This window comes from Dipodomys merriami, unplaced genomic scaffold, assembly GCF_024711535.1.
Source record: "Dipodomys merriami isolate MVZ:Mamm:240054 unplaced genomic scaffold, mDipMer1.0.p SCAF_6, whole genome shotgun sequence".
Taxonomy (NCBI): Eukaryota; Metazoa; Chordata; class Mammalia; order Rodentia; family Heteromyidae; genus Dipodomys; species Dipodomys merriami.
In genome coordinates this window covers 2,845,992-2,964,378 of record NW_027206179.1, presented here as the reverse complement: position 1 = coordinate 2,964,378, position 118,387 = coordinate 2,845,992, and the positions used below count along the sequence as shown (strand labels likewise).

Genomic DNA, 118,387 nt, shown 5'->3' with positions numbered 1-118,387 from the left:
GCTAAACTACTAATATAGGAAGTTACATTGTTTACATTTCCATGCTTTCATTATGGTAACTCAAGTCCATTCTCTGACCTAGCTGTATATTTCTGTTCACAAAGTTTCTATTTTGCTATATTACTGAGTGTATTTTACTGGAAAATCTCTCATTCTCTCTTCTTTCTTTAAGAATTTTAGAGCAGGATGTTAATCTGTTGCAGTTTCCAACAGGAATCTATGAATGTATTTTTTAGGGAAGAAATGCGAGGGCACCAAAATAACTACAGTTGTCCAAATGAGCAGCTGAAGCAATAGTTTGCTTATTAGTCATTATTTCTTATTCAAATCCAAAAATAAGTAGTACACAATTGGCCAAGCAGAGCCTTGTCATCCCAGTCCCTAAGAATCCTTAATATTAATGGATGGACAAATAGAATCATTTGTAATTAGAGAAAAAGCTCCACAAGAGAGGACAAAAACATCAGATACGCTCAGACTTCAAAACTCTCAATGATCTTTACAATTCTATGGGAACAAGAATGATTCAGAAGAGTCCCTAAGAAATCAAAGTGTTGAGGAGCTTGATGTAGGAATATTGTCAGGCCACCACCATATTGTACAGCCAGGAGGAGTCCAATGGACAAGCAAGCACATGTCTTTGAGTCCAAAGATCTTGATGTTATTCAATGCTGTAGCTGTGACTCAGTGGAGTGACGTCAGCCACACATGCATGACAGAGATACACATAGTGCTGTCTCTAATTCTTCTGGGCCATTGATGGAAAACAGAAAAGCATCTGCACAGAGACAGGAAAGTCTGGAAGCCACATAGATTTTCCCACTTAAAATAAGTCAAAGAAGAGAGTGCTCACTGTTCTGTTCTGTTCTGTTCTGTTTTGTTTTGTTTTTTTTGGTCTGGTCCTGGAGCCTGAACTCAGGGCTTGGGCACTGTCCCTCAGCTCTTCAGCTCAAGGCTAGCGCTCTACCACTTGAGCCACAGCACCACTTCTGGCTTTTTTTTTGCTTATGTGGTGCTGAGGAATCAAACCCAGGGCCTCATGCGTGTAAAGCAAGCACACTACCACTGAGCCACCTTCCCAGCCCTAACAGTTCTGCATAGATCCTTATTTAATGATTGCCACTTCTGCTTTTCAGTGGTCCATTGGAGAAAAGAGTTTCATGGAATTCCCTGCCTGAGATGGCTTTCAACTCCAATCCTCTGAGTAGCATCCTGAGTAGCTAGGATTACAGGCATGAGGCACCAGCACCCTGCCATTGATGCTGTTTTGATAACTGAGGTCCAGACCTTCCATATGATTGTGATAGTCCCTCTGCAGTACACAGAAAGAATTTAGAATAATACAGGTATTGTAGTTTGGGGAAAACCTTAACAGGATCAGAGCCAGTACTGTATAGGTAGAAAGAAAAAAAATTTTGTTTACTCATTCTGGTAACAAAAAACAAAACTATAAGAAAGTATAAAACATGGGGAACTGTAGCATTCACACAAGTGGTGAAATAATTTTTACTGCACTGTCCTATCATCTGGTTACCCAAAATCATTATATTGATATTTATGATTAAGAGGTGATATTTCTAAGACTCTTCAAGTATCAAATACATCAGTACTTACAAGGTAGAGAGGCTTGTGTCTTTAGAAACAACCAAGTGGTAAAGAACCAAGGATCTCTTCAATCCTGGTGCATAAGGAAAGCTCAGCCTCCATCCTCAGGACTGACAGACCAAGAGCGGGCTAGTGCCAGCCTCTGTTCCAGTGGACAGCAGCTGTCCAGGAGATGCTCAAGTGAAGGTGGGAAAGGATGGACTCCTCATTGACCTTAGGAAAATCAATCTCCAGAGCTCACAGTTAACGAACTTGTGCATCTTATTGGACCAAATCTCTAAGGACTTCCAAACAGAAATGGAAGAAGAGAAAAGATAAAAATAGCCACACTCGATTTTTGGAGATATCGTTATCTATGCTGGCAAAAGGTAGTGTGTCCTTTCTTCCATTGCTTCTTATTCTGCTTATTTTCTTAAGATCTAGTGATGTTCAGTCTCCATTTGATTGGACTAAATTACATGTCATCAACCTGTTTTACATTGAGATATGAAAAAGTAAATGAGACACAAGATATAAAGGACCTCTTCTTACTTTTCATATAACTTCTAAATCACTCTATGTTCTTGTCCCCATATATGCTGCATAGGCATGCACATCTGAGGGAAGCCAGGAGCAGGTCAAAGAAGTGGTGGAAAATGGGTGAAAAAAATACAGCAGAGGGCCCATCACCAGCACTGGTCATTGATGAAAGTGAACTAAGCAACTCAACAGTGATGATGGGAGGGAGGGAATGAGAGAGAAAGAGGAAACAGCTGACAGTGAGCAAAAGGAAAAAAATGTACATATCACCCAATTTGGAAGAAAGAGTTTTATTGTTAAAATCTGTAGAGTTCATAAGCTTTGTAGATCAAGACAATGACAAGATGCATTGTGCCGGTTAAAATGTGTTAGTGACTTTCGCTAAGTATCATTATGCCACAATAGTGTGAAATTTATCTAATTACATAATCTCAAAAAAGAAAAAGTGTTACTCTTAAAACATGGACTAAAACCTTGGGTAATGTGTATTAAATGTTCACATTCTTGTGTAAATGTATCATTAATTTCAATTTGAATTTCAATATTAGACACGTAATTTTTGTGAGCCAGACACCAGTGGCTCTCTTACAAGCCTTGGATGTGAGGATTACAGTTCAAAATTAGCATGGACAGAAAAGTCTATGAGACTCCATCTCTAACTTACAAGTAAATATAAGGGACAGGGGGGTATTTGTCAAATGCTAAAATGCCACATGTAAACATTTGGGTAAATGCCCAAAAGTGGGATTGCTGGATCATAGGGGAGATCTATGTGAAGTCTTTTGAGGAACCTCCATACTGCTTTCCAAAGTGGTTGAACAAGTTTACATTCCCACCAACAATGAAGTAAGTCGTTTAAGGATTCAGGTGGACCTGTTGCAACAATGAGAAGTACAAAATGTCATGTCAAAACCAGCTTTACAATTTCGGTGTGGGGGGGGGGAGGGGGGTATAATTGGGTGGGGGGAGGGGGGTAAAATTGGGTGGGGGGAGGGGGGAGGCAGGGAAGGGAAGTGAAGTGTAAACAAAGGAGGAGGCTGCAATGCTTGGTAAGAAATGTATGCATTATCCTGCCCATGTAATTGTAGCCCCTCTGTACAGTATGTTGTCAAATAAAATAAAATACAATTTAAAAAAAAAAAAAAAAAGCCTATTAGCATTAAGGAGAAAAAAAAAAAAAATAAAATGCCACATGTGTATTACAAAGCCAAGAGAGGGAACTTGGGGCCGTGACTTCCAGGGCTGATACACTCACTCACACAGAGATATTTTTCATATTGAAAACATAAATTAATATTTAATTCCCTTTACTTTTGACACCCAACTCCAATAAACGTCAATCCTGTATTTAAATTTTTTAAAGAAAAAGCAAGTGGTGTCATTTCTCACGAGGGTCTGTGGATGCCACAGTGAGCAGTGTCAATGATGGCAAAGGCTCAACAGAAACATGGAGAAAAAAAAGAATGAAGACAGGCAGACAGACAGAATAGCCAATATATTAAAGCCACACAATCATTAAATGAAAATCATCCCAAACTCTGGAAGCAGAAGAAAAGAGAAACCCACGTGTGGCAGATGAGACACCTCAACCCAGAGAGGGGCCAGAATAGCAGCAATAGATTATGGATCCCACCCGTGCCCCCTGGGCCTGCTGCTCAGGATCTGCCCCGTGTTGTTGTTGCTGAATCTGCACCCAGACAAGGGCAAGGCCCTGAGGTATTCCAGAACAACATGCAGTCCCACATGCTCAAGGCCCAGGTCTCCTTCTATGATGCTTACTGCCCCATGCTCCAGGGCATGCTGGGAGTATCCTTCCATTTCCAGAGCAGGTCCCTGTACCCCATCTTCTCCCAGAGGCGCCAAACCATGTACAGGAGCTGGGCAGCTCAGACACCCTGACATGCTGCTTGTCACGTCTGGGGACCGCTTGATGCTCGTGGTGAGGCTTGTGCCCTAGGTTGGTCAGCCTGGTAGGGGTGGATCAGGAAGTTCCCAGAGCCAGAAGCCACACTCCTGCTTTAACAGGTGGTGAACGGCTCATGAACCAACTAGACTGGGATACTGCGATCCGGAAGTCTCTTGGCAATGCACTGGTACCTTCCACCAGCCAAAGGGATAGGAGGTAGAAATTCTCTAACACACAATCGTGGAGTGTGTGTTCAGATTTTCTATTTTCTTATAGGCATCTTTCAGATAGATAATGTGCATAATGTGCAATTTAATTTACATACATATTTTTCCCATTGTGGTTTCCTTTAAAGGACAAAGAAAAAATATCACCTAATTTAAGTTTTCCTGGCTTTGGTTAAATATTTACTTCAATGTAAAACCTAATTTATGTTACTCAATTTTTTTTGTTGTTGTTGGTCACATTGCTTAAAATCCGAGCCTAGGCTCTGTCCCTCTATTCTTCAGCTCAAGGCAGGCACTTTACCACTTGAGCCACAGCATCATTCCCAGTTTTTCTGAGTGGTTTATTGGAGATAAGAGTCTCAGCAAGGAAGTTCCGGGAAGATGGCAGAGGAGAAGCTGTAATCTGAACAAGCTCTCGCATAGAAAGCAGTTTTAGAGTTCCAGTGAACAGTCCTAAGACAGAGAATCACACCAAGTGTGCCATCACAGGACAGAGAGTTAGACAAGAGAGGGAAGCCAAGGCAAAAAGACACACCTGAGTGCTCGCCAGCAGCCGCCGCGGCAGTGGCGGCAGGGTCGCAAGCGGCGGAGACCGCAGCAGCCGGGGGCCATACTTGAGCGCTCACACAGAGAGTCCGGGACGAAGGAGCCAGATGCAGCAGACGAGCGGATTCTACTCAACACCAACAAGAACCAACAAAGAGCGGACATCTTCATCCTGCAGCTTGCAGACCAGAGACGACCCAGGATCCAAGACTCGACGTGAGTAGAAGCCCGACGTCCTCACTCCTTCTCAGGGAGCAGAGGAGGGAAGGCCACCCCTCCCCCCCCAGCACCGGTGATCTCCATCTTGGATACTGACAAAGCTAGGAGGAGCTGCCAGCTCCAATCCAGGCCTTGGAATAAAAGGAGTCATTTAGCAGGTCACAAGAACTTAACGGCAAAGTGACCTGCCAGACTCGGCTCCATCCAGGGAAAAGTCACCCAGCTCAGGCGCCAGCCATTGGAGTGGCTTTCCTCACTGGGTAACCAGAGCCAGAGGCTGCCCCTCCCTCTAGCAGCATCAACAATCAATTGAAAAACAGAATCCCTGAGAACAGCTCCAGGCTGGGCTCTGGGAGATTTTTTTTTTTTTTGCACAAAACAGCCCCAGGAAAAAGCTACTGATTGTTGAAAGGCCTCAACTCTACCCAGAACCTAGCCTCACCACTGCATCCCCCTCTTTTGTGATTCTCAAAGCAGATCACCCTCCTAGAAAACTAACCTGGGAGGGGGATCTCAAAATCTTGGGTAAAGCAGAGCATTTTTCTGCCTCTTCCAACAAACCGACTTAAGAAACCAATCAAGCCACAGGATCTCAAGCTGACCAGAGACTCCAACAAAAGGCTGGTTACAGACAAAAGGGAGATACAGGATTCTTCCCACCCCTCCCCCCGCCAAAAAAAATCAAAAGACTTTTTTTTTCTTTTTTCTTTTTTTTCTTTCTTTTTTCTTCTTCTTCTTTACTTTTTTTGTTTGTTTTTTGTTTTTTGTTACCTTATATATATAAATTTTTTTTCTCTTTCAAAACTTTTATTAATCTTTAATTTTTGCCTTTTCTGAAAAATTAATTGATTTCCAGTAACTTTTTTTTTCTCCTCTTATAATTTTTATTTAAGGAATATGTGAATGAGCGTTTTATTTTCTTTTCTTATCTTCTTTCTCTTTTTCTTTCTTTCATAATTATCTTTTTGTTTTTTGTCTAGCTCTACTGAACTTCTGATCTTTTCTTCTCCCTTTCCCATCCTTAAAGTTTTTCACATCTCCTCTATCTCCCTCCCTTTCTCACAACATATTCACATTCCTCTCTAAATAGATGGTCTTTTAATCTCTACAAAAACATTAATTTTTACGTTTCTATTTTTTTTTCTGGTCTCTTTTCATTCCCCTATCCCTCTCTTCTTTTTCTCTCTCTCTCTACTTGCATCCTACCCAACCCATTTCCTGCATTGTGATTAGGACATAGTTAACTCTCCCTGTGCCTCCCCACACCAATCTATTCCTATTTTTCACCCACACCTCTCCCTAATCCTAATAATTTTTGGTTTTCCAAATTCTTTTCTGCGGTTCGAAGTCCTTTAAAATATAGTTGTTTGATGTTGAATAGATGTATCTGTTGAACTAGATTGTATCTGTAGACTATTGACTGTACAAATGCAAACTTTGGTTGATGGTTGCCTTAAGATAGTGTTCTAGCACAAAACTGGTGCAATCTTCATCTCAAATGGGCAGAGTAAGCCGGAAAAACACAAGAAAAATGGCAAATTCGGGTATCTCAATTCCCAATCTTGATAATCAGGGGTCAGATCATATAATGAACAATCCAGAGGGGAGTTCCCAAATAGCTCTACAAACACTAATAGCAAACATGATAAATGAGAAGTTTGACAACTTGCAAAGGACTCTCTATGAGCGTGATAGGGAGAGAGAGGAGGCATCCCAGAAGTTTATACAGGAATATCGTAAGCGTGAGATTGCTACTCAAAAACTGATACAGGATTTGCGTGAACAACTTGAGAATACTCAAAGAGAAAGGGAGGAATGGCGTGAGCAGGCTGAGAACACACAAAGAGAACTGCAGGAATCCCACGAACATGAGGAAGCTAAACAAAGAGTAATACAGGAATTGAGAGACCAGGTAGAGAACACACAAAGATCACTAAAAGCATCCATAGAATCCATTAAGAAAGAGCTGAAGGAAGTCAGGGAGACCACAAAGGGAATGCTGAATGGAACCCAACAGAAGGAATGGGATTCCAAAGAAACCATAACCAATCAACTAAGTGATTTGAGGACAAACACTGAACACCAAATTAAGGAAGTAAAGAGATTCATACAAGACCTAAAACAGAGCTTCAACAAAGCACTTGAAGCCATCAAAGCTGACCAATTAGAAGGAAAAGAGATTAAAAACAAAGTAGAGAGTCTTGACAGCAGGTTAGACCATGCAGAAGATCGAATCTCAGGGATTGAAGACAGCCTAGATATTATAGAGAAAGAACATATAACCATCCAAGACAAGTCTAAGAAATATGATAGATCTATCCAACACCTGGAAGACACCATCAGAAGGCCTAATCTAAGGATAATGGGTGTAGAGGAGCACCTAGAAACAGAAGTTAATGGTCTAGGAAACTTGTTTAACAGGATCCTAGCAGAGAACTTCCCAAACATATAAAAAGATAGGCCTATGCAGATACAAGAAGCTTTTAGAACCCCAAATAGACCAGACCAGAATAGGACATCCCACCATCACATTATAATCCACACAGGATCAACTCAGACCAAGGAAAAGATCCTTAAAGCTGTCAACGAGAAAAGGGTAATCACCTATAAAGGGAAACCAATTAGAATCGCCTCAGATTTCTCAGCAGAGACAATCAAAGCAAGAAGAGCCTAGAATGATGTATGCAATGCCCTAAAAATAAACAACTATTAACCAAGAATACTGTACCCAGCTAAACTCTACTTCATAAATGAAGGCCAAATAAAAACCTTCCATAGCAAAGAAAAATTGAAACAATACATCTCCACCAAACCAGCCCTACAAAAGATTCTTAAAGATGCCCTACACATAGAAAACCAACAAGACCGCAACAAAGGCCAAGAAACTGCACGCAAACTGAGAATCCAAGAACTATAGGAAGAACCCAGTTTTCGCAGCCCCCAAGAAAGTGGATAACATGGCAGGAACTCCCAAATACCTCTCAGTCCTATCCCTTAAGGTTAACGGACTGAACTCTCCAATTAAGCGACATAGACTGTCTAGTTGGATTAAAAAACAAGACCCTTCTATCTGCTGCCTGCAGGAGTCACATCTTGCCCGTAAAAACAAATATATTTTCAATGTTAAAGGCTGGAACAAAATCTACCAAGAAAAGGGCCCCCATAAACAGCCGGGAGTTGCAATCCTAATATCAGATACAATAGACTTCAAATTAAAATTCATGAGAAGAGATAAAGAAGGTTGCTACATACTAATTAAAGGATCTGTCCTTCAGGAGGATATTACAATTCTAAATATCTATTCGCCAAACAATGGAGCACCCAAATTTATCAAAGAAACACTACTTTCCCTCAAATCCCATATAGAATCAAAGACATTAATTGTTGGGGATTTTAACACACCACTCTCCCCACTAGATAGATCAATTCGGCAAAAACTCAACAGAGAAACCGCAGATCTAAACAGCTGCATAGACCAACTAGACTTAACAGACATCTACCGAACATTTCACCCAGCAGCATCAGAATACACGTTTTTCTCAGCAGCACATGGAACATTTTCTAAAATAGACCACATTTTAGGCCACAAAGCAAACTTGTCTAAATTCAGAAACATTGGAGTTATACCTTGCATTCTCTCTGACCACAAGGGAATAAAATAGAACTCAATACCAAAAGCCACCAAAGAAAGTCCGGTATCACATGGAGGCTGAACAACACACTGCTGAATCAAGAGTGGGTCATGGAAGAGATTAGAAAGGAAATTCAAATGTTCATGCTATTCAACAAAAATGAACACACAAATTACCAGCTCCTCTGGGACACAGAACAGGCAGTACTCAGAGGCAAGTTTATAGCTCTGAGCTCCTACATCAACAAATTGGAGAGATCTGAAACTAGCAATTTAATGACATATCTAAACCTCCTTCAAAAAGAGCAGCAAGATAAACCCCAATCCAGTAGACTGAAAGAAATAATCAAAATTAAATCAGAATTAAATGAATTAGAATCCAAAAACACTATAGAATCAACAAACAAAGAGTTGGTTCTTCGAAAAACTCAACAATATTGACAGACCCTTAGCAAATCTTATCAGAAAAAGGAGAGAACACATGCAAATTAATAAACTCAGAGATGAAAATGGAAACATCACCACGGAAACAACCAAGATTCAGAACATTATAAGGGAATACTTCTCAAAACTTTATGCTAATAAGTTTGAGAACTTGACAGAAATGGACCTTTTCCTAGCAAATATTGACATGCCAAAACTAAACCAAGATGAGTTAAACCAGCTTAACTGGCCCATATCAAGCATTGAAATAGAAACAGCAATAAGAGACCTCCCAGCTAAGAAAAGTCCAGGACCAGATGGTTTTACAGCGGAATTTTACAAGGCCTTCAAAGCAGAGCTCACACCAATACTCCTCCAACTCTTCAATGAAATTGAAACAGAAACCTCACTACCGAACACATTCTATGAAGCCATCATAACCCTCATCCCAAAACCAGGCAGGGACTCATCAAAGAAAGAGAACTATAGACCCATTTCTTTGATGAACATTGATGCAAAACTTCTCAACAAAATTTTGGCCAATTGACTTCAACAATTCATCCAAAAAATCATACACCATGATCAAACAGGATTCATTTCAGGGATGCAAAGCTGGTTCAATATACGCAAATCAATTAATATTATTCATCACATCCACAGGAGCAAGAATAAGAACCACATGGTTATCTCAATAGATGCAGAAAAAGCATTTGACAAGATCAAACACCCCTTTATGATGAAGGTTCTGGAAAAATTAGGAATCCAGGGAACATTCCACAATACAATAAAGGCTGTATATGACAAACCTACAGCCAGCATTATACTCAATGGTGAAAAACTAAAGCCATTTCCTCTTAACTCAGGAACAAGACAAGGATGCCCACTCTCTCCACTTCTTTTCAATCTAGTATTAGAATGCCTAGCTACAGCAATAAGACAAGATGCAGACATAAAGGGGATCCAAATAGGGAAAGAAGAAATAAAACTCTCCCTCTTTGCAGATGACATGATCTTGTATTTAAAGAATCCCATAGACTCCACTCCCAAATTACTCAAGCTGATTCAAAACTTTGGCAAAGTAGCAGGGTATAAAATTAACCCCCCAAAATCAATGGCTTTTCTGTATGCCAACAATGAGAAAAGTGTGGCTGAAATTAGGAAAGCAACTCCATTTGTAATAGCCCCACAAAAAATAAAATACCTAGGAATTAACTTAACTAAAGAAGTGAAGGACCTCTATGATGAAAACTTTAAAATCTTAAAAAAGGAAATCAACACAGAACTTCAAAAATGGCAAAACCTCCCATGCTCCTGGATTGGAAAGATTAACATTGTGAAAATGGCAATTCTTCCCAAGGCTAACTACAAATTCAATGCAATACCTATCAAAATTCCAACCTCATTCTTCAAGGAAATAGAAGTGGCAATCCAAAAATTCATATGGAACAAAAAAAGACCCCGAATAGCAAAAACGCTCCTCAACGGAAAGACCACTGCTGGAAGAATATCAATACCAAACTTCAAACTCTACTATAAAGCCATAGTAATCAAAACAGCTTGGTACTGGCATAAGAACAGACCTCAGGACCAATGGAATAGAATTGAAAACCCAGAAATGAACCTACAGACCTATAGCCATCTAATCTTCGATAAGGGAGCTAAAACAATAGAATGGAAGAAAGACAGCCTCTTCAGTAAATGGTGCTGGCAAAATTGGTTAACTACATGTAGAAAACTTAAGCTAGATCCTTATATATCACCCTGCACCAGAATCAACTCCAAATGGATCAAAGACCTTGAACTCAAAGCAGACACTCTGAAAACATTACAAGATGGAATAGGAGAAACCCTAGGTCTGCTTGGTGCAGGCCGAAATTTTCTGAATAGAGACCCGGAAACACAACAAATCAAAGAAAGGTTGGACAAATGGGATTGCATAAAGTTGCAGAGCTTCTGCAGGGCAAATGACATAGCTAGCAAGATCAATAGAAAACCCACGGATTGGGAGAAGATCTTTACTAGCCATACAACGGACAAGGGTCTCATATCTAAAATATACTTGGAACTCAAAAAATTAAACCACCCAACAACAAATCCTCAAAGAAACAACTGCCCAATAAATAAGTGGGCAAAAGACTTAAAGAGAAACTTCTCTGAAGAAGAAAGAAGGATGGCCAATAGACACATGAAGAAATGTTCAACATCCCTAGCCATAAAAGAAATGCAAATCAAAACAACATTGAGATATCACCTCACTCCAGTTAGAACGGCAAAAATCAAGAACTCTAACAACAACATATGCTGGAGGGGATGTGGACAGAAAGGAACTTTACTTCATTGTTGGTGGGAATGTAAACTTGTTCAACCACTTTGGAAAGCAGTATGGAGGTTCCTCAAAAGACTTCACATAGAACTCCCCTATGACCCAGCAATCCCACTTTGGGGCATTTACCCAAATGTTTACAAACAAGACCACACTAAAGCTACCAGAACAACTATGTTTATTGCAGCATTATTTACCATAGCTAAGATATGGAACCAACCCAGTTGCCCCTCAGTGGATGAATGGATCAAGAAAATGTGGTATATATACACAATGGAATTCTATGCCTCCATCATATAGAATGACATTGCCCCATTTGTTAGGAAATGGATAAACTTGGAAAAAATTATATTAAGTGAAGTAAGCCAGGCCCAAAGAAACATAGGTCCCATGGTTTCCCTCATTTGCAATATCTAGTATAGGTATGAGTCAAGCGGAAAAGCTTAGATAATGTGATGTCAGGAAAATGAACCCTTAGATGTGTATTTTAATGTTTTTTGTTCTTTCATGCATGTGTTTCTATTGCATTTATAAGATCATCTCTTTGTTGCTTTGTATGTCCCTCCCCCACAGTATAACCCCTGCTTTCACTATATTTGATGTCAGTATAACTTGTGGAGGAGATGGGGAAAAACCAGTTGTTTAAGGATACAGGTGGACCTGTTGCAACAATGAGAAGTACAAGTTGTCATGTCCAAAATGAGCTTTACAACTTCGGTGCGGGAGGGGAGCGGGGGGGGGGGGGAAGGAGAAGGATTGGGATGGGGAGATGGGGAGGCTGGGAAGGGATGTGAAGGGTAAACAAAGGAGGAGGCTGCAATGCTTGGTAAGAATTTTACGCATTATCCTGCCCATGTAATTGTAACTCCTCTGTACAGTATGTTCACAAATAAAATTAAGGATCTTCCCATTACCCCACCCCCCAAAAAATAAGGAACTCTTTCTTGGACCTTGTATTAAATTTTTAATTTTTAAAAATTAGAACAGGACAGAATTAAAAATTAGAACACCAGAACAGGACATCCCACTGTCACATTATAATCTGAACAGGATCAATTGAGACCAAGGAAAAGGTCCTTAAAGTAGTCAAGGAGAATAGAACAATCACATATAAAGGGAAAACAATTAGAATCACCTCAGACTTCTCAGCAGAGACAATTAAAGCAAGAAGAGCCTAGAATGTCTTATACCACTCCCTAAAGACAGACAACTATCAAGCAAGAATACTGTACCCAGCTAAATTCTGCTTCATAACCAAAGATAAATAAAACCTTCCATAGCAAAGAAAAACTGAAACAATATATCTCCACCAAACAAGCCCTACAAAAGATACTTAAAGATGTCCTACACACAGAAAACCAACAAGACCACAATAAAGGCAAAGAAATGGCACCCAAACGGAGAATCCAAGAACCATAGGAAGCACCCAGTTGCTGGAGCACCCAAGAAGATGGATAACATGGCAGGAACTCCCAAACACCTCTCAATTCTATCTCTCAACATTAAGGACTTAACTCCAATTCAGTGACATAGACTGTCTAGCTGGATTAAAAAGCAAGATCCTTCTCTCTGCTGCCTTCAGGAGTCATACCTTGCCCATAAAAACAGACACATTTTAAAGGTGAAATGCTGGAACAAAATCTACCAAGCAAATAGCCCCTATAAACAAACAGGAGTTGCAATCCTAATATCAGATAAAATAAACTTCAAACTAAAATTAGTAAGAAGAGATAAAGAAGGTCCCTACATATTAATTAAGGGAGCTCTCCTTCAGGAGGATATTACAATTCTAAATGCCTATTCACCAAACAACAGAGAGCACCCAAATTTATCCAAGAAACACTACTTTCACTCCAATGTCACATAGATCCAAAGACTTAATTTTTGGGGACTTTAACATACCACTATCCCCACTAGAAAGATCAATTCTGCAAAAAGTCAACAGAGAAACCGCAGATCTAAGCAACTGCATGGATTAACAAGATTTAACAGACATCTACCGAATATTTCACCCAGCAGCATCAGAATACATATTTTTCTCAGCAGCACACTGAATATATTCCAAAATAGACCACATTTTAGATCACTAATCAAACTTGTCCAAATTCAGAAACATTGAAGTTATACCTTGCATTCTCTCAGACCACAAGGGAATAAAAAAAAAAACTCAACAGCCAAAGCCCCTAAAGAAAATCCTGTAACACATGGAAGCTGAACAACACAATGTTGAATCACCAGTGGATATGGGAAGAGATTAGAAAGGAAATTCAAATGTTCAAGATATATAACAAAAATGAATATATAAATTACCAGCTCCTTGGGGACACAACAAAGGCAGTACAAGTTTATAGCTCTGCTTTCCTACATCAACAAATTGGAGAGATCTGAAACTGACAATTTAATAAGACATCTAAACCTCCTTGAAAAAGAGCAGCAAGGTAAACCCCAATCCAGTAGACAGAAAGAAATAATTAAAATTAAATCAGAATTCAACGAATTAGAATAAAAACACCATAGAAAGAATCAACACATCAGAGGGTTGATTCTTTGAAAAAATTAACAAAATTACAAACCCTTAGCAAATCTTATGAGAAAAAGAAGAGAACACACCCAAATAAATAAACTCAGGCATGAGAATGGGAACCACCACAGAAACAAAGCAAGATTCAGAACGTTATAATGGAATACTTCTCAAAACTTTATGCTAATAAGTTTGAGAACTTCCAGAAATGGTCCTTTACCTCGGAAATATCGACATGCCGAAACTAAACCAAAACGAATTAAACCATCTTAACAGGCCCATATCAAGCATTGAAATAGAAACAGCAATAAGAGACATCCTATCTAAGAAAAGAAAAGGACCAGATGGATTTAGAGAGGAATTCGACAAGGCCTTCAAAGCAGAGTTCACACCAATACTCCTCCAACTCTTCAATGAAATTTAAAGAGAAAGTTGACTACCAAACACATTCAAAAAAATTTTGACCAATAGACTTCAACAATTCATCCAAAAAATCATGCAGCACAATCATACAGGATTCATTCAGGGATACAAAGCTAGTTAATATAATTCATCACATCAACAAGAGCAAGGATAAGAACCACATGGTTATCTCAATAGGTGCAGAAAAGGCATTTGAGAAGATCCAACACTCCTTTATGATGACGATTCTGAAAAATTAGGAATCCAGGGAACAGTCTTCCACAATACAATAAAGTCTGTATATGACAAACCTACAGCCAGCATTATAGTTAATGGTGGAGAACTAAAGCCATTTCCTCTTAGCTCAGGAGTGAGAAAAGGACGGTTACTCTCTCCACTTCTCTTAAATTTAGTATTAGAATGCCTAGCTACAGCAATAAGACAAGATGCAAACATAAAAGGAATCCAAATAGGGAAAGATGAAGTAAAACTCTCCCTCTTTGCAGCTGACATGATTTTTGTATTTAAAGAACCCCGGACTCCACTCCCAAATTACTCAAGCTGATTCAAAACTTTGGCAAAGTAGAAGAGTATAAAATTAGCCCTCAAAAAAGCAATGGCTTCTCTGTATTCCAACAATGAGAAAAGCGTAGCTGAAATCAGGAAAGCTACTCCATTAGTTAAATAGCCACACAAAAAATAAAATACCTAGGAATTAACTTAACCAAAGAAGTGAAGGACCTTTATGATGAAAAATTTGAAAAACCTGAAAACAGAAATCAAAACAGAACTTAGAAAGTGGCAAAACCTCTCATGCTCCTGGATTGGAAGGATCAACATAGTGAAAATGGTAGTACTTCCTAAGGCTATCTACAAATTCAATGCGATACCTATAAATATTCCAACCTCATTCTTCAAGGAAATAAAACAGGCAATCCAAAAATTCATATGGAACAATAAAAGACCCCGAATAGCAAAAAACAATCCTCAACAGAAAGAACAGTTCTGGAGGAATATCAATACCAAATTTCAAACTCTACTACAAAGTAATAATATCAATACAACTTGGTACTGGCACAAGAACAGACCTCAAGACCAATGGAATAGAACTGAAAAACCTACATGAACCTACAGATATATAGCCATCTAATCTTCAATAAGGGAGGAAAAAATAGAAGGGAAGGGGGCTGGGAAGTTGGCTCAGTAGTAGAGTGCTTAGCTTGCATGCCTGAGGCCCTGGGTTCGATTCCTCAGCACCACATAAGCAAAAAGAAAAAAGCTGGAAGTGGTGCTGTGGCTCAAGTGGTAGAGTGCTAGCCTTGAGCTGAAGAGCTGAGGGACAGCGCCCAGGCCCAGAGTTCAGGCCACGTGATAGGACCCCCAGCCCCCCCAAAAAAGAAGGGAAGAAAGACAGCCTCTTCAGTAAATGGTGCTGGCAAAATTGGTTAATTACTTGTGGAAAACTAAAGCTAGATCCTTATATATCACCCTGCACCAGAATCAACTCCAAATGGATCAAAGACCTCGGAGTCAAAGCAGACACTCTGAAAACATTACAGGATGGAATAGGAGAAACCCTAGGTCTCCTTGGTACAGGCCAAAATTTTTTAATAGAGACCAAGAAACACAACAAATCAAAGAAAGGTTGGACAAATGGGATTGCATGAAATTGCAGAGCTTCTGCATGGCAAAGGACATAGCTAGAAAGATCAATAGAAAGCCCAAGGATTGGGAGAAGATCATAACTAGCCACACAATGGACAAGGGTCTCATATCTAAAATGTACTTGGAACTCAAAAGATTAAATCCCCAACAACAAACCCTCAAAGAAACAACTGCTTAATAAACAACTGGGCTAAAGACTTACAGAGAAACTTCTCTGAAGAGGAAAGGATGGCCAATAGACACATGAACACATGTTCAGCCTCCCTATCCCTAAAAGAAATGCAAATCAAAACAACATTGAGAAACCACCTCACCCCAGTTAGAATGGCTGTAATCAAGAACTCTAATAACAACAGATGCTGGAGGGGATGTGGACAGAAGGGCAGTTTACTGCATTGTTGATGGGAGTGTAAACTTGTTCAAGCACTTTCGAAAGTAGTATGGAGGTTCCTCATAAGACTCCATATAGAGCTCCTCTATGACTCAGCAATCCCAATTTTGGGCATTTACCCAACTGATCACAAACAAGTCCATACTAAAGCTCCCAACACAACAATGATTATTGCAGCATTTTTACCATAGCTAAGATATGGAGCCAGCCCAGATGCCCCTCGGTAGATGAATGGATCAAGAAAATGTGGTATACATACACAATGGAATTCTATTCCTCCAACAGAAAGAATGGCATTGCCCCCTTTGTTAGGATATGGAAAGACTTGGAAAAATTATATTAAGTGAAGTAAGGCAGGCCCAAAGAGACATAGGTCCCAAGGTTTCCCTTCTTCGCAATAACTAGTACATGTCTGAGACAAACAGAAACTGTCAGACAAGTTGATGTTAGGTGAAATTAACCCAAAGATAAAGATTCAATGTTTTTTTTCTTTCTTGTGATTGTTTCCAGAAAAGGCAAACTGCCTACATGTAGAACATGGAAGAGCATGGAAAAGACAGAGGAAAAGGAAAAAGCGTAAAAGAGAAAGAGAGAGAAGGGGACTTGTGCTGAGCCAGGACCACAGCGGATGTGGAAATGACCACAGAGTCTGGGGAACTTCTCACTGTCCTATGGAGGTGTGACCAGGGTTGTTCAAGAAGTGAACTTTGTGGATGAAGAAGTGACCACAGAGTGTGGGGTCCTCTACTGAATCACAGTCAGGTGACTGACAGGTGATTACTGGTTTCAGGCAGGTGAAGAGGAAGTGGGGAGTGCCTGTTCTCTTGGGCAGATTTAACAGAAATAGAATAATAGATGAAGAGAACAGGATAAATGTTTCGCTTCTGAGCCAGCTACAGGTGGCTCATACTGGTAATCCTGGATATAGAAGCAACAAAGTTTTCTACCTCAGAACCCAAGTCAGGCCTAGGCCCCAGCACTGATGCTCTTGCAAGGTCTTGCTGGCTACCAACACCAAATAGCATTTGCATCCTTACTTTTCCAACTTACATTTGCCAAGCCCTTCCTCATAAATATATGCAGCTAGTTCACAGAACCAGCCAACATGTTGAACTCTGGGCAGAGCAGGACCCTATATTGTGACCTTGATTTCACTTCTATTATGAGAAACTAATAGAGAAGACAGGTAGTGAGACATGGACAGAGCTGGCACCACACAGTTGTACAACTGGTAACAAAAATTACCAAAGCACTCTGGACATGATGGGGACACAGCAGAGCAAGACCCATCCATACACCCACAGCTTCCAGGGTCCTCAGTGGACAAGCCTGCTATGTTCCCAGAAAGTCACAGATCATAGAACATCTCTGTGTCTCACAGGGGACCACCACAATATATTGATAGGTGCAGTCTGATGGTCAACGACATGCAAGCACTGAAGAAGTTCAAGGTTCAGAGTGCAAATATCCAATTCGATATGTGCATTGACCTTGAAGTATTGATCTGTAATAGTTGAATTCAGGATAACTCTTGGTAACACCAGCAGCAGTAAATAAATGCATTGACCATTTCTGGATACTAATGCATGTGCAGTTGGTAGGAAACCTGAATGGTTCATTTCAGCAAACTTCTGTGGCTCAGTTGCCCCTGGATTGTGAGGCTGCCCATCCTTATGTTGGATGGTGCTCCACTAACTCTGATTGGGCCTTTTCTGGCCATGGCACTCTATGACCATTTGACCTTCACATGGCATCTTCTGGTGTCATCCATTCCCCTCATCCCTAGTGACCCTTGATTGGTTGTGCTTTTTCTGTTCAACTTTTTGCTTTCAAACAAAATTGTGAACAACTCAACAAGAAGGAATCCATTCCTGGAGTATCATTATCTACAGTCTTGGATGAAATCACAATCCTGAGGGAGTGGAGAGGAAGATTGTACACATGTTTTCTAACTTCTGTTTTGACCTTGAAGCTGGACCCCAGATGCAGAGCCAGAGGGCAGAATGGGCTCTGTATTCCTCTAGGACAGTGGAGGCCATCCATTTAGATACCTGCCTGACACAGAAATCAGAGTCTGCATCCAGAATCACAGCTCCAGGTCAAAGCAGCAGCAATGTTCCCTGTGGCTCTGACACTGCTTCTCCAGCATCCACACCTGGTCAGTTCCTCTGAAGAGGGCAGACAGATTTGCACAGAGAAATCTGTGGCATGCAGCAGGGGAGATGTGGTCATTGCTGGATTTTACCCCCTCTATTCTTGGGAATTCTTCGTTCAAAGCTTTAATGACCCTACCCTGCAGCAACAGAACATTCAGTAAGTGATTTCTTGGCTTTCCTTAAATTGTGAATTTTCTCTTTGGGTTAGAGTCAGAGGTGGGGGAAGTTTGGACACAATCACTGATGTGCTCTCCATCTTCTACACTGCCCTCACTACAACAGCTCTACTTCATTTCAGATTTTCCTGATGAATATTATTCTTTCATCCAAGGGTAAAGAGTTTTCTGTCTGTCTTCCATTCCACTCCCCTTTCCAGAGATGTCCGATCACCCCACCATCACTGTGACTCCTCCACTCATCACTGTTATTCAAGGTCACTGGGGTGACCAAGAGTTCATATGGACACTAAAGAGCAATGTCCCCATCCATAGTGCAAAGTCCAGGGACTCTTCAATCAATTCTATACTTTACACTTTTCAAAACAGGACCAATGTTTGGACCTCTTTCATAGCAACCTTTGTTAGGGTAGACATGCAATTTCTGCTTCTGGAATTATTTTGTGTTAGCAAAGCTCTGGGAATGGGGAGCTGCTGGTCAGATCAGTAATAAGAGATTCAAGACATGTTTGATTTTTTCCCCTTAACTAATGTAAGTAAACATGTGCCCTGATGTTCATGTCCTGGCCTGTGTCCCATGTCATTCCCAGAAGCTCTGCTTCCATTCCTTGTCCTCCAACATCATTCCAGTCTTATTTATTTTTCCCTGCTCATAACTTCCTAAACTACATTTGAATGTTTTTTTCATATCTATTGTCAGTAATGGGGCTTCAACTCTGAGCTTCGATGCTGCCCCTGTGCTATTCAGCTTAAGACAAGCGCTCCATTGCTTGCGCCACAGTGCCACTTCCAATTTTTTGGTGGTTTATTAGAGATAAGAGTCTCATGAACTCTTCTGTCTTTGATGGCTTTGGACACTGATCCTCAGATCTCAGCCTCCTGAGTAACTAGAATGACAGGCGTGAGCAAAGATGCCTGACTTTTTCATGTTTTATACACACTTTCATTCATGAATTTGACCCAGGTGAGCTCACTACTTTCAGATCTACATAATACTCTGTAAACTAGAGAAGTCATGGATGAATCTTCTCAGACAAGTTGTGTGGAAACATCCTGTTTGAGGTTGGTTTAGGAGAGGAATACTTTATTAAATGAGACTGTTGTGAGGGATATTGAAGCCAACTGAACCTGGTGAGGATGTGAGTGAGAAAGATGGGGCTCATGTGTAAACCCAGCATTAGAAACGTACCCCCATGGGAGCTGGGAGATGTCAGAGCTATCCTCTTCTCTGTCCATTCTCTAATTGGGCTGCGGGTTTGTGTGTGTGTGTGTGTGTGTGTGTGTGTCTGTGTGTGTGTGTGTGTGTGTGTGTGTGTGTGTGCATGTTCACACACACTCTGATACTCAGGCATCATCTCAAGTCCTGATGGCTGTCCCTTAGCATTTTTTCTCTCATGGCTGGCACTCTACCACTTGACCCAGAGCTCTGCACCAGTTTCTGTAGAGTTGCTTGCACATAAGACTGTCAAAGACATTCCTGGCCAAAGTAACTACAAAACATAATTCTCCTATATCAGCCTCCTTAGTAGTTATAATTACAGGCCTTAGCCACCAGTTCCTATTCATATTTAATATTACTGACATTCTAGCTGTAAAGCCTGAGAGTTAAATTGTACACAAGGACATCAGCAAACATCCATGAGAGTTGAGATTCTATGAAAATTTCCCCAAAATGATTACAATGAATGCTAGGAGAACTCATTGTTCTGGAACATTCTTGATTCATATTGGCATGTGGTACCATCTGGCCTTTGAAATGTCTCTGAATTACACCAGTGGTCTGGCTTTGTGCCTGTCTTTCCAGAAATTCCAGGCAGGCTTCAGTGTTCCTGAGTCTGTAGTGACTTCCACAATGGCACCACTAGAGGGAGTGCAGGCCTTGAGGGAAGTCAGCTGTGAGGTGATAAACCACTTCAGTACCAGAGAAAACCAAAGGCAATTTCGGTGACAAATACTCTGTGGTTCTAAAAACTTCAAGAGAACTTTAATGAGTCATGGGTCCAAGTATACCTCCTCCTGTGTGCACAGGGGGAACATATGCCTCGACCACAGGGAATGGACTTGTGAGTGGATTCTGCTTACCAGTGGCAAGATCTGTGTGCTTTCGTCACAGCTGTGGACACCACAACTCTATAACACCTGGAATACCAATCAGCAGGGTCACCAAATCAGATGAAGGTTAATGAAGTTTCCCTCTAAAATAAGGACTCTTCACTTGGGATCCTGGACTTTGATCACAGAAAACAAAATTCTAGACAAGTCACAACAGTAAGAAAATGTGGCAGAGCTTTCCTGAGTAAGGAAGCAAACAAGCAAGCAGGTAGACAAACAGGAAGCAGAAAGGCAAAGACACACTCTAACTGAGGAGAGACACACAGCTCTTGGGCTGCCAGGGGTATACAGATGGTAAAGGTTGGAGGACTGACTTCAAAGTTATGCAAACGTAGGTGTCTCACTTTTGTTTTAATCATTCCTGGTGTTACACTTTCTGAGTTTCTGTATGTTTTGGGCATTCTTTCCAGATGATTATCCTTGAGGGAAGGTGTGCTGTTGTCTATATTTGAGGTAGGATGTTGCTAAAGTTTGGGGGAGCATCTTGGAGGAAGGCGTACATACAACAAGACAACTGCTAATTCAAATGATGAGAAATGCATCTCTCAGGAAGCAATGCAACCTGTCGTCTCTCTTTGAAGTAAAGATAGTAGCCCTGTGTTTCTAAATCACATGTTTCTAAGTTGCCTTCTCTAGGACTCATTTTTTCCCATAATTTATCCAGCTTCTTTTTGTGCTCAATGACTTTGGTCCCGTAATCTTTTTTTTTTAAATTTATTTCTTGCCTCTTCTTTTTTCTTTTCTTTATTTATTGTGAAAATATTGTACAGAGGGTTACAACTACATGGACAAGATAATGAGTACATTTCTTATCAAGCATTGTAGCCTCCTCCTTTGTTTACCCTTTCCATCCCTTCCTATGCTCCCCCCACTCCCCAATTTTCCCGCCACCCCCGTACGGAACTTGTAAAGTCCGTTTACGACATAAGGACTTGTACATCTCATTGTTGCAATGGGTCCACCTGTATCCCTATTTAAACGATTTGTTTTTCCCCTTCCCCTCCACAAATTATACCAATATGAAATAAAGTGAAAGAAGTAGTTATACTGTGGGGGAGGGACATACAAAGCAACAAAGAAAGAATCTTATAAATGTGTTAGGAATAATCACATGAAAGAAAAAAAAACATTTGAACACATATCTTAGGGTTCATTTCCCTAACATCACCTTATCTGACCTTTTCTGCTTGACTCAGACATATACTAGATATTGCAAATAAGGGAAACCATGGGACCTATGTTTCTTTGGGCCTGGCTTACTTCACTTAATATAATTTTTTCTAAGCCTTTCCACTTCCTAACAATTGGAGCAATGTCATTCTTTCTGATGGAGGCATAGAATTCCATTGTGTATATATACCACAATTTCTTGATCCATTCATCTACTGAGGGGCATCTGGCTTGGTTCCATATCTTAGCTATAGTAAATAATGCTGCAATAAACATAGTCATGCTGGTAGCTTTATTAGGGTCTTGTTTGTAAGCATTTGGGTAAATGCCCAACAGTGGGAATGCTGGGTCATAGGGGAGCTCTATGTGGAGTCTTTTGAGGAACCTCCATACTGCTTTCCAAAGTGGTTAAACAAGTTTACACTTCCACCAACAATGCAGTAAACTGCCCTTCTGTCCACATCCCTTCCAGCATCTGTTGTTATTAGAGTTCTTGATTTTAGCCATTCTAACTGGAGTGAGGTGGTATCTCAATGTTGTTTTGATTTGCATTTCTTTTATGGGGAGAGAGGTTGAGCATGTCTTCATGTGTCTATTGGCCATCCTTCTTTGCTCTTCAGAGAAGTTTCTCTTTGAGTCTTTAGCCCACTTGTTTCTTGGGAAGTTGTTTCTTTAAAGATTTGTTGTTGGGGGATTTAATTTTTTGAGTTCAAGGTATATTTTACATATGAGACCCTTGTCTGTTGTGTGGCTAGTGATGATCTTCTCCCAATCCTTGAGCTTTCTATTGATCTTTCTAGCTGTGTCCTTTGCCATGCAGAAGCTCTGCAATTTCAAGCAATCCCATTTGTCCAACCTTTCTTTGTTTTGTTGTGTTTCTAGGTCTCTACTAAAAAAATTTTGGCATGTGCCAAGGAGACCTAGGGTTTCTCCTATTCCATCCTGTAATGTTTTCAGAGTGTCTGCTTTGACTCCGAGGTCGTTGATTCATTTGGAGTTGATTCTGGTGCAGGGTGATATATAAGGATCTAGCTTTAGTTTTCTACAAGTAGTTAACCAATTTTGCCAGCACCATTTACTGAAGAGGCTGTCTTTCTTCCATTCTATTTTTTTAGCTCCCTTATCGAAGATTAGATGGCTATAGGTCTGTAGGTTCATTTCTAGGTTTTCAGTTCTATTCCATTGGACCTGAGGTCTGTTCTTGTGCCAGTACCAAGCTCTTTTGATTACTATGGCTTTATAGTAGAGTTTGAAATTTCGTATTGATATTCCTCCAGCAGTGTTCTTTCTGTTAAGGATCCTTTTTACTATTCGGGGTATTTTATGTTCCATAATTTTTTGGATTGCCTCTTCTATTTCCTTAAAGAATGAGGTTGAAATTTTGATAGGACCACATTGAATTTGTAGATAGCCTTGGCAAGTATTGCCATTTTCATGATGTTGATCTTTCCAATCCAGGAGCATGAGAGTTTTGGCCACTTTCTAAGTTCTGTTTTGATTTCCTTTTTCTAGTTTTTAATGTTTTCATCATAGAAGTCCTTCACTTCTTTGGTTAAGTTAATTCCTAGGTATTTTTTGTGTGACTATTATGAATTTCAGCCACACTTTTCTCATTATTGGCATACAGAAAAGCCATTGATTTTTTGAGGGTTGATTTTCTACCCTGCTACTTGGCCAAAGTTGTGAATCAGCTTGAGAAATTTGGGAATGGAGTCTATGGGATTCTTTAATTACAAGACCATGTTATATGCAAAGAGGGAGAGTTTTTCTTCTTTTTTCCCTATTTGGATCCCCTTTATGTTTGCATCTTGTCTTATTGCTGTAGCTAGGCATTCTAATACTAGATTGAAGAGAGATTGGACATCCTTGTCTTGTTCCTGAGTTAAGAGGAAATTGCTTTAGTTTTTCACAATTAAGTATAATGCTGGCTGTAGGTTTGTCATATACGGCCTTTATTGTATTGAAGAATGTTCCATGGATTCCTAATTTTTCCAGAACCTTCATCATAAAGGGGTGTTGGATCTTGTCAAATGTTTTTTTCTGCATGGTCCCTTAATCTTAAGATATGTAGATGGATGAATACCTCTCTATTTACTCTGAGCTTCCCAAACCTCATTTTTTACTAATCTATTCTACTCCATTTTCCCCTAAATGATCTCATTCCCTTAACATTAAGGGAAGTAGATGGACAAGCTTTAAGCTTGAGTTTTTGAATTCCTGGCATGCATTAACCAGGCCTCATTTTCCTTAGTCTGTCCTGCCTGAGTACATCATCCTCAGTCCACTGCAATCAAGACCAATACGGTGCTAGGTGAGCACTAAGATTGCCTCAGGTTGAATGTGGTAGATGTGCATTCATGGTCCAAGATGGCCACAACCATACACAATTAGTGATAGCTAGAATAGAATTCAGACTGTCTGGTGGTAGATGACTCCCAGGTACTGAGATGATTATAGAGCTCTGCCAGAGGCTGTCCTGGCTATGGGGCAATGGCAAAGTTCTAGTGCTATCACATGGTCCACACTAAGCTATGGGACAAGATCACCATCTTAATTCCCTGTATCCAACTCATGGGAAGTAGAAGGGAGAACCATGCTGTATCACAGCAGCCTGGTAAAGTTTGTAAAGGAAGACAGCTTGGCACGGGTGGCTGATGCCTGTACTCCTAGCTACTTAGGAAGCTGAGATCTGAGTACCAGGATTCAAAGCCATCCCAGGCAGGAAAATCCATAAGACTTTTATCTCCAAATAAACATCAGAAAACCAAAAGTGGCATTGTGGCTCAAGTGGTAGAGCACTACACTTGAACTGAAGAATTCAGGGACAGATCCATGGCCTAGAGTTCAAGCAATAAAACTGACAAAATAAAAAAAGGAGGCCACAGGGCCATCTTGGTGAACACCGTCATACACTCAGGCTCATTCTCCCATCCAGAAAGCCAAACTGTCAGGTGGCCCACACTCTAGCTAATGCTGCTATAGACCAGTGCACATTAGTTTCCTAGAGCAACCTACGTTTCTGCTTGTTTCCATGTTGAGCACTATCTTTCTAGGGCAATGGTCCCTGAGATTCTTCACTGTGCACAAGACTGGGACTGAGCCAGATTTCAACAGAGTCACATAGCAACAGTGGCTTAGCAAGGCTAAGCAAGAAGATAAGTGTCAGCCTACTTCAACCATGGTGGAAACTGATGTAAATGGCATTTGGTTCTGCCTCAGCTACCTTCCAACATCTCCTGAAAGATTCTAGCAGATGCTTGGGTGCTAGCATCAAACAGTGCTTTTAGTTTATTCTGGATTATTAGTCCAATCATGACATGCCTGACACAGGGTTCTAAGAAAAAACTCTGACCCACCCTGCCCTGCTCACTAGGAGATGGTTTCCCATACCTGCTGTCATTGACAAGATTGAAGGAGGGAGGTTGTGGCAGTGTCTTCCTTCTCTGTCCTAAACTAGTTCCATAGGAGCAATCTAAATGTCTGGACACAAGAGTAGAGACTATAACCACTTCCCCAGCACTGGTTCCAAGATACAGGGATGAGATTTAACTTTAATTCTCTCCCTCCCAGCAATGTTGAGGGGTTTCTGTCCATAATGAGATAGTAATGCTGTTGACTGGGAGGAACATGGAGGCAGCTTCTTTCTTCCTTTTCTCACACATCTTTTTCTGTTGTTTTGTTCCACTAGAGAAGTACCCTCTGATCCACACCCCATGAATCTCATCTCTTCTTTGTAGGGTGAGGCAAGCTTCAGGTTCTTTCTCCCTCAGTTGCCATCTTACACTGCTTCTGAGGAATCCCCTTGAATGATGGCATCTCTAATTCAGTTTAGTGTGCCTCTACCACATGACATAAATTGAATTTCTTTGTTTTCTTTAATTTCCTCACAAGGTAAGATTCACTTCTTTGCAGAAGGGTGCACCATCAGCAAAGTCTGGCAAGAGAGCACAGAGACAAGGCAGCCTGTTTGCTATTTACTCCTGAGACAGCAGGCACTGCCTCTCTGCTCATATTGGTCGAACTCAGGTGGACAATCTGCTCCCAATTTGAATTGTATTTCTAAGAGTTTTTTCATATGTGTACAGCTAATTCAAGGTACTTAATGATTTGGGGTGTGAGCTGGGCATGCTCCTGTGTTCCAACAGACAGCAGTGTTTTTCACATAGACATATGTGCAAGAGAGGAAAAGCCACCTTGCTCATCCCCCCCTCCTCTCTACAATCTCAGAAGAACAGTCACCTCATATATGCTGATCAAGTCCTGTTTAGGAGCTCACTCAATTCTAAGACTCCAAATTAGAATGCCAACGTCTTGGAAGACAGGATCTACATATACTACTGTGGGTAGAAACAAGCATTTGATTCAAAAAAGTCATGAGATTTGCAGTTAATCATTTGTGATAAGCATATAACTACCCAAAATTTGTGACCTTTGTGCAGGATCAACTTAAAGAAATACCCATTGCTTCTCATCCTGCTGCTGGCTGTGGAGGAGATCAACAAGAATCCCCATCTGCTACCCAACATGACTCTGGGGTTTGATATCTATAGTGCACATTACTCAGGTACTGATCTGTTAGAGGATCCACTCACCTGGCTGTCTGGGAAAAATAAAAACAGCCCCAATTACACCTGCAGAAGAGACAGCAAAGCTTTAGCAGGACTCACAGGAACCTCAAGCACATCTGTTCCAATCGGGACACTGCTGGACCTCTACCAACTTCCACAGGTGAGGGTGGGAGAGGTGGGCAGATCTGAAACTATGTCCACATGGACTCTGTCCTGGACAGGCTGAAGAGGTATTATCACAAACCCTTCCAAATGCATAATCTCTCAGGGAAAAGACTCCAAATGTGGGTGGAACAGACACATTTTCTTTGTTCTGAATAAAAGGAGAGGTTTTAAGAGAGGAAAGGATGACCCAAAGCTCTGAGCCTTAACCATACATGTATGCAAAGTGCTTGGAACATGGGAGATGACTTTGCAAATGGGATAAGCAAACTTTTGCTCCAACCCTTGCCAGTTGTTGTTTAGCTCACATCAGGACTGAGACCTGCCTATTACCATCCTCTTCCTAGTGTTGTGTTCATTTTTTCCCTGTAGTTCACTTTTGGGACTTTTAATCCTCTCCTGAGCGACCATGGAAAGTTTGGGACTGTCTATCAGATGGCAGCCAAAGACTCATATCTAGCCCTGGCCATGGTCTCTTTGATGCTTCATTTCAGCTGGACCTGGGTGGGACTGTTCATCACTGAAGACAACTATGGTGTGTGGTTCCTCTCAGAATTGAGAGAAGAGATGGGCAAGAGTAGAGTCTGTTTTGCCTTTGAGAACCTGATCCCTTACAATGCCTTCACAGATTACTCAGATGATCTATCGAAGTATCGCCAGATAATGGACTCATCAACCAATGTGATTAACATTTATGGGGACAGTAAATTTCTACTAAGCTTTATTGTTAAATTTGGGCACATTTTAATTACAAGGAAAGTCTGGGTCATGAACTCACCCTATGATGATGCCACCATTGGTAAAAGATATTTTCTGATCCACTCCTTCCATGCATCTCTCACCTTCTCTCATCATCACAGAAACACTTCTCTGTTCACCAAGTTTATTCTGAAAGGTACCTTGTCAAATAACTTAGGAAAAATTCCCTTCCTAGGTCATGGATTCAGTCTGTTTATAGCCTACTGATTAAGTCTGACTGCAGAGGCTTGGGGCACTGTTCATACAATGCCACACTCCATTGGTTGCTGAGGCACATTTTTGACATGACTATGTCAGAAGAGAGTTACAATATCTATAATGCTGTGTATGCCTTGGCCCACGCCCTCCACCAGATATTTCTTCATCACATGGAAGAGCCACCAGGGCACAATGGTCAACCCAGGGCATTTCTCTCTTCACAGGTAATGGCTTTGTTTTTGGGTGACATACTCTAGGCATATAGACTTTCTATAGAAGCTTTCATAGCAGATTGAACTAAGTCATCTGGCTCCATTTTGGAAAATATAAGAAACATTGGGCCTGTCATACTCTACATGGGTGAATGTAGAGCTGTGAAGACAATGTTCTTGAAGAATGCTGCATCCATGAAAAGGAAGAGCTGTGTCTTCTGTCCCCATCCTCACTATGTGTGGAAAAAGCCATCCCCTTTTCAATATATCCAAATTGTCCTTGAAATTTTTTAAAATAACAGATCAAGGTGACTAATTCTTGAAAACCTAATATTGTCTGGATACAACTGGCTCACACCTGTGACTTACTCCTGACTATAGTTAACTATCAAAAGTTAGAAGTGGAGCTTTGGCTCAATGGATAGAATGCATACTTTGAAAAGAAAATAAAACCACCTCAATTTGAGTGCCTAAGCCCTGAGTTTGTGTCACAGGATAAACACACACACACACACACACACACACACACACACACACCCCACAAGGAACTAAGTCTTGCTTAAAGTAGTCTTTCATAATTGTCACAAATATTTTACTATCCTACTTAGTTTATTATTCCCCTTATTTCAGACTGACTCTCTGATTACAATCATAAAATAAGTGATTGGAATGCAATTGAGAGTCTTTGAGGTCTGTCATAATTCATTATTTTGTTAGATGTAGCTGGAGTTGCATTCCCTTGAAATTGAGTTTCTGCATCCCATCCTGGATACCCAGGTTTTAGAACTTGGTAACACTTTAGTCTGCTGTGGGCCTGCATTTGATACAGTTGGTTGGATTCCTGTGGTGTGTGTGAATCAGGGGATGGGAATGAAGAGTAATCCATTGTTCTGGGGTTCTGTGGTAACACTGGGAAGCAATTCACCATACTATAATGTGTCCCTTTTAGCTGCATCCCTTTTTGAAGAAGATCCAATATACCAATCCTGTTGGAGACCAAGTGGTTTTGAGTGAGGAAAGGAAATTGGAGGCAGAGTATGACATTAAGAGCTTTTGGAATTTTCCAGAAGGTCTGGGACAAAGGGTGAAAGTTGGTGAGTTTTCTCCATCTAGGCCATATGGTCAACAACTGATTTTGTTTGAAAATCTGATAGAGTGGCCCATAGCAATTACCAAGGTGGGTCATTTCTACTTTTTTTACTCTCTCCTTTTTTAAAAAAAAGTATTGTTATTAGGAAGTAGTTGTAGAAAGAGCTTACAATTTCCTTAGACAGGTTACAATCACAATGCTTATAGACAGTGTCACCACATCCTATTTCTCCCCCAGAGTTGGTTTTTTCTAAGCATAATGTCATAATCTATGTATAAATAAGCAGTAAGCTGACCCTTTTTTTAAAGCTTGTTCAATAAAACTATGGTTCAGTCGTGTACAATTCACCACTTCCTGTTTCTCGAAGTTTCTTACTAACAGATTCATAGAGGGAATAGGGGAACATTTCATTATCAATATGTTGTTCTATGTTTGCATATTGAATATCATAAAAGCTAAATGCCACCTGTGAATCATCTTTCCAACACTGTGACCAAATACCTGAGGGAATCAAATGAGAAGGCCGAAGGGCTTGCTTTGCTTCTGCCTGGAGATTTCAGATCATGCTTGGGTAGATTGTTGCTTTTGTATCTGTGTTGACACAGGTTGTAATGAAAGGAGCAACTGCCAGTGAAGTTCACCCACCTCATGGCAGCTGGGAAGTCAAGAGAGTGAGATGTGAATAACCCTGGGTACAGTAGCACCTTCAAAGCACTTAGCTGTGCTTTAGAGTGTGGTTTTAAAGTTTTTAAAAGTGATATTCTTCTCCTGAGAGAAAACACATCATCACCTGATACATGAATGGGATGCAAGGTTAACTCCCATTTCTTAATTTCCTAGAATTAACATCCACCTCTTCAAGGCTCCATGACTTCCTGATAGCATGAGGGGCTGGATGTCGAGACCCCATATATTTTTCAGGCCTTGTTACATGAAACTGTAAGAAGGCCTGGTTGTATGTATTTAAAGATTTTTTGTTTTGACGATCTTTTCCCTTAAAGTACTGGAGTGTCTGGGATGTCAGGTAAAAGGATGAGTAGTCACTACCCTTCATCTGAATGTTCCCAGACTCCTCAGTCTGTCTGCACTGAGAACTGTGGTCCTGGATTCAGGAAGGCCTCTCTGGAAGGAAATGCTACCTGTTGTTTTGACTGCATTCTTTGCCCAGAGAATGAGATTTCTAATGCAACAGGTGAGTCTGTGACTTATAGAGAAATTCCCCATCTCTCCTTCTTAAGTTTCAGTCCATCCAAACCAGTGGAGTGATATACAATAAAACAGCAGGACCACACATGCACCTTCACCCAAAGTTCTATGACTACCGTTAACCATACTTCTCCTTAGAAGAAACAACCAACTGCCCCTCCATTACAATACCCTGGTCCCCTCTCCTCAGTCACATGTTTTTTTTATTTAAAGAAAAGTATAAGCCGGGCGCTGGTGGCTCACGCCTGTAATCCTAGCTACTCAGGAGGCTGAGATCTGAGGATCGCGGTTCAAAGCCAGCCCGGGCAGGAGAGACCATGAGACTCCTATCTCCAATAAACCACCAGAAAACCGGAAGTGGCGCGGTAGCTCAAGTGGTAGAGCGCTCGCCTTGAGCTGAAGAGCTGAGGGACAGCACCCAGGCCCAGAGTTCAAGCCCCACGACCGACAAAAAAAAAAAAAAAAAAAAAAGAAAAGTATATAAAAAGAAAATATCAAGGATTAGTTGTTGACATTTGAATTGACATGCAAATCTAAATGGAATTGTGGATGTAACACAGACTTTCATTTGTGAATGCTCATTGCCACTCTTTCCTAATTAAATGTTATTTTCTATTTAGCACACCTAATAATACAAGGGGCTTCGGGGCTTTTTTGGTGTTTTTTTTTTTTATGATCACTGCATATCTGACACTGGCACTAGGTTGACTAGCAATTACTCAATTATCATTGATTCAGAAGTAGTTCACCATCTCCATTTCGTGTCTCATCTCCCTCCTAAAGCTGAGCTTTCTGAGATCCTCTCATATCAGTGGAGGAGCATTGTTCTGTTTTTTAATATATTTTTAGTGTTAAAATCCTGTACAGAGTGGTTACATTTACATCGGTAAGGAAATGAGTACATTTCTTATTGAGTATTGTTGCCTCTTCCTTTGTTTTTCTCTTACCATTCCTTCCTTCCAAACTCTCCAACTCCTCCTCCCATAGATCAAATGCTCAGGAAGTTTATGTTTGGGGTAAGTAGTAGGTTGAGTTTAGGATTAAAACTTCTTTTTAAATTGAAGTGCTTAGGCTGATTCTATATTTTCCATTATTTCTTGAATGAGTAGCAGAGAGCCAGAGTGTTATGACCTGTCAAGAATGTAGCAGGATGGCTAGTTAATTTTATATCACACCCATAATCCAAGTGACTCAGGCAATTGAGATTTGAGAATGGAGCTTCCATGCAATGATGAGCAGGAAACTCAGTAAAAATCTTTTCCAAAAGAACTGGAATTCAAGCTGTGACTCAAGTGGTAGAGTGGTAGTTTTGAGAATGAATACTCAGGAAAAATTCCTAGGGGCAGAGTTCAAGCACTGGATGAAAGACAGACAGACAGACAGACAAAGAAAGTAAGCAAGCAAGCAAGCAAGCAAGCAACCAAGAAAGAAAGAAAGAAAGAAAGAAAGAAAGAAAGAAAGAAAGAAAGAAAGAAAGAAAGAAAGAAAGAAAGAAAGAAAGAAAGAAAGAAAGAAAGAAAGAAAGAAAGAAAGAAAGAAAGAAAGAAAGAAAGAAAGAAAGGAAAGAAGGAAGGAAGGAAGGAAGAAAGAAAGGAAGGAAGGAAGGAAGGAAGGAAGGAAGAAAGAGAGAGAGAGATGAGGGGGGATGTGAGGGAGTGAGGGAGGGAAGGAAGGAAGGGAGATAAACAGAAAAAAGAGAAAGGGAAGAAGGAAAGAAGAAGAAATGTGTGAAAGAAAGAGAATTCACGTGAACATATTTTGATACAGAGAGTTATACTAGTTGGTATTGAGAGCAATACAGGTCAACGGGTGAATAAGGAAAAATGAGCAGCTTGAGTAGAGGAGGATGTGAGGAAAGAGAAATATGGGACCCAGACTAATAGTGATTCTCACTCCTGACCGGACATGGAGCAATGTGTCAGGTGTGCAGATCATCAATTTGCCAACACCCAGAGAAACCACTGCCTCATGAAAACTGAGAACTTCCTGGCTTATGAAGACCGCTTGGGTATGGCTCTGGCTTGCACAGCTCTCTGCTGCTCTGCACTCACAGCTGCTGTTCTTGGGGTGTTTATCAAGCACCAAGACACCCCTATTGTCAAGGCCAATAATCGGGCCCTCAGCTACATCCTGCTCATCTCCCTCACCTGCTGCTTCCTCTGCTCCTTGCTCTTCCTTGGCCGTCCCAACAAAGCCACCTGCATCCTGCAGCATACCACATTCCCAGTGATCTTCACCGTGGCTGTCTCCACGGTCCTGGCCAAGACCATCACTGTGGTTCTGGCCTTCACACTCACTGATCCAGGGAGAAACATGAGACCGTGGCTGTTGTCCGGGGCTCCTAACCTCATCATCCCCATCTGTACCCTCATCCAAGTGACTCTCTGTGGTCTCTGGCTGGTAATCTCTCTGAACATGGCCACATCATCATCCTGTGCAACATGGGCTCCCTCACCGCTTTCTACTGTGTCCTGGGATACCTGGGTGCCCTGGTGAAAAACTAAAGCCATTTTCTCTTAATTCAGGAATGAGACAAAGATGTCCACTCTCCACTGCTCTTCAATTGATTATTAGAATGCCTAGCTACAGCAATAAGACAAGATGCAAACATACAAGGGATCCAAATAGGGAAAGATGAAATAAAACTCTCCCTCTTTGGAGATGAAATTATCTTCTACTTAAAGCATCCCAAGAGGGGGGGGAGAGATTTTTTAGATAGGGCAAGTGGGTAGGTGAAAGGATGGGAAGGGGAAACAAAGGAGGAGGCGACAATGCTAGATAAGAAATGTACTCATTATCTTGCCCATCTGTACAGTATTTTCACACACAAAAAAAGAATCTAATGACTCCAATCCCAATTTATTTGAGCTGACTTTAAACATTGGATAGTAGGAGGGTATAAAATTAACCCTCAAAAATCAATGGTTTTTCTGTATGCCAACAGTCAGAAAAGTATGGCTGAAATCAGGAAAGCAACATATTTGTAATAGCTCCACAAAAAATAAAATAACTAGGAATTCACCAAAGAAGTGAAGGATCTCTATGATGAAAACTTGAAAAATCTGAAAAAGGAAATCAAAACAGAACTTAGAAAGTGGAAACACCTCCCGTGTTCCTGGATTGGAAGGATCAATATCTGAAAATGGCAATACTGGGGCTGGGAAGGTGGCTCAGTCGTAGAGCGCTTGCCTTGCATCCATGAGGCCCTGGGTTTGATTCCTCAGCATCACATAAGCAAAAAGAAAAAAGCCGGAAGTGGCGCTGTGGCTCAAGCAGTAGAGCAGTAGCCTTGAGCTGAAGAGCTGAGGGACAGTGCCTAGGCCCAGAGTGCGGTTCCCAAAACTGGACCTTTCTCCCCCCAAAAAAGAAATTTTCAATACTTCCCAAGGCTATCTACAAATTATGTGATACCTATAAATATCCCAACCTCATTCTTCAAGGAAATAGAAGAGGCAGTCCAAACATTTATATAGAACAATAAAAGACCCCAAATAGCAAACACGATCCTTAACAGAAAGAACTGTGCTGGAGGAATATTAATACCAAATTTCAAACTCTACTACAAAGCCATAGTAATCAAAACAGCTTGGTATGTTCACAAGAACAGACCTCAGGACCAATGGAATAGAATTGAAAACCAAGAAATGAACCTATAGACATATAGCGATCTATTCTTCAATAAGGGAGCTAAAAAAAATAGAAGGGAAGAAAGACAGCCTCTTCAGTAAATGGTGATGGCAAAATTAGTAAATTGCTTGAAGAAAACTAAAGGTAAAGCCTTATATGTCAAACTGCACCAAAATCAACTCCAAATGGATCAAAGACCTCGGAGTCAAAGCAGACACTCTGAAAATATTATAGGATGGAATAGGAGAAACCCTAGGTCTCCTTGGCACAGACAGAAATTTTCTTAATAGAGACCCAGAAACACAACAAGTCAAAGAAAGGTTGGACAAATGGGATTGCATGAAATTGTAGAGCTTCTGCATGGCAAAGGATGGCAAAGCTACCAAGATCAATAGAAAGCCCACAGATTGGGAGAGGATCTTCTCTAGCCACACAACCGAGAAAGGTCTCATATAAGAAGTATAACTGGAACTCAAAAAATTAAATCCCCCAACAACAAATCCTCAAAGAAACAACTGCCCAATAAATAAGTGGGCTAAAGACTTAAAGTGAAACTTCTCTGCAGAGGAAAGAAGGATGGCCAATAGACACGTGAAGAAATGCTCAACCTCCCTAGTCATAAAAGAATGCAAATCAAAACAACATTAAGATAGCACCTCACCCCAGTTAGAATGGCAAAAATCAAGAACTCTAATAACAACAGATGCTGGAGGGGATGTGAACAGAAGGGAACGTTACTGCATTGTTGGTGGGAGTGTAATCTTGTTCAACCACCTTGGAAAGTAGTATGGAGGTTCCTCAAAAGATTCCACATAGAGCTCCCTTATGACCCAGCAATCACACTTTGGGGCGTTTACCCAAATGACCACAAACAATACCATACTAAAGTTACCAGTACACCAATGTTTAATGCAGCATTATTTACCATAGCAAAGACATGGAACCAACCTACATGCCCCTCAGTTGAAGAATGGATCAAGAAAATGTGGTATACATACACAATGGAATTCTATGCCTCCATCAGAAAGAATAAGTTTGCCCCATTTGTTAGGAAATGGAAAAACTTGGTAAAAATTATATTAAGTGAAGTAAGCCAGGCCCAAAGAAACATACGTCCCATGGTTTCCCTTATGTGTAATAACAAGTATATGTCTGAGACAAGCAGAAAGGGCAGATAACTTTATGTTAGGTGAAATGAACCCCAAGATAAGTATTCAAATGTTTTTGCTTTCATGCAATTGTTTCTTACATATTTATAAGATTATTTCTTTGTAGCTTTGTATGTTCCTCCCCCACAGTATAACCCCTGCTTTCACTGTATTTCATGCTGGTATAATTTGTGGAGGGGAAGGGACAAAACAAATCATTTAAATAGGGATACAGGTGGACCTATTGCAAAAATGAGATGCACATGTGGCTATGTCAAAAAGTAACTTTACAACTTTAATGGCTAAGGAGGAGGGTTGGGTTGGGGACTGGGGGAATATGGCAAGGGATGGGAAGGGGAAACAAAGGAGGAGGCTACAATGCATGAAAAGAAATGTACTCATTATCTTGCCCAGGTAATTGTAAACCCTCTGTGCATTATTTCACAAAAAAAAAGAAAGAAAAATGAAATTCACAACTTTGCCAGGGGAGGGGTGGGGACGGGGGAGAGGTGGGACATAGGAAGGTATGTGTAGGGGAAGCAAAGCAGGAGGGTAGAATTCTTGATACAAAACGTACTCATTATCTTACCTATGTAATTGTAAGCCCTCTGTATGATATTTTCACCAAAAAGAAAGAAAAGAAAAAGAAAGGAAGTCATTAAAATGAAAAAAAAAGAAAGAAAGGAGTCATGTTGCTTAAGTTTGTGGGTAGCATTTTCTCAGGAAGATACATTTCCTGCCAGACAAATATTAATTCTTGGGGTAAGATATGCACCTCACAGGAAGGAAGGCACCCTGTTGTCTCTCTTTGAAGCAAAGATAGTGCTTCTGTATTTCTATGTACCATGTTTCCTCAATTTCTCCTGCTTCATTTTCCCCTAAAATAACTTTTTACCTTATTATTAAGGGAAGTGGATGGATTACTTTTAAGCTTGAGGGTTTTTTGATCATGTCTGGTAACCATTTCCATGCCTCATTTTCCCTGGATTATCTTTCATCTTCCCCTGAAATGACTTTGTTCCCTGAAGCATAAAAGATGTAGAGGGGTAAAAATCTTCTGTATTAGCTACTAGCTTTTTAAATTACTGTCAATTATTTGCCCTGCCACAGTTTTCCGAGGTTATCTGCCTCACTCCCATCAAATGACTTTGGTCCCTTAATCTTAAAGGACATTGATTGGTGAAGATCTGTTTCTGTCACTGCATTAGGCTGAGCAGGGACATTGACAGTTCAAGTCTTGTCCTATCTTATCAATGAGTGACATGGGAAGTTCTGTTGTTGAATTGTCAGTTTGGGACAACATTAGGAGCATTCTTTAACCAAAAATGGAAAGGAAGTCAATCAAATAATTCTAAAGCATAATAACCCTCAGAAGCTATATAAGGTGCAGTAGATCAATACACCCCCACCTATTAATTGGGGGTTTACAATACCAAGAAAGAATATTTAGAATGTATATGAACACTGCTTTACATCTGTGTTTGAGCTCTATTAGAGCCAAATGATCAGATATCCTATTTTGGGCTTGTGAGAAGAGCCTTTTGATTTACTAACACTCCAGCCTTACCTTCTTTATCAGACTGGCTGAATATATGAATCTGCTTCCTTATCAAAAATTTACTACAAACATAGCCTTGAGCAAAGAGTAGAGTCTGCCCTTCTGGATACTTTTAAGCTATCCCCAATTTCACAAACGTAACCTTAAAAACAAAAACTTACCTTACATAAAAATAATAGGTAATACATATAAATTCCTACCCAGTTAGAAGGAAAGCAGATATGGGCATCAAATAGACATACTTTTCAACTATTTTTTTTTTTTACCTCCCAGCTGTGCTTAGTTTTGAAAGGAAAAGCACAAAGTGACTCCCTTTAGGATCTGACACCATCCCTCTTATGGATGAAGTTTTCCACTGGCATCGGGATGACCATTCATCCCCAGGATCCCTGCGCACCAGGACAGACTTTCTGTTCCAGGAGACTGTCTTTTTCCTCAGATAATGTCCTTATTGGTGATGATGATAATGATGATGATATAATTATTATCATTATTATTATTATTACTATTATTGTTATTGTTGTCAGTAGTGGGGCTTAAACTCTGTTCCTGGGCACTGTCCCTGTGCTCTTCAGCTCAAGGCAAGGACTTTACCACTTGACCCATAGCACCACTTCCGGTTCTCTAGTGTTTTAGTGGACATTAGAGTCTCATGGGATTTTCTGCTCCAGCTGACTTTGAACCTTGATCCTTAGATTGCAGCCTCCTGAGTACCTAGAATTACAAGTGTGAGCCACAGGCATCCGGCTCTAATTGCTGTTTTTGCCAGCTAGTATCTCAAACATTCCATTTACTTCAGATACAGACCTAACCTTCATATATTTCATACACAGACCTACTTCAAGGTACCCACTGACTTGGTGTGGTAACTAGACAAGCTCTATGGCCTAGATATAAGTGCTTCTCATGTATCCACAAATGACAGACAGGAGAAGCCAGCTCATTCCCTCTCTATCTCAGAACAGCAATCTAGTGTTCTTTGATCAAATCCTGGTTCAGGAACTCTCCCAATTCTCATTAAGTTCCTAATGATCCAAATTCTAATTCCATCCTCTTTGAAGACAGACTCCAAACATATTACTGTCTGTACAGAAAAACATTCAATTCAACAAAGTATTGAGATTTCAACTTAATCATTTGTAACACATGTTTACATACCTGAATCTCTGTGGCCTCTGTGCAGGTTCAACTAAGGAAATGCCAATTAATTCTGTCCCTGACCCTCACAGTTGAGAAAATCAACACAATCCCAATCTGCTACCCAACATGACACTAGGGTTTGAGATCTATATTTCACATTATGTAGAAACTGATGTGTTAGAGAATCCATTAACCTTGCTGTCTGGGAAAAATAAAAACTGTCCTAATAGCACATGCAGGAAATTCAGCAAAGATTTAGCAGTACTCACAAGAACTTCAAGCACATCTGTCCCAATCTTGACACTTCTGGACCTCTACAAGCTTCCAAGGTGAGTATGGAAGGGGAGGGCAGATGTGAAGCTAAGTCCACCTTGAACCTGTCCTCAATAGTTTGAAGAAGTGGAGAAAAGAGGTGGTATTATGAGCCTCACATACTGAATGGCCTCAAAGGAAAAAATCCCCACATTGGGTGGGGCATCCACATTATGTTTGTTGATAGAGATAAAAGGAGACTTTATAAGAGAGCAAAGAATGAGCCCAGGCTCTGATCCTGATCCATACAATTTTACAAAAATCTTGGAGCATGAGAGGGGATATTACAAGTGGGATAAGCAAGCCAGGCACTCTTGGCTCATGCCTGTAATCCTAGCTACTCAGGAGGCTGAAATCTGAGGATCACAGTTCAAAGCCAGCCAGGGCAAGAAAGACAGTGAGACCCATATCTCCAAGAAACCACTAGAAAACTGGACATGGTGCTGAAGCTCAAGTGGTAGAGTGCTTGCCTTGAGCTTACGAGCTGAAGGACAGTGCCCAGGCCCAGAGTTCAAGCCCCACAACTGACAAAAAAACAAGTGGGATAAGCAAACCTTCACTCCCACCACTGCAAGCAGTTGTTGGCTACTCATCAGGACTCTGACCCTGACAATGACCATACTCTTCCTGCTCTTGTGATTATTTTTCCCCCTTTAGTTAACCTATGGGTCTTTTGATCCTCTCCTGAGTGACCATGGACATTTCAGTGCTTTCAATCAGATAGTTGCCAAGGACTCAGCTCTAGCCCTGGCCATGGTCTCCTTGATGCTTCAATTTGGCTGGACCTGGGTGGGACTGCTCATAACCAAAGACAACTATGCTGTGTGGTTCTTCTCAGAATTGAGAGAGGAGATGGACAGGAATGGGGTCTGTCTTACCTTTGCAAATATGATCCTGACGAACTGTCCATCAGATTTATCAACTGATCAACCAAGACATCGCCAGATCATGGAATGCTCAACCAATGTGATAATCATTTACAGTGAAATTGAGTTGCTACAAAGCTTTATTCTTAAATTGGGGATTTTTTAATTACAGGGAAAGTCTGGGTCATGAATTCACCCTATGACGACATGACCCTTAGCAAAAGATACTTCCTGCTAGACTCCTTCCACGCATCTCTCATCTTCTCTCACCACCATACAGACATTTCTGGGGTCACCAATTTTGTTCCAAGAGATAACTATTCCAAGGACTCAGGAGATATTTCTCTTCCTAGGTTATGGATTTGGGCTGTTCACTGCATACTGATTAAGTCTGACTGTATAAAATTGGGGCACTCTTCATCCAATGCCACTGTGGTTTGGTTACAGGGACACACTTTTGATATGGTCGTGTCACAAGAAAGTTACAATATCTACACCACCATGTATGCCGTGTCCCACGCCTTCCACGAGGTGCTTATTCATCACATGGAAGAGCCACAAGCATACCATGAGCCACCAAGGGCATTTCTGTCCTCACAAGTAATGACTTTTATGTTAGGTGATATGTTCCAGGCATAGTGACTTTCTAGAATCTTTCATAGCAGATGAAATTAGGTAGTCTGCCTCCATTAGGGAAAATACAAGATAAACTTGCCCTGACATTCTCTCCATTATGTGACTTGAGGAACACAGCATCTGTGATAACGAAGTGCTATGTCTCCTGTCCTCATCCTCACTTTGTGTGATATAAGCTCTCAACTTTTCAATAGTATAAATCCAAAATATCACTCTGGAGAAAGATGGCTGAGGAGAAGCTGGAGGCTAAATAAGGTCTTTCATAGAAAACAGTTTTAGTGTTCCAGTGAACAGTCCTAGGCTGGAGAATCATACCAAGTTTGCCATCACAGTACAGAGAGTTTGGTCAGAGAGGAAAAATCCAGGCAGCTTGATCAAGAAGACAGATCTGATCACTTGCCAGTAGGCACATGGGCGGTGGCAATGGTGGCGGCAGTTACCACTGCCACCATATCAACAGAGATGATCCAGGACAAAGGCACCAGACACGGTGTGTGAGCAGATCCTATTCACCAACAGTAAGAACTGACAAGGAGCAGAAATTTTCATTCTGCTATTCGCAGAGCAGAGACAGCCCAGGAACATAGTCTGGCATGAGTAGAAGCAAGATAACCTCAATCCTTCTCATGGAGCAGCAGTGGGAAGTTAGGCCCTCCCCCACCACCGGAGAATATCTCCATCTTTGTTACTGACAAATGCCCTGCCAGAGCAGCTAGCTCCAACTCAGGCCTTCAAAGAAAATCATAGGAGCCATTCAACAGGTCACAAGAACCTGACCTGACTTACCAGGTTCAGCTCCACTCAGAGAGAGGAAGCTCCACTTTGGGAGAAGTGACTTTCTTCACTGGATAAACAGAGGCAGAGGATGCCTCTCCCACTGCAGCCTAGACAGCAGAAGGGGTAAAACACAAAGAATTGAAACTCGGTACTCATAAACCTTGAGAATGGCTCCAGGCTGGGCTCTATGTGCGTCTTAGGAGCTAGCCCCTCAGGGAAAAGCTACTGATTGCTGATAGGCCTCAACGCTACCCAGAACCTAGCCTCAGCACAGCAACTCCAAGTTAGAGGAAACAGACATCTCCAGCTTTTCTGATACTGAAAGCAGAACTCCCTCCCACGCAACTACACTGGGAGGAGGATCACAAAGTCCTGGGGGAGGAACACCTTCTTTCTGCTTGCTCTACCGAACTTAAGAAACCAATCAAGCCACAGGAAAACCAAACACCACAAGCAGACCAGAGACTCCACCACGAGACTGGTTAGAGACAGAGGGGAAATAAAAGATCTCCCCCTCCACCAAAAAAAAAAAAAAATCAAAGAACTCTTTTTTCTACTTAATTTTTTTAATTTTCAAAAAAGTTTGTTTTTTATCATTTTTTCTTCCATAATTTTTATTTCAGGTGTGTGTGTGAAATCTCTTTTAGCCATTTAGCCCTTTACCCATTCTTATTTTGAGTGATTAATTGCTATTCTGCTGATTCCCAAATATATAACGGTCATCTATTCTTAGACCTTATTCCTCATTGTGTACAGATTTAATCCAGGAATTTACTAATTAATTCACAACCACTTAGTCTTAACTTTTTTAATACTAGTATTATTTCTTTAGAATTATAAAATATTTAGGTGTTCCATTTTTCAAATTTTTTATTTTTTCATTTTTCCTTCTTATCTCTCTCCTCTTCTCATCCTATCACTTTCTTCAACAATATCATTTCTTTATTCTTCCATAATTTTAAGTATTTCAATATTTAAATTTAAATTTTTGTTTTTCTTATTTCATTTTTTTCTCTCTCCTTTCATTAAGTCCTATCCATTCCCTCTCTGAGATTAGGATTTGGTAAAATTTACTCTTTCCTTTTACCTCACCATATTCCTCTAATCCTATTTTTTCTCACAATTCTCCCTAAACTTATTCAGGTCTGGCCATCTGAATCCTTCTTTGATGTCCTAAGCCCATTAATCCATTGTTGTTTGATGATGAATAGATTGTATCTGTTGAACTAGATTGTATCTACAGCCATTTTAATGTGTTAACTACAGGACTCTAGTTGATGCTTGCCTTAAAATAGTGTCCTAGCAGAAAATTGGTGTTACTTTCTTACCAAATGGACAGAACAAGACGGAGAAAGACAACAAAAATGGCAAGTCCGGGTATCTCAACTCCCATTCATGATAATGAGGTGACAGAACCTTTAATGAAAAATCCAGAAGAGAGTTCCCAAAAAGCTCTACAAATACTACCGGTAAACATGGTGAATGAAAGGTATGAAAATGTGTGGAGGATTCAGTGTGACCATTATAGGAAGCAAGGTGAGGGCAACCAAAGATTAATATGGGAACTTTACGAGCATGATAAAGTTAACTAAAAATTAATACAGAAATCTCATGAGCATAAGGAAGCTAATCAAAGATTACTACAGGAATTGGATGACAGGCTGAGAACAACCAAAGAGAAAGACAGGAATTGCCTGAGCAGGCTGAGAACAGTCAAAGAAAAATACACGAATTGTATGAGCATGAGGAAGCTAATCAAAGAGTAAGACAGGAATTGTGTGAGCAAGATGAGAATAGACAAAGATTAATAGAGGTGTACATGGAATCCATAAACAGACAGCTGAAGGAATCCAGACAGACCACAAAGGGAATGCTAAATGGAGCCCGACAGAAGGAATGGGAGTCCAAGGAAACCATAACCAATCAACTAAGTGATTTGAGAATAAACACTGAACACCAAATGGAGCCCGAGAGAAGGAATGGGAGTCCAAGGAAACCATAAGCAATCAACTAAGTGATTTGAGAATAAACACTGAACACTAAATTAAGGAAATAAAGAAGTTCATACAATATATAAAACAAAGCTCCCACAAGGAATTTGAAGCCATCAAAGCCAAACAATTAGAAGGAAAGAAAATAAAAAACAAAGTAGAAAATCTTGACAGTAGGTTAGACCATGCAGAAATTAGAATCTCAGAGATTGGAGACAGTCAAGATATTATAGAAAGAGAGCATACAATTATCCAAGACAAATTCAAGAAATGTGATAGATTGATTCAATATTTGTAGACACCATTAGAAGTCTTAATCTGAGAATAATAGATGTAGAGGACCAACTAGAGACAGAAGTTAAAGATCTAGGAAATTTATTTAACAGGATCCCATCAGGGAACTTCCCAAACATGCAAAAAGATAGGCCTGTTCAGATACAAGAAGCTTTTAGAACCCAAATACACCAGACCTGAACAGGACATCCCACCATCACATTATAATCTGCACAGGATCAATTCAGCTCAAGGAAAAGATTTTTAAAGTTTTCAAGGTGAAAAGATCAATCACATATAAAGGGAAAACAATTAGAATCACCTCACATTTCTCAGCAGAGACAATTAAAGCAAGAAGAAGCTAGAATGATGTATACCATACCCTAGAGACAAACAACTATCAGCCAAGAATACTGTACCCAGCTAAACACTCCTTCATAATGAAGGTCAAATGAAAACCTTCCATAGCAAAGAAAAACTCAAACAATAGCTCCCCACCAAACCCGCCCTACAAAAGATACTTAAAGATGTCCTACACATAGAAAACCAACAAGACCACAATAAAGGCCAAGAAACTGCACCCAAAATGAGAATCCAAGAACTATGTGAAGAACCAAGTTGTCACAGCACCTAAGAAGGTAGATAACATGGCAGAACTACCAAACAGCTCTCAGTCCTAAGTCTCAACATTAACGGACTTAACTCTTCAATTAAGCAGCATAGACTGCCTACTTGGATTAAAAAGCAAGATCCTTCTATATACTGCTTTCAGGTGTCACACTTTCCCAATTAAAACAAACATATTATGAAAGTGAAAGGCTGGAATAAAATCTACCAAGCAAAGGCCCCCATACACATGCGGGAGTTGCAATCCTAATATCACATAAAATTGACTTCAAATTAAAATTAATGAGAAGAGAACAAATAGATCACTACATACTAATTAAGGGATCTCTCCTTCAGAAGGATATAGCAATTCTAAATATCTATTCACCAAACAACAGAGCACCCTAATTTATCCAAGAAACACTACTTTCCCTCAAATCTCATATGGATCCAAAGGCATTAATTGTTGAGGTCTTAAACACACCACTATCCTCACTAGTTAGATCAACTCAGCAAATCTCAAAAGTGAATCCGCAAATCTAAACAGATGCATAGATCAACTAGATTTAACAGATTTTTACTGAATACTTCACCCTGCAGCATCAGATTATACATTCTTCTCAACAGCACACAGAAGATTTTCCAAAATACACCACATTTTAGGTCACAAAGCAAACTGGTCCAAATTCAGAAAGATTGAAGTTATGGCCTGCATGCTCTCAGACAAGGGAATAAAATTACAACTCAACACCAAAAGCCACCAAAGAAGGTCCTGTAACACATGGAGGCTGAACAACACACTGTTGAATCACCAGTGGATCATCGAAGAGATTAGAAAGGAAAGTCAAATATTCATGATATTCAACAAAAATGAACACACAAATTAACAGCTCCTCTGGGACACAGCAAAAGAAGTACCCATAGGCAAGTTTATAGCTCTGGTTTCCTACATCAACAAATTGGAGACATTTGAAACCAACAATTTAATGAGACATCTGAACTTCCTTGAGAAAGAGCAGCAAGATAAACCCCAATCCAGTAGACAGGAAGAAATAATTACAATTAAATCAAATTAAACTAATTAGATTCCAAGAAAAACATAGAAGGAATCAACAAAACAATGAGTTGGATCCTTGAACAAATAAAAAAAATTGACAGACCCTGAGAAATCTTATCAGAAAAAGAACACACCCAAATAAACAAACTCAGATATGAGGATGGAAGCTTCACCACAGAAACCACCAAGATTCAGAACATTATAAGGGAATATTTCTCAAAACCTTAAGATAATAATTTTGAAAATTGGAAGAAATGGACAATTTCCTAGCAAAACGCGATATGCCCAAAAAAAACCCAACATGAGATAAACCAACTAAGAAGACACAAATCAAGCCTTGAAATAGAGCAATAAGAGACCTCCCATCAAAGAAAAACCCAGGACTGGAAATTTTACAGCAGAATTATACAAGGCTTTCAAAGCAGAACTGACACCAATACTCCTTCAACTCTTCAATGAAATTGAAAGAGAAAGTTCACTATGGAACACATTCTATGAAGCCATCATAACCCTCATCTCAAAACCAGGCAAGTACTCATCATAAAAAGAGAATTTTAGAAGCGTTTTTTGAAGAACATCGATGCAAAACTTCTCCACAAAATCTTGGCCAAACGAAATTTTCTTAATAGAGACCCAAAAACACAACAAATCAAAGAGGGGTTGGACAAATGGGATTGCATGAAGTTGCAGAGCTTCTGCCTGGCAAACAACATAGCTATCAAGATCAATAGAAAGCCCTCGGATTGGGAGATCTTCCCTAGCCATACAATCGACAAGTGTCTTATATCTAAAATATACTTCGAACTCAAAAAATTAAATCCCCCAACAACAAATCCTCAAACAAACAACTATCCAATAAATAAGTGGGCTAAAGACTTAAAGAGAAACATCTCTGAAAAGGAAAGGATGGCCAATAGACACATGAAGAAATGCTAAACCTACCTAGCCATAAAAGAAATGCAAATCAAAACAAGATTAAGATACCACCTCACCCCACTGAGAATGGCAAAATCAAGAACTCTAATAACAACAGATGCTAGAGGGCATGTGGACAGAAAGGAACCTTACTGCATTGTTGGTGGAAGTGTAAAAATGTTCAACCACTTTGGAAAGTAGTATGGAGATTCCTCAAAAGACTCCACATAGAGCTCCCCTATGACCCAGCAATCCCACTTTTGGGCATTAACCCAAATGTTTACAAACAAGACTACAGTAAAGCTACTAGCATCACTATGTTTATTGCAGCATTATTTATCCAAATATTATCCAAATATTCATATGGAACAATGAAACACACCGAATAGCACAAACAATCCTGAACAGAAAGAACAGTGCTGGAGGAATATCAATACCAAATTTCAAACTCTACTACAAAGCCATAATATCAAAGCAGCTTGGTATTGGCACAAGAAATGACCTGAGGAACAATGGAATCGAATTGAGAACTCAGAAACAAACTCACAAACCTATAGCCACCTAAACGTCAATGAGGGAGCAAAAAAAATAGAATGGAAGAAAGACACCCTCTTAAGTAAGTGGTGCTGGCAAAATTGGTTAATCACCTACAGAAAACTATAGCCATGTTCTTATATATCACCCTGCATCAGAATCAACTCCAAATGGATCAAAGAACTCAAAGTCAAAGCAGACACCCTGAAGATAGCTCCAACCATATGCAATTAGTGATAGCTAGAGTAGATCTCAAATTCTCTGGTGGTAGATGACTTTCCCAGGTACTGAGGTGATTACAGAGCTCTGCCAGAGGCTGTTCTGGCTATGGAGTCATGTCACAAGTCTGATACTATCACCTCGGCCACACTAAGCTGTGGGAAAATATCACCATCTTGCTTCCCTGTCCTACCCATGAAAAGTGTGATGAAGAACTAGGATGAGTCACAGCTGCATAGAACATTTTGTCAGGGAAGCCACAATCTTTGCAACAGTGGCAAACACCTGTAATCCTACCTACTTAGAAGGCTGAGATCAGAGGATTACGGTTGAAAGCCAGCCCAGGCAGAAAAGTCTGTGAGACTTTTATCTCCACAAAAACATAAGAAAACTGGTGGTGGAACAGTGGCTCAAGTGTTAAAGAGCTAGCCTTCACCTGAAGGATTCAGGGTCAGATCCCAGGCCTAGAGTTCAAGCCCCATAACCAACAACAAAAAAGCCACAGGGCCATTTTAGTGAATAGTGCCATGCACTCAGGCTTAATATCCCATCCAGAAAGCCCAAACAGTCATGTGGATACACTGAGGCCTCACTCTAGCTTGTGCTGTTGTGGACCAATGCACACTGGATTCCTAGAGCAACCTAAGTTTCATCCTGATTCCATCTTGAGCACAGTCCTTCTAGGGCAATGGTCCCTGAGATGATTCACTGCCCAACAAGACTGGGACTGAGCCAGGTGTTAACAGAGTCACACAGCAATAGTGGTTTTACAAGGCTAAGCAGGAAGACAGGTGTCAGCCTACTCCACCCATGGTGGAGACTGATGCAAATAGCATTTGGTTCTGCCTCAGGGACCTTCCAACACCTCCTGAAAGATCCCAATGAAAGCTGGGGTGCCAGAACCAAACAGTGCCTCTAGTTTATTCTGGATTATTGGTCCAGCCATGACATGCCTGACACAGCGTTCTAAGAAAAACCCTGACACACTCTTATGCTCTCTTCACTAGGAGGTTGTATCTCATACCTGCTGTCATTCACAAGATTGGAGGAGGGAGGTTGTGGCACTGTCTTCCTTCTCTGTCCTAAACCAGTTCCAGAGGCACAATCTAAAGGTCTGGACACAAGAGTAGAGACTATAACCACTTCCCCAGCACTGGTCTCAGTATATGGGGATGGTGCTGAGATTTAATTTTAATTCTCTCCCTTCCTACAATGTTGGCGGGTTTCTGTCCATAATGAGCTACTAATGCTGTTGTATGGGAGGAACATGGAGATGGCTTCTTCCACTGCATCTCATACATCCTTTCCTGTTGTTTTGTTCTACTAGAGAATACTCTCCAATCCACACCACTTGACTCTCATATGTTCTTTGTTGGGTGGTGCAATCTTTATATTCTCTCTGTCAGCTGCCATCTTGCTCTGCTTCTGGGGAATCCTCTTGAATGATCACATTCTCTGAGTCAGCTTAGTGTGCCTCTACTACATGACATGAATTGTATTTCTTTGTTTTCTTTTATTGCCAGTTGTGGGGCCTGAACTCTGGGCCTGGGAGTTGTCCCTCAGCTCTTCAGCTCAAGGATAGCACTCTACCACTTGAGCCACAGCACCAATTCCGTCTTTTTCTGATTATGTGTGCTGAAGAATCGAACCCAGGACCTCATACAAGGCAAGCATTCTACCAGTGAGCCACCTTCCCAGCTCTTCTCTTTTTTCTTTATTTTGCTAAGAAGGGAAGATTTACTTCTTTGCAGAAGCATGCCTCATCGGCAAAAGTGTGGCAAGTGAGCACAGACACAAGGCAGCCTGCTTCCCTATTTACTCCTAACACAGCAGGCCCTGCATCCCTGCTGATATTGGTTGAACTCAGGTAGACAATCTGCTCTCAAACTGAATTGTATTTCTTGAGAGTTTCTTCATATGCAAATTTTATTCTTTCCTTGCTCCTCTCTTCTTCTCTCAACATCATAGAAACTCCTCCTGGTTCACCAATTTTATTCTGACAGAGACCTTGTGCAAGAACTCAGGAGATAATACCCTTCCCACATCATGGATTCAGTCTGTTTATAGCCTACTGATTAATCTGACTGAAGAGACTTGGGGCACTGTTCATACAATGCCACACTGCATTGGTTGCTGAGGCACATTTTTGATATGACCATGTCAGAAGAGAGTTACAACATCTATAATGCTGTGTATGCCATGGCCCACGCTCTCCACCAGATATTTCTTCATCCCATGGAAGAGCCACAAGTGGACAATGCACAACCAAGGGCATTTCTCTCTTCACATGTAATGACATTGCTTTTGGGTGATCTGCTCTGGGCATATAGACTTTCTATTGAAGGTTTCATAGCAGATAGTACTAAGTCATCTGGCTCCATTTTGGAAAATACAAGAGACACTGGGCCTATAGTGCTGACCATGAAATGACTGTAGAGCTATGAAGACAATCTCTTGAAGATCGCTGCATCCGTGACAAGGAAGTATCTGCACAAAGTATCTGCACAAAGATAGAAATGTCTGGAAGCCCAACAGATTATTCCATTTTCAATGACTCAAAGAAAAGAGTGCTCACTGTTATGTAGGTGCTTATGTAATGGCTGTTTTTGTTGGACAACTATGTATTCAACACAGGGCAGTTGATGAATATTACTACTACAAAGCTTCATGGAGAACCAGAACAGCCTAACTAAATAAAGTGAATGGGTTTTAGACTACCATGTCAAATGTCTACATCAAACTTTATGAAGTCTCTGATCACTTGCCCACTAGAGAAAAGGAAACTTCAAAACCAATAACTTTTTGCCCTGTATTAAGTATAAACTTACAATTTGGGCTAATAATTAATAGGTAGTTGCCCTTATACATTCATCATACTCCAATAGTAAAGGAAGTTAGTATTAAGTCATTTCAAAGCAAAGAGGCTAAGGTACGATTCTCAGCAAGATAAAATGACTGTTTACCTTGTCAAAGAGAACAATGTACCAGAATGATACTGATCTCATGTCTTTTGCCCATAAACAGTGAGCCCAATGCAAACACAGTTTGTGGTTAAACAGTCACAAGTTACATTAAAATTGCTCACACTTAGCTGAGTATGAGTGCCTTAGGCCTGTAAACTTAGCTCCTCAGAGAGCTGATAAGTGAGGATCATGGTTCCAAACCATCCTGGGAAGGAAAGTTCATGAGTCTTTTATCTCCAGTACCAACAAAAGTCAGAATGTATACATGGTTCAAGTGGCAGAGCACTCACTTTACACAAAAACAATGCTCAGAAACAACACCCAGACCCTGGCTTCAACTATCAGAACCAGCACCAAAAAAACAAAACTCATAAGAACATCAGCTCATTTTCATTTCTATAGGTGGCCAAGTTGGAAATTCACTGTGAAGTACAGAAAGATGAAGCATATGAAATAAAAAGAACAACACAGAAGAAAAAGATCATAGCTTGGCAAAAATAGGAAATTCTGAATAGTATCATTAATGCTGTTATTGTTTTGTCAGTCTCAGGACTTGAACTCTGGTCCTGGGTGCTGTCCCTGAGCTCTTCAGCTCAAGGAGAGTGCTCTACTACTTAAGCCATAGCACCAATTCTGGTTTTATAGTGATTATTTGGAGATGATAGTTTCAGAGACTTTCCTGCCTGGACTGGCACTGAATCACAATCCTCAGATCTCAGCCTGTGAGTAGCTAGGATTACAAGCAAAAGCCACGAGTATCCCACCATTGATGTTGTTTTGATAACTCAGGTCCAGGCCTTTAATACTGTTGCAATAGTTCCTTTTCAGTACTCAGAAAGAGTTTAGAATAATACATGTATTGTAGTTAGGGGAAGACTTCAACAGGAAACAGAGCCAGTACAGTGTAGGTAGAAAAAAAACATTGGTTATCCATTCTGGTAACCAAACACAACTAAGGACGTATAAAACTTGGTGAACTGTGAACACAAGTGTGAAATAATTTTTACTGGCTACCCAAAGCAATTATGTTTTTATGTATGATTAAGAGGTTATATTTCCAAGGCTTTTATTTTACATCATTACTTACTATGTAGAGCTGCATCTGCCGTTAGACACAACTACAGGGTAAAGAACCAAAGATCTTTTCAAGCTTGGAGCCCAAGGAAAGCTCAGCCTCAATCCTCAGGACTGACAAACCAGGAGCTTGCCATTGCCAGCCTCTGTGTCAGAAGATACAAGCTTGGAACCTATAGCTGTCCAGGAGACACTCAAGTAAAGGAGAGAAAGGATGGGCTCATCATTGCCTTCCATAGGACCTTGGTAAAATCAATGCCCAGAGCTCACAATTAGCCAATTTGTGCATCATATCGGACCAAATCTCTAAGGACACCCAAATAGAAGTGGAAGAAGAAGAGAAAAGAGAACAACAGAAACACTACATTTTTGAGGGGATCTCTTTAGCCATGCTGGCAAAAGATAGAGTGTCCTTTCTTCCACTGCTTTATATTCTACTTACATTTTTCAGATACAGTGGTGTTCAATCACCTCTTAAGTGGACTAAATTACACATCATAAATGTGTTACTGTTTTACAATGAAATATGACAAAATAAACAAGACACAAGAAACAAAGATTGGCTTCTTAATTTGTTATACAGTTTCTAGATGACTCTATATACTGGACCGCATATATGGTGTATAAGCATGCACATCTAAGGGAAACTAAGAGGAGGGCAAAGAAGTATAGGAAAATGGGTGAAAAAATACAGCAGACGGGCCCGTCAGCGGCATTGGTCATTGATGAAAGTGAACTAAGCAACTCTAGGCTGGTGATGGGAGGGAGGGAAAGAGAGAGAAAGAGGAAACAGCTGAAACTGAGCAAAAGGAAAGAAATGTACATATCACCCGATTTGGGAGAAACCGTTTTATTGTTAAACTCTGCAGAGTTCATAAGCTTTGTAGATGAAGACAATGACAAGATGCATTGTGAAGGTTAAAATGTGTTAGTAACTTTAGCTAAGTATCACTATGCCACAATACTGTGGAATTTATGTAATTACTCTCAATAAAGAAAAATGTTACTGTTTTAAAGTACTGACTAAAACATTGAGTCATATGTATTAACTTTTCACATTCTTGTGGGAGTCTATTAGTAAATTCATTACTAATTTCAATATTATACACGCGCTTTTTTTCAAGTCAGACACCAATGGCTACTTTAGAAGGCTTGGATCTGAGTATCACAATTCAAAATTAGCCTGGATAGAAAAGTGTATGAGACTCCATCTTTAACTTACAAGAAAAAATACAGGAGGGGAGGTATTTCTCAAATGGTAAAATGCCACTTGTGAATTACAAAGCCAAGAAAGGGAGTTTGGGTCCTGACTTCCATGGCTGGCACACACACACACACACACACACACGATTTTTTCCATAAATTAATTTTTTCCCTTACCTTCCCACCAACCAACTCTGAAAACCATCAATCCTGTCTTTAATGTTTTTTAAAGCAAGTGATGTCTTTTCTCACGATGGTCTGTGGATGCCACTGTGGCCAGTGCCAATGATGCCAAAGGCTCAGCAGATACCAGGAAATAAAAAGGGGGAGAGAAAAATACCCAATATATTAAATAAAAACCAACCAAAGGAGGGAGATGAAGGGTGGGAAGATGGGAGGGCATGGATGGGAAGGGGAAAAAAAGGAGGAAGCAACAATGCTTGATAAGAGATGTACTCATTACCTTGCTCATGTAATTGCAACTCCTCTGTATGGTATTTTCACAATAAAAAATACATATTTTTTTAAAAAAAGAAAACCAACCAAATCTGCCTGAGCAGGAAAAAAAATGAAAGGAGATGCCCATACATTGCAGGTGAGTCATCTCAAACCGGAGAGGGGCCAGAATAGCAGGAATAGGATATGGATCCCACCCGTGCTCCCTAGACTTGATGCTCAGGATCTGCCCCAAGTTGGTGTTGCTGAACAAACCCTCAGACATGAGCAAGGCCCTAGCCACATGCAGCCCCTCATGCTCAAGGCCAAGGTCTCCTTCCTGTGATGCTCACTGCCCCATGCCCCAGGGCATGCTGGGAGTATCATTCCCCTTCCAGAGCAGGACCCTGAGCCCCATCTTCCCCAGAGGTGCCAAACCATGTGCAGGGGATAAGCAGCTCAGACATGCCACTGGTCATGTCTGGAGACGGCTTGATGCACCCGGAGAGTCCTGCACCCTAGGTTGGTTGGCCTGGTAGGGGTGGATCTGGAAGCTCCCAGAGGCAAAAGCCGCACTCCTGCCCTAACAGGTGGTGAACGACTCATGGACCAACCAGACTGGGTACTGTGATCCAGAAGTCTCTGCCTATGTTCCCAGGAGGATCTGGCAATGGACTGGTAGCTTCCACCAGCCAAAGGGATAGAAGAAGGTAGAAATTTTCTAACTGGATTTGAGAACATCCAAAGCTAAGAATATTGCCTTGAGTTTTATGGTTTTCTTATTTTTCTTCTCTTATTTTGCCACTTCTTGCCAAAATTAACTCATCCAAACTCATATTTGCCTTCTTTCCCCATCCCCCCAGGATGCTTTTGATAAAACAATCATGCAGTGTGTGTTCAGATTTTCTACTTTCTTATAGATATGGGTCAGATAGATAACGTGCAGTTTGCTCTACATACATATTTTTCCCATTGTGGATTCCTTTAAGGGACAAAGAAAAAAAGTAGAAATTACATTTAAATTTTCCTGGCTTTGGCTAGATATTTACTTCAATGTAAAACCTAATTTAGGTTACTCGATTCTTTTTTTTTTTTTTTTGTCGGTCATAGGGCTTGAACTCTGAGCCTAGGATCTGTCCCTCAGTTCTTCAGCTCAAGGCAAGCAATCTACCACTTGAGCTACAACACCACTCCTAGTTTTCTGCGTGGTTTATTGGAGATAAGACTCTCAGGAAGTTTTTTGCCTGGGCTGGCTTTGAACCATGATCCTCAAATCTCTGCCTCCTGAGTAGCTAGGATTATGGGTTGAGCCACCGGATCTCAGCTATAGCTCAATTCTTTTATTATTATTGTTATTGCTCAATTCTTTACACACCTAAAGGCCAATATATGAGTGTTTTTAACTAAAAGTTGCTTTCCTTCAAATATTACCTGAAGAAAGTTACAAAAGTGATATGTAAAGTGATGCAATCAGCTGCATTTTGAAAACACCAAGAGATGGTCTGAGATCCCTCAAGTTTGTTAAGTTTGGACTCTTCATGCAATGTCAGTCTACATGTGATTCTCCTGTTCTACCTACTTTAAAACCAAATGGGAAATATCAATTTACAACTAGTTTGTCTAAGGATTACTACTTTACATCTTTAAAAATGTCATTTTGAGATCAAATGTTTTCAAAGAGTTAATTAAACATGTAATTTTTAAAAACTCAGTAAGGAATCCAGGTGCCAGTGATTCACACCTGTAATCCTAGCTACTCAGGAGGTTGAGATCTGAGGATCAGGGTACAAAGCCAGCCCAGGCAGGAAACTCCTTAGGACTCTTATCTCCAATTAACCACCAGAAAATCAAAAGCAGTGCTGTGGCTGAAGGGATAGAGCATTCTCCTTGAGCTGAAAACTGAGGGCCAGCACCTAGACCTAGAGTTCAATCCCATGACCAAGGGAAGTTAGTAAATGAAAGTCTTGAGAAAGGGAATTGATGAAACAAATTGGTTTCATTTGGATACAAAATGATTTCAGGAGCAAAAACGGTCTTCATTTTTTTTTGGTGTGTTGTGGGGCTTGAACTCTGGGCTTTGGCACTGTCCCTCAGCTCTTCAGCTCAAGGCTAGCACTCTACCACTTCAGTCACAGCACCACTTCCCATCTTCAATTTTTATACCCACAAAATGTTCAAGTAAGTAGCAGATGAGTACATCTTAAGTTTCATAAAATATAACTCATTATAAAATAATTAGCAATAAATAAGTTGATTATTCAGAAAATTAATAATAACAGACACTAATGGGAATATGGCCAAAAGGAATATTATAACTCCTTTGGTAACATAATACGACAAAATATATAATATTACGTACACATAAATATTGGTGTTTGTTATGTCTATGTTTACATATGGTGAGTGTTTATCATGACACTCCTTAGAAGCTGAGTTGCAGAACTAGGCTCTGTTCCAATCAACACATGAATGGAAAAAGTAAATTGAATCTCACAGACACAAGGAATCTTGAGCATGCAATTATATGTTTGAGTCAGGAATATGGGTGGAAGTGGAGAACATCGTGTTCAGTTAATCACCCTGGCAAATGCAGCAGTGGTCTATACTGGACACCATGTGAACAATGAAGCATACAACCTTTCGGTGGGGCAGGGAGGGAAAAACTGGGTAACATTGTAAAAACAGAAATGTACTCAATATCTGATTTACATAATGGTAACTCTTCTGTACAACACATTTACAATACACACAGACAAACAAACAGACATACCAGAAAGAAAGCACACCGATAGAGGCAACAGAGATCCCCAAGTTTTCTCTTATTTTTGAAATGTAGGGAGAAGAAGGCATAGAGTACTAGAGTAGACACCAATGACAATGAAGTAGAAATTGTTAGCTTCTCCAGCAAGGAAACCTGATACACGGTTCAGGCAGAAAAGGCAAACTGGCCACCCTCAGGAAATGGAAGCCCCTGGAGAAGACACAGGAAAAGGAAAATGAAGAAAGAAAAAAGAGAGAAGGGGACCACAGCGGATGTGGAAGTGACCACAGAGTCTGGGGAACTTATCACTGTCCTACAGAGGTGTGACCAGGATGGTCCAGGAAGTGACCTCCGTGGATGAGGAAGTGACCTCAGATTGTGGGGTCCTTTGCTGACTCCAAGTCAGGTGATTAACAGGTGACTACTGGTTTCAGGAAAGTGAAGAACAAGTTGGGAGGACCTACCCTCTTGGGCAGACTGAACAGAAATAGTTAGAGTAATAGATGAGGAGAATGGGATAAAAGTTTGTCCTCTGAGCCAGGCACAGGTGGCACATACCAATAATCCTGGGTATAGAAGCAACAAAGATTTCTACCTCAAAACCCATGTCAGGCTAGGCCCCAGCACTGATACTCTTGCAAGGTCTTGCTGGCTACCATCACCAAATAGCATTTGCATGCTTACTTTTCCAACTTACATTTGCCAAGCCCTTCCTCATAAATATATGCAGCCAGTTCACCGAACCAGCCACCGTGGTGAACTCTGTGCACAGCAGGACCCTATGCTGTGACCTTGGTTTCACTTGTAGTATGAAAAACTAATAGAGAAGACAGGTACGGAGACATGGACAGAGCTGGCACCACGTGGCTGTCCAAGTGGGAACAAGAATTCCTGGAGCACTCAGGACATGATGGGGACACAGCAGAGCAAGACCCATCCATACACCCACAGCTACCAGGATCCTCAGTGTGCAGGCCTGCTATGTTCCCAGAAAGTCATAGAGCATAGAACATCTCTGTCTAACAATGGACTGCCCATATATTGATGAGTGCAGTCCATTGCTCAACAACATGCAAGCACTGAAGAATTTCAAGATTCAGAGTGCAAATGTCTAATTGGATAAATGCATTGATCTTGAATTATTGATCTGTAATGGTAGGATTCCAGGACACTGTTGGTAATACCTGCAGCAGTAAATAAATATATTGAGCTCTTCTGGATTCTTGTGCATGTGCAGTTGGTATAAAAACCTGAATGGTTCATTTCAACAAACTTCTGTGTCTTCCTTTTCCTTTGGTTGTGAGCCTGCCCATCCTCATCTTTGAAGGTGCTCCAATAACTCTGACTGAGCCTTTGCTGGCCATGGCGTTATATGATCATTTGACCTTCACATGGCATCTTCTGGTGTCATCCATTCCCATCATCCCTAGTGACCCTTGATTGGTGTGCTTTTTTGTTTTCAACTTTTTGCTTTCACACAAGTTTGTGAACAACTCAACAAGAGATGAATCCATTCCTGGAGTTTCATTATCTACTGTCTTGGATGAAATCATGGTCCTGAGGGTGTGGAGAGGAAGATGGTACACATGTTTTCTAAGTTTTGTTTTGACCTTGAAGTTGGGCCTCAGATGCAGAGCCAGAGGGCAGAACAGGCTCTGTATTCCTCGAGGACAGTGGAGGACATCCAGGTAACAAGAAGCCACAAAAACTGAAGATCCATTTAGACACCTGCCTGACACTGCAGGCACAGTCTGCATACAGAATCACAGCTCCAAGTCAAAACAGCAGCAATGTTCCCTGTGGCTCTGACACTGCTTCTCCTCCAGCATCCTCTCCTGATCACTTTCTCTGAAGATGGAAGATGCATTTGCAAAGAGAAATCTGTGGCATGCAGCAGGGGAGATGTGGTCATTGCTGGATTTTACCCCCTCTATTCTTGGGAATTGGTCGTTCAAGGCTTGAATGACCCAACCGTGCAGCAACAGAACATTCAGTAAGTGATTTCTTGGATTTTCTTAAATTTTGAATTTTCTCTTTGTGTTACAGTCAGATGTGGGGGAAGTTTGGACACAATCACTGATGTGCTCTGCATCTTCTACACTGCCCTCACTACAACAGCTCTACTTCATTTCAAGTGTTCCTAATGAATATTTTTCTTTCTTCCAAGGGTGTAGAGTTTTCTGTGTGTCTTCCACTCTACTCCCCTTTCCAGAGATGTCCTGACCACCCCATCATCACTGTGATTCCTCCATTCATCACTGTTACTCAGTGTCACTGGGGTGACCAAGAGTCCATACAAAGACATTAAAGTGCAATGTCCCCATCTATAGGGCAAAGGCCAGGGAATCTTCAATCCATTCCGTTCTTTATACTTTTCAAAACAGGACCAATGTTTGGACCGCCTTCACGGCAATGATTCTTAGGATAGTCATGCAGTTTCTGCTTCTGGGGTTAATTCATGTCAGCAAAACTCTGGAAATGGGGAGCTGCTGGACAGATCAGTAATAGGATATGCATGACACATTTTATTTTTTTCCCCTTAACTAATATAAGTAAGCTCCTGTCCTGCTATCCATGTCTTGGCCTGTCTCCTATGTCATTCCCAGAAACTCTGTTTCCATTCGTTGTTCTCCAAATTTTTCCAGGCTTATTTATTTTTCCCTGCTCATAACATCCTAAACTAGATTTGAATGTGTTTTCCATATATATTGTCAGTAATGTGTCTTGAACTCTAGGCTTGGATACTGTCTCTCTGCTATTCAGCTTAAGACAAGTGCTCAATTGCTGGCACCACAGTGCCATTTCCAATTTTCTAGTGGTTTATTGGAGTTAAGAGTCTCATGGACTCTTCTGCCCTGGCTGGCTTTGAACCCTGATTCTCAGATCTCAGCCTCCTGAGTAGATAGGATAATAGGCGTGAGCAAAGGTGCCTGGCTTTTTCATATGTTTTATACACAGTTTCATTCATGCATTTGACCCAGGTGAGTTCACTACTTTCAGATCTATAGAATTCTCTGTAAACTAGATAAGTCATGGATGAATCTTCTCAGACAAGTTGTGTGGAAACACCCTGTATGGGGTTTGTTCAGAAGAATACTTTATTCCATTATATATTTATGAGAGATATTGAAGCCAAATTAATGTGGTGAGGAAGTGAGTGAGAAAGATGGGGCTCATGTGTAAACCCAGCATTAGAAACTCTAATGAGCTGTGTTTGTGTGTGTGTGTGTGTGTGTGTGTTGTGTGTGTGTGTGTGTGTGTGTGTGTGTGTGTGTGTGTGTGTGTGCATGTTCACATACATTCTGGTACTCATGCATCATCTCAAGTCTTGATGGCTGTCCCTTAGCATTTTTTCTCTCATGGCTGGCACTCTACCACTTGACCTACATCTCTGCACAAGTTTCTGTGGATTTGCTTGCACATAAAGTGTGTCACAGACATTCCTGCCCAAAGTGACTACAAAACATAATTCTCATATATCATTCTCCTGAATAGTTATAATTGCAGGCCTGAGCCAACAGTTCCCAATTCATATTTAGTATTACTGACATTCTAGATGTCAAGCCTCAGTTACATTGTACACAATGACATCAGCAAACATCCATGAGAGTTGAGATTCTCTCTATGAGAATTTCCCTAAAATGATTACAATGAATGCTAGGAGAACTCATTGTTCTGAAACATTCTTCATTCATATCGGCATGTGATACCATCTGGGCTTTGAAATGTCTGCAAATTATACCAGTCTGACTGGTCTGGCTTTGTGCCTGTCTTTCCAGAAATCCCAGGCAGGCTACAGTGTTCCTGAGTCTGTACTAACTTCCACAATGTCAACACTAGATGGAGCCCAGGGCCTGTGAGAAGTCAACTGTGAGGTGATAAACCAATTCAGTACCAGAGAAAACTAAAGGCAATTTTGGTGACAAATACTCTGTGGTTCTAAAAACCTCACGAGAACCCCAATGAGTCATGGGTCCAAATATGCCTTCTCCTGGGTGCACAGGGGGCCCATATGCCTCATCCACAGGGAATGGCCTTGTGCGACGATTCTGCCTAGCAATAGCAAGATCTGTGTGCTGGAACTGGCGTTAGACACAGCTGTGGCCACCACAACTCTATTACACCTGGAATACCGAACAGCAGGGTCACCAAAACAGATGAAGGTTAATGATGTTTCACTCTAAAAGTAGGGACTCTTCACTTGGGATCCTGGACTCTGATCCCAGAAGAAGAAATTCTAGACAAGTCACAACAGGATGAAAATGTGGCACAGCTTTTCCCAGTAAGGAAGCAATGAAACAAGCAGGTAGACAAACAAGAAACAGAAAGGCAAAGACACACTCTAATTGAGAATAGACACTCAGCTCTTGGGCTTCCAGGTATATTCAGATGGTAAAGGCAGGAGGTCTCACTTAAAAGTTACACAAACATAGGTTTGTGATCTTTGCTCTAATCAATCCTGGTGTTACACTTTCTGAGTTTCTGTATATTTTGGCCATTCTTTCCAGATGATTATCCTTGATGGAAGGAAGTTGTGCTGTTGTCTATATTTGGTGTAGGATGTTGCTTAACTTTTGGGGAGTGTCTTGTGGGGAAGGCATTTGCCCTACAAAACAACTGCTAATTCATATGATGAGAAATTCATCTCTCAGGAAGCAATTCAACCTGTTTCCTCTCTTTGAAGTAAAGATGGTAGCCCAGTGTTTCGAAATCACATGTTTCTGAGTTGCCTTCTCTAGGACTCATTTTTTTCCTTAATTTATCCAGCTTCTTTTTGTGTTCAATGATTTTGGTCCCTTAATCTTAAGATATGTAGATGGATGAATAGCTCGCTGTTTGCTGTGAGCTTCCCATACATCATATTTTACTAATCTATTCTACTCCATTTTCCCCTAAATGATGTCATTCCCTTAACATTAAGGGAAGTAGATGGACAAGTTTTAAGCTTGAGTTTTTGAATTCCTGGAATACATTAACCAGGCCTCATTTTCCTATCCTGCCTGAGTACATCATCCTTAGTCTACTGCGATCAAGACCAATACAGTACTGGGTGAGTACTAAGATTAACTCAGGTTGAATATGGTAGAGTTGTGCTCATGAGCCCACAACCATATACAATTAGTGATAGCTAATATAAAATTCAGATTGTCTGGTGGTAGATGACTTTCTCAGGTATTGAGGTGATTACAAAATCTACCAAAGGCTGTCCTGGCAATATGGTCATGACACAGTTCTAGTGCTATTACCTAGCCCACACTAAGCTCTAGGACAATATCACTGTCTTACTTCCCTGTCATACCTATTATAATTGGGGTGGAAAACCATGCAATGCCACAGCAGCATGGTAAGGTTTGTAAAGGAAGCCACAAGCTGGGCATGGGTGGCTGATACCTAGAATTCTAGCTACTTAGGAGGCTGAGATCTGTTGACCGGGGTTCAATGCCAGCCCAGGCAGAAAAGTCTGTGAGACTTTTATCTCCAGTAAAACAAAAGAAAGCCAGAAGTGGCACTGTGCCTCAAGTGCTAGAGAGCTAGTCTTAAGCTGAAGATTTTAGGGTCAGATCCCAGGCCTAGAGTTCAAGCCACACAATCAACAACAACAACAAAAAAAAAACAAGCCACAGGACCATCTTGGTGAACACCACAATCTACTCAGGCTATCTAGCATCCCCAAAGCCCAAACTGTCATGTGGATACACTTAAGCCACACTCTAGCTTATGCTGCTGTAGACCAATGCACACTGGATTCCTAGAGAGACCTCAGTTTCTGCCTGGTGCCATCTTGAGCACTGTGCTTCTAGGGCAGTGGTCCCTAAAATTATTCACTGTGCAACCAGACTGGACTGAGCCAGATGACAACAGAGTCACATAGCCACAGTGGCTTCACAAGGCTAAGCAAGAAGACAGTTGTCAGCCTACTCCACCCATGGTGGAAACTGATGCAAATGGCATTTGGTTCTGCCTCAGCGACCTTCCAAAACTTCCTGAAAGATTCTAATGGAAGCTGTGGTGCTAGCACCAAACAGTGCCTCTAGTTTATTCTGGATTATTGGTCCAACCATGACATGCCTGACAAAGGGTTCTAAGAAAAACTCTGATCCAATCTTCTGCCCTGTTCACTAGGAGGTTGTATCCCATACCTGCTGTCGTTCACAAGATTGGAGGAGGGAGGTTGTGGCAGTGTCTTCCTTCTCTACCCTAAACCAATTCCAGAAGCACAACTTAAGATCTGGACCCAAAAGTAGAGACTATAAGCACTTCCCCAGCACTGGTCTGAGTGTACGGGGATGGTGCTGAGATTTAACTTTAATTCTCTCCCTCCCTGCAATGTCGGAGGGTTTCTGTCCATAATGAGCAACTAATGCTGTTAATGGGGAGAAACATGGAGATGGCTTCTTCCCCCTTTTCTCACATATCCTATCCTCTTGTTTGTTCTACTAGAGAAGTATCCTCCAGTCCACACTCCCTGACTCTCGTCTGTTCTTTGTTGGGTGAGGCAATCTTTATGTTCTAGTTTTCTGGGATGCCATCTTGCTCTGTTCTGCGGAATCCCCTAGAGTGATGACATTCTCTGAGTCAGCTGAGTGTGCCTCTATCACATGCCATTGATTGTACTTCTGTGATTTCTTTACTTTCCTCACAAGGCAAGATTCATTTCTTTGCAGAAGGATGCACCATTGGCAAATGTGTGGCAAGTGAGCACAGACACAAAGCAGCCTGCTTTCCTATTTACTCCTAACACAGCAGGCGCTGCCTCTCTGCTCATAATGGTTGAACTCAGGTGGACAATCTATTCCCAATTGGAATTGTATTTCTTAAGATTTTTTCCAGATGCACAGCTAATTTAAGGTACTAAATGATTTGGGATGTGATCTTGGCCTGTTCCTATATCACAGCAGACAGCAGTGTTTTTCACATATCCATATGGAGCAGAGAGGAAAAGCCAGCTTGCTCACTCCCCCCACCCTCTCTCTCTCTGCAATCTCAGAGGAATAGTCATCTCATGTATGCTGATGAAGGCCTGTTCAGGAACTGTCCAAATTCTAAGAACTTTTCTTAGACTCCAAATTAGAATGCCATCCCGTTGGATCTATACATATTACTGTGTGCAGAAATCAACATTTGATTCAACAAAGTCATGAGATTTGCAGTTAATCATTTTTAATACTTCTATACCTACCCAAATTTTGTGATTTCTGTGCAGGATCAACTTAAAGAAATACCAACTGCTTCTCACCCTGGTTTTGGCTGTGGAGGAAATCAACAAGAATCCCCATCTGCTACCCAACATGACTCTCGGGTTTGAGATCTATACTGTGCAATACTCAAGTACTGATATGTTAGAGGATCCACTCACCTGGCTGTCTGGGAAGAATAAAAACATCCCTAATTACACCTGCAGAAGAGACAGCGAAGCTATAGCGGCACTCACAGGAATCTCAAGCACATTCTTCCCAATAGGGACACTGCTGGACCTCTACAAACTTCCACAGGTGAGGCTGGGAGGGGTGGGCAGATGTGAAGCCATATCCACAGTGACTTTGCCCTCAACAGGCTGAAGAGGAGGTGGTATCACAAACCCTTACAAATGCATAATCTCACAGGGAGAAGCCTCCAAAAGTGGGTGGGACATATACATTTTCATTACTGCAAATGAAGGGTGGGGTGTTAAGAGAGGAAAGGATGACCCAAAACTCTGAAGCTTATCTGTACATGTCCAGAAAGAGTTCAGAACATGGGAGATGACTTTGCAAATGGGATAAGCAAACTTTTGTTCCCACCTCTGTACTACCAGTTGTTGTGTTGTTCACATCAGGACTGAGATTTGCCTATGACCATCCTCTTCCTGATGTTGTTTCCATTTGTTCCCTGTAGTTCACCTTTGGGACTTTTGATCCTCTCCTGAGTGACCATGGAAAGTTTGGTACTGTCTATCAGATGGCTGCCAAGGACTCAGGTCTAGCCCTGGCCATGGTCTCCTTGATGCTACATTTCAGCTGGAACTGGGTGGGACTATTCATCACTGAAGACAACAATGGTATGTGGTTCCTCTCAGAATTGAGAGAAGAGATGAGCAAGAGTAGAGTCTGCTTTGCCTTTGAGAACATGATCACTTACAGTGTCCTTTCAGATTACTCAAATAATCTATCGATGCAGCGCCAGCTAATGGACTTATCAACCAATGTGATTATTATTTATGCAGACAGTAAATTTCTACTAGGCTTCATTCTTAAATTTAGGCACTTTGTAATTACAGGCAAAGTCTGGGTGCTGAACTCACCCTATGATGATGTGACTATTGCTAAAAGACATTTTCTGATTGACTCTTTCCATGCACCTATTATCTTCTCTCACCATCATAGAAATACTGCTGGGTTCACCAATTTTATTCTGACAGAGACCTTATCCAAGAACTCAGCAAATAACTCCCTTCCCAGGTCATGGATTCAGTCTGTTTATAGCCTACTGATTAAGTCTGACTGCAGAGACTTGGGGCACTGTTCATACAATGCCACACTGCATTGGTTGCTGAGGCACATTTTTGACATGACCATGTCAGATGAGAGTTACAACATCTACAATGCTGTGTATGCTGTGGCCCATGCCCTCCACCAGATGTTTCTTCATTACATGGAAGAGCCAAGAGTGCACAATGGGCAACCCAGGGCATTTCTCTCTTCACAGGTAATGGCTTTGCTTTTGGGTGACCTACTCTAGGCATGCACAACTTCTATATAAGCTTTCAAAGCAGATGAAACTAGGTTCTCTGGCACCATTTTGGCAAATACAAGGAAGTCTGTTGTGCTCTCCATGAAGTGACGGTAGAGCTGTGAAGACAATGTTCTTGAAGAAGGCTGCATCCTTGACAAGGAAGTGCTGTGTCTTCTGTCCCCATCCTCACTATGTGTGGAAAAAGCCGTCCCCTTTTCAACAGGATATATTCAAACTCTCCTTGTACCTTTTTAAAATAACAGATTAAGGGTGACTTGTTTTTTTTTATTGTGAAAATACTATACAGAGGGGTTACAATAACATGGGCAAGATAATGAGTACATTTCTTTTTTTTTTTTTTTTTTTTTTTTTTGTCGGTCGTGGGGCTTGAACTCTGGGCCTGGGCGCTGTCCCTCAGCTCTTCAGCTCAAGGCGAACGCTCTACCACTTGAGCTACAGCGCCACTTCCGGTTTTCTGGTGGTTTATTGGAGATGGGAGTCTCGGGGTATTTCCTGCCCGGGCTGGCTTTGAACCGCGATCCTCAGATCTCAGCCTCCTGAGTAGCTAGGATTACAGGCGTGAGCCACCAGCGCCCGGCATGAGTACATTTCTTAACAAGCGTTGTAGCCTCCTCCTTTGTTTCCCCTTGCCATCGGACACCTCCCCCCGTCCTCCCTATCCTATCCTCCCCCACGCGCTGAACCAAGGCTGTGAAGGTTGTTTTCGACATAACCACTTGTACATCTCATTGCTGCAATGGGTCCACATGTATCCCTATTTAAACGATTCTTTTTCCCCTTCCCCTCCAAAAAATATACCAACATCAAATATAGTGAAAGCAGGGGTTTTACTGTATACTGTGGGGGAGGGAGATACAAAGCAACAAAGAAATAATCTTATTAATGTGTTAGAAACAATCGCAAGAAAGAAAAAAACATTTGAATTCGTATCTTAGGGTTCATTTCCCTAACATTACCTTATCTGATCTTTTCTACTTGACTCAGACATATACTATATATTACTAATAAAGGAAAGCATGGGACCTATGTTTCTTTGGGCCTTGCTTACTTCATTTAATATAATTTTTTCCAAGCCTTTCCATTTCCTAACAAATTGGGCAATGTCATTCTTTCTGATGGAGGCATAGAGTTCCATTTTGTATATATAACACTTTTTCTTGATCCATTCATCTACTGAGGGGCATCTGGGTTAGTTCCACATCTTAGCTATAGTAAATAATGCTGCAATAAACATAGTCGTTCTAGTAGCTTTAGTGTGGTCTTGTTTGTAAACATTTGTGTTAATGCCCAAAAGTGGGATTGCTGGGTCATAGTGGAGCTCTATGTGGAGTCTTTTGAGGAACCTCCATACTACTTTTCAAAGTGGTGAAACATGTTTACACTCCCACCAACAATACAGTAAGGTTCCGTACTGTCCACATCCCCTCCAGCATCTGTTGTTATTAGAGTTCTTGATTTTAGCCATTTTAACTGGAGTGAGGTGTTATCTCAACGTTGTTTTGATTTGCATTCCTTTTAGGGATAGAGAGGTTGAGCATTTCTTCATCTGTCTACTGGCCATCGTTCATTCCTCTTCAGAGAAGCTTCTCTTTAAGTCTTTAGCCCACTTATTTATTAGGCAGTTGTTTCTTTGAGGATTTGTTTTTGGGGCATTTAATTTTTTGAGTTCCATGTATATTTTAGATATGAGACCCTTGTCCGTTGTATGGCTAGTGAAGATCTTCTCTAAGGTGACTAGTTCTTGAAAACCTAATTTTAACTAGACACAAGTGGCTCACACCTGTGGCTCATTCATGACTACAATTAACCACCAAAAAGACAAAGGGGGAGCTGTGGCTCAATGGACAGAATGATTACTTTGAAAGGAACAAAAAAAAAAAAAGTTGAGTGCCTAAGCTGTGAGGTCACACCAAAGTACAGGCATACACACATACATACACATACACGCACACACACACACACACACACACACACATGCAGTGAACTAAGTCTTGCTTAAGGTAATCTTTCATAGTCTTCAAAAATGTTCTATGATTCTACTTAGTTTATTATTTACCCATATTTCAGACTGAATCTCTGATCAGAATCACAAAATTAGTGATTGAAATGCAATTCAGAGAGTCCCTTGAAGTCTATCATATGATAATTCATATATGGTTGGTTATGGCTGCAGTTTAATTCCGTTGAAATTAAGTTTCTGCATCCCATCCTGGATACCCAGGTTTAACAACTTGGTAACACTTTAGTCTGCTGTGGGCCTGCATTTGATACATTTGGTTGGATTCGTGTGGTGTGTGAATCAGGGGATGGGAATGAAGAGTAATTCATTGTTCTGGGGTTCTGTGATAACACTGAGAAGCACCTCACCATACTATAATGTGTCCCTTTTAGCTGCATCCCTTTTTGAAGAAGATCCAATTTACCAATCCTGTTGGAGACCAAGTGGTTTTGAATGAGGAAAGGGAATTGGAGGCAGAGTATGACATTAAGAGCTTTTGGAATTTTCCAGAAGGTCTGGGACAAAAGGTGAAAGTTGGCGAGTTTTCTCCATTTAGGCCACATGGTCAAAAACTGATTTTGTTTGAAAATCTGATAGAGTGGCCCATAGGAATTACCAAGGTGGGTCATTTCTACTTTTGTTACTTTCTCCTTTATAAAAATGTATTGTTATTAGGAAATAGTTGTAGAAAGAGCTTACAATTCCCTAAGCCAGGTTATGATCACAATGCTTGTAGACAATGTCACGACATCCTTATTTCTCCCCCAGGGTCAGTGGTTTCTAACCATAATGGCATGATCTATGTATAAATGAGCAATAAGCTTATCCTGTTTTAAAGTTTCTTCAATAAAACTATGGCTCAGTGGTGTACATTTCAAAACTTTCTGTTTCTGGAAGTTTCTTACTAACAGATTCATGGAGGGAACAGGGGAACATACCATGACCAATATGTTGTTCTATGTTTGCCTAGTGAATATCATAAAAGTGACACCTGTGAATCATCATACCAGCACTGTGACAAAATATCTGAGGGAATCAAATGAGAAGGCAGAAGGGCTTGCTTTGCTTCTGCCTCGAGATTTCAGACCATGGTTGGATAGATTGTTGCTTCTTAGTCTAGTGAGACAGGATGTAATGAAAGGAGCATGTGCCAGAGAAATTCACCAACTTTCTGACAGCTAGGAAGCCAAGAGAGATGTGAATGGCCCTGGGTACAGCAGCACCTCCAAAGCAATTAGCCATGCTTTAGAGTGTGGGTTTGAAGTTTCTCTGAGTGATTTTCCTCTCATGCTCTTATTCATCTATAAACAGATCAACTGAATTCAAGAATAGGATGCAGGATTAACTCCCATTTCCTAATTTCCTAGAATTAACATCCAACACTTCAAGGCTCCATGATTTCCCGATAGTATGAGTGCTGGGTGTTCAGGCCCCACATATTCTTCAACTCATGTCAGATGAAACTGTAAGAAGGTTCAGTAAATTCATTTGTCGTATGCATATAAATATTATGTGTTTTGATGATCATTTCCCCTAAATCACTGGAGTGTCTCAGATGTCAGGTAAAAGGATAAAATGTCACTAACTTTCATCTGAATATTCTCAGACTCCTCGGTCTATGTGCAGTGAGAGCTGTGGTCCTGGATTCAGGAAGGCCTCTCTGGAGGGAAATGCTACCTGTTGCTTTGATTGCACTCCTTGCCCAGAGAATGAGATTTCTAATGTGACAGGTGAGTCTGTTATTTAGAGAAATTCCCCATCTCTCCTTCCTAACCTTCAGTCCATGCAAGCCAGTGGAGTGATCTACAGTAACATGGCAGGAACACACATGCACCTTCATGCAGAGTTCCAGGGCTACCGTTAACCATACTTTCCTTAGAAGAAACACCCACTGCCCCTTCATTACATCTCTGATTGTATTTTCTAATCTATTACAGGCTTCATCTTGAGAATACCCATATTCCCCTCTCCTCAATTGCATTTTTTGTATTTAAAGAACCCATGGTTTCCATTATTTGTTATAACTACTATATGTCTAGGGCAAGCAGAAAAGGTCAAAAGCTCTGTACTTATGACCATATAAGTTGATGTTAAGCGAAAGGAACACCAAGATAGGAACACAAGTGGTTTTTTCTTTCTTTTTTAAGGTATTTATAATGATCATGTGATTTTTTTGTTTCTTAGATATGTTCCACCCCCATGGTATAACCCCTGTTTTCAATGTATTGGATTCTGGTGCCCTGCATCTTGTATATACATTTTCCTAATTTGGGAAGGGCAAGGAAAAAACAAACTGCTTAAATAGGGACACAGGTTGACCAATTTTAACCAGGAGATGTACAAGACACTATATTGAAAAAGAACTTGACCACTTTGGCATTGTTGGGGGAGTTCTTGGGGAGGTGGACAAGGAAGGGATGATAAGGAAAAAACAAAGGAGGAGGCAACAATGCTAGATAAGAAATGTACACTTTACCTTACTCGTGTAACTGTAACTACTCTGTACAGTATTTTTACAATAAAAACCATTTTAAAAAAGGGGGGAACAATGGTCAATAGGAAAAGTACTCATTACCTTACTCATGTAACTGTAACCATTTTGTAGAGTATCTTTACAATAAAAACATATTTAATAAACAAGGGAGAAATGGAGAAAATAAGGGCTAAACACTGAAAAAAAGAAAATATCAAGGACCAGCTGTTGATTTTTGAAATGATATGCAAATCATCATGGAATTGTGGATGTAACACAGCCTTTCATTTCTGAGTGCCTATTGCTGCTCATTTCTAATTAAATGTTATTTTCTATTGAGCATGCACTAATAATACAATGGGCATTGTTATGATCACTCCATGTCTGACACTGGCACTAGGCTGACTAGCAATTCTTCAAATATAAAAGATTCAGAAGTAGTTTATCATCTCCATTTCATTTCTATTCTCCCTCCTCCAGCTGATCTTTCCCAGACCTTATCCTATCAGTGGAGGGGCACTGTTCTTGACACAGAGCAAATGCTCTGTGTTTGGTTTAATGAGGAGATTGAGGTTTGGATTAGACCCTCTTGTACAAAGTGAAGTGGTTGCGCTGAGTCTCTATTCTCCATTATGTCTTGAATGAGTAGCAGAGAGCCAGAGTGTTATGATCTGTCAAGAATGCAGCACATAATGCTGGTAATTATATATTACACCTGTAATCCAAGCGATTCAGGCAGTTGAGATTTGAGGATGGAGCTTCGATGTAATGATGTACAGGAAACTCTGTAAGATTCTTTCTCACCACTAAGAACCCAAAAAGCTGTAATAGGAGTTGTGGCTCAAGTGGTAGAGTGGTAGTTTTGAGCAAAATACTCTGGAAAACGTCGCATGGCCAGAGTTCAAGCACTGGAGGAAAGAAAGACAGATGTAAGGAAGGAAGGAGCTAGAGAAGGAAGAAGTGAAGGAGGGCGGGAGGGACAGAGGGAGAGAGGAAAGGAAGGAGGGAAGGAAGGCAGGAAAAAAAGAAGGAAGGAAGGAAGAAAGGAAGGAAAGAGAAAAAAAGAAAGAAAGAAAGAGAGAGAAAGAAAGGAAGAAAGAAAGAAAGAAAGAAAGAACGAGAGAAAGAAAGAAAGAAAGAAAGAAAGAAAGAAAGAAAGAAAGAAAGAAAGAAAGAAAGAAAGAAAGAAAGGAAGGAAGGAAGGAAGGAAGGAAGGAAGGGAGGGAGGAAGAAAGGAAGGAAGAAAAGAAGGAAGAAAGGAAGGAAGAAAGGAAGGAAGGAATAGAAAAGAAAGAAAAACATAAAAACAGAAAGAGAGGAGGGAAACAAGAAGAAATGTGAAAAAGAGATTTGATGTGAAAGCATTTTGATATACAGAGTTACTCTATTGGTACTGAACTCAATACAGGTCAACTGGTGAATCAGGGGAAATGAGCTAGCTAGTTGAATCAAGGGGGTTGAGAGGAAAGACAAATACTGACCACAAACTAATAGTGATTCTCACACCTCACCAGACATGGAGCAGTGTGTCAGGTGTGCAGATCTTCAGTTTGCCAACATCCGGAGAAATCATTGCCTGAGGAAATCTGAGGGCTTCCTGGCTTATGAAGAGCCCTTGGGTATGGCTCTGGCTTGCACAGCTCTTTGCTGCTCTGCACTCACAGCTGCTGTTCTTGGGGTGTTTATCAAGCACCAAGACACGCCTATTGTCAAGGCCAATAACTGGGCACTCAGCTACATCCTGCTCATCTCCCTCATCTGCAGCTTCCTCTGCTCCTTACTCTTCCTTGGCCGTCCTCACAGAACTGCCTGCATCCTGCAGCACACCACATTCGCAGTGGTGTTCACTGTGGCTGTCTCCACGGTCCTGGCCAAGACCATCACTGTGGTTCTGGCCTTCACGCTCACTGCTCCTGGGAGAAGCACGAGGCAGAGGCTGCTGTTCTGGGTTCCTAACCTCCTCATCCCCATCTGCACTCTCATCCAGGTGACCCTCTGTGGCCTCTGGCTGCAAATCTCTCCTCCCTTTGTGGAAAAAGACACACAATCAGAACATGGATACATCATCATCCTGTGCAGCATGGGCTCCCTCACTGCCTTCTACTGTGTCCTGGGATTCCTTGGCTCTCTGGCCCTGGCCAGCTTCACTGTGGCTTTTCTTGCCAGAAACCTGCCTGACACCTTCAATGAGGCCAAGTTCCTGACCTTCAGCATGCTGGTGTTCTGCAGTGTGTGGCTCACCTTCCTGCCTGTCTACCACAGCACCAAGGGGAAGGCCATGGTGGCCGTGGAGGTCTTCTCCATTTTGGCCTCCAGTGCAGGTCTCCTAGGCTGCATCTTTGCTCCCAAGTGCTACATCATCCTGATAAGACCTGAGAGAAATTATTTCTCCAGGTTCAGGGAGAGATCAGGTTCTGGAAGAAAAAAACATTAAGATAAAGACAGATGTTGCCTAGAATGTTTAGAGGCTCTGAGAGCAATCTGTATTACATCTTAGTTTAATGTGAGGACATCTTTGAACAAACAAGTTACTCTAATTGATTTCTCTGGTTATGTTAGAGACATAGCACATTCCCAACAAGACCTCCTAAATTTGCATTCGAACTTGGACATTTTATGATTCCTTCAGTGTAATCTGTCCTTTATACTCTCCTACTTCCTAATGAGTATATTATCTACTGTGCTTTTTCCTTTTTCTTTCCTGTCTCAATTATTTTTCCTACCTATCCTATATCACAGCTTCAATATCACTATATTGCTAAGCTACTAGTATAGGAAGTTACGTTGTTGAACATTTCCATGCTTTCATTATGGTCATTCAAGTCCATTCTCGGACCTAGCTGTATATTTCTGTTCAGATATTTTCTATTTTGCTATATAATTGAGTGTATTTTACTGGAAAACCTCCCATTCTCTCTCATCTTTCTTTAAGAATTTTAGAGCAGGATGTTAATCTGTTGCAGTTTCTAACAGGAATCTAAGAATGTATTTTGGGGGGAAGAAATGTGAGTGCACCAAAATAACTACAGTTGTCCAAATGAGTAGTTGCAGCAATAGTTTGCTTATTGGTCATTATTTCTTATTGAAATCCAAAAATACAGAGTACACAATTGGCCAAACAGAGCCTTGTCATCCCAGTCCCTAAGATTCCTCAATATTAATGGATGGAGAAATGCATGGTTGGATAGATTGTTGCTTCTTGGTCTAGTGAGACAGGATGTAATGAAAGGAACATCTGCCAGTAAAATTCACCCACTAAATGACAGCTTGGAAGCCAAGAGAGATGTGAAGGACCCTGGGAACAGTAGCACCTCCACAGCAATTAACCATGCTTTAGAGTGTGGGTTTGAAATTTACCTGAGTGATTTTACTCTCATGCTCTTATTCATCTGTAAACAGATCACTTGAATTCAAGAATAGGATGCAGGATTAACTCCCATTTCCTAATTTCATAGAATTAACATCCAACACTTCAAAGCTCCATGATTTCCTGATAGTATGAGTGCTGGGTGTTGAGGCCCCACATATTCTTCAGCTCATGTCAGATGAAACTGTAAGAAGGTTCAGTAAATTCATTTGCTGTGTGCTTATAATGATTATGTGTTTTGATTATCATTTCCCCTAAATCACTGGAGTGTCTCAGATGTCAGGTGAAAGGATAAAATGTCACTAACTTTCATCTGAATATTCTCAGACTCCTCAGTCTGTGTGCAGTGAGAGCTGTGGTCCTGGATTCAGGAAGGCCTCTCTGGAGGGAAATGCTACCTGTTGCTTTGATTGCACTCCTTGCCCAGAGAATGAGATTTCTAATGTGACAGGTGAGTCTGTTAGTTAGAGAAATTCCCCATCTCTCCTTCCTACCCTCCCTTCCATGCAAGCCAGTGGAGTGATCTACAGTAACATGGCAGGAACACATATGCACCTTCACGCAGATTTCCAGGGCAACGTTAACCATACTTCTCCTTAGAAGAAACACCAATTAAGCCCCTCTGTTTAGTCTCTGATTGTATTTTCTAATCTACTACAGGCTTCATCTTGAGAATACCCATGTTCCCCTTTCCTCAATCACATTTTTTGTTTTTAAAGAAAATATTTACCCATGGTTTCCATTATTTGTAATAACTAGTATATGTCTAGGACAAGCAGAAACTGTCAAAAGCTATGTACTTATGACCATATAAGTTGATGTTAAGCGAAATGAACGACAAGATAGGAACACAAGTGGTTTTTTCTTTCTTTTTTTAATGTATTTATAATGATCATGTGATTTTTTAGTTTCTTTGGTATGTTCCACCCCCATGGTATAACCCCTGTTTTCAATGTATTAGATTCTGGTGCCCTACATCTTGTATATACATTTTCCAAATTTGGGGAGGGCAAGGAAAAAACAAACTGCTTAAATAGGGATACAGGTTGACCGATTTTAACCAGGAGATGTACAAGACACTATATTGAAAATGAACTGTACAACTTTAGCATTGTTGGGTGAGTACTTGGGAACGTGGACAAGGAAGGGATGGTTAGGCAAAAATAAAGCAGGAGGCAATAATCCTAGATGGGAAATGTACACTTTACCTTACTCATGCAACTGTATTTTTACAATAAAATACATTTAAAAAAAAAAAAAACAAAAAATGGGGAACAATGCTCGATAGGAAATGTACTCATTACCTTAATCATGTAACTGTAACTACTTTGTACAGTATCTTAACAATAAAATATATATTTAATAAACAAGGGAGAAATGGAGAAAATAAGAGCTAAAGACTGAAAAAAAAATATCAAGGACCAGTTTTTGATCTTTCAAATGATAAGCAAATCATCATGTAATTGTGGATGTAACACAGCCTTTCATTCCTGAGTGCCTATTGCTGCTCATTTCTAATTAAATTTTATTTTCTATTTAGCATGAAGTAACGATTCATGTGGCTTTGTTATGATCACTCTATGTCTGACACTGGCACTAGGCTGACTAGCAATTCTTCAAATATAAAAGATTCAGAAGTAGTTTATCATCTCCATTTCATTTCTCTTCTCCCTCCTCCAGCTGATCTTTCCCAGACCTTATCCTATCAGTGGAGGAACACTGTTCTTGACACAGATCAAATGCTCAAGAAGTTTGTGTTTGATGTAATGAGGAGATTGAGGTTTGGATTAGACCCTCTTGTACAAAGTGAAGTGGTTGGGCTGATTCTCTATTCTCCATTAGGTCTTGAATGAGTAGCAGAGAGCCAGAGTGGTATGACCTGTCAAGAATGTAGCACATAATGCTGGTAATCATATATTACAACTGTAATCCAAGCGATTTAGGCAGTTGAGATTTGAGGATGGAGCTTGATGTAATGATGTACAAGAAACTCAGTAAGATTCTTTTTCACCGTTAAGCCCCCAAAAAGCTGTAATTGGAGCTGTGGCTCAAGTGGTAGAGTGGTAGTTTTGAGCATGAATACTCTGGAAAACGTTCCATGGCCAGAGTTCAAGCACTGGAGGAAAGACAGACAGATCTAAAGAAGGTAGGAGCTACAGAAGGAAGGAGGGAGGAAATGAAGGAAGGAAGGAAGGAAAGGAAAGAAGGAAGGAAGGAATAAAATGAAAGAAGGAAGGAAGGAAGGAAGAAAAAAGAAAGAAAGAAAGAAAGAAAGAAAGAAAGAAAGAGAGAGAGAGAGAGACAGAAAGAAAGAAAGAAAGAAAGAAAGAAAGAAAGAAAGAAAGAAAGAAAGAAAGAAAGAAAGAAAGAAAGAAAGAAAAGATAAACATAAAAACGGAAAGGGAGGAGGGAAAGAAGAAGAAATGTGATAAAGAGATTTGATGTGAAAGCATTTTGATATAGAGAGTTACTCTATTGGTACTGAACTCAATACAGGTCAACTGGTGAATCAGGGGAAATGAGCTAGCTAGTTGAATCAAGGGGGTTGAGAGGAAAGACAAATACTGACCACAAACTAATAGTGATTCTCACACCTCACCAGAAATGGAGCAGTGTGTCAGGTGTGCAGATCATCAGTTTGCCAACATCCAGAGAAATCATTGCCTGAGGAAATCTGAGGGCTTCCTGGCTTATGAAGACCCATTGGGTATGGCTCTGGCTTGCACAGCTCTTTGCTGCTCTGCACTCACAGCTGCTGTTCGTGGGGTGTTTATCAAGCACCAAAACACCCCTATTGTCAAAGCCAATAACTGGACCCTCAGCTACATCCTGCTCATCTCCCTCACCTGCTGCTTCCTCTGCTCCTTGCTCTTCCTAGGCTGTCCCCACACAGCCTCCTGCATCCTCCAGCACACCACATTTGCAGTGGTCTTCACGGTGGCTGTCTCCACGGTCCTGGCCAAGACCATCACTGTGGTTCTGGCCTTCACACTCACTGCTCCAGGAAGAAGCACAAGGCAGTGGCTGTTCTTCTGGGTTCCTAACCTCCTCATCCCCATCAGCACTCTCATCCAGGTGACCCTCTGTGGCCTCTGGCTGAAAATTTCTCCTCCCTTTGTGGACAAAGATGCACACTCTGAACATGGCTCCATCATCATCCTGTGCAACATGGGCTCTCTCACTGCCTTCTACTGTGTCCTGGGATACCTTGGCTCTCTGGCCCTGGCCGGCTTCACTGTGGCTTTTCTGGCCAGAAACCTGCCTGACACCTTCAATGAGGCCAAGTTCCTGACCTTCAGCATGCTGATGTTCTGCACTGTGTGGCTCACCTTCCTGCCTGTCTACCACAGCACCAAGGGGAAGGCCATGGTGGCCGTGGAGGTCTTCTCCATTTTGGCCTCCAGTGCAGGTCTCCTAGGCTGCATCTTTGCCCCCAAGTGCTACATCATCCTGATAAGACCTGAGAGAAATTCTTTCTCCAGGTTCAGGGAGAGATCACGTTCTGGAAGAAATGAACATTAAGATAAACACAGATGTTGCCTAAAATGTTTAGAGGCTCTGAGAGCAATCTGTATCACATCTTAGTTTAATGTGAGGACTTCTTTGAACAAAGAAGTTACTCTAATTCATTCCTCTGCTTATGTTAGAGACATAGCACATTCCCAACAAGACCTCCTAAATTTGCATTCTAACTTGGATATTTTATGATTCCTTCAGTGTAATCTGTCCTTTATACTATCATACTTCCTAATGAGTACATTATCTACTGTGCTTTTTCCTTGCTCTTTCCTGTATCAATTATTCTTCCTACCTATCCTATCTCACTGCTTGAATAGCAGTATATTGCTAAGCTACTAGTATAGAAATTTACGTTGTTGAACATTTCCATGTTTTCATTATGGTAAATCAACTCCATTCTCTGACCTTGCTATATAGTTCTGTTCACATATTTTCTATTTTGCTACATTACAAAGTATAATTTACTGGAAAAGCTCTCATTCTTTCTCTTCTATCTTTAAGAATTTTAGAGCAGGATGTTAATCTGTTGCAGTTCCAACAGGAATCTATGAATGAATTTTTTAGGGAAGAAATGCGTGTGTACCAAAGTAACTACAGTTGTCCAAATGAGCAGCTGCAGCAACAGTTTGCTTATTGGTCATTATTTCTTATTGAAATCCAAAAATACAGAGTACACAATTGGCCAAGCAGAGCCTTGTCATCCCAGTCCCTAAGAATTCTCAATATTAAGGGATGGAGAAATAGAATCATTTATTAGAAGAGAAAAAGCTCCCCAAGAGAGGACAAAAACATCAGATAGGCTCAGACTTCAAAACTCTCAATGATCTTTACAATTCTATGGGAACAAGTATGATTCAGAAGAGTCCCTAGGAAATCAAAATGTTGAGGAGCTCGAAGTAGGAATATTGTCAGGCCACAACCACCTTGTAAAGCCAGGAGGAGTACAATGGACAAACAAGCACATGTCATGTCTCTGAGTCCAAATATCTTGATGTCATTCAGTACTGTAGCTGTGGCTCGGTGGAGTGACGTCACCCACACATGCATGACAGAGATACACATAGTGCTGTCTCTAATTCTGCTGGGCCATGGATGGAAAACAGAAAAGCATCTGCAGAGAGACAGAATTGTCTGGAAGCCAAACAGCTTATCCCACTTACAATGACTCAAAGAAGAGAGTGCTTACTGTTCTGTATAGGTGCTCATTTAATGATTGCCACTTCTACTTTTCAGTGGTCCATTGGAGAAAAGAGTTTCTTAGAATTCCGTGCCTGGGATGGCTTTGAACTGCAATCCTCAGATCTCAGCATCCTGAGTAGTTAGGATCCCAGTCATGAGGCACCAGCACCCTGTCATTGATGCTGTTTTGATAACTGAGGTCCAGACCTTCATTATGATTGTGATAGTTCCTCTGCAGTACTCAGAAAGAGTTTAGAATAATACAGATATTGTAGTTTGGGGAAGACCTTAACAGGATCAGAACCAGTACTGTATAGGTAGAAAGAGAAAAATTTTTGGTTACCCATTCTGGTAACAAAACAAAACTATAAGAATGTATAAAACATAGGGCACTGAAGCATTCACACAAGTGGTGAAATAATTTTTACTGCGATGTCCTACCATCTGTCTACCCAAAACCATTATGTTGATATTTATGATTAAGTGGGGGTATTTCCAAGACTCTTCATGTATCTAATAGATCAGTACTTACTGGGTAGAGATGCTTCTGTCTTTAGACACAACCAAGGGGTAAAGAACCAAGGGTCTCTTCAAGGCTGGTGCATAGGGAAAGCTCAGCCTCCATCATCACCACTTACAGACCAGGAGTGGGCTAGTGCCAGCCTCTGTTCCAGAGGACCACAGCTTTCCAGGAGATGCTCAGGTGAAGGTGGGAAAACATGGACTCATCATTGACCTTAGGAAAATCAATCTCCAGAGCTCACAATTAGCAAACTTGTGCTTCTTATTGGACCAAATCACTAAGGACTTCCAAACAGAAATGGAAAAAGAGAAAAGAGACGAATAGCCACACTCGATATTTGGAGATCTCAGCTATGCTGGCAAAAGATAGTGTGTCCTTTCTTCCATTGCTTCATTTTCTGCTTATTTTTTTAAGATCCAGTGATGTTTAATCTCAATTTGATTGGACTAAATTACACGTCAGAAATGTGTTTTACATTGAGATATGACAAAGTAAAAAAGACCCAAGAAATAAAGGACCTCTTCTTACTTTTCATATAACTTCTAAATCACTCTATGTTCTTAATCCCATATAAACTGCATAGGCATGCACATCTGAGAGAAGCCAGGAGGAGGGCAAAGAAGTGGAGAAAAATGGGTGAAAAAAAAATACAGCAGAGGGCCCATCAGCGGCACTGGTCATTGATAAAAGTGAACTCAGCAACTCAACAGTGATGATGGGAGGGAGGGAATGAGAGAGAAAGAGGAAACAGCTGATACTGAGCAAAAGGAAAGAAATGTACATATCACCCAATTTGGAGGAAACAGTTTTATTGTTAAAGTCTGTAGCGTTCATAAGCTTTGTAGATCAAGACGATGACAAGATGCATTGTGAAGATTTAAATGTGCTAGTGACATTAGCTAAGTATCATTATGCCACAATAGTGTTAAATTTATGTAATTACATACTCTCAAAAAAGAAAAAGTGTTACTCTTAAAATATGGACTAAAACCTTAGGTAATGTGTATTAAATTTTCACATTCTTGTGGAAATCTATTATTAAATTCATTTTGAATTTGTATATTAGACAGGTAATTTTTTTGTGAGCCAGTCACCAGTTGCTCTCTTAGAAGGCTTGGACCTGAGGATTACAGATCAAAATTAGCCTAGACAGAAAAGTCTATTAGACTTCATCTCTAACTTACAAGTAAAAATATGGGACAGGATGTATTTGTCAAATGTTAAAATGACACATGTGTATTACAAAGCCAAGAGAGGGAGCTTGGGGCCCTGACTTCCAGGGCTGATACACACACAAACACACACACACACAAACACACAAAGAGAGAGAGAGAGAGAGAGAGAGAGAGAGAGAGAGAGAGAGAGAGAGAGAGAGAGAGAGAGAGAGAGAGAGAGAGAGAGAGAGAGAGAGAGAGATGTTTTTCATATTGAAAACATAAATTCCTATTTAATTCCTTTTGCTTTTGCCACCCAACTCCAATAAATGTCAATTCTGTATTTAAATTTTTAAAGAAAAACAAGTGGTTTCAATTCTCATGAGGGTCTGTGGATGCCACAGTGAGCAGTGCCAATGATGGCAAAGGCTCAACAGAAACAAGGAGAAACAAAAAGAGTGAAGACAGACAGACAGACAGACAGACAGACAGACAGACAGACAGACAGACAGACAGACAGACAGACAGAATAGCCAATATATTAAAGCCACACAATCATTAAATGAAAATCATCCCAAACTCTGAGAGCAGAAGAAAAGGGAAGCCCACACATGGCAGGTGAGACACCTCAACCCAGAGAGGGTCAGAATAGCAGCAATAGATTATGGATCCTACCCATGTCCCCTGGCCTGCTGCTCAGGATCTGCCCTGTGTTGTTGTTGCTGAATCTGCACCCAGACACGGGCAAGGCCCTGAGGTATTACAGAACCACATGCAGTCCCACAACTCAAGGCCAAGGTTTCCATCCTATGATGCTCACTGCCCCATACCCCAAGGCATGCTGGGAGTATCCTTCCATTTCCAGAGCAGGACCCTGAGCCCCATCTTCCCCCAGAGGCGCCAAACCATGTGCAGGATCGTCCCATTACCTTCCCCCCCCCAAAAAAAAAATAAGGAACTGTTTCTTGGACCTTTTATTTAATTTTTAAAAAATAAACAATATTTTAATACCTTTTTCCTCTTATAATTTTTATTTTCGGTATATGGGTGTCTGTGTGCTTTTTTTAATCTCTTGACATTTTGGTCATTTTTTTCTTAATATTTTCTTTTTTTCCCTTCTTTTTGTGTGACTTAATTGCTAGATTGTATCTGCAATCTTTTTTCTGTGCAAGTACAGGATTTTGTTGGTGCTTGACTTAAAATAGTGTTCTAGCACAAAATTGGTGTTATTTTCATACCAAATTGGCAGAACAAGCCAGACAAACACAATGAAAATGGCAAGTCTGGGTATCTCAAATCCCACTCATGATAATCAGGTGACAGAACAGATAATGAATAATCCAGAGGAGAGTTACCAAAAAGCTCTACAAACGCTACTGCTAACATGATGAATGAAAAGTTTGAAAACCTGCAAGGGACTCAGTGTGAGCATGATAGGGAGCAAGAGGAGGCAAACCAAAGATCAATAGAAGAATCTGATGAGTGTGAAGAAGCTACTCAAAGATTAATACAGGAATTGTTTGAGCAGGCTCAGAACACTCAAAGAAAACTACAGGAATTGGGTGAACGTGAGGAAGCTAATTAAAGAGTAATACAGGAATTGCAAGAGTGGGATGAGAATAGACAAAGATCAATAGAGACATTCATGGAATCCATAAACAGATAGCTGTAAGAAGTCAGGGAGACTACACAGGGAATGCTGAATGGAGCCCAACAGAAGGAATGGGAGTCCAAGGAAAGCATAACCATTCAACTAAGTGATTTGAGAATAAATACTGAACACCAAATTAAGGAAATAAAGAAGTTCCTACAAGATCTAAAACAAAGCTCCAACTAAGAATTTGAAGTCATCAAAGCCAATCAATTAGAATGAAAAGAAATAAAAAAACAAAGTAGGAAGCCTTGACAGTTGGTAAGACCATGCAGAAGATTGAATCTCAGGGATTGAAGACAGCCTACATATTATAAAGAAAGAATATATACCTATCATAGTCAAATCCAAGCAATATGACAGATCTATTCAACATTTGGAAGACACCATCAGAAGGCTTAATCTAAGCATAATGGATGCAGAGGAGCACCTAGAGGTACCTAGTCTAGGAAATTTGGTTAACAGGATCCCAGTATAAAATTTCCCAAACATGCAAAAAGATAGGCCTATTCAGATACAAGAAGCTTTTAGAACCCCAAATAGACCACACCAGAACAGGACATCCCACTGTCACATTATAATCTGCACAGGATCAAGGAAAAGTTCCTTAAAGCAGTCAAGGAGAAAAGATCAATCACTTATAAAGGGAAAACAATTAGAATTACCTCTGATTTCTCAGCAGAGATAATTAAAGCAAGAAGAGCATAGAATGTCATATACAACTCCCTAAATACAGACAACTATCAAGCAAGAATACTGAACCCAGCTAAACTCTCCTTCATAACCAAAGATCAAATAAAACCTTCCATAGCAAAGAAAAACTGAAACAATATATCTCCACCAAACAAGCTCTACAAAAGATACTTAAAGATGTCCTACACATAGAAAACCAAGAAGACCACAATAAAGGCCAAGAAACTGACCCAAATGGAGAATTCAAGAACCATAGGAAGAACCCAGTTGCCCCAGCACCCAAGAAGATGGATAACATGGCAGTAACTCCCAAACACCTCTCTGTTCAATGAAAGGTTGGACAAATGGGATTGCATGAAATTGCAGAGCTTCTGCATAGCAAAGGACATAGCTAGAAAGATCAATAGAAAGCCCAAGGATTGGGAGAAGATCATAACTAGCCATACAACGGACAAACGTCTCATATCTAAAATATACCTGGAACTCAAAAACTTAAATTCCCCAACAACAAATCCTCAAACAACTGCCCAATAAATGAGTGGGCTAAGAACTTAAAGAGAAACTTCTGTGAACAGGAAAGATGTCTGGTCAATAGACACATGAAGACAAGCTCATCCTCCCTAGCCATAAAAGAAATGCAAATCAAAACAACATTGAGAGACCACCTCACCCCAGTTAGAATGGCTATAATCGAGAACTCTAATAACAACAGATGCTGGAGGGGATGTGGACAGAAGGGCAGTTTTCTGCATTGTTGGTGAGAGTGTAAACTTGTTCAACCACTTTGGAAAGTAGTATTTAGGTTCCTCCATATAGAACTCCTCTATGACTCAGCAATCCCACTTTTGGGCATTTACCCAAATGATCACAAACAAGACCATACTAAAGCTACCAACACAACTATGATTATTGCAGCATTATGTACCATAGCTAAGATATGGAACCAACCCAGATGCCCCTCAGTAGACGAATGGATAAAGAAACTGTGGTATACATACACAATGGAATTCTATTCCTCCAACAGAAAGAATGGCATTGCCCCTTTTGTTAGGAAATGGAAACACTTGGAAAAATTATATTAAGTGAAGACAGGCCCAAAGAGACACAGGTCCCAAGGTTTCCCTTCTTTGCAATAACTAGTACATGTCTGAGACAAACAGAAACTGTCAGACAAGTATATATTAGGCGAAATTAACCCCAAGATAATGTTTAATTTAATAATTCAATGTTTTTTTTCTTTCTTGTGATTGTTTCCAACATATTTATAAGATGATTCCTTGGTTACTTTGTATATACCTCCCCCATGGTATAATCCTGCTTTCACTGTATTTGATGTTGGTATAATTTGTGGAGAGTAAAGGAAAAACCAAATTGCTTAAATAGAGTTACAGGTGGACGCATTGCAACAATGAGATGTACAAGAGATTATGTGGAAAAACGAACTTTGCAACATTGGCAGTGGAGTGTGGGGTGGAAAGGGGAAGGGATCGCAAGGGGAAACAAAGGAGGAGGCAACAATGCTTGATAAGAAATGTACTCACGATCTTGCACATGTAATTGTAACCCTTCTGTATGGTTTTTTCACAATAAAAAATAATACAAAGAAAGAAGGAAAGAAAGAAGGAAAGAAGGAAGGAAGGAAAGAAGGAAAGAAGGAAGGAAGGAAGGAAGGAAGGAAGGAAGGAAGGAAGGTAGATATATAGTAGCTTATCCATGTAATTGTAACCCATCTGTATGGTATTTTCAGAATAAAAAAAGTTTTAAAATAAAAAAATAGAAAAAATGTGATAAAATATAAAAAAGAAAAGAAATTTAATAATAACAGACGCTATTGAAGATATTGCCAAAAGGAATGTTATAACACCGTTTGTAACATAATATGACAAAAGATAAAATATTATATGCCCATTACACACAAACAAATATTGGTGTTTGTTATGTTTATGTTTACATATGATGAGTGTTTATCATGACACTACTTAGAAGCCTAGTTTCAGAACCAGGCTCCATTCCAATCAACACATGAATGGAAAAAGTGAATTGAGTAATACAGACATAATGGTGTCTTGAGCATGCAATTATATGTTTGAGTCAGAAATACGGGAGAAAGTGGAGATCTTCGTGTTCAGTTAATCACACTGACAAATGCAGCAGTGGTATATACTGGACACCATGTGAAAAATGAAGCATACAACTTGTGGATGGGGCAGAGACAGAAAAACTGGGTAACATTATAAAAACATAAATATACTCATTACCTGACTTACATAATCGAAACTCGTCTGTACAACACATTTAAAATACACACAGACAGACAGACGGACAGACAGACAGAAAGACACAAAGACAGACAGAGATGCATTAACACCCAAACCAGATCCCCAAGTTTTCTCTCATTTTTGAAATGTAGGGAGAAGTAGGCTTAGAGTACTAGAGTAGATATCAATGACAATGAAGTAGAAATTGTTAGCTTCACCAGCAAGGAAACCTGACAAATGGTTAAGGCAAAAAACGCAAACTGCTCACATACAGGAGATGGAGAAGCATGGAAAAGACAGAGGAAAAGGAAAAAGAGTAAAAGAGAAAGAGAGAGAAGGGGATTTGTGCTGAGCCAGGACCACAGCGGATGTGGAAATGACCACAGAGTCTGGGGAACTTCTCACTGTCCTATGGAGGTGTGACCAGGGTGGATGAAGAAGTCACCAAGGAGTGTGGGGTCCTTTACTGAATCAGTCAGGTGACTGACAGGTGATGACTGGTTTCAGGCAGGTGAAGAGGAAGTGGGGAGGGCGTGTTCTCTTGGACAGATTTAACAGAAATAGAGTAATAGATGAAGAGAACAGGATAAATGTTTCTCTTCTGAGCCAGCCACAGGTGGCTCATACTGGTCATCTTGGATATAGAAGCAATAAAGATTTTTACTTCAGAACCTAAGTCAGGCTGGGCCGCAGCACTGATGCTCATGTAAGATCTTGCTGGCTACCAACATCAAATAGCATTTACATCCTTACTTTTACAAGCCCTTCCTTATAAATGTATGCAGCCAGTTCCCCGAACCAGCCACCATGGTGTACTCTGTGCAGACAAACCCTATGTGGTGACCTTGGTTTCACTATTATGAGGAACTAATAGAGAAGACAGATAGGGAGACATGGACAGAGCTGGCACCACACAGTTGTACAAGTGGTAACAAGAATTCCCCGAGCACTCTGACATGATGGGGACACAGCAGAGCAAGACCCATTCATACACCCACAGCTACCAGGATCCTCAATGGGGAAGCCTGTTATGTTCCCATAAAGTCACAGATCATAGAACATCTCTGTCTAACAGTGGACCACCACAATACATTGATAGGTACAGTCTGATGGTCAAGGACATGCAAGCACTGAAGAAGTTCAAGGTTCAGAGTGCAAATATCCAATTGGATATGTGCATTGGCCTTGAAGTATTGATCTGTAATAGTTAAATTCAGGGATACTGTTGGTAACACCAGCAGCAGTAAATAAATGCATTAACCACTTCTGGATACTTATGCATGTGCAGTTGGTATGGAAACCTGAATGGTTCATTTCAGCAAATTTCTGTGGCTCACTTGGCCCTGGATGTGAGGCTGTCCATCCTTATGTTTGACAGTACTCCAATAACTCTGATTGGGCCTTTTCTGGCCATGGCACTCTATGACCATTTGACCTTCACATAGCATCTTCTGGTTTTATACATTCTGATCATCCCTAGTGACACTTGATTTTGTGAGCTGTTTTCTGTTCAACTTTTTGCTTTCAAACAAATTTATGAACAACTCGACAAGAAAGGAATTCATCCCTGGAGTTTCATTATCTACAGTCTTGGATGAAATCACGGTCCTGAGGAAGTGGAGAGGAAGATTGTACACATGTTTTCTAACTTTTGTTTTGACCTTGAAGCTGGACACCAGATGCAGAGCCAGAGGGCGGAATGGGTTCTGTATTCCTCTAGGACAGTGGAGGCCTTCCAGGTAACAACAAGCCACAAAAACTGAAGATCCATTTAGACACCTACCTGACACAGAAATCAGAGTCTGCATCCAGAATCACAGCTTCAGGTCAAAGCAGCAACAAGGTTCCCTGTGGCTCTGACACTGCTTCTCCTCCAGCATCCACACCTGGTCAGTTCCTCTGAAGACTGCAGACGGATTTGCACAGAGAAATCTGTGGTACACAGCAGGGGAGATGTGGTCATTGCTGGATTTTACCCCATCTATTCTTGGGAATTCTTCGTTCAAAGCTTTAATGATCCTACCCTGCTGCAACAGAATATTCAGTAAGTGATTTCTTGGGTTTCCTTAAATTTTGAATTTTCCCTTTGTGTTACAGACAGAGGTGGGGGAAGTTTGGACACGATCATTGATGTGCTCTGCATCTTCTACACTGCCATCACTACAACAGCTCTACTTCATTTCAGATTTTCCTGATGAATATTTTTCTTTCATCCAAGGGTACAGAGTTTTCTGTCTGTCTTCCATTCCACTCCCCTTTCCAGAAATGTCCCTACAACCCCACCATCACTTTGACTCCTTACTGTTGCTCAGGGTCACTGGGGTGACCAAGAGTCCATACAAAGACACTAAAGAGCAATGTCCCCATCCATAGTGCAAAGGCCAGGGAATCTTCAATCAATTCTGTACTTTACACTTTTCAAAACAGGACCAATGTTTGGACATCCTTCATAGCAACCTTTGTTAAGATAGACATGCAGTGTCTGCTTCTGGGGCTATTTCATGTCAGCAAAGCTCTGGGAATGGGGAGCTGCTGGTCAGATCAGTAATAAGAGAATCAAGACACGTTTGATTTTTTCCCCTTAACTAATGTAAGCAAATGTCTGCCCTGATGTCCATGTCTTGGCCTGTGTCCAATGTCATTCCCAGAAGCTCTGCTTCCATTCCTTGTCCTCCAACATCTTTCCAGGCTTATTTATTTTTCCCTGCTCATAACTTCTTAAACTTGATTTGAATGTTTTTTTCATATATTGTCAGTAATGAGGCTTCAACTCTGGGCTTCGATGCTGCCCCTGTGCTATTCAGCACTTAAGGCAAGTGCTCTACTGCTTGCGCCACAGTGCCACTTCCAATTTTTTTGGTGGTTTATTAGAGATAAGATTCTCATAAACTCTAATGCCTTGGCTGGCTCTGAACCCTGATCCTCAGATCTCACCCTCCTGAGTAACTATAATGACAGGCCTCAGCAAAGGTGCTTGGCTTTTTCATATGTTTTATACACACTTTCATTCAGGCATTTGACCCAGATCTATAGAATTCTCTGTAAACTAGGGAAGTCATGGATGAATCTTCTCAGACAAGTTGCGTGGAAACACCCTGTTTGGGGTTGGTTTAGGAGAGGAATACTTTATTGAATGAGAGGTATGTGAAGGATATTGAAGCCAACTGAACCTAGTGAGGATGTGAGTGAGAAAGATGGGGCTCATGTGTAAACCCAGCATTAGAAACATACCTCATGGGAGGTGGGAGATGTCAGAGCTATCCTCTTCTCTGTCCATTCTCTATTTGAGCTGTGTGTGTGTGTGTGTGTGTGTGTGTGTGTGTGTGTGTGTGTGTGTGTGTGTGTGTGTGTGTGTGAGTGTGTGCGCGCACACGTGCGTGTATGTTCACACATACTCTGATACTCAGGCGTCATCTATAGTACTGATGGCTCTCCCTTAGCATTTTTTCTCTCATGGCTGGCACTCGACCACTTGACCCACAGCTGTGCACCATTTTCTGTGGAGTTGCTTGCACATAAGACTGTCACAGACATTCCTGTCCAAAGTGACTACAAAACATAATTCTCCTATATCAGCCTCCTTAGTAGTTATGAATACAGGCCTTAGCCACCAGTTCCTATTCATATTTAATATTATTCACATTCTAGCTGTCAAGCCTGAGAGTTAACTTGTACACAAGGATATCAGCAAATCCATGAGAGTTGAGATTCTATGAGAATTTCCCCAAAATGATTACAATGAATGCTAGGAGAACTCATTGTTCTGGAAAATTCTTCATTCATATTGGCATGTGATACAATCAGGCCTTTGAACTGTATCGGATTTACACCAGTGGTCTGGCTTTTTGCCTGTCTTTCCAGAAATTCCAGGCAGGCTTCAGTGTTCCTGAGTCTGTAGTGACTTCCACAATTGCACCACTAGAAGGAGCACAAGCCTTGAGGGAAGTCAGCTGTGAGGTGATAAACCACTTCAGTACAAGAGAAAACCAAAGGCAATTTTGGTGACAAATACTCTGTGGTTCTAAATACTTCGAGATAACTCTAATGAGTCGTGGGTCCAAGTATGCCTCCTCCTGTGTGCACAGGGGGAACATATGCCTCATCCACAGGGAATGGCCTTGTGAGTGGATTCTGCCTAGCAGTGGCAAGATTTGTGTGCTAGACCAGGCCTTAGTCACAGCGGTGGACACCAGAATTCTATTATACCTGGAAGACAAACCAGCAGGGTCACCAAAACAGATGAAGGTTAATGAAGTTTCCCTCTAAAAGTAGGGACTCTTCACTTTGGATCCTGGACTTTGATCGCAGAAGAAGAAATTCTAGACAAGTCACAACAGTAAGAACAAGTGGCAGAGTTTTACTGAGTAAGGAAGCAAACAAACAAGCAGGTAGACAAACAGGAAACAGAAAGGCAAAGACACACTCTAACTGAGGAGAGGCACACAGCTCTTGGGCTGCCAGGGGTACCCAGATAGTAAAGGCAGAAGGTCTGAATGAAAAATTACACAAACATGGGTTTGTCATCTTTGCACTAATCACTTCTGATGTTACACTTTCTGAGTTTCTGTATGTTTTGGCAATTCTTTCCAGATGATTATCCTTGAGGGAAGGAAGGTATGCTGTTGTCTATATTTGGGGTAGGATGTTGCTAAAATTTGGGGGAACATCTTGGAGGAAGGCATACACACAACAAGACAACTGCTAATTCAAATGATGAGAAATGCATCTCTCAGGAAGGAATGCAACCTGTCATCTCTCACATGTTTCTGAGTTGCCTTCACTAGGACTCGTTTTTTTTCCCATAATTTATCCTGCTTCTTTTTGTGCTCAATGACTTTGATCCCTTTATCTATCTTAAGATATGTAGATGGATGAATACCACTCTATTTACTGTGAGCTTCCCAAACCACATTTTTCACTCTCTATTCTACTCCATTTTTCCCTATATGACTTCATTCCCTTAACATTAAGGGAAGTAGATGGACAAGCTTTAAGCTTGAGTTTTTGAATTCCTGGCATGCATTAGCCAGGCCTCATTTTCCATAGCCTATCCTGCCTGAGTACAACATTCTAAGTCCACTACAATCAAGACCAATACAGTGCTAAGTGAGCACTAAGATTGACTCAGGTTGAATGTGGTTGAGGTGAATTCATGGGCCAAGATGGCCACAACCATACACAATTAGTGGTGGCTAGAATAGAATTCTTACTGTCTGGTGGGAGATGACTCACAGGTACTGAGATGATTATAGAGTTCTGCCAGAGGCTGCCCTGGCTATGGGGTCATGGCAAAGTTCTAGTGCTATCACATGTCCCACACTAAGCTCTGGGACAAGATCACAATCTTAATTTCCTGTCCAACCCCTGGGAATTAGAATGGAGAACCATGCTGTGTCACAGCAGCTTGGTAAAGTTTGTAAAGGAAGACAGCTTGGCACGGGTGGCTGATGCCTGTAATCATAGTTACTTAGGAAGCTGAGATTTGAGTACCAGGGTTCAAAGCCATCCCAGGAAGGAAATTCCCTGAGATTTTTATCTCCAAATAAAACATCAGAAAACCAGAAGTGGCACTGTGGCTCAAGTGGTAGAGCGCTGGCCTTGAACTGAAGAATTCAGGGACAGATCCATGGCCTAGAGTTCAAGCACTACAACTGACAAAATAAAACAAAAAACAAAAAATAAAACAAAGGAAGCCACAAGGCCATCTTGGTGAACACCGCCATACACTCAAGCTCAATCTCCCATCCAGAAAGCCAAAATGTCATGTGGCCCACACTCCAGCTTATGGTGCTATAGACCAGTTCACATTAGTTTCCTAGAGCAACCTAAGTTTCTGCCTGGTCTCATGTTGAGCACTATCTTTCTAGGGCAATGGTCCTTGAGATTCTTCAATGTGCAACAAGACTAGCACTGAGCCAGATATCAACACAGTCACATAGCAACAGTGGCTTCACAAGGCTAAGCAGGAAGACAGGTGTCACCCCACTTCAACCAAGGTGGAAACTGATGGAATGGCATTTGGTTCTGCCTCAGGGACCTTCCAACACGTCCTGAAAGATTCCAATGGAAGCTGGGTTGCCATGACCAAGAATGCCTCTAGTTTACTCTGGATTATTGGTCCAAACATGACATGCCTGACACAGGGTTATAAGAAAAACCCTGACCCACTCTTATGCCTTCTTCACTAGGGGGTTGTATTCTGTACCTGTTGTCATTCACAAGATTGGAGGAGGGAGGTTGAGGCAGTGTCTTCCTTCTCTGTCCTAAACTAGTTCCAGAGGCACAATCTAAAGGTCTAGACACAAGAGTAGAGTCTATAACCACTTCTCAAGCACTGGTCGAGGATACAGGGATGGTGCTAACATTGAACTTTAATTCTCTCCCTCCCAGCAATGTTGGAGAGTTTCTGTTCATAATGAGCTACTAATGCTGTTGTATGGGAGGAACATGGAGATCGCTTCTTTAGTCCTTTTCTCACACACCTTTTTCTGTTGTTTTGTTCCACTAGAGAAGAACTCTGCAATCCAAACCCCATGACTTTCATCTCTTGTTTGCTGGGTGAGGAAAGCTTCAGGTTCTCTCTCCCTCAATTGACATCTTGCACTGCTTCTGGCGAATCCCCTTGAATGATGGCATTCTCTAAGTCTCTACCACATGACATGAATTGAATTTCTTTGTTTTCTTTAATTTCCTTACAAGGTAAGATTCACTTCTTTGCAGAAGGGTGCACCATCGACAAAGTCTGGCAAGAGAGCACAGAGACAAGGCAGCCTGTTTCCTATTTACTCCTGAGACAGCAGCCACTGTCTCTCTGCTCATATTGGTCAAACTCAGGTGGACAATCTGCTCCCAATTTGAATTGTATTTCTTAAGAATTTTTCATATGTGTACAGCTAATTCAATGTACTTAATGACTTGGAATGTGAGCTGGGCATGCCCCTGTGTCCCAATAGACAGCAGTGTTTTTCACATAGGCATATGTGCAAGAGAGGAAAAACCACTTTGCTCATCCCGCCCTCCTCTCTACAATCTCAGAAGAACAGTCACCTCATGTATGCTGATCAAGTCCTGTTTAAGAGCTCACTCAATTCTTAGACTCCGAATTAGAATTCCATCCTAGTGGAAGATAGGAACTACACATACTACTGTGGGTAGAGATAAGCATTTGATTCAATAAAGTCATGAGATTTGTAGTTAATCATTTGTGAAAAGCATATAGCTACCCAAAATTTGTGACCTTTGTGCAGGATCAACTTAAAGAAATACCAATTGCTTCTCAACCTGCTGCTGGCTGTGGAGGAAATCAACAAGAATCCCAATCTGCTACCCAACATGACTCTAGGGTTTGAGATCTATAGTGCACATTACTCAGGTACTGATCTGTTAGAGGAGACTCTCATCTGGCTGTCTGGGAAAAATAAAAACAGCCCCAATTATACCTGCAGAAGAGACAGAAAAGCTTTAGCAGTACTCACAGGAACCTCAAGCACATCTGTTCCAATCAGAAAACTGCTGGACCTCTACAAACTTCCACAGGTGAGGCTGGGAGAAGTGGTCAGATGTGAAGCTATGTCCACATGGACTCTGTCCTGGACAGGCTGAAGAGGTATTATCATATACCCTTCCAAATGCATAATCTCACAGGGAATAGACTCCATAAGTGGATGGAACATACATATTTTCTTTGCTCTAAATAAAAGGAGAGGTTTTAAGAGAGGAAAGGATGACCCAAAGCTCTGAGCCTTATCCATACATGTATACAAAGTGCTTGGAACATGGAAGATGACTTTGCAAATGGGATAAGCAAACTTTTGCTCCCACCCTTGCCAGTTGTTGTTTAGATTACATCAGGACTGAGACTTGCCTATTACCATCCTCTTCCTGGGGTTGTGTTCATTTTTCCCTGTAGTTTATTTTTGGGACTTTTATTCTCTCCTGAGTGACCATGGAAAGTTTGTGACTGTCTATCAGATGGCAGCCAAAGACTCATATCTAGCCCTGGCCATGGTCTTTTTGATGCTTCATTTTGGCTGGACCTGGGTGGGACTGTTCATCACTGAAGATAAAATATGGTGTGTGGTTCCTCTCAGAATTGAGAGAAGAGATGGGCAAGAGTAGAGTCTGTTTTGCTTTTGAGAATATGATCCCTTAAAATGCCTTTACAGATTACTCAGATGATCTATGGAAGTATCGCCAGCTAATGGACTCATCAACCAATGCGATTATCATTTATGGGGACAGTAAATTTCTACTAAGCTGTATTGTTAAATATGGGCGCATTTTAATTACAAGGAAAGTCTGGGTCATGAACTCCCTATGATGATGTCACCATTAGAAAAAGATATTTTCAGATCCCCTCTTTCATGCATCTCTCACCTTCTCTCATCATCATAGAAACACTTCTCTGTTCACCGATTTTATTCTCACTGATACCTTGTCAAATGACTTAGGAAATAATTCCCTTCCTAGGTCATGGGTTCAGTCTGTTTATTGCATCCTGATTAAGTCTGACTGCAGAGACTTGGGGCACTGTTCATACAATGCTACACTGCATTGGTTGCTGAGGCACATTTTTGACATGACCATGTCAGATGAGAGTTACAACATCTATAACGCTGTTTATGTCTTCGCCCAAACCCTCCAACAGATGTTTCTTCATCACATGGAAGAGCCACCAGTGCACAATGGTCAACCAAGGTCACTTCTCTCTTCACAGGTAATGGCTTTGCTTTTGGGTGACCTATTCTAGGAATAGAGACTTTCTATAGAAGCTTTCATAGCAGATGGAAAGAGGTCATCTGGTTCCATTTTGGAAAATACAAGAAACATTGGGCCTGTCATGCTCTACATGAATGAATGTAGAGCTGTGAAGACAATGTTCTTGAAGAATGCTGCATCCATGAAAAGGAAGAGCTGTGTCTTCTGTCCTCATCCTCACTATGTGTGGAAAAACCATCCCCTTTTCAATATATACACATTGTAGTTGTAACTTTTTATTTTTTATTTTTATTCATTTTTTTTTCCTTATGTGGTGCTGAGGAATTGCACCCAGGGCCTCAAGTATGCAAGGCAAGCCCTCAACCACTGAGCCGACTTCCCAGACACCTTGTAACTTTTTAAAATAACAGATCAAGGTGAAAATCCTTGAAAACCTAATATTGTCTGGACACAAGTGGCTCAGACTTGTGACTTACTCCTGACTATAACTATCAAAAAGCCAGAAGTGGAGCTGTGGCTCAATGGATAGAATACATACTTTGAAAAGATAATAAAACCACGTCAATTTGAGTGCCTAAGCCCTGAGTTTGAGTCACAGAATACACACACACACACACACACACACACACACACACACACACACACACACACACACACACACACACACACACACACACACACACACACACACACACACACACACACACACACCCCAAAAGGAACTAAGTCTTGCTTAAGGTAGTCTTTCATATTTGTCATAAATATTTTACTAATCTACTTAGTTTATTATTCACCTTATTTCAGACTGACTTTCTGATCACAATCATAAAATAAGTGATGGAAATGCAATTTAGAGAGTCGTTGAGGTCTGTCATATGATAATTCATTATTTTGTTGGATGTGGCTAGAGTCGCAGTCCCTTGAAATTGAGTTTCTGCATCCCATCCTGGATACCCAGATTTTAGAACTTGGTAACAATTTAATCTACTGTGGGGCTGCATTTCATACAGTTGGTTGGATTCCTGTGCTGTGTGAGAATCAGGGGATGGGAATGAAGAGTAACCATGGTTCTGGGGTTCTGTGATAACACTGGGAAGCATTTCACCATACTATAATGTGTCCCTTTTAGCTGCATCCTCTTTTGAAGAAGATCCAATTTACCAATCTTGTTGGAGACCAAGTGGTTTTGAATGAGGAAAGGAAATTGGAGGCAGAGTATGACATTAAGAGCTTTTGGAATTTTCCAGAAGGTCTGGGACAAAGGGTGAAAGTTGGCGAGTTTTCTCCATCTAGGCCACATGGTCAACAACTGATTTTGTTTGAAAATCTAATAGAGTGGTCCATAGGAATCACCAACGTGAGTCATTTGTACTTTACTCTCTCCTTTTAAAAAAAATGTATTGTTTTAGAAAGTAGTTGTATAAAGAGCTGACAATTTCCTAAGGCAGGTTATAATCACAATGCTTGTAGACAGTGTCACCACATCCTTATTTCTTCCCCAGAGTTGGTTGTTTCTAACCATAATGGCATGATCTATGTATAAATAAGCAATAAGCTTACCCTTTTTTAAAGTTTGTTCAATAAAACTATGGTTCACTCGTATACTTTTCACCACTTCTTGTTTCTGGAAGTTTCTTACTAACAGATTCTTGGAGGGAATAGGGGAACATTTCATTATCAATATGTTGTTCTGTGTTTTCATAGTGAATATCATAAAAGCTACATGCCAAAAATGGATCATCTTTCCAACACTGTGACCAAATACTTGAGGGAATCAAATGAGAAGGCAGAAGGGCTTGCTTTGCTTCTGCCTGGAGATTTCAGACCATGGTTGGGTAGATTGTTGCTTTTGGATCTGTGTTGACACAGGTTGTAATGAAAGGAGCATCTGCCAGTGAAGTTCACCCACCTCATGGCAGCTGGGAAGTCAAGAAAGACAGATGTGAATAACCCTGGGTACAGCAGCACCTTCAAAGCACTGAGCTGTGCATTAGAGTGTGGATTTGAAGTTTCCCTGAGTGATTTTCATCTCATGAGAAAAAACACATCATCACCTGAATAGAAGAACGGGATGCAGGATTAATTCCCATTTCCTAATTTCCTAGAATTAACATCCACCTCTTCAAGGCTCCATAACTTCCTGATAGCATGAGGAGCTGGATGTCGAGGCCCCATATATACTACAGGAAATGTTACATGAAACTGTAAGAAGGCTCAATCACATTCATTGCTTATATGTATTTAAAGATTTTGTGTTTTGATGATCTTTTTCCCTAAAGTACTGGAGTGTCTGGGATGTCAGATAAAAGGATGAATAGTCACTACCCTTCATGTGAATGTTCCCAGACTCCTCAATCTGTCTCCACTGAGAGCTGTGGTCCTGGATTCATGAAGGGAAGACCTCTCTGGAGGGAAATGCTACCTGTTGCTTTGACTGAATTCTTTGCCCAGAGAATGAGATTTCTAATAAGACAGGTGAGTCTGTGACTTATAGAGAAATTCCCCAATTCTCCTTCTTAACCTTCAGTCCATCAAAACCATTGCAGTGATATACAGTAAAACAGCAGGAACACACATGCACCTTCACCCAAAGTTCTATGACTACCGTTAACCATACTTCTCCTTAGAAGAAACAACCCACTGCCCCTCCATTACAATACCCTGTTCACCTCTCCTCAGTCACATGATTTTGTATTTAAAGAAAATATCCAGGATTAGTTGTTGATGTTTGAAATGACATTCAAATCTAAATGGAATTGTGGATGTAACACAGACTTTCATTTGTGAATGCTCATTGCCACTCTTTCCTAATTAAATGTTATTTTCTATTTAGCATACCTAGTAACACAAGGGGCTTTGGGTGTTTTGGGGTTTTTTTTTGTTATGATCACTCCATATCTGACAATGGCACTAGGTTGACTAACAATTACGCAAATATCATTGATTTAGAAGTAGTTCACCATCTCCATTTTGTGTCTCTTCTCCCTCCTCAAGCTGATCTTTCTGAGATCCTCTCATATCAGTGAAGTAGCATTGTTCTTTTTTAATACATTTTTATTGATAAAATCCTGTACAGAGGGGTTACATTTACATAGGTAAGGAAATGAGTACATTTCTTATTGAGTATTGTTGCCTCCTCCTTTGTTTTTCTCCATCCCTTCCTTCCAAACTCCCCAACTCATCCTCCCATAGATCAAATGCTCAGGAAGTTTGTGTTTAGGGTTAGTAGTAGGTTGAATTTTGTATTAAACCTTCTTTTTAAATTGAAGTGCTTGGGCTGATTTTATATTTTCCATTATTTTTTGAATGAGTAGGAGAGAGCCAGAGTTGTATGACCAGTCAAGAATGTAGCAGGATAGCTAGGTAATTATGTATTACACCTGTAATCAAAGCAAATCAGGCAATTGAGATTTGAGGATGCAATGATGGACAGGAAACTCAGTAAAAATCTTTTCCACAATTAAGCACCAAAAGAACTGGAATTCAAATGGTAGAGTGGTAGTTTTGACCATGAATACTCTGGAAAAATTACTAGGGGCAGAGTTCAAGTACTGGATGAATGACAGACGAAAGAAAGAAAGAAAGAAAGAAAGAAAGAAAGAAAGAAAGAAAGAAAGAAAGAAAGAAAGAAAGAAAGAAAGAAAGAAAGAAAGAAAGAAGGAAGGAAGGAAGGAAGGAAGGAAGGAAGGAAGGAAGGAAGGAAGGAAGGAAGGAAGGAAGGAAGGGAGGGAGGTGGAGGGAGAAAGAAAGAAAGAAAGAAGGAAGGAAGGACGGAAGGAAGGAAGGAAGGAAGGAAGGAAGGAAGGAAGGAAGGAAGGAATGGAGGTGGAGGGAGAAAGAAAGAAAGAAAGAAAGAAAGAAAGAAAGAAAGAAAGAAAGAAAGAAAGAAAGAAAGAAAGAAAGAAAGAAAGAGCAAGAGAAAGAGAGAAAGAAAGTAAGAAAAAGAGAGAAAGAAAGAGACAGAGAAAGAAAGAGAGAGGGGCAAAGATGGGAGGGAGTGAGGGAGGGAAGGAAGGAAGTAAGGGAAATAAACAGAAAAAAGAGAAAGGGAAGACGGAAAGAAAAAGAAATGTGTGAAAGAAAGAGAATCCACATGAATATGTTTTGATATAGAGAATTGTACTAGTTGGTATTGAGAGCAAGACAGGTCAACTGGTGAATCAGGGAAAACGAGAAGCTTGAGTAGAGGAGGATGTGAGGAAAGAGAAATATGGAACCCAGACTAGTAGTGATTCTCACTCTTCACCAGACATGGAACAGTGTGTCAGGTGTGCAGATCATCAGTTTGCCAACACCCAGAGAAACCACTGCCTCATGAAAACTGAGATATTCCTTGCATATGAAGACCCCTTGGGCACGTCACTGGTCTGCAGCTGCTGTTCTTGGGTGTTTATCAAGCACCAAGACACCCCTATTGACAAGGCCAATAACCGGGCCCTAGGCTTCATCCTACTCATCCCCCTCACCTGCTGCTTCCTCTGCTCCTTGCTCTAACTTGTCTGTCCCAACACAGCCACCTGCATTCTCCAGCACACCATATTCGCAGTGATCTTCACTGTGGCTGTCTCCACAGTCCTGGCCAAGACCATCACTGTGGTTCTGGCCTTCACACTTACTGCTCCAGAAAAAAGTGTGAGACCATGGCTGGTGTCCAGGGCTCCTAACCTCATCATCCCCATCTGCACCCTCATCTAAGTGACTCTCTATGGTCTCTGCCTGGGAATCTCTCCTCCTTTTGTGGACATAGATGCACACTCTGAACATGGCCACATCTTCATCCTGTGCAACAAGGGCTCCCTCACAGCTTTCTACTGTGTCCTGGGATACCTGGGTGCCCTGGCCCTGGCCAGCTTCTCTGTGCCTTTTCTGGTCAGAAACCTGCCTGACACCTTCAATGCTCACACCTTCAGCATGCTGATGTTCTGCAGTGTGTGGCTCACCTTGCTGCCTGTCTACCAAAGCACAAAGGGAAAGGTCATGGTGGCCGTGGATGTCTTCTTCATCTTGGCCTCCAGTGGAGGCCTCCTGAGCTACATCTTTGCCCCCAAGTGTTACATCCTCTTGATAAGACCTAAGAGAAATTCACTGCAGGTTTAGGGAGAGACCAACTGAAAGAAATAAATCTTAAGATGGACATAAATATTGTCTAGGATGCTTGGAGGTTCTGAGACAAATCTATACAATTTTGGCAGTCAAAAACCTTTTTATCTCATTCATTTTGCAGGTTATGTTAGAGTTAGAGCAAGATTCCAATGAGACTGTCTAAATTTGTATTTCCTCCTGGATATCCTTTGTTCCTCCAATGTATTCGTCCTTTTGTGCTATCAATCATTCTTTTGATTACAAATCTACTGTGATTCTTCCTTTCCCTATATGTAGGCTATAAAGCTGCTTAAATATCACTATATTGCTCAGTTCACTGATATATGAACATTCATTCTGGTGAAAGTTTCCATGCTTTGATTACAGTTACTTGAGTATATTTTCTGAGCTAGTAGTTTATTTCTGTTCAAATATTTGCTGTTCTGCAATGTTACTGAGTGTATTTTCATAGGAAATATCTCTTCCTCCCCCCTCTGTACCTCTGTCTTCCTCTCCTCTTCTGTTCACCTCCCTCCACTCTCTCTATCATCCAGAATTCTAGATCAGGGTATTAAGCACCACCAGTTTCCCATGGGAATCTGTATGAGTACTTTTTTCTGGCAAAGGGTCATGGCATCAACGTGACTTAAGATGAACCACTGGCGGAATAGTTTGATTATTGATCATTATTCCTCACTGGAAGTTGAAGGCACAGAGTGCATGATGGTCTGAGCTGAGCCTAGTCACCTCACTCTCTAAGGATCCTCAATATGAATAGATAGCGAAAAGAAAAGGATCCCAAAAGAGGGGAAAAATACATCAGGTCATTCTCAGACTCAATATCTGGTCATGTTCTTTAAATAGTACAAGGAACAATTCAACCATTCAGAAGGCTCTTTGAAGAAATCAGAATCTGTTGCCTGCTTATTTGTTCTTGAGGCTCCTTCACTTGCCATTTATCTTGTGTTTCTATGGCTTGTTCTATCCCACTTGGAATTGGCAACAGAGCAGTCAATGAAAAACTTAGAGAATAGTTCTCAAAATGCTCTAGAAACACTACTGGCAATCATGCTGAATGAAAAGGGCCCGTTTGGTGACAGAGTGCAAGGGAAAGTCTATATGGAAAAAATTGGAATCCAGAGGTGAAAGAAGTTAAAGAAGGCCAAGAAGAGCCAGATGCTCTTAGTTGGACAGACACAGGTGGTAATTGAGGAGGTCCTGAAATCTGCAGGGAGTTATAGCTCATCCCTGATGAGAAATAATGACCCCTAGGTGTGACTAATATCTAAGAAGCAAGAGGGTTAACAAGGTGAGTGGAATGCTTGGTATTTACATTTTTACTAATTCTTAAAAGGTATTTATTACTTTTTGTCAACTTCAAAACGTTTATGGTTATTATAAAGGGGATATACGCGGGGGGGTTACAGTTACATTAGTCAGGTAAAGAATACATTTCTTTTTGGACAATGTCACCTCTTTCCTTGCTCTTTCCTAGATTCTCCCATTTTTTCCCACACGCAAGTTATATAGTTTCTTTGCCACAACTGCTGCATTTGTTCACTTTGTCCCTCCATTTTCTAATCAAATTGGAAAATCCTCACCTATTAATACTGTCATATTAGAGAAGACACATTCAAACCACAGCAAGGAAAAAGCTGGAGGAAAAGCTGTAGATCTGAAGAAAGAAAAGTTCAGGTGGTAGAAAATCATTACCTTTTTAAAATCAGGCGATAACAAAAATCAAACCAATCATTTAGAAAGACTGATTTAACACTGTAATGCTGGAGGGGAGAATGAAATGAGAACAAACTGAAGAATAATTGAATTGAAGTAGAGATTTTGTATCTTTGCATATTTATTACAAACAATATGTGTTATATATGTAAGAGTACAGCAGATTTTCCTAGTTTCAGGAATTTAAGTCTAAACTATAAACATATAAATAATTAACTAAAAATGTTACACTTAGGGGAGGATTCTGAGAATATAGACCCTTTGAACAACTACTGATCAGGTTGTTTGATATTTGGTTCAGCTGAAAGGCTGAAGAGAAGGAGGTCATATTGAAGAAGAAAACTACGGGACAGGTTGTGATTGGTCAAGTCCTATTGTAGAGTTTGGTCAAAATAATGGCGGTGGTCTCTAAATACTTGAGGCATACTGTTCGGGTTATTTGCTGAGCCTGGAGAGTATCAGGGTCTTTCCTAGGTGAAGGCAAAGATTGGACTTGAAGTGATTTGTATGGGGATAATAAAGAAGGTGTCATTTAAATTAAAAACTGAAAAGACTGTCAATTTTGTTAAGTTTTTCAAAGAACCCACTCTTCGTTTTGTTGATTCTTTCTGTAGTTTTTTTTATTCTAATTCATTTAATTCTGATTTAATTTTAATTATTTCTTTTGGTCTACTGGATTGGGGTTTATCTTGCTGCTCTTTTTCAAGGAGGTTTAGATGTGTCATTAAATTGTTGGTTTCAGATCTCTCCAATTTGTTGATGTAGGAGCTCAGCGCTATAAACTTGCCTCTGAGTACTGCCTTTGCTGTGTCCCAGAGGAGCTGGTAATTTGTGTGTTCATTTTTGTTGAATAGCATGAACATTTGAATTTCCTTTCTAATCTCTTCCATGACCCACTCATGATTCAGCAGTGTGTTGTTCAGCCTCCATGTGATACCGGACTTTCTTTGGTGGCTTTTAGTATTGAGTTCTAATTTTATTCCCTTGTGGTCACAGAGAATGCAAGGTATAACTTCAATGTTTCTGAATTTAGACAAGTTTGCTTTGTGACTTAAAATGTGGTCTATTTTAGAAAATGTTCCATGTGCTGCTGAGAAAAATGTGTATTCTGATGCTGCTGGGTGAAATGTTCGGTAGATGTCTGTTAGGTCTAGTTGATCTATGCAGCTGTTTAGATCTGCGGTTTCTCTGTTGAGTTTTTGCCGAGTTGATCTATCTAGTGGGGAGAGTGGTGTGTTAAAATCCCCAACAATTAATGTCTTTGGATCTATATGGGATTTTAGGGAAAATAGTGTTTCTTGGATAAATTTGGGTGCTCCATTGTTTGGCGAACAGATATTTAGAATTGTAATATCCTCCTGAAGGAGAGATCCCTTAATTAGTATGTAGCGACCTTCTTTACCTCTTCTCACAAATTTTAATTTGAAGTCTATTGTATCTGATATTAGGATTGCAACTCCCGGCTGTTTATGGGGGCCCTTTTCTTGGTAGATTTTGTTCCAGCCTTTAACATTGAAAATATGTTTGTTTTTAAAGGCAAGATTTGACTCCTGAAGGCAGCAGATAGAAGGGTCTTGTTTTTTAATCCTACTAGACAGTTTATGTCGCTTAATTGGAGAGTTCAGTCTATTAACGTTAAGAGATAGGACTGAGAGGTATTTTGGAGTTCCTGCCATGTTATCCACCTTCTTGGGGGCTGCGAAAACTGGGTTCTTCCTATGGTTCTTGGATTCTCAGTTTGGGTGCAGTTTCTTGGCCTTTATTGTGGTCTTGTTGGTTTTCTATGTGTAGCACATCTTTAATAATCTTTTGTATGGCTGGTTTGGTGGAGATGTATTGTTTCAATTATTCTTTGCTATGGAAGGTTTTTATTTGGCCTTCAATTATGAAGGAGAGTTTAGCTGGGTACAGTATTCTTGGTTGATAGTTGTTTGTTTTTAGAGCATGGCATACATCATTCCAGGCTCTTCTTGCTTTGATTGTCTCTGCTGAGAAATCTGAGGCGATTCTAATTGGTTTCCCTTTATAGGTGATTGATCTTTTCTCCTTGACAGCTTTAAGGAGCTTTTCCTTGGTCTGAGTTGATCCTGTGTGGATTATAATGTGACCATGGGATGTCCTATTCTGGTCTGGTCTATTTGAGGTTCTAAAAGCTTCTTGTATCTGAATAGGCCTATCTTTTTGTATGTTTGGGAAGTTCTCTGCTAGGATCCTGTTAAACAAATTTCCTAGTCTATTAACTTCTGTTTCTAGGTGCTCCTCTACACCCATTATCCTTAGATTAGGCCTTCTGATGGTGTCTTCCAAGTGTTGGATAGACCTATCATATTTCATGGATTTGTCTTGGATGGTTGTATGTTCTTTCTCTATAATATCTAGGCTGTCTTCAATCCCTGAGATTTGATATTCTTCCTGGTCTAACCTGCTGTCAAGACTTTCTACTTTGTTTTTATCTCTTTTCCTTCTACTTGGTCAGCTTTGATGGCTTCAAATTCTTTGTTGAAGCTCTGTTTTAGATCTTGTATGAATTTCTTTACTTTCTTAATTTGGTTTATTCTCAGATCACTTAGTTGATTAGTTATGGTTTCCTTGGACTCTCATTCCTTCTGTTGGTTTCCATTCAGCATTCCCTTTGTGGTCTCCCTGACTTCCTTCAGCTCTTTGTTAATGGATTCCATGAAGAAATGCTCAACATCCCTAGCCATAAAAAATGCAATCAAAAAAACATTGAGATACCACCTCACTCCAGTTAGAATGGCAAAAATCAAGAACTCTAACAACAACAGATGCTGGAGGGGATGTGGACAGACGGGAACCTTACTTCAATGTTGTGGGAATGTAAACTTGTTCAACAACTTTGGAAATCAGTATGGAGTTCCTCAAAAGACTTCACATTGAGCTCCCCTATGACCCAGCAATCCCACTTTTGGGCATTTACCCAAATGTTTACAAACAAGACCACACTAAAGCTACCAGCACAACTATGTTTATTGCAGCATTATTTACCATAGCTAAGATATGGAACCAACCCAGATGCCCCTCAGTATATGAATGGATCAAGAAAATGTGGTATATATACACAATGGAATTCTATGCCTCCATCAGAAAGAATGACATTGCCTTATTTGTTAGGAAATGGAAAAACTTGGAAAATATTATACTAAGTGAAGTAAGCCAGGCCCAAGGAAACGTAGGTCTCATGGTTTCCCTTATTTGCAATATCTAGTATATGTATGAGTCAAGCGGAAAAGGTCAGATAATGTGATTTTAAGAGAATGAACCCTTAGATATGAATTTTAACGTTTTTTTTTCATGCATGTGTTTCTAATGCATTTATAAGATTATTTCTTTGTTGCTTTGTATGTCCCTTCCCCACAGTATAACCGCTGCTTTCACTATATTTGATGTCAGTATAACTTGTTGAGGAGATGGAGAAAAGCAAGTCGTTTAAGGGTACAGGTGGACCTGTTGCAACAATGAGAAGTACAAGTTGTCATGTCGAAAACGAGCCTTACAGCATTGGTATGGGAGGAGGGAGGATTAGGGGGGAGGGGGGAGGCTGGGAAGGGATGTGAAGGGTAAACAAAGGAGGAAGCTGCAATGCTTGGTAAGAAATGTATGCATTATCCTGCCCATGTAATTGTAACCCCTTTGTACAATATGTTCACAAATAAAATAAAATAATAAAATAATGAAAATACTGGGGAGTTGGAGAAAATGTAAGACACAAGGGTTGGATAAATGAGAGCAGATGAGATGCCTATGATTAATTTTTCAGGGTCCTGAAGGAAGCGGTTGGAGCCATTAGGGTGTTTTTTATTCGTAAAATGGGGGTTTGTGGGAGAGTGAATGGGAATCAGGAGAGAGGCAGAAAGAAGCTGAAGGATAATAGGCTTTAGCCCTCAGCATGTAGCAGGAAAGAGGAGATATTCATTTGGGGTTAAAAAAGGTATGTGAGAAGCTTTAAGGGAAATAAGAACTTGGTCATTGTGGGAGGGAATGGGGAGGAGATTCTTGAAATGTCCCATACTAAGCGGATTTACTTCTAAAGCGGGACTAGGGGGAACAGTAGATTGGGTTCATTTCAACTTATCTGCCCTTTTCTGCTTGTCTCAGACATATACTAGTTATTGGAAATAAGGGAAACCAAAGCAAAGGAGGAGGCTACAATTCTTGATACGAAATGGACTCATTATCTTACATATGTAATTGTAACCCCTCTGTATGATATTTTCGCCAAAAAGAAAGAAAAGAAAAAGAAAGGAAGCCATTAAAATGAAAAAAAGAAAGAAAGAAGTCATGTTACTTAAGTTTTGGGGGAGCATTTTCACAGGAAGATACATTTCCTGCCAGACAAATATTAATTCTTGGGGTAAGATATGTACCTCACAGGAAGGAAGGCACCCTGTTGTCTCTCTTTGAAGCAAAGATAGTGCTTCAGTATTTCTACGTACCATGTTTTCTCAATTTATCCTGCCTCATTTTCCCCTAAAATGACTTTCTTATCTTAATATTAAGGGAAGTGGATGGATAACCTTTAAGCTTCAGGGTTTTTTGGTCATGTCTTGTAACCATTTCCCATGCCTCATTTTCCCTGGATTATCTTTCATTTTCCCCTGAAATGACTTTGTTCCCATTAGGAGCATTCTTTAACCATAAATTGGAAAGTAAGACAAACATGAAATTCTGAAGCATAATAATCCTCAGAAGCTATAAAAGGTGCAATAGATCAATACACCTCCAACTATTAATTCCATAAAAATAAACGACAAATTTCTCCACAAATCGTTCCAGAAAACCATTAAGCAAGGCATTTGTTAAAACTAAGAGCAGAGTCAGACAGTATCAATTTGAGTGTGTAGAACCAGAGGGGCTGGGGAGATATTTGAGTTGTCTGGAATATACACACAGCATTTAACCTTTACATTTCTGCAGGTTCCTCCTTGGGCTGAAGGAATGATAGCTAAAGTGTTTCTGTTCTACAGGAGTGTTTTTCCCATCCCATTGACTATGAGTATGACAGTGCTATTTCCAGAAGGGAGAAGTCTTTGAGCTCAATTGCCCAAGAGTGGAAGTTAGCCAGAAATAACCTCCCTTATACAAAATTGGGCCCACTGTCAAAATGGGTTACTTTCCAATTCAGCCCAGGAAATAATAATTAGAAAAGGTGACTTCTTATACATCCTAAGCTTAATTAAGGAGCTTTAATAATTGTTCTCAGATTAAGAATGCTATTTATAATTGAGTTAACAGAAATATAAAATTGGAAACTTGATCCCACCATTCAAGTCATGTGGTTAACTCTCCTTTTATTAATCTTGAGGAGGAATCTCAAGTCTTTTAGAGGTTTACAGGTAGAGAAGTCCTGTGAGACCTGGTGTCTAAATGAATCTGAAACCTGAGATTGGGGATAAAGATATCAAGTTTTTATTCTAGAAATGTGTATCCAAGAGGTAACAACAGACAAATTCACAGCTGTGGGAATACTGAGAAGAAATGAACAGGGTCACTTCCATTTAGGTAAAAGTTGATCTGAAGAAATTTGAGCATAGAAGGGATCCAAGCCATTCTTGGATGGGGGTCCTTCTTAAAACTTTTTACTTTATTGTAAATATGTTGTACAGAGGGATTACAGAGACATCAATAAGGTAATGAGTACATTTCTAGTCCAACATTTTTACCTCTCCTTTTTCTCCTACCATCCCTTCCCTCTCCCACCTCCCTCACACCTCTCTCCCCCAAATACATAAAGTGCATTTCCAACATAGTTTCTTGTGAATATCATTGTTGCAATAGGTCATCCTGTGTCCTCTTTCAGAATTTTGTTATTCCCACTTACCCTCACCAAATTCGATAAATGTATATACAATATTCAAGGTACCTAAATCAAATACAGTGACAACGGGGATATGCCATAGGAGAAAGAACATAAATAAGAAAAAAAACTTCACATAGTACATTAAAAATAACAACAAAAAACCCTCATATGTCTGTACCTTGGGGTTCATTTTGTTGAGCATCGTTATATATAGTCATATATACATAACTTTTGAGCTTTTCTGATCCTCTGATAAGATTAGCCTAGACATATAACAAAATTACAATTAAGGGGAACCATGGGACCTATATGTCTTAGGGTCTGGCATACTTTACTTAATATGAATTTTTCCAAGTCTTTCCATTTTCTAGAAAATTGGGCAGTGTCATTCTTCTCGATGCAGGCATAGAAGTTCAATGTGTGGGGATGTTTCTGTGTGGGTGTGAGTGTCACATTTTCTTGATCCATTCATCTACTGAGGGGCATCTGGATAAGTTCCATATCTTAGCTATGTTGAATAATGCTTCTATAAACATAGTTGTGCTGGTAGTCAAACCATTTTCCTACAGCAGAGCACTACAGCCTTCTTAGCACTCTGGTGTGCAAAAGCTTTTCCCTGGTTGACTGGAGAACCTGAACAGTGGTGAACATTACACTGCATATCAGCTTTCTGTGAAGCTTCCCAGACATTTTTCAATGGGGACAAGATCTTAGATACATGATTAATTGGGGTTTTACAAAACCAAGAAAGCATATTTAGAATGTATATGAATACTGCTTTACATCTGTGTGTGAGCTCTATTAGAGCCAAATGACCAGATGTCCTATTTGGGGCTTGTGAGAAGAGGTTTTTGATTTAATAACACTCCGGCCATACCCTCTTTATCAGACCGGCTGAATATATGTATCTGCTTCCATATCAAAAATTTACTTCCAATCATAGCCTTAGCAGAGAGTAGAGGCTGTCCTTTTGAATAATTTTAAGCTATCCCCAATTTCACAACCATAGCCTTAAAAACAAAAACTTACCTTACATAAAAATAATAGGTAATACATATAAATTCCTGCTCAGTTAGAAAGAAAGCAGATATGGGCATCAAATAGACATACTTTTCAACTATTTTCTTTTGACCTCCCAGCTGTGCTTAGTTTTGCAAGGACAAGCACAGAGTGACTCCCTTTAGGATCTGACACCATCTCTCTAATGGATGCAGTTTTCCACTGGCATTGTGATGATCACTCATCCCCAGGATCCCTCCCCACCAGGACAGACTTTTTATTACAGGAGACTGTCTTTTTCCTCAGATAATGTCCTTAGTGGTGGTGGTGATAATGATGATGATGATGATGATGGTGATAATGATGGTGATGATATTATTATTATTATTATTATTGGTAGTGGGGCGTAAACTCTGGTCCTGGGCACTGTCCCTGTGGTCTTCAGCTCAAGACAAGCACTTTACCACTTGACCCACAGCACCACTTCTGGTTCTCTAGTGGTTTATTGGAGATTAGAGTCTCATGGGCTTTTCTGCTCCAGGTGACTTTGAACCGTGATCCTTAGATCGCAGCCTCCTGAATACCTAGAATTACAAGAATGAGCCACTGGCACCAGGCTCTAATTGTTGTTTTTGCCGAATAGTATCTCAAACATTCCTTCATTTACTTCAGATACAGACCTAATCTTCATATATTTCATACACAGACCTACTTCAAGGTACTCAATGACTTGGTGTGGGAACTAGACAAGGTCTATGACCTAGATATTAGTGCTTTTCATATATCCACAAATGATAGACAGGAAAAGCCTGCTCACTCCCTCTCTCTCAGAACAGCAATCTAGTGTTCATTGATCAAATCCTGGTTCAGGAACTCTCCCAATTCTCCTTATCTTCCTAACGATCAAAATTCTAATTCCATCCTCTTTGAAGACAGGGTCCAAACATATTACTGTGTGTACAGAAAACCATTCAATTCAACAAGGTATTGAGATTTCAACTTAATCCTTTGTAATACATGTTTACATACCTAAATCTCTGTGACCTCTGTGCAGATTCAACTAAGGAAATGCCAATTAATTTTGTCCCTGACCCTCACAGTTGATGAAATCAACACAATCCACATCTGCTACCCAACATGACCCTAGGGTTTGAGATCTATATTTCACATCATGTAGAAACTGATGTGTTAGAAAATTCATTGACCTTGCAGTCTGGGAAAAATAAAAACAGCCCTAATTGCACCTGCAGGAGAGACAGCAAAGTTTTAGCAGTACTCACAGGAACTTCAATCACATCTGTCCCATTAATCCATTGTTGTTTGATGATCAATAGATTGTATCTGTTGAACTAGATTGTATCTGCAGCCATTTTAATGTGTAACTACAGGACTCTGGTTGATGCTTGCCTTAAAATTGTGTTCTAGCACAAAATTGGTGTTACTTTCTTACCAAATGGACAGAACAAGCCGGAGAAAGACAAGAAAAATGTCTAGTCCGGGTATCTCAACTCCCCCTCATGATAATGAGGTGACAGAACATTTAATGAAAAATCCAGAAGAGAGTTCCCAAAATGCTCTACAAACACTATTGGTAAACATGGTGAACGAAAGGTAGGAAAATCTGTAGAGGATTCAGTGTGACCTTGATAGGAAGCAAGATGAGGGCAACCAAAGATTAATATGGGAACTTCACGAGCATGATAAGGTTAACCAAAAATTAATACAGGAATCTCATGAGCATGAGGAAGCTAATCAAAAATTAGTACAGGAATTGCATGGTAGGCTGAGAACAACCAAAGGAAAGACAGGAATTGCATAAGCAGGCTGAGAACAGTCAAAGAAAAATATACGAATTGTATGATCATGAGGAAGCTAATCAAAGAGTAAGACAGGAATTGTGTGAGCAGGATGATAATAGACAAAGATCAGTAGAAGTGTACATGGAATCCATAAACAGACAGCTGAAGGAATCCAGACAGACCACAAAGGGAATGCTAAATGGAGCCCCACAGAAGGAGTCCAAGGAAACCATAACCAATCAACTAAGTGATTTGAGAATAAACACTGAACACCAAATTAAGGAAGTATAGAAGTTCATACAATATCTAAAGCAAAGCTCCAACAAGGAATTTGAAGCCATCAAAGCCAAACCATTAGAAGGAAAGGAAATGAAAAAAAAGTAGAAAGTCTTGACATTAGGTTAGACCATGCAGAAGATGGAATGTCAGAGATTGGAGACAGCCAAGATATTAGAGAGAGAGAGAGAGAGCATACAATTATCCAAGACAAATCCAAGCAATGTGATAGATCGATTCAATATTTGGTAGACACCATCAGAAGTCTTAATCTGACAATAATTGATGTAGAGGACCAACTAGAGACAGAAGTTAATGGCCTAGGAAATTTATTTAACAGGATCCCATCGGGGAACTTCCCAAACATGCAAAAAGATAGGGCCATTAGATACAAGAAGCTATTAGAACCCCAAATACACCTGACCTAAACAGGGCATCCCACCATCACATTATAATCTGCACAGGATCAATTCAGCTCAAGGAAAGGATTCTTAACGCTGTCAAGGTTAAAAGATCAATCACATATAAAGGGAAAACAATTAGAATCACCTCACATTTCTCAGCAGAAACAATTAGAGCAAGAAGAGGCTAGAATGATGTATACCACACCCTAGAGACAAACAATTATCAACCAAGAATACTGTACCCAGCTAAACTCTCCTTCATAATGAAGGTCAAATGAAAACCTTCCATAGCAAAGAAAAACTCAAGCTATAGATCCCCAACAAACCAGCCCTACAAAAGATACTTAAAGATGTCCTGCATATAGAAAACCAACAAGACCACAATGAAGGCCAAGAAACTTCACCCAAACTGAGAATCCAAGAACCATGTGAAGAACCAAGTTGTCGCAGCTCCTAGAATGTGGATAACATGGCCAAACTACCAAACACCTCACAGTCCTAACTCTCAACGTTAACGGACTTAACTCTACAGTTAAGCAAAATAGACTGCCTACTTGGATTAAAAAGCAAGATAATTCTATATACTGCTTTCAAGTGACACACCTTCCTGATTAAAACAAACATATTATGAAAGTGAAAGGCTGGAATAAAATCTACCAAGCAAATGCCCCCTTACACATGTGGGAGTTGCAATCCTAGTACCACATAAAATAGACTAAAAATTAAAATTAGTGAGAAAAGAAAAAGTAGATCACTACATACTAATTAAGGGATCTCTCCTTCAGGAGGGTATCACAATTCTAAATATCTATTCACCAAACAACAGAGCACCATAATTTATCCAAGAAACACTACTTTCCCTCAAATCTCACATAGATGCAAAGGCATTAAGTGTTGAGGTCATTAACACACCACTATCCTCACTAGTTAGATCAACTCAGCAAAAACTCAAAAGTGAAACCAAAAATCTAAACAGCTACATAGCTCAAATAGATTTAATAACTATCTACTGAATATTGCACCCTGCATCATCAATTTATACGTTCTTCTCAGCAGCACACAGAACATTTTCCAAAATGCACCACATTTTAGGTCACAAAGCAAACTGGTCCAAATTGAAAAACATTGAAGTTGTGGCCTGCATGCTCTCAGAGAAGGGAATAAAGTTACAAATCAACACCAAAAGCCACCAAAGAAGTTCCTGTAACACATGGAGGCTGAACAACACACTGTTGAATCATCAGTGGATCATGGAAAAGATTAGAAAGGAAATTCAAATAGTCCTGATATTCAGCAAAAATGAACCCACAAATTACCAGCTACTATGGACACAGCAAAACCAGTACTCATAGGCAAGTTTATAGTTCTGATTTCCTACATCAACAAATTGGAGACATCTGAAACCAACTATTTAATGAGACATCTGAACTTCCTTGAAAAAGAGCAGCAGGATAAACCCCAATCCAGTAGACAGGAAGAAATAATTAAAATTAAATCAAATTAAACTAATTAGATTCCAAGAAAAACATAGAAAGAATCAAAAAAACAATGAGTTGGTTCCTCGAAAAAGTTAAAAAAATTGAAAGACCCTGAGAAATCTTATCAGAAAAAGAACACACCCACATAAACAAACTCAGAGATGAAAATGAAAGCAGCACCACAGAAACCACCAAGATTCAGAACATTATAATGGAATAATTCTCAAAACCTTTATGATAATAAGTTTGAGAATCTGGAAGAAATGGACAATTTCCTAGCAAAAACGATATGCCCAAAACCAAACCAACATGAGTTAAACCAACTAAAAAGACACAAATCAAGCCTTGAAATAGAAAGAGCAACAAGAGACCTCTCATCAAAGAAAAACCCAGGACCGGAAAATTTACAGCAGAATTATACAAGGCTTTCAAAGCAGAACTCACACCAATACTCTCCAACTGGTCAATGAAATTGAAAGAGAAAGTTCACTACCGAACTTATTCTATGAAGCCATCATAACCCTTATCTCAAAACCAGGCAGGGACTCATTTAAAAAAGAGAACTATAGAAGCGTTTCTTTGATGAACATCGATGCAAAACTTCTCCACAAAATCTTGGCCAAACAAAATTTTCGTAATAGAGACCCAGAAACACAACAAATCAAAGAGGGGTTGGACAAATGGGATTACATGAAGTTGCAGAGCTTCTGCATGGAAAGGACATAGCTAGCAAGACCAATAGAATGCCCATGGATTGGGAGAAGCTCTTCACTAGCCATACAACGGACAAGGGTCTCATATCTAAAATATACTTGGAACTCAAAAAACCAAATCCCCCAACAACAAATCCTCAAACAACTGTCCAGTAAATAAGTGTGCTAAAGACTTCTCTGAAGAGGAAAGAAGGATGGCCAATAGACACATGAAGAAATGCTCAACCTCCCTAGCCATAAAAGAAATGCAAATCAAAACAATATTAAGATCCCACCTCACCCCAGTTAGAATGGCTACAATCAAGAACTCTAATAACAACAGATGCTGGAGGGGATGTGAACAGAAGGGAAGCTTACTGCATTGTTGGTGGGAGTGTAAGCTTGATCAACCACTTTGGAAAGCAGTATGGATGTTCCTCAAAAGACTCCACATAGAGCTCCTCTATGACCCAGCAATCCCACTTTTGGGCATTTACCCAAATGTTCACAAGCAAGACCACACTAAAGCAACCAGCACGACTCTGTTTATTGCAGCATTATTTACCATAGCTAAGATATGGGACCAACCCAGATACCACTCAGTATATGAATGGATCAAGAAAATGTGGTATATATACACAATGGTATTCTATGCATCCACCAGAAAGAATGACATTGCCCATTTGTTAGGAAATGGAATGACTTGGAAAAAATTATATTAATTGAAGTAAGCCTGGTCCAAACAAACTTATGTACCAGGGTTTCCCTTATTTGCAATAACAAGTATATGTCTGAGTCAAGCAGAAAAGATCAGATCACTTGATGTCAGGGAAATGAAACCTAAGATATGCATTCAACTTATTTTTTCTTTCATGCGATTGTTTCTAACACATTTATAACATTATTTCTTTGTTGCTTTGTATGTCCCTCCCCCATAGTATAACCCCTGGTTTCACTGTATTTGATGTTCGTATAATTTGTGGAGGGGAAGGGGCAAAAACAAATCATTTACATAGGGATACAGGTGGACCAATTGCAACAATGAGATGTACAAGTCTTTATGTCGAAAACGAACTTTACAACTTTGGTGGGGAGAGGAGGATGCGGCGTGCAGGGGGAGAATAAGAAGGGATGGGAAGGGAAAACAACAGAGGAGGCTACAAGGCTTGATAAGAAATGTACTCATTATCTTGCCTATGTAATTGTAACCCCTCTGCACAGTATTTTCACAATAAAAAAAAAACAAGATATTCCCAGGTTGTATGTGGTGGAGGTGGGCTCATGGTCCAAGATTGCCCCCACCATATGCAATTACTGACAGCTAGAGTAGAACTCTGATTGTCTGGTGGTAGATGACCTTCCCAGGTACTGAGATGATTACAGAGCTCTGCCAGAGGCAGTCCTGGCTTTGGGGTCATGGCACAAGTCTGGTGCTATCACCTGGGCCACACTAAGCTGTGGGACAATATCACCATCTTGCTTCCTGTCCTACCCATGACAAGTGGGATGGAGAACAAGGATGAGTCACAGCTGCATGGAAAGTTTTGTCAGGTAAGCCACAATCTTTGCACCGGAGGCAGACACCTGTAATCCTACCTACTAAAAAGACTGAGATCAGAAAAGTCTGTGAGACTTTTATCTTCACAAAAACATAAAAAAACAGGTGGTTGAAATGTGGCTCAAGTGTTAAAGAGCTAGACTTGACCTGAAGGATTCAGGGTCAAATCCCAGGCCTAGAGTTCAAGCCCCACAACCAACAACAAAAAACCCACAGGACCATTTTACTGAACACTGCCATGCACTCAGGCTTAATATCCCATCCAGAAGGCCCAAACACTCACATGGATACACTGAGGCCTCATTCTAGCTTGTGCTGTTATAGACCAATGCACACTGGATTCCTAGAACAACCTAAGTTTCATCCTAATTCCATCTTGAGCACAGTCCTTCTAGGGCAATGGTCCCTGAGATGATTCACTGCCCAACAAGACTGGGACTGGGCCAGGTGTTAACAGAGTCCCAGGGCAATAGTGGTTTTACAAGGCTAAGCAGGAAGACAGTTGTCAGCCTACTCCACCCATGGTGGAAACTGATGCAAATGGCATTTGGTTCTGCCTCAGGGACCTTGCAACACCTCCTGAAAGATTCCAATGAAAGCTGGGGTGCCATGACAAAACAGTGCCTCTATTTTATTCTGGATTATTGGTCCAAACATGACATGCCTGACACAGGGTTCTAAGAAATATCCTGACTCACTCTTATGCCCTCTTCACTAGGAGGTTGATTCCCATACCTGCTGTTGTTCACAAGATTGGAGGAGGGAGGTTGTGGCAGTCTCTTTCTCCTCTGTCCTAAACTAGTTCCAGAGGCACAATCTAAAGGTTTGGACACAAGAGTAGAGACTATAACCACTTCACCAGCACTGGTTCCAGGATACAGGGATGGTGCTGAGGTTGAACTTTAATTCTCTCCCTCCCTGCAATGTTGGAGGGCTTCTGTCCATAATGAGCAACTAATGCTGTTGATGGGGAAGAACATGGAGATGGCTTCTTCCACCTTTTCTCGTACACCTTTTTCTGTTGTTTTGTTCTACTAGAGAAGTACTCTCCGGTCCTCACCACTTGACTCTCATATGTTCTTTGTTAGGTGGTGCAATCTTTATATTCTCTCTTTGTGAGCTGCCTTCTTGCTCTGCTTCTGGGGAATCCTCTTGAATGATGACATTCTCTGAGTCAGCTTAGTGTGCCTCTACTACATGACATGAATTGTATTTCTTTGTTTTCCTTATTTGCCAGTTGTGGGGCCTGAACTCTGGGCCTGGTTGCTGTGCCTCAGCTGTTCAGCTCAAGGATAGATCTACCACTTGAGCCACAGCACCAATTCCATCTTTTTCTGCTTATGTGTGCTCAAGAGTCGAACCCAGGACCTCATAAAAGGCAAGCACTCTACCAGTGAGCCACCTTCCCAGCTCTTCTTTGTTTCCTTTACTTTCTTCAGAAGGGAAGATTTACTTCTTTGCAGAAGCTTGCCTTATCAGCAAAAGTGCGGCAAGTGAGCACAGACACAAGGCAGCCTGTTTTCCTATTTACTCCTAACACAGCAGGCCCTGAATCTCTGGTTGAACGCAGGTGGACAATCTGCTCTCAAACTGAATTGTATTTCTTGAGAGTTTCTTCATATGCAAATCTAATTCTTTCCATGCTCCTCTCATCTTCTTTCACCATCATAGAAACTCCTCTGGGTTCACCAATTTTATTCTCACAGAGACCTTTTGCAAGAACTCAGGAGATAATTCCCTTCCCACATCATGGATTCAGTCTGTTTGTAGCCTACTGATTAAGTCTGACTGCAGAGACGTGGGGCACTGTTCATACAATGCCACACTGCATTGGTTTCTGAGGCATATTTTTGATATGACCATATCAGAAGAGAGTTACAACATCTATAATGCTGTGTATGCCATGGCCCGCGCACTGCACCAGATATTTCTTCATCACATGGAAGAGCCACAAGTGGACAATGCACAAACAAGGGCATATCTTTCTTCACAGGTAATGGCATTGCTTTTGGGTGATCTGCTCTAGGCATGTAGACTTTCTATTGAAGGTCTCATAGCAGATATTACTAGGTCATCTGGCTCCATTTTGGAAAATAGAAGAAACAATGGGCCTATAATGCTGACCATGAAATGACTGTAGAGCTATGAAGACAATGTCTTGAAGATCGCTGCATCCGTGACAAGGAAGTGCTGTGTCTTCTGTCTCCATCCTCATTCTTTGGGGAAAAACTATCCCCTTTCAATAGCATATATCCAAATTCTCCTTGTACCTTTTTAAAATAACAGATCAAGGGTGACTAGTTCTTGAAAAGCTAAGATTGTCTGGACACAAGTGGCACATACCTGTGGTTTACTCCTGACTACAATTAAAAACGAAATAGATAGAGGTGGAATTGTGGCTCAGTGGATGGAATGCTTATTTTGAAAGAAAAGAAAAACACCTTAAGATGAGTGCCTTGGCCCTGTGGTTGAGGCACAGGTAAGCGTGCGACACACACACACACACAAACACACACACACACACACACACACACACACACAATGAACTAAGGCTTGCTTAAAGAAATCTTTCATAGTTGTCATAAAAATTTTACATTTTACTTAGTTTATAGATTATCTACTTTTCAGGCTGACTCTCTGATCACAATCATAAAATAAGTGATAGGAATTCATTATGAAGATGTGGTAGAAGTCTGTCATATTAGAAATGAATTCTAATAAGAATTCTAACCAAATAATGATATTTGGTTGGATGTGGCTGGAGTTTCATTCCTTTGAAATTGAGTTTCTCCATTCCATTTTGGATAACCAGGTTTTAGAAACTTCTTAACAAGTTAGTCCATTGTGGGCCTGCATTTGATAGAGTTGATTGATTCCTATGGTGTGTGTAAATCATGTGGTGGGAATGAGGGATAATCTGTGTGTATCCATTGTTCTGGGGTTCTGTGATAACTCTGTGAAGCACTTCACCATACTGTAATGTGTCCCTTTTAGCTGCTTCCCTTTTTGAAGAAGATCCAATTTACCAATCCTGTTGGAGACCAAGTAGTTTTGAATGAAGAAATGAAATAGGAAACAGAGTATGACATTATGAGCTTTTGGAATTTTCCAGAATGTTTGACACAAAGGGTGAAAGTTGACTGGTTTTCTCCATCTAGGCCACATGGCCAACAACTGATTTTGTTTGAAAATCTGATAGAGTGGCCCATGGGATTACCAAGGTGGATCATTTATACATCTCCATTCTCTCCTTTTTTTAATGGATTGTTCAGGATGGAGAAATTGAATCATTTATAAGAAGAGAAAAAGATCCCGAAAGAGAGGACAAAAACATTAGATACGCCAGACTCCATGTCTTTCAGTGTTCTTTACAATTCTATGAGAACAAGAATGATTCAGAAGAGTCCCCTAACACATCAAAAGTGTTGAGGAGCTTGAAGTGGGAATATTTTTAGGCCATCACTGCATTATACAGTCATTAGTCCAAAGGACAAGCAAGCTCATATCTCTGAGTTCAGAGATCTTGACATCATTCAATGCAGTAGCTGTGGTTCAGTGGAGTGATGTCACCCACACATGCATGACAGAAGCACACACAGTGTTGTCTCTAATTTTGCCGGGCCATGGCTGGAAAACAGAAAAGCATCTGCACAAAGATAGAAATGTCTGAAAGCACAACAGATTATTCCATTTACAATGACTCAAAGAAGTGAGTGCTCACTGTTCTGTAGGTGCTTATGTAATGGCTGCTATTGTTGGACAACTGTGTATTCAACACAGAGGAGTTGATGAATTTTACTACAATAAAGTTTCAAGGGGAACCCAAACAGCCTAACTAAATAAAGTGAATGGGGGTTAGACTGCCATATCAAAGTCTACATCAAACTTTTGAAGTCTCTGATCAATTGCCCACTAGAGAAAAGGAAACTTCAAATCCAATAACTTTTTGCCCTTTATTGAGTATAAACTTACAATTTGAGGCTAATAATTAAAGGGTAGTTGCCCTTATACATTCATCATACTCCAATAGTAAAGGAAGTTAGTATTAATTCATTTCTAAGCAAAGATTCTAAAGTATAAGGCACCTGTTTCTGGATTCTCAGCAAAATAAAATGAATGTTTACCTTGTCAATGAGGACAACGTACCAGAATGATTCTGATCTGATGTGTTTTGCCCATGAGCAGCAAGCCCAATGCAAACACAGTTGTAACAGTTTGTGTTTAAACAGTCACAAGTTACATTAAAATTGCTCACACTTAGCTGAGTATCAGTGCCTTAGGCCTGTAAACTTAGCTCCTCCGAGAGCTGATATGTGAGGAACATGGTTCCAAGCCATCCTGGGAAGGAAAGTTCATGAGTCTTTTATCTCTAGTAAACCAACAAAAGTCAGAATGTATATGTGGTTCAAGGGGCAGAGCACTCACTTTACACAAAAACAATGCTCAGAAACAACACCCAGACCCTGGCTTCAACTATAAGAACCAGCACCAAAAAAAACAAAACCCATAAAAACATCAGCTCATTTTTATTTCTTTAGGTAGCCAAGATGGAAATTCACTGTGAAGTACAGAAAGATGAAGCAGATGAAATAAAAAGAACAACACAGAAGACAGAGTTCATAGCATGGAAAAAATAGGAAGTTCAGAATAATATCATTGATGCTGTTATTGTTTTGTCAGTCTCGGGACTTGAACTCTGGGCCTTGAACTCTGTCCCTGATTTCTTAAGCTCAAGGAGAGAGCTCTACTACTTAAGTCATAGCACCAATTGTGGTTTTTTGGTGATTATTTGGAGATAAGAGTTTCAGAGACTTTCCTGCCTGGGCTGGCACTGAACCACAATCCTTAGATTTCAGCCTGTGAGTAGCTAGGATTACACGTGAAAGCCAACAGCACCCCACCATTGATGCTGTTTTGATAACTGAGGTCCAGGCCTTTAATATTGTTGCAATAGTTCCTTTTCAGTGCTCAGAAAGAGTTTAGTATAATACATGTATTGTAGTTAGGGGAAGATTTCAACAGGAAACAGAGCCAGTGATCTGTAGGTAGAATTAAAAATTGGTTACCCATTCTGCTAACCAAACACAACTAAGGACATATAAAACTTGGTGAACTGTGAACACAAGTGTGAAATAATTGTTACTGGCTACCCAAAGCAATTATGTTTTTATGTATGATTAAAAGGTGATATTTCCAAGACCCTTAATGTATCAATTACATCATTACTTACTAGGTAGAGCTGCATCTGCCTTTAGACACAACTAAGGGATGAAGAACCAAAGAGCTTTTCAAGCCTGGAGCCCAAGGAAAGCTCAGCCTCCATCCTCAGGACTGACAAACCAGGAGCTGGCCATTGCCAGCCTCTGTCTCAGAGGATACAAGCGTGGAACCTATACCTGTCCAGGAGACACTCAAGTAAAGGAGAGAAAGGATGGGCTCATCATTGACTTCCATAGGACCTTGGTAAAATCAATGCCCAGAGCTCACAATTAGTCAATTTGTGCATCATATTGGACCAAATCTCTAAGGACACCCAAATAGAAATGGAAGAAGAAGAGAAAAGAGAACAACAGAAACACTAGATTTTTGAGGGGATCTCTTTAGCCATGCTGGCAAAAGATAGTGTGTCCTTTCTTCCACTGCTTTATTTTCTACTTACATTTTTCAGATCCAGTGATGTTCAATCGCCTCTTGATTGGACTAAATTACACATCATAAAAGTGTTATTGTTTTACAATGAGATATGACAAAATAAACAAGACACAAGAAACAAAGATTGGCTTCTTAATTTGTTATATATTTTCTAGCTGACTCTATATACTGGACCGCATATATGGTGTATAAGCATGCACATCTAAGGGAAGCTAAGAGGAGGGCAAAGAACTATCGGAAAATGGGTGAAAAAATACAGCAGAGGGACCCATCAGCGGCACTGGTCATTGATGAAAGTGAACTAAGCAACTCAAGGCTGGTGATGGGAGGGAGGGAAAGAGAGAGAAAGAGGAAACAGCTGATACTGAGCAAAAGGAAAGAAATGTACATATCACCCAATTTGGGAGAAACAGTTTTATTGTTAAAGTCTTAAGAGTTCATAAGCTTTGTAGTTGAAGACAATGATAAGATGCATTGTGAAGGTTAAAATGTGTTAGTGACTTCAGCTAAGTATCACTATTCCACAATACTGTGAATTTTATGTAATTACTCTCAATAAAGAAAAAGTGTTAATGTTTTAAAGTGCTGACTAAAACATTGAGTCAAATGTATTAACTTTTCACATTCTTGTGGAAGTCTATTATTAAATTCATTATTAATTTCAATATTATACACGCAATTCTTTTCAAGTCAGACACCAATGTCTACTTTAGAAGGCTTGGATCTGAGGATCACAGTTCAAAATTAGCCTGGACAGAAAAGTGTATGAGACTCCACCTTTAACTTACAAGTAAGAATACAGGACAGGAGGTATTTTTCAAATGGTAAAATGCCACTTATGAATTACAAAGCCAAGAAAGGCAGCTTGGGTCCTGACTTCCAGGGCTGGCAAACACACACACTCACACACACACACACACACACACACACACACACACACACACACAAACACACACACATACACACACACACGATTTTTTCCATATATTAATTTTTTTCCCTTATCTTCCCACCAACCAACTCTGAAAACCATCAATCCTGTCTTTAATTTTTTAAAGCAAGTTATGTCTTTTCTCACGATGATCTGTGGATGCCACTGTGGGCAGTGCCAATGATGCCAAAGACTCAGCAGATACCAGGAAATAAAAAGGCGGAGAGAAAAATACCCAATATATTAAATGAAAACCAACCAAGGGAGGGAGATGAAGGGTAGGAAGATGGGAGGGCAGGGATGGGAAGGGGAAACAAAGGAGGAGGCAACAATGCTTGATAAGAAATGTACTCATTACCTTGCTCATGTAATTGTAACTCTTCTGTACGGTATTTTCATAATAAAAAAAATATATTTTTTTAAAAAAGAAAACCAACCAAATCTGCCTGAGCAGGAAAAAAAGGAAAGAGATGCCCATACGTTGCAGGTGAGTTATCTCAACCCGGAGAGGGGCCAGAATAGCAGGAATAGGCTATGGATCCCACCCGGGCTCCCTGGACCTGCTGCTCAGGATCTGCCCCGAGTTGGTGTTGCTGACATGAGCAAGGCCCTAGCCACATGCAGCCCCTCATGCTCAAGGCCCAGGTCTCCTTCCTGTGATGCTCACTGCCCCATGCCTCAGGACATGTTGGGAGTATCCTTCCCCTTCCAGAGCAGGACCCTGAGCCCCATCTTCCCCAGAGGCACCAAAGCATGTGCAGGGGCTAAGCAGCTCAGACATGCTGCTTGTCACGTCTGGGGACCGCTTGATGCACCCGGTGAGGCCTGCACCCTAGGTTGGTTGGCCTGGTAGGGGTGGATCTGGAAGCTTCCAGAGGCAGAAGCCGCACTCCTGCACTAACAGGTGGTGAACGGTTCATGGACCAACCAGACCAACTGTGATCCGGAAGTCTCTGCCTATGTACCCAGGAGGATCTGGCAATGGACTGGTAGCTTCCACCAGCCAAAGGGATAGAAGGTAGAAATTTTCTAACTGGCTTTGAGACCATTCAAAGCTAAGAATATTGCCGTGAATTTTATGGTTTTCTTATTTTTCTTCTCTTATTTTGCCACTTCTTGCCAATATTAACTCATCCAAATTTACATTTGCCTTTCCTCCCCCGTCTGGATTCCTTTGATAAAACAACCGTGCAGTGTGTGTTCAGATTTTCTCCTTTCTTATACATATGGGTCAGATAGATAACGTGCAGTTTGCTCTACATGCATATTTTTCCCATTGTGGTTTCCTTTAAGGGACAATAAAAAAGTAGAAATTACATTTAAATTTTCCTGGCTTTGGTTAGATATTTATTTCAATGTAAAACCTAATTTATGTTACTCAATTCTTTTTTTTTCTGTCATTGGGCTTCAACTGT

General features: G+C 40.5%; 3 protein-coding genes and 3 non-coding genes across 6 annotated transcripts; all 6 read left to right on the top strand.

The window, feature by feature from the left end:
* Nucleotides 1-3,491: 3,491 nt before the first annotated feature.
* LOC138814353 (small nucleolar RNA SNORD35) lies at nt 3,492-3,577 on the top strand. Its single transcript, XR_011367941.1, has one exon. It is a non-coding gene; the product is annotated as a small nucleolar RNA SNORD35 (small nucleolar RNA).
* Nucleotides 3,578-26,516: 22,939 nt separating this feature from the next.
* Nucleotides 26,517-32,691, top strand: LOC138813634 (vomeronasal type-2 receptor 116-like). The gene is given in 6 exon segments (XM_070002034.1): nt 26,517-26,720; nt 27,095-27,403; nt 28,841-29,068; nt 30,050-30,173; nt 32,088-32,591; nt 32,594-32,691. Coding segments are annotated over 6 exon segments (1,467 nt in total).
* Nucleotides 32,692-41,726: 9,035 nt separating this feature from the next.
* LOC138813633 (vomeronasal type-2 receptor 116-like) lies at nt 41,727-74,376 on the top strand. Its single transcript, XM_070002033.1, has 8 exons — nt 41,727-41,787; nt 55,900-55,970; nt 56,109-56,275; nt 61,487-61,775; nt 62,158-62,967; nt 65,407-65,634; nt 71,182-71,305; nt 73,457-74,376. Exons 1-8 carry the CDS (start codon nt 41,727-41,729, stop codon nt 74,374-74,376), a joined length of 2,670 nt encoding a protein of 889 aa, XP_069858134.1.
* LOC138814432 (small nucleolar RNA SNORD35) lies at nt 51,317-51,402 on the top strand. Its single transcript, XR_011368007.1, has one exon. It is a non-coding gene; the product is annotated as a small nucleolar RNA SNORD35 (small nucleolar RNA).
* A 4,237-nt stretch (nt 74,377-78,613) lies between the features above and the next one.
* Nucleotides 78,614-96,777, top strand: LOC138813632 (vomeronasal type-2 receptor 116-like). Its single transcript, XM_070002032.1, is given in 9 exon segments — nt 78,614-78,797; nt 83,500-83,570; nt 83,709-83,875; nt 89,079-89,203; nt 89,997-90,071; nt 91,458-91,558; nt 91,679-91,910; nt 94,799-95,640; nt 96,496-96,777. Coding segments are annotated over 9 exon segments (2,079 nt in total).
* Nucleotides 96,778-117,097: 20,320 nt separating this feature from the next.
* Nucleotides 117,098-117,183, top strand: LOC138814340 (small nucleolar RNA SNORD35). Its single transcript, XR_011367930.1, has one exon. It is a non-coding gene; the product is annotated as a small nucleolar RNA SNORD35 (small nucleolar RNA).
* The last annotated feature ends 1,204 nt before the right edge of the window (nt 117,184-118,387 follow it).

Excerpts from the sequence above, each read along its gene's own strand:
- LOC138813633 (XM_070002033.1), top strand. The coding sequence starts at position 41,727 with ATGGTGAATGAAAGGTATGAAAATGTGTGGAGGATTCAGTGTGACCAT. Across the intron at positions 56,276-61,486 it reads GTGCAGCAACAGAACATTCA|GATCAACTTAAAGAAATACC; the intron begins GTAAGTGATTTC and ends ATTTCTGTGCAG. Across the intron at positions 65,635-71,181 it reads GGCCCATAGGAATTACCAAG|ACTCCTCAGTCTGTGTGCAG; the intron begins GTGGGTCATTTC and ends GAATATTCTCAG.